The sequence below is a fragment of the Scyliorhinus canicula genome, chromosome 5 (assembly GCF_902713615.1).
Source record: "Scyliorhinus canicula chromosome 5, sScyCan1.1, whole genome shotgun sequence".
NCBI classification, from domain to species: Eukaryota; Metazoa; Chordata; class Chondrichthyes; order Carcharhiniformes; family Scyliorhinidae; genus Scyliorhinus; species Scyliorhinus canicula.
In genome coordinates this window covers 134,704,828-134,849,006 of record NC_052150.1, presented here as the reverse complement: position 1 = coordinate 134,849,006, position 144,179 = coordinate 134,704,828, and the positions used below count along the sequence as shown (strand labels likewise).

The 144,179-nt window shown below is 48.2% G+C and overlaps 1 protein-coding gene across 2 annotated transcripts; it reads right to left on the bottom strand.

The window, feature by feature from the left end:
* Positions 1-41,929: 41,929 nt before the first annotated feature.
* On the bottom strand, positions 41,930-129,234 carry LOC119966284 (spermatogenesis-associated protein 48). Of its 2 annotated transcripts, XM_038797718.1 has the most exons (9): positions 128,427-129,234; positions 113,935-114,032; positions 113,711-113,787; positions 94,636-94,774; positions 54,721-54,794; positions 53,615-53,656; positions 53,421-53,528; positions 45,224-45,331; positions 41,930-42,085 (listed from the first exon to the last, which is right to left on the bottom strand). In XM_038797718.1, exons 1-9 carry the CDS (start codon positions 128,830-128,832, stop codon positions 41,962-41,964), a joined length of 1,176 nt encoding a protein of 391 aa, XP_038653646.1. In that variant the 5' UTR covers positions 128,833-129,234; the 3' UTR covers positions 41,930-41,961. The 2 variants fall into 2 exon arrangements, with proteins under 2 accessions (XP_038653646.1, XP_038653648.1); XM_038797720.1 differs by lacking the exons at positions 53,421-53,528; positions 53,615-53,656.
* Positions 129,235-144,179: the final 14,945 nt, after the last annotated feature.

The following is a 144,179-nucleotide window of genomic DNA, read 5'->3' as shown; positions in this document are numbered from 1 at the left end:
CTATTGAATGCCTCATAGAATCATAGAATTATAGAATTTGCAGTGCAGAAAGAGGCCTCGATTGAACCTGCCTCTACTACTCTTCCAGGCAGTGCATTCCAGACCTGAAACACTTGCAGCGGATTCTCTATTCCTGAGCCAAAGGGCAGGATGAGTGGAGTTCCATGATAGCAAAACTGGCACCGCACCTGGACCTCTTCATCGACTGTTAAGGACTAGCGTCGGCACCACGTGGAACACAATCGATTCCAATGAGAAATGGTGCTGGATTCGGGATTGACACTCAGGAGGCTGATAAGCTGCAGCCGCATATACACACTTCACTCCCCACACACACCATCTCAGTCAACTAAGAGGGCAGCAAGATGCACGGCTCCGGGATTTACCAACATGGAACTGGAAGAGCTGCTGGATGTCATGGAGGAGAGATGGGAAACCCTGTACCCTGGGATGGAAAGGAGGCTACCAGCCGCCGCCATTCACCGGCCTTGGTGCAGGTGGCAGAGGTCGTCAGCACCATGGGCAACAGTATGAGGATTGGCCAGCAGTGCCGAAAGAAAGTGCACAACCTCCTCAGGATGGCCAGGGTGAGTAGGCAGCACTGTGTCCCTGACACTAACCCCATCCCACACACCCGTAACCCCACCTCCCCGCACACGTAGGATAGCCAAACCCCACCCTGCACCACATGCCGCAATCCATACTGGCCGCCATGGCGGATGCCCTGGCCACTGAAGCTATCAGCTACCCACCCTTGAGCTGCATGTGTGTCGGAGTGTCTAACACTGTGCATTGTCTGTTCCCCACCCCCCAACCCCTCCCCCCCCCCCTCCTGCCACCTGCCCCCAGGAGATGGCCGTACACAACCGCTGACAGTGGGAGAAGACTGGACGGGAACCGCTGGACCTGCGGCCCCTCACTGGAGTGGAACAGATGGCACTGGACGTGGTCGGCGGGCCCGAGGAAAGGCCGTTGCCAGGACAGAGGTCGGCATCTGGTGAGGAGGTGGAACCCCACTGAGTTACGGTTTCTCATGGCACGTGCGTCACCCCCCCCAACACCACCCCCACCATACCACCTCCAAAACTCCTCTCCACCACCACCCCTACATCCCTATCACCCCACTGCCCCTCCAGCCCGTGATGCAATCATGCATCTTGTCTTGTGTCTTGCAGGAGCTGCTGGTGATGGCGCGGGCCCTTATGGTGTCCCCTGCCCTCGACCCCAGCCACAACCAGAACCCCGTATGTCAACCAGTGATGAAGACGAAACCGACACGGATGGGAGCCCTCGACCCACATCCTGAGACACCCCTGGAGCACCAGTCCTGGGATGACACTGACTTCCCATCACAGCTGGCACCAACACCCTCCACCATCCCAGAGGCACTCATCTCAGTTGGCCAATTTAGTGAAGAGGCTCCTGGGCGCTATCTAATGTGCACCACACACATACCCTGGTACACAGGTGGAGATAGGAACAACTGAGGAGACAGACGGTCAGAGGGCGGCCGACCCCAGGAACTAGCTGTAGTCTAGATGGGTTTTGGAACAGATGGTCCCATTGATTGTGGGACACGTTAAGCAACAGCCCGACATAACCATGCTCACAGAATCATACCTTACAGACAATGTCCCAGACACCACTATCACCATTCCTGGGTATGTCCTGTCTCGTGGTCCCATGATGTTGATTGGCTTCAGGTTAAACATGGGCAAGGAAACCTCCTGCTGATTACCACAGACCGGCCACCATCAGCTGATGTATCAGTACTCCTCCATGTCGAACAGCACTTGGAGGAAGCACTGAGGGTGGCAAGGGCACAGAATATGCTCTGGGTGGGGGACTTCAATGTCTATCACCAAGAGTGACTTGATAGTACCACCACAGACCGAGCTAGCCGGGTCCTAAAGGACATAGCTGCTAGACTGGGACTGCAGCAGGTGGTGAGGGAACCAACAAGAGGGAAAAACATACTTGACCTCATCCTCACCAACCTGCCTGCTGCAGATGCATCTGTCCGTGACAGTATCGGTAGAAATGACCACGGCACAGTCCTTGTGGAGACAAAGTCCTGTCTTCACATTGAGGATACCCTCTATCGTGTTGTGTGGCCCTACCACCATGGTAAATGGGATAGACTTCAAGCAGATTTAGCAACTCAAGACTGGGCATCCATGAGGCGCTGGGACCGTCAGCAGCAGCAGAATTGTATTCACCCACAATCTGCAACCTCATGGCCCAGCATATATATTTTTTAATTCATTAATGGGATCTGGGTGTCACTGGTTCGGCCAGCATTTATTCCCCATCCCTTGTTGCCCTCTAGAAGGTGGTGGTGAGTTGCCTTCTTAAACCGCTGCACTCCCTGAGGTGTAGGTATATCCATTGTGCTGTCAGAGAAGGATTTCACGGATGTTGCCCCAGCGACAGTGAAAGAACGGTGATATATTTTCAAGTCAGGGGGAGTGAGTGACTTGGAGGAGACCGCTATGTGGTGGGATTCCTAGGTATCTGCTGCTCTTGGCCTTCTAGATGGCAGTAGTCGTGGGTTTGAAGAAGGTGTCTAAGGAACCTTGGTGAGTTACTGCAGTGCATCTTGTAGATGGTACACATGGCTGCCACTGTTCCGCGGTGGTGGAGGGTTTGAATATTTGTGGAAGGGGAACAATCAAGTGGGCTGCTTTGTCCTGGATGGTGTTGAGCTTCTTGAGTGTTGTTGGAGCTGCACCCATCCAGGCAAGTGGAGAGTATTCCATTACACTCCTGACTTGTGCCTTGCAGATGGTGGGCAGGCTTCAGGAGGCTCAGGAGATGAGTTACTCGCTGTAGGATTCCTAGCCTTTGACCTGCTCCGGTAGCCTCAGTATTGATATCCAACCGTGAATGGTGGTGGACAGTTAAACAGCTCACTGGAGGAGGAGGCGCTACAAATATCCCCATCCCCAATAATGGAGGAGCCCATCACATATGTCCAGAAGACACGTCTGAAGCACTCGCAACAATCTTCAGCCAGAAGTGCCAAGTGGATGATCTATCTCTGTCTCCTCCAGAGGTTCCCAATATCACAGATGTCAGCCTTCATCCAACACAATTCACTCCACATGATATCAAGAAATGGCTGAAGACGCTTGATGCTGCAAAGTCTTTGTTCTTCACTGATAACATGCTCTCCCACACCATGTACATGAATGTAACGTAAGTGTACTTACCCAACCTATGTGTGCATCTTTGAATGACCTTTTCCCTTCCTCCGCTGCTTCTCTTCCACCACATGATGTATTCAGACTACTGTAACACAACATATTCTCTTATTCTCAAGTTAATTTTACAATCCTGTGTTGTCTCCACGCAAATCTAAAATGTCTGTTTGAAGTGATTATTCTCCACATTCAGGAGTAGGGATGAAAATCCTCGTCAGCGCCTTGCAGATGGGCAGAAGAATAAAGTAAGAATTTTGAATGCACAACGAATGGATATGATCAATGCTTGACACTGACAATTAACGTGCATTAACTGCAACACAGAGTAATTTATTTCTGTGCATAAGTGTACTTAAAACACAATGTGGAATTTCAATTGTACTTGCCTCTTCTTAAAATATCTTGGATATATATTGGCAATTTCTTCCTTCCCTTCCTGTTATAACCTGCCTGCTTACCATTGGCTGGGGACTAATGACAATCCCACAATCCTGTGGGAGTATGAGCTTCCCCAATGAGAGGGGCGGAGAAATCATTAGCAGACTCCCTGCATAAATAAAGCTGGCCAGTTTGGAACCAGCAGAGAGAGGAGTGAGCTGCAAGGGAAGTTGCTGCTGTTGTATAGATATGTTATTGTAAATAAATGTTATTTCTTTGTATCCTGAAGACTCGTGCTGGATTCTTCGTGGCCCTCACAAAACTGGCGACGAGGGTTAAAGCGAATAGCTGTCTACACTGCTGAAGCCACCTCCCTGGATTTTTGTTGGATGCAGGTTGGAAGTTGTTTTCTATTACACCATGCCCCTGGATAGACGTTTGGATGTTTTTGATGCTGCGCTGGAAAGCTGGAACCAGTATGCACAACGGATGCGTTTCTATTTCCGGGCAAACAATTCAGCAGGGGCATGGGAACCTGGATTGTAGTTTTGGGGTAAGGGAGATTGAGAGTATAGAGGTCAGGAGCACAGATTTGACTTCGCAGGAGGGTGCCAGTGTTCGGGTAGGTGGTTTGAAGTGTGTCTACTTCAATGCCAGGAGTATATGAAATAAGGTAGGGGAACTGGCAGCATTGGTTGGTACCTGGGACTTCGATGTTGTGGCCATTTCAGAGACATGGATAGAGCAGGGACAGGAATGGTTGTTGCAGGTTCCGGGGTTTAGGTGTTTTAGTAAGCTCAGAGAAGGGGGCAAAAGAGGGGGAGGTGTGGCGCTGCTAGTCAAGGACAGTATTACGGTGGCGGAAAGGATGCTAGATGGGGACTCTTCTTCCGAGGTAGTATGGGCTGAGGTTAGAAACAGGAAAGGAGAGGTCACGCTTTTGGGAGTTTTCTATAGGCCACCTAATAGTTCTAGGGATGTAGGGGAAAGGATGGCGAAGATGATTCTGGAAAAGAGCGAAAGTAACAGGGTAGTTGTTATGGGAGACTTTAACTTTCCAAATATTGACTGGAAAAGTTATAGTTCGAGTACATTAGATGGGTCGTTCTTTGTACAATGTGTGCAGGAGGGTTTCCTAACACAGTATGTTGACAGGCCAACAAGAGGCGAGGCCACATTGGATTTGGTTTTGGGTAATGAACCAGGCCAGGTGTTATATCTGGAGGTAGGTGAGCACTTTGGAGACAGTGACCACAATTCGGTGACCTTTACGTTAGTGATGGAAAGGGATAAGTATACCCCGCAGGGCAAGAGCTATAGAATATAGAACATAGAACAGTACAGCACAGAACAGGCCCTTCGGCCCTCGATGTTGTGCCTAGCAATGATCACCCCACTCAAACCCACGTATCCACCCTATACCCGTAACCCAACAACCCCCCCCCCAGCCTTAACCTTACATTTTAGGACACTATGGGCAATTTAGCATGGCCAATCCACCTAACCCACACATCTTTGGACTGTGGGAGGAAACCGGAGCACCCGGAGGAAACCCACGCACACACGGGGAGGACGTGCAGACTCCACACAGACAGTGACCCAGCTGGGAATCGAACCTGGGACCCTGGAGCTGAGAAGCATTTATGCTAACCACCATGCTACCGTGCTGCCCCAAAGCTGAGGGAAGGGCAATTATGATGCCATCAGACATGACTTAGGATGTGTAGGTTGGAGAAGTAAGGGTTGGGCACACTGGATATGTGGAGCTTGTTCAAGGAACAGCTATTGCGTGTTCTTGATAAGTACGTACCAGTCAGGCAGGGAGGAAGGGGTAGAGCGAGGGAACCGTGGTTTACCAAAGAAGTGGAATCTCTTGTTAAGAGGAAGAAGGAGGCCTATGTGAAGATGAGGCGTGAAGTTTCAGTAGGGGCGCTTGATAGTTACAAGGAAGCGAGGAAGGATCTAAAGAGAGAGCTAAGACGAGCAAGGAGGGGACATGAGAAGTCTTTGGCAGGTAGGATCAAGGAAAACCCAAAAGCTTTCTATAGGTATGTCAGGAATAAAAGAATGACTCGGGTAAGAGTAGGGCCAGTCAAGGACAGTGGTGGGAAGTTGTGTGTGGAGGCTGAGGAGATAAGCGAGATATTAAATGAATACTTTTTGTCAGTATTCACTCAAGAAAAAGATAATGTTGTGGAGGAGAATGCTGAGACCCAGGATATTAGAATAGATGGCATTGAGGTGCGTAGGGAAGAAGTGTTGGCAATTCTGGACAAGGTGAAAATAGATAAGTCCCCGGGTCCTGATGGGATTTATCCTAGGATTCTCTGGGAAGCCAGGGAAGAGATTGCTGAGCCTTTGGCTTTGATTTTTATGTCATCATTGGCTACAGGAATAGTGCCAGAGGACTGGAGGATAGCAAATGTGGTCCCTTTGTTCAAGAAGGGGAGTAGAGATAACCCCGGTAACTATAGCCCGGTGAGCCTCACGTCTGTTGTGGGTAAAGTCTTGGAGAGGATTATAAGAGATACGATTTATAATTATCTAGATAGGAATAATATGATTAGGGATAGTCAGCATGGTTTTGTGAAGGGTAGGTCATGCCTCACAAACCTTATCGAGTTCTTTGAGAAGGTGACTGAACAGGTAGACGAGGGTAGAGCAGTTGATGTGGTGTATATGGATTTCAGTAAAGCGTTTGATAAGGTTCCCCACGGTCGCCTATTGCAGAAAATACGGAGGCTGGGGATTGAGGGTGATTTAGAGATGTGGATCAGAAATTGGTTAGTTGAAAGAAGACAGAGTGGTGGTTGATGGCAAATGTTCAGAATGGAGTTCAGTTACGAGTGGCGTACCACAAGGATCTGTTCTGGGGCCATTGCTGTTTGTCATTTTTATAAATGACCTAGAGGAGGGCACAGTAGGTTGGGTGAGTAAATTTGCAGACGACACTAAAGTCGGTGGAGTTGGAGACAGTGTGGAAGGATGTTGCAGGTTACAGAGGGACATAGATAAGCTGCAGACCTGGGCTGAGAGGTGGCAAATGGATTTTAATGTAGAGAAGTGTGAGGTGATTCACTTTGGAAAGAATAACAGGAATGCGGAATATTTGGCTAATGGTAAAATTCTTGGTAGTGTGGATGAGCAGAGGGATCTCGGTGTCCATGTACATGATCCCTGAAAGTTGCCACCCAGGTTGATAGGGTTGTGAAGAAGGCCTATGGTGTGTTGGCCTTTATTGGTAGAGGGATTGAGTTCCGGAGCCATGAGGTCATGTTGCAGCTGTACAAAACTCTGGTACGGCCGCATTTGGAGTATTGCGCGCAGTTCTGGTCGCCTCATTATAGGAAGGACGAGGAAGCTTTGGAACGGGTGCAGAGGAGATTTACCAGGATGTTGCCTGGTATGGAGGGAAAATCTTATGAGGAACGGCTGATAGACTTGAGGTTGTTTTCGTTAGAGAGAAGAAGGTTAAGAGGTGACTTAATAGAGGCATACAAAATGATCAGAGGGTTAGATAGGGTGGACAGTGAGAGCCTTCTCCCGCAGATGGAGGTGGCTAGCACGAGGGGACATAGCCTTAAATTGAGGGGTAATAGATATAGGACAGAGGTCAGAGGTGGGTTTTTTATGCAAAGAGTGGTGAGACCGTGGAATGCCCTACCTGCAACAGTAGTGAACTCGCCAACATTGAGGGCATTTAAAAGTTTATTGGATAAGCATATGGATGATAATGGCATAGTGTAGGTTAGATGGCCTTTAGTTTTTGACTTCCCATGTCGGTGCAACATCGTGGGCCGAAGGGCCTGTACTGCGCTGTATCATTCTATGTTCTATGTTCTAATATCACCGAAAACGAGCGGCAGGTGGTCATATTGCTCACCGCCTGCGGCCCTCATACGTTTGGGGAGATTAGGAGCCTTACATACCCAGCTGCGCCGGACACCAAAATGTTTGATGAACTTGTGAACTTAGTGGGGCAACATTTTAACCCAACCCCATCCACGATAGTCCAACGTTACCGGTTTAAAACCGCTGAGAGGACCCCAGGAGAATCCCTTACAGCGTTTCTATCCAGGCTACGCAGGGTTGCGGAGTACTGTGACTATGGTGAGACCTTATCAGAAATGTTACGCGACCGTTTGGTTTGCGGTATTAACAATGCAGCCACCCAGAGAAAGTTGTTAGCCGAGCCAACATTGACTTTTCAACAGGTCATTCAAGTAGTGTTGTCCAGAGAGAGCGCAGAACGAGGAGTGCAGGAGCTACAGAGAATGGAGGTGCATGCCTTGGGGCGCAACCCCTTCCGTCCAAAAGCGTCGCCCTGCACCCCTGCGGTACCTTGGGCGAGGCGACGACCGGATCGACGCCAGTGGCGGTCGGACATTCCTCCCCGAAGGGAGCCTTCTCCAGAACCAATGGATGAGGAACCATGTCCGTGTCAGACTTGTGGGCACCGACCCCGTCGCGGACGCCAGTCCTGGGGGCGCCAGAGGCGCAGTCGTTCCAACCGAAACTGGGGCCAGCCCAGGGGCCATACCTTTCATTTGGATGAACCAGCGGCAACTACCCCCGAAGACGTGGAGATGGAGGACGACTGCCTGCAGCTGCATTGTGTGGCAGCTCCCCGTGTGGCCCCCATTAAAGTGACAGTATGGGTCAATGGTCACCCGCTTGAGATGGAGTTGGACACTGGCGCAGCGGTCTCCGTGATTGCCCAGAGGATATTCGACTGCATCAAGCAGGTTATACAGACCCTTACATTAACCGACACACAGGCCAGGTTGGCCACCTACACGGGGGAACCATTGGACATTGCAGGAACTATGATGACCCCTGTTGTTTATGGACGCCAGGAGGGGCGTTTCCCACTTACCCTGGTGCGCGGCCATGGGCCCAGCCTGTTGGGTCGGGACTGGTTGCACCATTTGCGGTTGCAGCGGCAGCACATCCTCCAAACAGTTTCTGGAGGGTTGACTGAGGTGCTAGGGCGATACCCAGATGTATTCCAGCCAGGTTTGGGGAAAATAAAAGGGGCTGTAGCCCGTATCCAAGTCAAACCAGGAGCCCCGCCGCGCTATTTCCGGGCGCGCCCAGTGCCTTGCGCCTTGCTCGAGAAGGTAGAAGGGGAGCTCACTGGTTTGGAGACTTGGGGTATCATTAGGCCCATCCATTTCGCTGTCTGGGCAGCACCAATTGTACCTGTAATGAAGCCTGATGCCACAGTTCGCTTGTGCGCCGACTATAAACTTACAGTGAATACGGCTTCCCGACTCGACCGATACCCAATGCCTCGCATAGAGGACATCTACGCGAAGCTTGCAAGCGGACTCTCGTTCACAAATTTAGATCTGAGTCACGCCTACCTGCAGTTGGAGCTGGACCCTGCCTCCCGGCCATATGTAACGATTAATACACACAGGGGCCTGTATGAATATACACGTTTGCCCTTTGGAGTATCCTCTGCCTGCGCTATTTTTCAACGCGTTATGGAGGGCATTTTGAGAGGTTTACCGCGTGTTGCTGTCTACTTGGATGACGTTTTGATCACAGGGACGTCGCAGCAGGAACATCTGCAAAATTTGGAGGCTGTCCTTAGACGCTTTTCGGAGGTTGGAGTCCATTTACGTCGCACAAAGTGCATTTTTCAGGCGAAGGAAGTAGTCTACCTGGGTTGTTGGGTGGACCGCAAAGGTTTGCACCCCGTCGCAGAGAAGGTGCGCGCGATTCAACAGGCCCCCGCCCCGACTGACACTTCGCATCTTCGTTCGTTTCTCGACCTCGTAAACTATTACGGAAAGTTCCTCCCCAATCTGGCAACTACGCTGGCCCCGTTGCACCTTCTGCTAAAGAAGAATCATACCTGGGTTTGGGGTCAGCCGCAAGAAACCGCTTTCCGGCGGGTAAAACAACAATTGTCATTGGCTGGGTTACTTCCCCACGATGAACCTGGAAACCTTTGCTTGTCACATGTGATGCATCCCTGTATGGTATTGGGGCTGTCCTGTCCCACAAGATGGAGAAGGGGGCCGAGCGGCCGATAGCTGTCGCCTCCCGAACACTGACGGCAGCAGAAAAAAAGTACGCGCATATCGAGAAGGAGGGCCTTGCAGTGGTCTTTGCGGTAAAACGTTTCCACCAGTACGTATATAGCCGCCACTTCACTATCGTGACTGATCATAAGCCTCTGCTGGGACTTTTCAGAGAGGATAAGCCAATACTGCCCATTGCTTCCGCACGGATCCAGCGCTGGGCTTTGTTGCTCGCTGCACACGAGTATTCTCTGGAGCACAAACCAGGAACCCAGATAGGGAATGCCGACGCACTGAGCCGATTGCCTTTATCGACCGGCCCCATGTCGACCCCCACAACCGGTGAGGTGGTTGCAACCCTAAATTTTATGGACACCTTGCCTGTCACGGCATCACAGATCCATGAGTGGACCCAGACGGAGCCAGTCCTGTCAAAGGTTCGGCACATAGTCCTGTATGGTGAGCAGCATAGACAGCTCCCAGGCGAGTTGCGGGCATTTTCCTCCAAGCTGTCCGAATTCAGCGTGGAAGACGGCATCCTTTTGTGGGGGACTCGTGTGATTGTCCCGGAAAAAGGACAGCAGCTGATACTGAGAGACTTGCACAATGGGCATCCAGGTGTGACCAAAATGAAAATGTTGGCCCGGAGTTATGTCTGTTGGCCAGGCCTCGACACCGACATTGAGAAGGTGGCTCAAAACTGCTCCATTTGCCAGGAGCATCAGAAGCTTCCGCCGGCCGCGCCCCTACATCACTGGGAATGGCCAGGGCGGCCTTGGGCAAGCTTGCATGCGGATTTCACCGGCTCTTTTCAAGGATCCATGTTCCTGCTATTAATCGACGCCCAGTCTAAATGGCAATAGGTGCATGAGATGGGAGGCACAACGTCCTGCGTAACAATCGAGAAGATGCGTTTGTCTTTCAGTACGCATGGCCTCCCCAAGGTGTTGGTCACGGACAATGGCACTCCGTTCACAAGTGAGTAGTTTGCGAGGTTCATGAAGATGAACGGCATACGCCACATCCGCACTGCCCCTTACCACCCGGCTTCAAAAGGATTGGCGGAACGCGACATGCAGCCATTTAAACGAGGCCTCAAGAAACAGTTTTCCGGGTCGATGGACACGAGACTGGCTCGTTTCTTGTTTTCATATAGGACCACCCCCCCATGCGGTGACTGGGGTAGCTCCCGCAAAACTCCTAATGGGTCGGAGACTTCTCACCCGACTTAGCATGGTTTTCCTGGACATTGGCGCAAAAGTCCGCCGCTCACAAGAACGGCAGGGACATGGTTTTTCTCGGCATCGGCCCATTCGGCAGTTTATGCCCAGTGTTCGTTCGAAATTTTGCTGGTGGTGCCCAGTGGGTCCTGGCTGTTCTTGAAAATACAGAAAAATGTGTCATTTGAAACATGGAAGTCTGGCAATATCTGGTTTGAGAGGATACAGGGAAAGATCCCACAAAAGTTTAATAGCAGCTTCAAAGAGCAGGGTTATAAAATGCAGATTCTTGATCACAAGCAGGCTTAGCAAACACATAGGTTTCATGTGGTAAGCTAAAACAATGGCTCACACCTTCATGGAATGTAACTATCTTAGGAAGCATCTGAAAAAGCATGGATGAGAGTTTCAATTGCATTAAGTGACGAATGTTTAAAACAGGCAAGTCTTTCAAGTCATAACCAAGTTAAATTTTAGCATACAGCTAAAAGCAAAGTTTCACACCTTAATTGAAATAAACTCTCTTAGTAAACAGCTGGAAAGGATGGAAGATGCCCAGTCGAATTTGGTGTCAATTTTAAAGTGTAAAATTCTACGAACATCAAGTCAATTAAAAGAAATTGGAGACGACCTGTCTACGAGAAACATCATTTAAGTCAAAATCAAAGGCAAAGTTATGAGCTGGGGACAATTGGAAAATTAAACGATTCGAAATCACAGAAATAAAAGTTAACTATTGAAACCAAAGCATTTTTTAATCAGATCTGAGAGGAGACGATATGCCCAAAATGAATAATTAGTTGTAGTAAGATGTTTACATCAAAGATACTTTTAAACTATCAAAGTGAAACAAGCCCATTTACAATAAAGTCGTTAAAACTTAATAACTCTTCGAAAGAGAATATAAACCACCGGAAGAAAGGGTAGAGCAGAGCCAGAGCCAGCTCTAACAGCTCGGTACATGGGAAGGACAGGACACAGCAACCGAGTTCACCAGTGAATACAACTCCAGAAGACCAGATTTTAAGAAGATTGATTGACAAGGTGGACCTAAAGGTTTCTACAACCAACCAGCAGCAGCCAGAAGCAAGATCTTTTTTCCTTTCTGTAAAGAAAGTGTTTGCAGCTTTTAAAAGAAAAAATATAATAATAAAAATAACTTAACCTGAATAAGTGGTTATTAGCTGACTTCACTTCCTTAATAACGCAGGACCCAGGACATCGATGCTATTAAGGGGTAAGTAGGTAAAATTCTTCGGTGAAGGTATGGGTTATACCGGGGGATAACTTGAAAAGATAGTTTGACCTGAATAGCACCCACAGAAGCCTGCATCGGAGTCAGGGAGTGAGAATCCCTGTTCACCATTTAGAATATCAACCTTTTTTTTTTGGTATAGGGGGAATTCTAAGAATAGTGGTGAGTTTTAACTTCATGGCGTAATCTTTCGCCAAACGGGCCCTATCTCTTACCAGGTGCAAGCCCAGGGTCGTCTCCAGCGCAAACATGTAGACCATGTTCGGTCCAGAAGACTATCACTTCCAAAGGTTCTCCGCCCCCGGAGCTCATTTCTACAGCCACAGAGACCAGATACAAGGGAAAGTATTCTTCACAATCTTCCTCTGGTGCCTCACTCAAAGCCTGCGCAGGTCATGACTGAACAGCGTGGAGATATAGACGCCGAGGTGACGGAGGCAGCAGACTCTGACTCCGAGATGGAGACACAAGACACCTCAAAGGGGGATTCCTCGGGCCCACGGGCCGTGGGTGGACAACTGCTGCGCCGTTCATCACGGAAGCGCTGGTCTCCATCTCGTTACACGCCGCCCGATCCAGCGCCTCGTGCAAATGGGGTCCAGCCTGTGGCAAAGCGAGTCCGGCGCCCTCCTTCACCAGGGTCTTCGGTGGATTCCTTGGACTTTGGGGGGAGGGATGTTATAACCTGCCTGCTTACCATTGGCTGGGGACTAATGACAATCCCACAATCCTGTGGGAGTATGAGCTTCCCCAATGAGGGGGGCGGAGAAATCATTAGCAGACTCCCTGCATAAATAGAGCTGGCCAGTTTGGAACCAGCAGAGAGAGAGAGAGGAGTGAGCTGCAAGGGAAGTTGCTGCTGTTGTGTATATATATGTTATTGTAAATAAATGTTATTTCTTTGTATCCTGAAAACTCGTGCTGGATTCTTCGTGGCCCTCACAAAACTTCCCTATTTAATCTGAGAGGCCTGAAAGAATATTAGCTTTTCGTCTTTGTAAGTATTTCAATAAGATGGCTGTACATTTCTACGATTAATGCCATATTTTTCTTACTAGAAACACTCTCAATGCTGATTGCTGCTTCACCTGAGCAGAAGGACATCAAGAAGCATTAAAAAGAAATAACTGTATTTAGTCCAAGTAATTACTAGGTATTGTGAATTGACCTGCTTTTTTAAATTTAATTTGATACAAGTTTTAATCATGCTGTGATGGCTATTTCCTTCAAAAACATGAAAGGAGCAAATCAGGCCACTGAATTCAGCTCTATAGCATCATTAGTGCCCTGTTCCAGAAGCTCTGAACCCAGGTTTGTTTGCCAGAATGCTTTCAGCTACTTCTGATACGGCCCACTTGGTAGGGCCTGGCCGAAGGGCCATGAGCATGAGTGTACCGTGCATACGATGGAAGCATGCAGAATAGACAGCAAATTGTGACACCAAACAGTCCCTAATGCTGATTTGGCACACGATTTGCCATCTTGGATCACACAGATCCCATTAGTGGCCTCACTCCCAGCTGAAAACGTGATGAGCTGCGCAAGGAACCTCCCACTAATGTCATTTACAGGCCCAATTATCCAAATTCCAGGTGAGGTGCTTCTGACTTGTTTATTTGTTGGTTTGTATGCTCTGCATTATTGGAAATTTCTAAAGATTAGATTTTCAGGAAACGGTGCTGGATCTTAACGAGGAGGTTCGAGGAGTTGGAAGGGCTGTCACGAGAAAGTCTCCTTCAGTAATGGGGGCTATTATTGCAGTTCTTCTTGGACGGGGAATAGCCTCCGATGCCAAAATCGTGGTAGGCGCCAGGGGCCAAGAAGGATACACAGCAAGATGGCTGCATTGCAGGCCACGGCAATGGCAGTCCGTGCACCACCTTGTCCCGTGGGGGGGGTCACACTAGCCCAAGGCCCTAGCCCCCGTCACATCCCCCTCCCCAGCCCTAACAGGCCGCTCCGCCCATCCTAGCTAGCCTGACCAGTGCGCTGCCCGGCAGCCATGGTCGTGCCCCTCCTACCTCCTCTCTCTCCCTCATCAGCCACAACGCCAGTTTCTCAATTTTTAAAAGCACAAGTGAACCTCGCCATCGGGAATTCCCCCCAGTGGAGGCAAAGAATTGTGGATGCCCCAAAGAATAACGGGTCAGGCCCACTGATATGCAATGGCCGTTTACTGAACTTGTGGAGGGGAACGCATTGACGCCACTGTTGAGGCATCGGAGAATTATGATTTGGCATGAACCCAGCATCTGCCACGATTTCGGGGTCAAAAACCATTCTCCGCCCAATTGCCTTTCCCAATTTTGGCATCGGCCGACAGAGAATCCTGCCCCTGTGTGTGTGAGGATTATGCACCATATCACCAGCAGATGTCATCAGCAGATAGCCTTTGCCACTCAGTGACCACCCTTTGGTTTTCTGTAGTAAATCAAATACTGTCACATATAACTGCTGCAGAATAAAGTCATCATGACCAATGTACCCTCCAACTATTTTGTCCAGTACGCTGGCGGTTTGTGTAAGTGTGTGAGCCCTTCAAATCTTTTTGTCGGATTTTGCATATACAGTAACTGAAAAGGGATTATTTATGCCGGACATTCAGGGGAACTTTGAGGTTGCCATCTTCAGAGAAACCCAATTTCCTGGCGTCGTTCATGATCGCTGACCTGAATGGTTTGCTGCCTTTGGTCATGCACCAGATGAATGTTGAGAGAGTGGAATCCCTTTTGCTTCTGGCACAGGACACAGCTGATATGCAGTGCCTGTTAAACGATGTACGTGCAGCCACTGGCGTCCTGCACCATAGGAAAGTCCACATTTCTACCGCAGCCAAGTGTTTGTTTCATCTGCTTGTCTCTGGCAAAAGAGAATAAAATGCGACAAAAACAGAAAATACTGGACAACCTCAACAGGTCTGTCAGCATCTGTGGAGAGAAAAGGGAGCTAACGTTTCCAGTCTGTATGACTCATTGTCAAAGCTGGAGAGATCTGAAAATAGGGTTGGATGTATACTGTAGTGGGGGGTGGGGCGTGGGGCCGTGTGGTTGGGTAGGAGGCTATTTCACTGAGCAAGTGGTGAGGAATAAAGCAAAAGATCTGCACTTCCTACCCTCCACCGAAGCTCAGGGATAGTTGAACGAATGAACAGCACAGTAAAGAAAGTATCGGCTAAGGACGTCCAGGACACAAGGCGAGGCTGGGCAGGGCAGGACTTGTGTCGGAGCTGGGCAGGGCAGGACTTGTGTCGGAGCTGGGCAGGGCAGGACTTGTGTCGGAGCTGGGCACGGCAGGGCTTGTGTCGGAGCTGGGCAGGGCAGGACTTGTGTCGGAGCTGGGCAGGGCAGGACTTGTGTCGGAGCTGGGCAGGGCAGGACTTGTGTTGGAGCTGGGCAGGGCAGGACTTGTGTCGGAGCTGGGCAGGGCAGGACTTGTGTTGGAGCTGGGCAGGGCAGGACTTGTGTCGGAGCTGGGCAGGGCAGGGCTTGTGTCGGAGCTGGGCAGGGCAGGACTTGTGTCGGAGCTGGGCAGGGCAGGACTTGTGTCGGAGCTGGGCAAAAAGCTGCATGGGCTGAGACAGGAGGTCTGAGTCCGGCAGACCAATAGAAGTGAAAGCTACACCGGAACAGACTGAAGTGCCCGGTATTGGAGAGAAGATAATGGTTAAGGTCACGTCGGACCTGCTCAAATGGATCGGTCCGCCCAAGGTTATTATGGCCAGTGATACATGTGCTTGTGTGAACATTAGGGGTGGGTGGCGCTGGAAGCACTGGTCACAATTAAAGCATTTTACGAATTGATTCTGTTTTACAGAATCTAACCTCAACCGACCGATGACGACTGGGACAGTTATTTGCTTCATTTGCAGAATATCAACTGCTTTGAGGGGCTCCCAGGAAGAGGCACTGCAGCTTGGACACCACAGGCAGGACTCTGGTACACCCTGCTCCGGTACACCCTGAACAGTGCTGAGTGCGACACACAGCAAGACATGCTGAACCTGACAGTCGGAGAACAAGTGACTATAAAATTGAAGCTTTGCTTTGTTTCAGCTCGGAAGGGGAAGCGTCAGGGACCTGACACACAGTGAGCTGGTGGGGAATGTCTGGGGGACATTCAGCTTATTTATTACATTTCCAGATTTAAACCCCGTTTGTATGAACATGAGGATTGGGAAGAGGAGTTGGAGTTTGTGAAAAAGAGAGCCACGTTTCTGCAATGTGTTTAATGATGAATGCCCAGATTATGAAGTCTCATCACAAGAATTCTGGGTGGGACGTGTCATAATATGCACTCATGCACATCATGAGGTGAAGACAGGCAGTGATAGACACCCAGGTTAGCCAATCTACACACAGGACAGAACACAACCAATCACTAGACAGAACACTAGAGGGGGCTTCCCACTATAAAACGCACGAGGCATCAGCACTCTGCCTCTTTTCCACTGGTGACAACTGTCGTGACAGTCAGGGTGTATATGTCAGCTAGCACCTTCTACACATGGCTCAGAGCTAGTCTGGTTCTAGTTAGTTAGAGTTAGTACACTTAGAGTAGTAGAGTGTCAACCCACAGCAAGCTGTGCGCACTGTTACAGAAGTTCAATAAATCGTATTGAACCAACTTTTAAGTTTAGTGTCTGCTTTCCCGTCGAACTGCATCCAGTTGCAGTCTGTGTTACCCCAGGGTCACTAACACGACATGATACCAGGGACGGGCTTCTCCGACCCCCCGCCGGGTCGGAGAATCGCCTGGGGTCGGCATCAATCGCGCCCCTGCCGTGTCCTGAATTCTCCGCCCCCCCCCCCCGAGATTCGGCGGGGGCGGGTATCGCGCCATGCCGGTTGGCAGGTCCCCCGTGGCGATTCTCTGGCCCGCGATGGGCCGAAGTCCTGTCGCTGACAGGCCTCCCCCGCCGGCGTGGATTAAACCACCTACCTGACCGGCGGGATTGGTGGCGCGGGCGGGCGCCGGGGTCCTGGGAGGGGGGCGCGGGGTGATCTGACCCCGGGGGATGCCCCCACGGTGGCCTGGCCTGCGATCGGGCTCCACCGATCGTTGGGCGGGCCTGTGCCGTGGGGGCACTCTTTTTCTTCCGCCTTCGCCATGGTCTTCACCATAGTGGAGGCGGAAGAGACCCTCTCCCCTGCGCATGCGCCGGTATGACGTCAGCAGCCGCTGATGCTCCGACGCATGCGCGGACTTACGCCGGCCGGCGAAGTCCTTTCGGCCCGGGCCGGTGTGGTGCCAAAGGCTGTTCACGCCAGCCGGCGGAGTGGAAACCACTCCGGCGCAGGCCTAGCCCCTCAATGTGAGGGCTTTGCCCCTAAAGGTGTGGAGACTTCCGCACCTTTGGGGCTGCCCGACGCCAGAGTGGTTCACGATACTCCAACACGCCGGGACCCCCCACCCCACCGGGTAGGGGAGAATCCCAGCCAGGAGTCTACTTCATCAAAGTAATTTACCTTTAATAATTCAGAGACGAACAGCAAGTGCCTTCCAGCAGCCTGGAGAAGATGTAGGCCCTTCCACAGCTCCGGATCTCCGGCAATCTCAGCGCCAACTGGCGGGTCTTCAAACAGAATTTCAGTCTCTACATTGAGGCCTCGGGCCTTGAGGATGCGTCCAATGCCAGAAAGATAGCGCTGTTCCTATCGTCAGCTGAGGACCAAGCTATCCAGATCTTCAACTCACTCGCTTTTGCCGTCGGCGAGGACAAGACCAAGTTCAAGACCGTTTTAGCCAAATTCGACAGTCACTGTGAAGTCAAAACGAATGAGAGCTTTGAGCGCTATGTCTTCCAGCAACGCCTTCAGGGTAAGGAAGAGCCTTTCCAGTCCTTTCTAACTCATCTCCGTATATTAGCGCAGTCCTGCAACTATGGTGACACTGCTGATTCCCTCATCAGGGATCAGATCGTGTTTGGGGTCCACTCCGACACTCTGTGGGAGCAGCTCCTAAAAATAAAAAACATGACCCTGCCAGTCGCTATCGAGACGTGTAAAGTGCATGAACAGGCGAAACGTCGCTATTCCCGCCTTAAATCAGCAGAACAGGACCAACTTGCCTCCCATGAGCCAGAGAGTGTACAGGCCATTGCTTGGATGCGGCGCCTTAGCATCGATGAAGGTGGCCATTTTGCGCGCTTTTCACACGCATGCGCACCACAGACGGGAGAACGAAGCGGCCTAAAACCACACTGCGCAGGTGCGAACGGCAGCTGATCGCACTGCGCATGTGTGATGACGCACGAAGAGTGACGACATCAATGTCATGACGTGCCCCACCCCCCACTTAAAGCGGCAATGCCCTGGAAGAGGCAGGCGATGTTTAAATTGTGAGAAGTCTGGACATTATGCAGCCTTGTGCAGGTCTGCACCACCGATCATGGCCTGGAGATCCCAGTTCCAAACCACACACGTTAGGTGTGTGCAGCACGGGCTGCTGGATTCGGAACCTGGTAACACCACGGATCCAGAGGACGACTGCCTGGAGTCCCCATATCGTGTGGGCTTCATTACTACGTGTGAGAATGCCTCCTCAAATTCAGCAACACACCTATCTATCCTTAACTTGGATTCTGCGGACGAATGGCATGCTGTTGTTCACATTAACCAATGCAGCACCCGGTTCAAGCTGGACACTGGTGCTTCAGCCAATCTCATATCTCAAGCAGATCTTGATTGCATCAAAAGGCAACCAAAATTTCTTCTGCCGGCTTGCCAGCTTCTCGATTATAATGGCAATGCCATTACTGCATTAGGGTCTTTTCACCTGCATGTCTCCAATAAGACCATCAATGCCACACTGCGATTCAAAATCGTCAAGCCTGACGAGGCTTCCCTGCTTGGTGCCCATGTATGCAAGCTACTCAATCTCATGCAGTGCGTCCATGCCATGTCCACTGCCAATGTGAATCTTCAGGGTGACATTGACAAAATCCTGTCGCAATACCCGGATGTGTTCAGCCATACTGCTACAAAACCTTACTCAGGCCTGATGCCACGCCTGTGATCCATGCACCATGCCGGGTGCCGGCTCCTCTGAATGAACGTTTAAAGGCGCAGCTGCAGCAGCTCCAAGACCAGGGTACAATCTCTAAAGTGACGGAACCGACTGACTGGGTCAGCTCGATGGTCTGTGTGAAGAAGCCCTCAGGAGAGTTGCGCATATGTATAGATCCCAAAGATCTTAACCAGAACATAATACGGGAACACTACCCAATCCCGAAGCGGGAGCAGCTAACCAGTGAGATGGCACATGCCAAATTTTTCACGAAGCTGGATGCATCGCGTGGTTTCTGGCAGATACAACTGGACAACTCCAGCAGGAAGCTCTGCACGCTTAATACACCTTTCGGAAGGTACTGTTATAACCGCATGCCGTTCGGTATTATTTCAGCCTCTGAAATCTTTCACAGGATCATGGAATAGATGCTGGAGGGCATTGAGGGTGTGCGTGTCTACGTAGATGATGTAATCATATGGTCCACGTCCCCAGAGGAGAACACACCTCGTCTCAAACAAGTCTTTCGATGCATCCATGCCAACGGCCTCAAGTTAAACAAGGCCAAATGCTCCTTTGGCATGTCATCAATCAAGTTTTTGGGTGATCAAATATCCCAGCAGGGTATGCAACCAGACTCGACAAAGTCAACATCTCTAAAGTCAACATCAACAACATGAAGACCCCGGAAGACAAAACGGCGGTCCTCCGCGTCCTGGGTATGGTTAACTCCTTGGGAAAGTTCATTCCCAACCTCACATCACACACCATGGCTCTCAGGCATCTGGTGAAGAAGTCAACTGCCTTCCAGTGGCTACCCACACAACAAGCAGAGTGGCTCGAGTTAAAGGCTAAGCTCACCACTGCTCCGGTACTAGCTTTCTTTGACCTGGAGAGGAAGACGAAAATCTCCACAGACGCCAGCCAGGACGGCATCGGTGCTGTGCTCCTCCGGTAGGATAACTCCTCGTCCTGGGCTCCAGTGGCCTATGCGTCAAGGGCCATGACTCCCATAGAGCAGAGGTATGCTCAGATAGAGAAAGAGTGCCTGGGCCTCCTCACCGGTATTGTAAAGTTCCACGATTACGTCTACGGTCTACCAACCTTCACAGTAGAGACTGACCACAGACCCCTAGTCCATATCATTCATAAGGACTTGAATGACATGACGTCCAGGCTTCAGCGTATTCTCCTTCGACTCCGCAGGTATGATTTCGAGTTGGTTTACACACCGGGCAAAGAACTAATCATTGCGGATGCCCTGTCGTGCGCCATCACCTCGCCCATTGAACAGGTCGACTTCATCTGTCAAATTGAGGCACAGATGCAACTGTGTGCCAGCAACCTCCCAGCCTCAGATGAAAGTGGTCAATATTCGAGAAGAGACTGCCAAGGACCATCATCTGCAGCGGGTCACCTTGCAAATGGTTGGCAGAAAGGGCAATTCCCCCAGTTCTTTAATGTCAAGGATGACCTAACCGTTGTCGAGGGGATCCTCCTCAAGCTAGATCGTATTGTTATTCCTCGCCACCTCCAGAGCTTAGTGCTCAAACAGATCCACGAGGGACACCTCGGTGTCGAGAAATGCAGGCGCAGGGCCTGGCAGGCTGTTTATTGGCCTGGAATCAACCAGGACATATCCAACATGGTCCTCAATTGTGCGACCTGCCAGCGTTTCCAGAAACACTCCAGCAACACGAGAGCGTGACCTCTCCGTGGTCTATGGTGGGAATTGACCTTTTTCATGCCAATGGGCATGACTATGTGCTCATCATCGATTACTTTTCAAGCTACCCGGTGGTGGTGAAACTGTCCAACCTCACATCAAGGACAGTCATCAAGGCCTGCAAGGAGACATTTGCCAGGCATGGTATACCGCTCACTTTCCTGAGCGACAATTGTCCCTGCTTCCACAAACAAGAGAGGTCCAACTTCGCACAGCTGTATCAGTTCAAGCACATTACCTCCAGCCCGCATTACCCGCAATCTAACGGGACGGTCGAAAAAGGGGTCCACATCGTGAAGCAATTGCTCACTTTTCCAGCTGTCATTATGCCTTCTCCGGACACCTCGCTCCAGGAGGCCATCAATCTGGCTGCAATCCCACCTGTGAAGGCGCCGTCGTCCCCACCCCCACCTCCCCGGCGATCGACAAGGATCCGACGCCAGCCCCAGAGATTGGACTTATAGATATTTCTTTTGTACATATTGTTCTGTATCTGCACGCTAGACACCTTACATGTACATATGCATTCACTCACTGTAAATAGTTATATCTGTATATATGTCGTATATGCTCTAAGCAACCAAAAACATTTTTTTAAAAATAGGGGACGTCATAATATGCGCCCATGCACATCATGAGGTAAAAGCAGGCAGTGACAGACACTCAGGTGAGCCAATCAACACACAGAACAGAACACAACCAATCACTAGACAGAACACTAGAGGGGGGGCTTCCTACTATAAAACACATGAGGCATCAGCACTCCGCCTCTGCCTCATTCCATTGGTGACAACTGTAGTGACAGTCAGGGTGTATATATCAGTTAGCACCTTCTACACGTGGCTCAGAGCTAGTCTGGTCTAGTTAGTGTCTGCTTTCCAGTCTAACTGCCTCCAGTTGTAGTCCATGTTACCCTAGGGTCAATAATACGACAGGACGTTTTTGACCCAAACAATAACTACCTACTCATACTGACCTGGGCAAATGGCGATAGAAAGTGGATCGTATTCAATTCAGGGGCATCAGTGGTTAATTTTATCGATCTGGGAGCTGTAGACCAAAAGATCCAGACCCCGAGCTTACAACTTAAGTCAATTTTAGCAAAAGGACAAAGGATTCAGGACACCGTCCAAGACATGGCATGGTTATTTCAGAATCTGACCACCGTCGCAGAAAGCCATGTGGGTATCATTCATAAACCGATTAGGATAGGAAAAGTCTTTTGCATAAGAACATAAGAACTAGGAGCAGGAGTAGGCCATCTGGCCCCTCGAGCCTGCTCCGCCATTCAATTAGATCATGGCTGATCTTTTGTGGACTCAGCTCCACTTTCCGGCCCGAACACCATAACCCTTAATCCCTTTATTCTTCAAAAAACTATCTATATTTACGTTAAAAATATTTAGTGAAGGAGCCTCAACTGCTTCACTGGCCAAGGAATTCCTTAGATTCACAACCCTTTGGGTGAAGAAATTCCTCCTAAACTCAGTCCTAAATCTACTTCCCCTTATTTTGAGGCTATGCCCCCTAGTTCTGCTTTCACCCGTCAGTGGAAACAACCTGCCCGCATCTATCCTATCTATTCCCTTCATAATTTTATATGTTTCTATAAGATCCCCTTCATCCTTCTAAATTCCAACGAGCACAGTCCCAGTCTACTCAACCTCTCCTCGTAATCCAACCCCTTCAACTCTGGGATTAACCTAGTGAATCTCCTCTGCACACCCTCCAGTGCCAGTACGTCCTTTCTCAAGTAAGGAGACCAAAACTGAACACAATACTCCAGGTGTGGCCTCACTAACACCTTATACAATTGCAGCATAACTGCCCTAGTCTTAAACTCCAACCCTCTAGCAATGAAGGACAAAATTCCATTTGCCTTTTGGTACGCAAGCAGGAATATGTCTGTGGTACCCATCGGTACCCATGGGCCATCGGTGCTTGAACAGACACCAGAGAACTGAAGGCAAAGTGGTGAACAATGGGTAGCAACCTGCACAACTGGTCAACCTTTCATGACACAAGGATCATTGTTTAACCAATTGCCAGCTCAGGGTCTTAATACTTGTGCACCCTGCTTTTCAGAGTAACTTCATTGCAGTGTTAATGTAAGCCTGCCTGTGACAGTAATAACGATTATTATCATTATTATGATGTAGAATATATTAGGGACAGTAACATGTTAGTAGGTATTGTATTGGTGATAACTATAATAACCATTTCAACAAGGGTGTTATATAGAGTAGAGAATATTGCGGTAGTAAGGGTAAATAATTATGTTTGATATAACGTCCTATCATATGCTGTCGAGATATAAGGAAACATGATTAGCACAGCTTTCGGTGGGTGCAATGTCGAAGCCAGCTCAATAGTGTGTGCACATCCGAAAACAGGAGAGGCACGGTGAGGGTTTAATGCTGCAGCAAACTGTATGGGTGGCTTTGGTGAATGTAACTTGGTAATTCACACTGTATTTACCAATACCTTTGTAAGCGCAGTAGCGTTATCCGACCACTAGGGGGAGTAGCTCTGGGAATGCACAGGAGTTTGTATAGGACTCCACCCTTGGCTCTGCCCACGACTCCTCCCCCCTGTGCTGCTGTATAAATACCCTTGTCCAGAGTCAGCCTGCAGTTCATCGAGAGTTCATCAACGGGTAACAGGCTGGCTCTGTAGTAAGTAAATTAAAACCACTGTTCATATCTGAAAGCACGTGTCTGGTGAATTGATGGTTCCATCAGTGGCATGGTAGCACAATGGTTAGCATTGTTGCTTCAAAGCACCAGGGTCCGAGGTTTAATTCTTGGCTTGGGTCACTGTCTGTGCGGAATCTGCACGTTCTCCCTGTGTCTGTTTGGGTTTCCTCCGGGTGCTCTGGTTTCCTCCCACAAGTCCCAAAAGATGTCTGTTAGACAATTTGAACATTCTGAATTCTCCCTCTGTGTACCCGAACAGGCGCCGGAGTGTGGCGACGAGGGGATTTTCATAGTAACTTCATTACAGTACTAATGTAAGCCTACTTGTGACAATAAAGATTATTATGATTATAATAGAAGCCTTGTGTGCTGTAAAGAAGACAACCCACACCACACACCTGGGTGAGGGGGCACAGCAACACCACGTGGCAGCATAACCTTTGATATGTGAACAATTGGCTCTGCCCCACCATTAATCATACTGCATGTTTCAGCCCACAAATGTCGGCAAGGTAGGGAAGATGGAACTGAAGGAAATATAAAGGAGAGGAACAGATGATATGCAAGTCATAGAAAGCAGAACGGATAATCTAAAGCAATACTTGAGCTATTTATCCTCTGCAATCCTGCTCTTGCTGGAACATCTGATTACAAGTTTGAGGCTGGCTCAGAGAATATATAGAACACACTATATACTCTAACAACAAGCCGAAGACTTAGAGAACAATGTTGAACAAACAGATACCTCTATGTCGTGTGAGGACCTTTGGAATTGGGGCTCAATCATACAGATACACCCATTGATTCAAATTATTTCCCATGCCCTGGTTATAGTTCAGTTGATATTAATTCTATGTTTAACATGCCTAATTTACCACACCCGAAGATCACACAAGAGATGGCATTGGGGAGTTACATTTAGCAATTGAGGTAATAGGATGATAGATCAGGGGCTAGATCCTCCTGTTCCCCAGCCGAGTGTTTCTCAGTGGCGTACTGTTCACTGGCAGCAGGATTCTCTACTCCCGCTACTTGTCAATGGTATTTCCCATTGAAGCCACCCCATGCCACCAGGAAACCCATGGGCAGGGATGCGCTGCCAGCGGTAAAAGTGAATCGCAATGGCCAGAGAATTCCAGCCCAGATGCCTGGATGGAAAGACCGATTCATGCTGATGGTTTGACTCAGCGCCTTTATGACCCTAAGCCGGATACCTGGTCAGTATTGGTGGGCAGTGGAGAGCAAAGTTAACAGATAGTACTCTGTGAGTTTGAAAGTTGGCTACCTTGGACAAGGTCAAGGGCCAAAATGGGAGACTGTTCAGAATTAAAAACAAATTAAACTAATACGAATTTATTAAATGCATTTATAAAAGGGACTAATGAAATTAATGTGTAATTTATAAAAAAGGATTATAACTAATCTTCATGCACTGAAAGCGAAAGACACTACTGTCTTCTTTACGTAGGCAGTCAACTTTACACCATTGAACCTTCACTACACAACAAGCTCATATCAGTAGAATGCATTTGCCAGAGAAGCCTTGTACTCTGCACAGACCTGAGTGGCTGTTTCTTGTAAAAGGAACAGGTGCAGAAGGACAGACATCAAAACAGAGATTTGCCAATATGAAATGAAATGAAAATCGCTTATTGTCACGAGTAGGCTTCAATGAAGTTACTGTGAAAAGCCCCTAGTCGCCACATTCCGGCGCCTGTCCGGGGAGGCTGGTACGGGAATCGAACCGTGCTGCTGGCCTGCTTGGTCTGCTTTAAAAGCCAGCAATTTAGCCTTGTGAGCTAAACCAGCCCCTAATATTTATTACCCACCCCTAATTGCCTTTGAAGGAGCAGTTAAGAGTCAACCACGTTGCTGTGGGTCTGGAGTCACATGTAGGCCAGACCAGATAAGGACAGCAGATTTCCTTCCCTAAAGGACATTAGTGAACCAGATGGGTTTTTATGACAATTGACAATGGTTTTGTGGTCATCATTAGACTTTTCTTTAATTCCAGAGTTTTATTGAATTCAAATTTCACCATCTGCAGTGGTGGGATTTGACATTGGGTCACCAGAGCATTACACTGGGTCTCTGGTTTACTAGTCCAGTGATATTACCATTACACCACCATCATCCCCATATGCAGGCAGTACTGGAATCTAAACAATGTTCTGTATGCATGGCAGTGTATAAAGATGCTTGCAGGTCTGTAGACTGGCAGAGTGCTGCCTCGAAGGTCCCTCTGATGTAGCTCTCCCCACCATATGCTGGAAGAATAAACAATCGTGCTGTACCTGAGACTCCTAAGATCATTTTGTACAAACTTCACAACAACCATCTTGCAAATACTTCCACAGTAGCCTGGAAGAAACCCGATTCATAAAATTTAATAGCCATGGTCACCTTCAAAGTCACCCGAAGTCCTTGCACTGCTATGAGGTTGCGGCATGTGACAAAAACATCTGATACCTTGTTGGTGGTTGAGATTCACCTCAGAGACTGTCTCCCTGAACACCCTGGACTGACAGGCCTTTGGCCGGGAGCCTTTCTCCCTTTCCTCCCTCACCTAGCAACTTGTCCTGCACGGTGACTCCTGTTCATTCTCCAACTCAAGCTGGACACTAAGGGGAACACCTTCTAGTTCGCACATTTCTGGGAGCAACTTGTTTTTGCAGAAGTCAACAAAAAGTCCTTCATCACCTGTCACAGCTATCCCTGTCGATTTGTGCATCTTGAAATACAGTATACAATGCATAACACACTTATAGAATCAAAGGGACAGCCAGAAGCAATCAGCCTGTAACTACCCTGTATGTAGTTTATGATCCCTTGAAATAGTGCCACCTGGTGGGGGAGTGGTGGAGGTTAACGCTGCTGAATGTAACCTCATTAGCCAAATAGCATCAATTGTGTCAAATCCAGTGGTTGACATTGATATCTGTCTGCTCCGCATTGTTCCGGTAAGCATTCACTAACCATTGCAGAACACCCAACAATATGATGGGATGTGTAATCGGACCCATGACCATGTATGTGCAACATGGATGGGGTGGCCTAGTGCTGGCAGTTGGAAGTGGGAAACTGCTGCCAGCATTGGGGCAGGTGCTGATGCCGGTGAGGGTGGGGAGGGGGAGTTTGGGTCACTTAGATGTCCACTTTTTGTCTTTGTTTCTCTACAAAGAGTGGCCATTGGCAATTAAACTTGGGTTTAAAATGGTACAAGTTTGTAGGCTAGTAGTTTATCACCAGTGTTCTGTACACTTGATTCATTATAATAAAGAGATGACTACATTATAATGTTGAAAAAACTTAATTGATTTAATTTACAATTTGTGACTTTAAAAAGGAGCACCACTAACAAGATTAGTTCAATGACAAATGATGATCTTTGAAACTCATGGCCTGGAAATGGCTACAAACACCATTGTGTTCACAATGCTCCTCTGCAAATTTATGGCAAAATTTGCCAGAGATCTAATTAGAATATGGCGCAGTGGAGCTAGGAGAGGATCAGAAGAAGGCAGTGGCCAATGTACCTTTCTTGCTTGAACACTGCAATTTGTCCTTCAACTCAACAGCAATACCGCAAAAAAAATGTCATCCCCCAAATCATGATACAAAACAAAACTAATGTATAAACACTAAAGCAGTTTGTTTACCCTGCTAGTTTTAAAATTTACTGGCATATTGTGTGAATAGAGCACCTATGGCTGAGCAGTTGGTAGTCTCTAACTTTCAGTAGGTGCCTCATTAGGTTGTGAAAAGCAGCTGAAACCTTCCAGTTCTATAGCACTGGTATTGACAACACGTTCAGTGTTAAAGTTAGGTTCAACTGTCTTATTTATGGCTGTTTAAAATATAGGCTTTGTTCGATAGGAAGTTAATATTCAATCAAAAAAAACAAAGACTAGTTTGTTAATCCAGCTAATTTTATTCCAGTTTTAAAGCTTTAGCTATAGTCATTGAAAATGCACTACCTAAATTTAGTTTGTGGATATTATTTTAGAGATAAATAATTCAGTTTTGTTACAATGATAATTTGTATCTTTATTCATTGGATATTACATTGTTTTATGTAGAGCCATTTGGTACAGAACTTGAGGATTGCTGCAAAAAGACATTTTGTCAAAGCTTTTCGTCTTGCATTCATCAGGACAATTACAAGAATACCAATGTCAGGGGAAACAACAACATTATACTGTATGAGAAGAGACTGCTGATTGGTTGGCAATGGGACTGTGATTCGTGGAGGTGTTGCATCAGCTAATGACGCCTGCCAGTTAACTGCTAAGCATTGGTTTGAAAATTTAAACCAGACAGCTTGTCACGAGTTGGTTAAGGCATTGCCCTGAGGGATAAACCAGAAAATGGCTAACACTTATTTTGTTCAGGTAAACCAAGCACAATAAAGCGGTTGTTTCCACGACATTGGTATTATTGCAATGCTGAAAACAAGTATTTATCTGTCTGGGCCTTTAATTGCAGGTTATTCTCATCTGTGCATTAGGTCATTTAAAAAATATCTACGGTCTCTTTGAAAGAATAGTTTAGTGGTCAGCAATATAAAATTTACTGTCTATGATCAGGGTTTTTCATGGAATCAGGAGATGTGAACATATTCCGCAAAGAATCAAGCTACTTTCCAACTCAACAATTTGGATTGTTGCGGGAGAGATTAAGGAAGAGATCTGTATTATTTATACATGTTTCCAATTCAGTTCTTTCCATCCTGGTTTGAGTTAATAGGAAAGAGTTTTGGTGTGTCATGTGCTGAGCTTTGCAAAGACTCCCAAAGCCTGTGAATTAAACTAATCCCTTCCTCAAATCTCCTTCCTCAAATACAAGTCCCTAAGTTCACAACACTGCAAGGTCTCCAGCGCCACTGTTTTTCTGCCTATGTGGCAGTAAAATGAAGAATGGCTTAAGTGCAGCAAATTTGTGCATGCCATTGAGGTTACTGAGGCAGAGCAATGATAATTACCTTCCAGCTGTTTTCGACAAGGAGTAAAGGAAGAGTATTGAAAAAGCCTCAGGGGATGTGGAATGGTGTAAGGCTATAGGTTACTTGTGCCATTATTTTCTGAAACTTCTGCACTTGCTAAATTCCAGGCTCATTTATGTAATTAATATTGTCAGAATAAAAATCATATATGCTTTCTTAGGTGCATAAAAATAGGTTTGTCAAATCAAAATCTCCCAATTAAACAGTGCATTTAAATAGTTGGATTAAGATAATGGTAATAAAGGAAATGTTGGCATAGTGTTTGTATGTTTAACATTTTTTTACAAATCAATTATGGCAGGTTTTCCTAAGTAGTTGTTTTGAAGTAGTTGACTGTGACTAACAGAAGAAAAATTTAAGCCATGTCCCAAATTCATTGCTCAAAGAGAACAAAAAAAAGTGATTTGTGTAATGCCAAATATTATGAATGTCAACACTTTCTGCACGTAGAGCAATTTGCTTTCAGTGTTCTGCATGTAAATGATCTCAGAGATGGTGCGGGCTTTTAAGTGGATCTAACATTACTCCGCACACAAATCACCTAGACAGCACAAATATTTATTATCAAACCAAATTAAGGCTCTTCTACATATTTACTACTAGCAAGTAACATAATCAGAGCTTAAAATACGTCTTGAAATGGTGCCATCGACAAAAATATTCATGGATGAGAAAAAAAGCACTGAGCAGTAAAGTAATAACTCTTTCTTTGGTATTGAGTATGAACCATTGCTGCTGTTGGTGAAGATCACGCAGAAGTGCTTTATGACACATTTAGTGCACTAAACTTCACTACATTTCAAGTTTTACCCATACTTGATGTCCAATTGTGCACTTGGGGAGTGGATGATACAGTAATTAGATACTCTTGCTTCTTTCTGAGGTCTGTATCCAACTACAGCCCAGGCTGATGGGAAGAATGACCAAACGTGAGAATATCTATATGAAATTATTTCAGGTAGTTCCATTACAGCTTTTAGTCGGCCTTAGCCAGAGCATAAATATACTCAGTGTAACACAACTAGCAGTTTGATGTAGAAAGGACAGAGAGACAGTTAGTGTGACAAATAAAAAATTGACCCGTGCTACAGGAACCATTCTTTTCTGCAAGATCCATGGAATATTTCAACCTTGGCAACTCCCCCATCTGTGTGCACATATTGTCAATATTTACCATTCCGACATCCAAACTTTTAGTGTAAACTGCCTTTGTAAACTTGTCATAACGGTAGCACAGTGGTTAGCACAATTGCTTCACAGCTCCAGGGTCACAGGTTCGATTCCCGGCTTGGGTCACTGTCTGTGCGGAGTCTGCACATCCTCCCAGTGTCTGCGTGGGTTTCTTCCGGATGCTCCGGTTTCCTCCCACAGTCCAAAGTTGTGCAGGTTAGGTGGATTGGCCTTAGTGACCAAATTTTCCCTTAGTATTGGGTGGGGTTACTGAGTTATGGGGATAAGGTGGAGGTGTGGGTTGGGTAGGGTGCTCTTTCCAAGAGCCGGTGCAGACTCGATGGGCCAAATGGCCTCTTTCTGCACTGTAAATTCTATGAAACCCAACTGCACATTTTCACCAGTGGGGCTGCGACAACAATACTACTGGCAGGAGGATGTAATTGTGACGTGTTGGCATTGGGTGTTTTCATTATAAATGTGGACTTAGGAATTCATGGGAATAAATTGAATATTGATTGTGACCCTAGTCCAATTATCAACCATTCTTGATCTAACTTCCTGGATCATATCTCATGCCCTTTGAAAATTATCCAGGATTTTGGACTATTTTCGAGTGCTGACCTCGCTGACATGGAATGGTTGCATAGCATCACATTCCTCCGGGAGTTGGCTAATCAAGAGGCTGTCTCCATGGACAGCGGGCAGATTCACAAGGCCGGAGGCCCAATTAGAGGACCCACAGCACTGGGTAGCTAGCAGCCCCACCGAGAGAGGTACGTACAGTTGAGGTGGTTGGGGACCACAAGCACAAATTGAAGCCAGCAAATTAGAGGAACTAGCATTGGTGATTGATTGGGACTGTGGCCAGTTTTGTGGTTGGGTCAATTCAAAAGCATCATTTTTTAAACTAGCACACAAGACCATGGAAACTTCAACTGTGCTGAATGTAAATTTCATGCAAATTTCTGGAATCTTTTGCATGGACTAAATTGACTTGAAGTTAATTGCTTTGAAAAAATCCAGCCCAACTGAGTGGAAGCTTTATCCCAATATATGTGAGCATATTCAAACACGTAACCATTATCTGAACTATGTTTTAAGCATATAATGAAAATTAACGCTTAATATTGTCTTCATAATACTTTTCCCAATTGTGCATTTCTCATCTTTAAAAATAACCCCATTATCTTAATTTTCCTATTATGCTGTTTTGGACAGTTTCTAATTAACCTCCAATAACCTTTTTCCCAAAGCTATAATGACTCTTGAAATGAGTAACAAAGGCACTAATTCTTTCAAAATGCCAAAAGGTTGGTTCCTGTTGATTTACCATAACTACCTCTGATTTCCCTTTTCCTTTAATATCAAAAAGAGAGAAAGAAAAATAACTCAGTGTATCATCACCAGAGAAGCTGTTATAATACACAATCCAAAGAAAACAACAATGAATATACACCGAATGATTTGGCAAAAGCATCCTTGGTCCACCTGGGGTGTGTGTTGGATCTTTGTGCAAATTAGGGTGTGTCCCATTGCCACAAGGTCTCCATTCAATTTTGGATATTCTGATGATTCCTGCAAGAGAGGTGGGAATTTCGACCCTATTTCTGCTTATTTAAAAACAATAGCCATGAATAGCAGGATTGTATCAAATGGAGGATTCCTGTAAATTCAACATCTCATGCCTCTGTGTACTGTTTGGCTCCATGATGTGGGCATGCGACACCTGTCAGATGAAATGAATGAAAATCGCTTATTGTCACGAGTAGGCTTCAATGAAGTTACTGTGAAAAGCCCCTAGTCGCCACATTCCGGCGCCTATCCGGGGAGGCTGATACGGAAATTGAACCGTGCTGCTGGCCTGCTTGGTCTGCTTTAAAAGCTAGCTATTTAGCCCAGTGAGCTAAATCAGATGATGGAAGTGGGGCTCACCAAATGTGGCATTTCCTTATGGTACTCAGGTCTGTTGAAAGCTGTAAGAACAGCTGCCTTCTCAGAAAGGACAAAGTCTCTCCTTTACTAAGTTTCCTCGGTCACAGCGTCTAGCACCCAGCTGTTGGCTGATGTACTGTTTCCTAGCCCTACTTATAAGGTACCCAGATGCACTGATATGCCCACTTTATGCAAATATCTCAACAACTAGAATTCCAACATGTGACCAGTGGGCAGAAATCTCATCCCACTGGCGTATGCCACTTCTGCAGCCAATGAGGAACTTCAGCATCAATGTTATCATAAGAACATAAGAACTGGGAGCAGGAGTAGGCCATCTTGTCCTTCGAGCCTGCTCCGCCATTCAATGAGGTCATGGCTGATCTTTTGTGGACTCAGCTCCACTTTCCGGCCCGAACACCATAATCCTTTATTCTTCAAAAAACTATCTACCTTTATCTTGAAAACATTTAATGAAGGAGCCTCAACTGCTTCACTGGGCAAGGAATTCCATAGATTCCCAACCCTTTGGGTGAAGAAGTTCCTCCTAAACTCAGTCATAAATCTACTTCCCCTTATTTTGAGGCTATGCCCCCTAGTTCTGCTTTCACCTGCCAGTGGAAACAACCTGCCCGCATCTATCCTATCTATTCCCTTCATAATTTTATATGTTTCTCTAAGATCCCCCCACATCCTTCTAAATTCCAAAAAATAGTCCCAGTCTACTCAACCTCTCCTTGTAATCCAACCCCCTCAACTCTGGGATTAACCTCGTGAATCTCCTCTGCACACCCTCCAGCGCCAGTATGTCATTTCTCAGGTAAGGAGATCAAACTGAACACAATACTCCAGGTATGACCTCACTAGCCTCTCTAAAACCTTATACAGTTGCAGCATAACCTCCCTAGTCTTAAACTCCATCCCTCTAGCAATGAAGGACAAAACCCCATTCACCTTCTTAATCACCTGTTGCATCTACAAACCAATTTTTTGCGACTCATGCACTAGGGCACCTAGGTCCCTCTGCACAGCAGCATGTTTTAATATTTTATCATTTGGATAACCCCGCATTTGTCAACATTGTATTCCATCTGCCAGACCCGAGCCCATTATCCAAATCCCTCTGCAGTATCCTCTGCACTTATTGCTTCACAACTCATCTTAGTGTTGTCTGCAAACTTGGACACATTGTACTTGGTCCCCAACACCAAATCATCCATGCAGATTGTGAACAATTGTGGGCCCAACACTGATCCCTGAGGGATACCACTAGCTTTGGCCCTGATCATACTCTAATATGAAAGAAGCTGAGGGACACTTACAGCTGGAAAAATGTGAATCAGAATCGAATAAATCCAACATCATGAACTTTTATAAACGTTAAATTATGCATGGATATGAATTTTACGTTAAAAAGAAAATAATGTGATGTGGACGTCACTGGCTAGGCCAGCATTTATTGCCCACCTCTAATTGTCCTTCAGAAGATGGTGGTGAGCCTTCTTGAACTGTCACAGTTCCTGAGGTGTAGGTATACCCACAGTGCTGTTAGGGAGCAGATTCCTTCCAAACTCCAATGGGCATTAGCCCACCCAGTTCAACCTTTCTTCATAAGCTAGGCCCTTCATCCCAGGAAAGATTTGAGTGACTCTTTGGCCCCTGGTGCCTCCTCCCTCCCCCACACCCCTCGCCCCGGGCCGGTGGCCTAGCTATCCAGTCGGAGGGTGGCCACGCCTTCGGCAAAACGCTGACTGCAATATAATTTGGCCCTTAATAAGGCCTCTCACTCTGTAAATTGGCTGGCCGTTAAATGGCTGAAGGGCATGTAATTTTGTCAAGCCATCCCACAGAAGCAATGCAAGGTTCTCATTGGTTCTCGAACCAGTTGTGAGACCTCCATCATGCACATTAAATCCTTGCCTTTTTCTTATTGCAAACTGTTCGATCTTTCCTTATTCTGCAGCAGCTTTGCAGAGAATTGAAATCTCTAATGTTTTTGATTAATGCAAATGCTGCTTCAGAAGCTGAAGATTAATTGCCTACGTCTGCCAACAGTGGGAAGCCTGGTGGGTGGGGGGAGCAAGATTTGGCGGGAATCGGTTTCCCAATGTGGGGAAATTAGTTTGGAATCTTGTTCTTCAGGCTTTTATGGCAGGTTAAAGACAGGTTACCCTGACCACCATGCACATGATGCAAACATCAAAATTGACCTTGTAGGACTAAAGAAGAATAAAATCTAATCCAAACTTATGAGCAAAGGCAACAGGCTGACATGGAAGGAGGCTTGCTATGAGGCCACAAACATGGAGTTGGAAAAGAGGGGTGATTGTCAATTGCAAGGGAGTTATTCTCCTGAGGGGGCAGGGGAGGATGACTGGATTTCAGTGAGATCCAGGCCACGGCAGTGAGAAATTCAGATGTTACCATTGCCATGGTAGCTTCCAACCAGTTGACTCATTTCCAGTCAAATTGCAATGCATGTGAGAAAGGCGGTGATGTACCATCAATTGAACGTGAGACGAGTTGCTGTACAAAAGTATGGCTTTAATAAGCTAGATGTTAGCCCTGCGGCCGACTACAGTAAATAGATGACCGCAGGGCACACTGGGTATTTGGGCGGGGCTAACTCAGCCACTCGACCAATCGGGGAGCCGTCACATGACTGGTCTCAACCAATCAGTCGAGAGACTGACCAGGGCCAATGGTAAGCCGGTGTTCTGCACCAATGGCAGGCAGCTATGTTAATCATACCACCACATTCACCCCTTGCGGAGAAAGAAGCCGGGGAGGGGGGGGGGGGGGAGAACTGGTGGTATGAGTAGTAGCGAGAGAAGGAAAAAAAATGTATCCTTGGCTTCCCACTGGCCCAGACATTTAACAATAGTACATACTGTCCATACAAGGTCCATGGTGGTGTTGAAAGTTAAATAGACTCGATCAGCCTTTTCGTTGCCCGTGACGTCCTGGCAGACCGCCGCAGTGGAGTTGGTGACGCTGGTTCAGCCGATGGTGGTGGTTCCGCTAATGTCCTGGAGTCCGGGAGCGATGGTCCTTGAACTGTCTCCGTCACCCGGGCTGGTGGTGGAGACGCCATGGATGGGGGAGGGGTGGCCTGGGTGGGGCGCTGGGGGAAAAAGAACAGGGGGGGAGTTCTGTGGTGAAGGGGGGGAGGGCCGCACGCCGGCGGGTGCCAGGTCCCGGAGGGAGACCTTGTCATGCCGACCGTCGGGGTACTCCACGTACGCATACTGTGGGTTAGCATGGAGTAACTGGACTTGTTCCACCAACGGGTCGGACTTGTGCACCCGCACATGCTTCCGGAGCAAGGTGGGTCCGGGGGCGGCCAGCCACGTCGGGAGAGGGGATCCGGAGTACGACTTCCTGGGGAAAACAAGAAGACGTTCATGAGATGTCTGATTTGTTGTGGTACAGAGGAGTGAGCGGATAGAATGTAGGGCATCGGGGATAACCTCTTGCCATCGAGAAATAGGGAGATCTCTGGACCGGAGGGCCAGTAGTATGGTCTTCCAGATGGTGCCATTCTCCCGCTCGACCTGTCCGTTACCCTGAGGGTTATAGCTGGTCGTCCTGCTAGAGGCAATGCCCCTGTTGAGCAGGAATTGACGCAGCTCATTGCTCATAAATGAGGACCCCCCAATCGCTATGTATGTATGCGGGGTAGCCGAACAGGGAGAAGATGGAAAGAAGGGCCTTAATGACGGTCGATGTGGTCATGTCGGGGCAGGGAATGGCGAAGGGGAAGCGGGAGTATTCGTCGATTACCGTCAGGAAGTAAATGTTGCGGTTGTTAGAGGGAAGGGGCCCCTTGAAGTCAATGCTGAGACGTTCGAAGGGGCGGGATGCTTTTATCAGACGCGCGCTCGGGGCGGTAGAAGTGCGGTTTGCACTCTGCGCAGATGTGGCAATCACGGGTTACTGTCCTGACTTCCTCGATGGAGAAAGGCTGGTTGCGGGCCTTTATGAAATGGTAGAAACGGGTCAGCCCTGGATGGCAGAGGTCCGCGTGGAGGGAGCGGATGCGGTCTATCTGCGCGCTGGCGCAGGTACCGCGGGACAGGGCATCAGGAGGCTCATTGAGCTTCCCAGGACGATACAAGATATCGTAGTTGTACGTGGACAACTCGATCCGCCACCGTAAGATCTTGTCATTCTTAATCGTGCCCCTCTGTGCATTATCGAACATGAAGGCCACTAACCGTTGGTCTGTGAGGAGGGTAAACTTCCTGCCAGCCAAATAGTGCCTCCAATGTCGCACAGCTTCGACTATGGCCTGGGCTTACTTTTCCACTGAGGAGTGGCGGAGTTCGGAAGCCTGGAGGGTTCTGGAGAAGAAGGCCACGGGTCTGCCCACTTGGTTCAGGGTGGCCGCCAGAGCTACTTCTGATGCGTCGATCTCGACCTGGAAGGGGAGGGACTCGTCGATGGTGCACATCGTGGCCTTTGCGATGTCCGCCTTGATGCGGCTAAAGGCCTGGCAGGCCTCTGTCGACGGCGGGAAGGTCGTGGACTGAATGAGGGGACGGGCCTTGTTGGCGTAATTGGGAACCCATTGGGCGTAGTAAGCGAAGAAACCCAGGTAGCGTTTGAGGGTATTGGGGAGAGGGAGTTCCATCAGGGGGCGCATGCGTTCAGGGTCGGGGCCTATCACTCCGTTGCACACTACGTAGCCGAGGATGGCTAGACGGTCGGTGCTAAACACGCACTTATCCTTATTGTAAATGAGGTTAAGAAGTTTTGCGGTTTGGAGGAATTTTCGGAGGTTGGTGTCATGGTCCTGCTGGTCGTGGCCACAGATGGTGACATTATCGAGATACGGGAAGGTAGCCCGTAATCCGTACTTGTCGACCATTCGGTCCATCTCCCGTTGGAAGACCGAGACGCCATTTGTGACACCGAATGGAACCCTGAGGAAGTGGTAGAGGTGCCCATCAGCCTCGAACGCGGTGTACTTGTGGTCACTTGCACGGATGGGGAGCTGGTGATAGGCGGACTTGAGGTCCACAGCGGAAAAGACTTTGTATTTCGCGATATCGTTTACCATGGCGGAAATACGGGGGAGAGGATACGCGTCCAGTTGCGCAAACCGGTTGATGGTCTGGCTATAGTCGATGACCATCCGGTTTTTCTCCCCAGTCCGGACTACCAGCACTTGGGCTGTTGCTGGCCTCGATGACCCCTTCCGTCAGCAACCTCTGGACCTCGGACCTGATGAAGGATCGGTCCTGGGCGCTGTACCGTCTGCTCCGGGTCGCGACGGGTTTGCAATCGGGGGTGAGATTAGCAAACAAGGAGGGGGGGTCCACTTTGAGGTACGCGAGGCTGCAGATAGTGAGGGGGGGGTATAGGGCCGCCGAATTGGAAGGTCAAGCTCTGCAGGTTGCACTGAAAGTCCAGTCCTAGGAGTGCCGGTGCGCAAAGGTCAGGGAGGACAAGGAGTTTATAATTTTTAAAAACCTTCCCTTGGACCGTGAAGTCCGCGATGCAGCAGCCGGTGATGCGGACAGAGTGCGAACCTGAGGCTAACCCAATTTTGTGTTTTACCGGATGGACAGGGAGTGCGCAGCGTCTTACCGTGGCAGGGTGAACGAAGCTTTCCGTGCTCCCGGAGTCTAGCAGGCAGCCCGTCTCGTGGCCGTTGAGGTGGATCAGCGTCGTTGTTTTGGCGAGCGTGCATGGACGTGACTGGTCGAGTTGAATGGCCGCGAGCTGTGGAGAAGATCCATCGTCGTAGTCATCGTCGTCCGAGTAGGTACTGGCAGGACCTTGTGTGCCAGTCCAGGATGGTGGTGCCCAGGATCCGCATGTGGAGTCGGGGCCCCAAGATGGCGGCGCCCAGGACCCGCATGTGGAGTCGGGGCCCCAAGATGGCGGCGCCCAGGACCCGCACGTGGAGTCGGCGCCCCAAGATCGCTGTCACATGACTGGTCTCAACCAATCGGTCGAGAGGCACATGACCGACCAGGGCCAATGGTAAGCCGGTGTTCTGCACCAATGGCAGGCAGCTATGTTAATCATACCACCACAGGCGGTCATATCCAGATGACATGCATGAGTAGGGAGACAGCAACACTCTAGGTCATGCAAAGCTCCACGTCAAAGCCATGATCCAGGCTGAGGTTGTGAGGATTTAAAGCTAGTGCAGGAGTCTGGATATCTTTGAATGTGCATATGATTGATGAGGAAACAGAAGTCAATGTTATCGAGCAGGTTCATCATGGCTTGTACATGGTCAGAAGACAAGAAAAACAGCCCATGGAAGAGTGGAGTGAAAGGGCTGACGATCTAATTCCAGTGAAAATTAAAGTTGGAGATCCTTTTATTGCTGATACAGTTGCAGCACTGTTATCTCAAAAGGAGAATACAATAAGTCCTTTAGTCACATTCCCTTATGCGAAATTGGTATACTGCCAAATTGCTCCATTAACAATATTATTGTTGTAGGTGAAGTTAGTGTTATAGTGAAATATGATGATACAATCCTATTACTTGCCATTGTGGTTCCATTTTTGGTTCCATTTGGCTCCATTTTTGGGCAGCTAGTAGCACAAGTGGATAGCACTGTGGCTTCACAGCGCCAGGGCCCCAGGTTCAATTCCCCGCTGGATCACTGTCTGTGCGGAGTCTGCACGTTCTCTCCAGGTCTGCGTGACTTTCCTCCGGGTGCTCTGGGTTCCTCCCACAGTCCAAAGACATGCAGGTTAGGTGGATTGGTCATGCTAAATTGCCCTTAGTGTCCAAAATCATTAGGAGGGGTTATTGGGTTACGGGGATAGGATGGAAGTGAGGGCTTAAGTGGGTCGGCGCAGACTCGATGGGCTGAATTACCTCCTTCTGCACTGTATGCTCTATTGGTAGGTGTAGGAGGGAACAACGTCTCCCGAATGAGAATGAATTGCCTCAAGAAAATACGGTTAAACTGGGCTCAATTATGTACAGTAGGATTCAATAAGAGCACATTCTGAATTCTCTCTCAGTGTACCTGGACAGTCGCGTTAGTGTGGTGATGATGGGACTTTCACAGTAACTTCATTGTAGTGTTAATGTAAGTGTACTTGTGACACTAATTAAGATTATTATTGTTTGACATTGAGGAGCTGCTAAGAGTAAAGTGCTCAATTATGTCATGAAAATCTGGCTTAAGGAGTGTGACAATGAGACACTGCAGGGCTATTTCACACAGAAAAGAACTGCGTGTAGATCAAGGTTGACTCCTATGGGAAATTACTATTTCTCCAAGGTTTATAGAGTGATTGTGAGAGGAACTTAGTCAAGAAGGCACATGGGAAGTCCATATGAAAGCAGTCAGAAGAAGCTATTTTTTGTATCCAAGTAATGAAGAGCAGGTACAAAGTTGTAGTGTGCCTCAGAATGAGAAATGATTCAACCAAGGTTCCTTTCTTTTGATGGTCAACCACAAGAAAACTCTGGGATCAAGCACATGTTGATTTCTTTGAGATGCAAGGGAAGGAGGTTTGGTTAAGTCCATCTCTAATATCACAAGTGCAAAACTATTGAGATTTTGAGAAGTTGGTTTGCAATTTACGGGCTGCCAGAGGTGTCATTGTCAGATAATAATCATAGTTTACTTCTGAATAACTTCAAAGATTTACGAGTAAGAATGGAGTCAGGCACACTCTCACTCAGCATTGAATGGTGCTGCAAGATGAAGTATACAGATTGTGAAGAGGTTCTGCATAAATATTTGCTTGGTGATAAGCTGGGTGGGAATTTCCACCTTTCTCTTTGACACAGACTGGACAACTTTCTGTTCTCTTACAGAGGGAGAGAATTTTCCATCCTGTTTTTGGAGCTGCACGGTGGAGGGCTGCACGGTGGTCAGCACTGCTGTCTCACCGCACCGAGGTCCCAGGTTCAATCCCGGCTCTGGGTCACAGTCCGTGTGGAGTTTGCACATTCTACCTGCGTCTACGTGGGTTTCGCCCCCACATCCCAACGATGTGCAGGGAAGGTGAATTGGCCACGCTAAATTGCTCCTTAATTGGAAAAAATGAATTGGGTACTCTAAATTTATTTTTTTTAAAGGGTGTTGTGCATGGAGAGGTGTTCTGAGTGGAGGATGGTGTTCTGAAATGGTATTTTGGGGAGTGTTCGGGGGTGTTAGGTGAGGGGGGTGGGGGGTTATTCAGGGGATGGGTTTTTGGCAGGGTGAAAGTTGAAATACAGATGCAGAGATCCAACATCATATCCATTCCACCAGTGCCTCCTTCTGAAGCCAAAGGACAAGAGTCTTTGGTGACGGTGACATCTGTGCTGACATCAGATCCTGTGCACAAGGTGGTCGTCCGCCCAACTCTTCCATATGGCTCAGAAACTTGGACTACATACAGACGCCACCTCAACGTAGTGGAGAGGTACCATCAATGCTGCCTGAGACGGATTCTCCATATCGGCTGGGAGGACAGGTGAACTAACATCGGTGTCCTTTGAGAAGTCACAGCACGAGCATCGAGGCCATGATCATCTGAAACCAACTCCAATGGGCCAGCCATGTGCTTAGGATATCACAGTCCTGACTGCCATGACAAATATTCTCCGCCCAGTTTAAGGTGTGTCACGGACAAAAGGAGAACAAAGGAAGCGCTTACAGACATCCTGAAGACTTACCTCAAAAAATGCAACGTCAACACCTGGGCAACATCAACATCAACACCTGGGGGACCCTTGCTCAGCAAAGACTTACTTGAAACCTCCTGATTGAAGGGACACAATTCTACGACGACACCCGATGACAAGAGAAGGCCTGGGAAAGAAGCCTGAGAAAAGAATACCAGAAATCTCGAGTTCAAGGACCGATTCCACCTCCCAGAAACACCCTCCAAGTGCGTGGTTGAAGACCCTGCTCTAGGATCGGGCTCATCAGCCGTGGAAGAACCCACAGAACTCATGACCAGTAATGTAGAGTTTCTTAGGTGGACAACCCGTAAATGTATAACAGAAAAACATACTCGTTAGTGAGTGATTGCCGAAGGGGAAGAAGAATGTTTTTCGTACTGGGGTGGTGTTTAAAAATGGCAGCCCGATCTTGAAATGGCAGCCGGTCAAGCTCAATCAGTGTCCAACCTGCCAGCGTGCCATTGTGGGACCCCGCCCCTTAAATTTCTTTCCACTATCGAGCTAACAATACAGTGGAGAAAACGTTCTTTGGGCCAACACCTTAAATGCCTGCTGCGACACCTGCTGTGACACTGCCGAAAAGTAGGAAAATTTCACCCTTCAAGTAGAGAGGGAATGTATTGTAATGCAGAGCTGCCCCCTCTGTTCTGTTTGGGAGGTCCAAAGACAGATAGTTCAATCATGGCTGCCAGCAGCTGAGCATGTGTTAGTCTTACTCAGTACAATGGACAACACAGGGTTCACACAGGTGATCTATTATTATTAACTTGACTTCACAAAAACACTCTGCATCGTCCTCTTGAGTGCCATCGACATTAATGCCAACTTGTTCAAAACGTGACTGCCATGTCCTTTCTCGCACAATCCTGCTCGTCCATCACCAAAGACCTATCCACTGTCATTGGCTTTCTGTCCGCTAACTGACTGAATTCCTAATACAGCCATGTCAATACCATATACCTCTTCATCTCCTGACATTTTAATCCTCCAATTCTGACCTCATGCAATGAAAATAACATTTTAAAATCGCTCAGGAAATAATTGACCATTTGGAGAATTGTTCAATTTCTCTCCCAGTGTGGTTGGCTGGCATTACATTAACGTTGTTAAAAATATATTTCACCCGATCTATCAGAATTAGTATTATACGGTGGGTTTAATGCAATTTATGTGAAAACCCAGCAAGTTCCTAAAAATAATGGGGAAGCCAAGTGCAAGATGCTACTTGAGAGAAGTAATAGAGTGGCAGCGTCAATTGACCACAAGTTCTGGAGGCTTGCAACTGGCAGCATCTGTCCTAATTCCCCAGATTTACTGACTGATTTGCACATTAATGATATGTGCATTGTTAACACACTATTATTTTTCTTGCAAGATTTAGCCCGATGTCTCTATTGTTTAGTTCAGACAAGGCCACCGCGTTTTAATGGATCGTACTGTAACGTGCAGATATATATGGATCATCTGTCATGTCCCCAACTATTGAATAATCAACGAATGTCTGTCCATAATCTGGTACAAGTCAATGTCTTCAGGAGTAATGGGAGAAAACTGATAGGACTAAAAAGGCAACGTTTACAAAAAAGATTAATTTTATAATCTCGATTTAAAAAGAACAAAATCCACATGCAATCACAGCTTTCACACGGATCTCACATGCAAATATATTTATATATTTATTTACTTATAAAAGAAACGATTTGGATATTTTCGTATGAAAGGGGTTGTGAGGTGAAACTGTTGTCAACATCATGGAAAAGGGGGACTGACGCTGGTGTTGTAACGGCTTTTCAGTGCCGTGTGGAATTCTGGAAGAAAAAAGGGTCACGTTATGTTGAACCTTTGTACAACTCTTTGACTTCTCTCCCTGCACCGTCACCAGCATTTGTTAATACGTCCTCTGTAAGCCAGGTATCAGGGCAGGCCAGAGATAAACAAAATAAAATAAATGCATATTTCCATGAAGGTACACTGATTAATTTTATTTGACAATGTGCATTTTGGTCATTTGAGTTGGCAGTTACACATCTTGCAGTAAGACATTGAAAAAAGTCAACTGACAAGTCACAAAGTAACATTTAGTTGGGATTGTTACATCAACTTATGAAAATTAGTGTTTTCAGTGAGACTAGATTCTTAAGGTGGGCAAGATTTAAATTACTTCAAGTCAAATTAACCAGTCATGGTGCAACTGGACACCTTTGATATCGAGAAAACCTTGTATAAATTATGTTCAGCTGTTCGATCAGCAGATGGCGATATTGGTCTTTGGAACGCTAACTTGTAATGAAACACAATGCATGATTCTGCCGATCGGCGACTAAGTGCTCCTGCCAATGGGAAAACCAGCGTCATTCCTGCTGGCACGAGGAGTGACCCTGATGTGCCATTCCACAGCACTTTGAAGAAATTTTACCCTGAATCGGGTTTTCAGTGGCGACCGGGGTTCTCGCTGGAACTGAGGAGAGTGGAATCGAAGTTCTCTGATAGGTCCCGCTCCTCACAAGTCAGGGCGCCATTTTTAAAGGGTGATCTGATCTCAGAATGCTGGTGCAGCGCCCCTCCCCCCTTCCAGATTGCTGGAAGTACCCCCACACCCTGATCGCTGGCATGGTCCCTCCCCCCCACCCTAGTCGTTGACAAAGGCTCCCCATCGTAAACTCTGGCAAGGGCCTCCGCTCAGTACTCCACTTCAGCACCATCCCCCCCCCCCATACCCAGGCCCACCCGTCAGCGACCTCCTTATTCTCTTTCCTCACCACTCCCCCCCCCCCCAAGTCCTCTCCTTCAGCATCCTGCCTAATGCCCCCCCCCTTCAAGCTCCACCCTTTTCAGCACCAACCTCATGGTTTGTACTCTGAGGGGTGACCTCTCTCCTTACAATTGCCTCCAGGGTGTGAAGGGGGTCCTTCATGGGAGGTGGACGTCAGGGGGAGTTTGTTCTGGGCTGGATGGGCTCAGTTTGAGGGTCTGTCTTGGAATGGGAATTGCTTGGCTGCTCTTCCCACTTGCAGCCTTTACACCCTTTAAATAGTCCGTATCTAGAAATTTAAAGTTCTCTCATAATAAAGTGAAAATGTTTTAAACCCGTTAAGGAGTCTGTCAGTATGCCAAGTTCAAAGACCTGTGTGATGAATTTAACGTGGTGGAAACCTTTGAAGTGGTTTTCTCACAGTCAATTTAATTTAAAAAAAAATATTTTTCTTCTTCTCCTTTTTCACATTTTCTCCCAAATTTACACTCAACAATTAACAATAATCAGTAATGAATACAATGTCAATCCTCATATCAATAACAACGATCCCATCCTCCCACCAATCCCCAAAGGTTAGCCCGCATGTTAGCATAAACCAATGACAAAAAGGAATTAGGAATCACCCATGGTCACCATTAACACATACAGTCCCCCTCCCCCAACCCTCCCAGCACTCCCCCCCCCCCATCCCCTAATGTACGATGTGATCCAATTCTCGAAAGTGCATAATGAATAACGCCCATGAATTGTAGAACCCCTCCATCCGTCCCCTCAGTTCAAATTTGACCTTCTCAAGCGTCAAGAATTCCAGCAGGTCCCCCCACCACGCCAGGGGACAGGGTGGAGGAGGTTGATCTCCACCCTAACAGAGGTCCGCCTTCGGGCGATCAACAAGGCGAAGGCTATAACATCTGCCTCCGCACCCATTTCCAACCCCGGCTAGTCCGGCACCCTGAATATGGCCTCCCGAGGGCCCGGGTCCAGTTTCACATGCACCACTTTAGAGATTACCGAAATACCTACTTCCAGTAATCCTCAGCTTTGCACAGGACTAAACATATGAACTTGGTTTACGGGGTCCTCCCCCGCAACATTCACACACATCTTCAAAGAGCCAGCTCATCCTCACCCTTGTAAGGTGTGCTCTATACACCACCTTCAGCTGTATCAACTCCAACCTCGCACATGAGGTGGAGGTGTTCAGTCTCCGGAGCACCTCACACCAGAACCCTTCCTCCATATCCTCTCCCAACTCTTCCTCCCACTTTGCCTTGATCCCTTCCAGCGGTGCCTTCACCTCTTCAAAAATAGCCCTGTAAAGGAATTAGGAATCACCCACCTCTCCAGTCCCCCTGACATCAGTATCTCCTCCAGCAATGTGGAAGCCGACTCTACTGGGAAGCTCTGTATCTCCTTTCTGGCAAAGTCTCGAACCTGCATGTATCTGAACATTTCCCCCTGCTCCAGCCCATATTTCGCTCCCAGCTCCAGTCAATTTCATTTTTAAAGTACTGAAGACTGTTTGTATGCCTAGAAGGCTAAAAGTTTTGAACTGCATTTTTACATTCAATTTCACGCAACATTGCTGACATAAGGCGTTTTGATTGACAGATCGAGACAGTTTCAAAGGGGGATGAAGATTGTTGATTTATACAGCTCTGCTGGGATCCATTAACCCAGTGGAACAGGTGGTGTCTAATCACAGTTTTTTTTAAAGGTTGCCTCTTTGTTCTCAAGTGTTTCCTAGAAAGAGCAGATACTGCCCCCCCACACCTTTTGTAAAGGCTCGCTGAATCCTGTAGCTAGCAAGCGGCCCGAGAATCCTGGCCACAGTGTGTAGGTACACACACAGCCCTGGCACTTACCTTTAGTTCAGTACCATACGTAACATTGACAAGGGGATGGGACATGCTGCTATTTGAAAAGTAATGGGATTTTCAAGGTGATGAGAAGTTCTTCACCAGCAACTGGCCCCAGGATTCTGGCCCCTCAACCCTTTGGTGCTTCCAATCTTATGGAGTTCCACAAAAATCTTTAAATTAGTTGATTAATTATTATTGTGCAGGTTCAGCCCAGAGTGCCATGTGATATTGTAAAGTTAGCCCATTTCATTATTTTTGTTGCACTCCTGACACTGTATCATTTGCCCCGAAGAAAATGACGAACAACAGAAATGAAGTGAACTACTTACCCATACACTCGTTGTGGAGGTGGATGGAACAGCCTTGAGAAGCTGGATTTTTTACTTTCCGTGCCAGTCCATTGTCTTGTACCTGTATAACCAGGTATATTTGGGCAACTGAAGAAAGAAAAGTAACATATAGACAATAAACCGCATTTCTGCTGGAAGAATAAACTGAAACAAAATCAAATGAAACTTATGGAAATACTGGGTGGCACAATAGTTAACACTGCTGCCTCACAGCGCCAGGTTCAATTGCGGCCTTGGGCGACTGTGTGGAGTTTTCACTTTCTCCCCGTGTCTGTGTGGGTTTCCTCCGGGTGCTCCTGTTTCCTCCCACAGTTCAAAAAATGTGCAGGTTAGGTGAATTGGTCATGATAAAATTGTCCTTTAGTGTCCAGGGATGTGCAGGTTAAGTGGGGTTACAGGGATAGGGCAGGGGAGTGAGCCTAGGTAGGGTGTTCTTTCAGAGGGTCGGTGCAGACTCGATGGGCTGAATGGCCTCCTTCTACACTGTAGGGATTTTATGATTCTACACTGTAACCTCTCCGGTCTAGAAACCGATTATTTGGAAACACCAACTGTCCACAAATGTTTTGAGCAGCCCCAAGCATTACCCGAAACTCATAGCATATATTTTCGTACTGTACTTTGGGAAGGGAAGTATGGAAGATCCAGTATTTGGATAAGAAAGCTAATTTTTATTTTGGCTTTATTGGTCAGGATTCTCAGTCCTGCAACGACAGAATCACGAATCGAGATCGGGTGGAGAATCAGTTGCCAACCGAAAGTCGAGGTCGGTTGAGAGTGCCAACAGGGTGCCATGCTCCAGTGCCTTGATGGTGTTGTGGATGCATTCCATGCCCCACGCCAACATGGGTATGGAAATCGTACAGCAACACTCTTAACATATCATTAATGGGCCCGACCCGGTAGTCTCTGACCCCCCGCGATGCTTCGTCTCCCCAGGTGTAGGTGACGCTGGCACGCTTCACTTGTGGTATTTAAAAATGGGGACCAGGCGCCGTAGCTGCTGAGGGACAGAGATGAGGTAAGAAAAGTTTCCAAAGGTGCTGTGATCAGAGGTGAAATTATAGCTTACAAAGCAGGGAGAGATGGGAAGAGAGGGTGGTTAGGCAACAGCTAGTTGACTGCATTCTGGAGGTGGACCGGCGATACTCTGAGGCTCCGACTGTAGAACTACTGGCTGAGAGGAAAAAGTTACAGATGGACTTTGACCTGCTCTCCATGAGGAAAGTAGAGCACCAACTCCGCCAGGCATGGGGGACCCTGTACTGAAGGTACGATTCAGGTACCTAGACTGCTCTGGAGGGGCCTTCCAGACTGCCATGGGAGGGACTCCCACATCGTGGTGGCTTGCTGCGTCCTCCACAGTGCACCAGAGAGACGTCATGCTGGAAGAGGAGGTTGAGGAACGCCATGCCTCGACCAACGAGGAGGATGCAGAGGATAGCCAGGATGGGCAGGACATGGCGTTAGGGTAAGCATAGAAGGCCACACGATGTGTGCGCCAGGATCGTTGTGCACAGGACAATCCAATGGCCTTTTGGTTCGCCGACTAGGGTGCTGGTCGCTGGCTGCCCAAACGTCAGGTGTGGAGCCCACCCCCACAATCTGCACCCCCCACCATGGAAAACCCCGTCCCCTTCCTGCACTCCATCACCTCACTGCAGCACCCTCACCCCTTTCTGAGACCCCCCACCAGCTGCGCCACAGGGTGTTGGCCAGAGTCAGTAGAGTATCAGGGTGTCTGGTCCATGGGGCAGAGGATGATGTCGCCCCACTCCGTGATGAGCTCTGGTGCTCCGTATTGTTTGACCACGTGTGATTTCCACCCTGGTGTCACATACCACTACCCACCTGGATGATCTCTGTAGACGTGCTGGCCATTCCATCTCACGAGCCCACAGACTTTTTGGGGGTGCAGGTGCAGTGTTAGGGTCCGGGGCAGGGGTGATGAGCGGTGAGGAGGTGGGCAGACCCTACCACAAGGCACCCCAGCATCTCTGGCCCAGGCCCCTGCGCCTCCGAGGATGGCTACTGGATGTACTCCCAACAGCACTGGGGGATCTGGCCCATGCCATCCTCCAACATCAGCAAGCCACACCACCAGTCTCTCCCCCCCACCCTTCACCAACCATCCTACCCCCAACCAGCACACCCTTTCCACCCAGCCCAGCCCATGCCTCATATCCTTCCGATAAAGGGGCGAGGCAGTTTAGAACATTGGTGAACAGGTGTTTATTTGTGACAGTGGTCTGTACAATCAGAGAGGTAAGTGCATTCCAAGCACTAAGTACATTCCAATCACTCAAGGATGTGACTTCACTGCACATGACTCTCTTTGATGTGGTCAATGTTTACAAACATTGGGGTTTCACCACTGAGGCTACTGAACCATGAAAGGATAAAAAATTGATCAACGCTGCAGATGGTTTTTGCGAGGTGTCAATCACAGACCGTTACTCCAAAGCTATGAATGGATTGCAGCTGGTGGACCGGTGGGAGCCAAATGCAGACACAGCTGCTCTCCTTCGAAGAATGGACATGTGGAGCTGCAAGGTAGATATTACAGCTATAATGCTTCACACTGCTCCTGTTTGGACTGCTCTCTAGCTTGCAGACAGGAGTTCCATTTCTGGGGGTAGGGGGGGGGGCATCTGTGTTTAGGGGGTCTTTGTGTGTGTGGGGAGGTCTGTGGAGGGGGTTCCTTTAGGCAGAGTGTCCGTGTGGAGGGGGCCGCTCTATTACTGGAGTCCCTGGGGAGATCCCCCTATTATCGAGGTCCCTGGGATAGCGGCGGATCGGGTTACCCTGTACTTGGGGGTGGGGGAGGCACCCAGTCACTTGGGGGTGGGGGCTTCTGTGTGGTGGGGGGGGGGGGGGGGGGGGGGTGGTTTGGGCCCGAACTATATCACTGGGAATCCCTCATATTACACACCATGCGTAAATTTGCATGACGTGGAACACTGAGTTGCATCCCACTTTACGACCACAGAGATTGTAAACCTGGTGCAATTCAGCTCCGGCACAAGAACATGGGATTCTCCGTCGGCCGACGCAGGAATCGGGAAACGCGCTCAGGCAAGAATCGGTCCCGACGCTGAAATCGTGGCGGGTGCCAGTTTGATGCTAAAGTGTAATTCTTCATCACCTCGACAGCAGTGCCAATGCATGACAGTAAATACTGTTTACACATCATTAACGGCCTGACCCAGTATTCTCCGGGGCCTCTGCAATTCTCCGCCTCCGGTGGGCAGAGTTCACGATGGCGCAGTTTACTTGTTCTTTTAAAAATCATGAAACTGAAGCGTGGCTGATGAGGGAGAGATAGGAAGTAGGGCAGTGTGTGTGCATGTGTGGGGGGTTGATGGGGGAAAGGGCATAGTGGCTGGGGTGTTCCCCCACGTGACTGGGGCTGTGTACAGGCATGGACCACGATTGCCGCAGCCTGCAAGGCAGCCACCTTGCTGCGCACCCCACTGACCACTCATCTTAGCCGCTGGTTCTGCAGAGTGCCGTCGGCCGTATGGGTGCCCCCAAACTTCCCACTCCTACACCCCACCCTCTGCCATATGCCCTCCACCCGGCCGCCACCCGCCAGCAGGGCATCAGGTGCCCACTCAAGGGCAACGTCCAATGTAGCCCCTATGGGTGCGTCGGGTGGAGGACACTGAGCATACCACTGGCAAAGGCAGCGCCAGTCGACAGTACCCATGGCATCAGGGACAGGCACCAGGGCCAGAGGTCCCCACGGTGCCGGGCACCGACAGGGCCAGGGTCGCGGAGATGGTGGGGAGTGGGGACTCCGCAGTGCCAACCGGAGCCACCATGTAGCCCGGATGGAGAGCCGGCTGTCAGGCCCAACAGGCCGAGGGGGCAGAGGTACAAAGGAGATGCCGCATGAGGCCTCGGGTGTACTGGCTGCGCCTGGCATTCAAGGACCTGCCGGACTGGGCATGACGCTGAAGACTCCGGCTGAGCGTGGAAATAGTGCGACAGATCTATCAGATCACGGCACACCTGGCACCACGGGGGTATGGGGAAGGGAACCCAGTCCCGGTGGTCATCAAAATGATGGACGCTCTGAACTTCTATGCCATGGGGTCCTTCTGTGCAGCGAGTGGGGCACTGTCCAGGATTTCACAGACCTCAGGGCTCAGGTACATCCCTGCCGTCACGGAGGCCCTAAATGCCCAGATGGCACAGTTCATCCATTTCAATGTGGACCAAACCCATCAGGATGCCCGGGCAATGGCGTTCGCCGCCATTGCCGGGATGCACCTGGTCCAGGGGGTGATCGACGGGATGCATGTCACCTTACGAGCACCTGCAGATGACAGGCCTCTTTACACAAACCGAAAGGGGTTCAACTTGATGACTGTGCAGCTGATATGTGACCATGAGCTGTGCATCATGCACGTCTGCACCCAATACCCAGGCAGTGTGCATGATGACTTCTTCCTGGCATACTTGATGATTCCTGACATGTTTAAGACGCCCTACCCCGGCTGGGGGTTGCCTCCTGGGTGACCGGAATTATCCACTGCAGTCATGGTTGATGACACCTATCCAGGTGCCACAGACGGACACTTAGCCGCTTCAGGCAGGTACAGGAGGCCGCCCAAAATGTTTGGCTCGGCCACGCGCATGGGAAGCTTTGATCGCCTCCTGTTTCACTGACTGGGGGAGGGGGGGGGGGGGGGGGGGGGGGGGGGTGGTGGTGCTGAATTGGCCGGGGACACGGACACCGTAGCGCAGCATCATGCACCCCCCTCACCCCCCCTCCCCCGCCCCTCCTGACACACCCTCACCTGCAACCCCCTCTGTGATACATACCTGCTGGCCAACAAGATGTGGGCCCTGGGTTGGCAGTACCAGCAGGTCTGGTCCATGGGATGTAGGATGATGACAACCCGCTCTGCAATGAGCTCTGGTGCTCCAAATTGTTTGACTAAATCTGACTCTTGCCTCCGGCAGCACTTTGCACCGACTACCTGGGTAATCACTGCATGCGAGCTGGCCACTCCATCACACTGTGCCATCGAATCCCTGGGGTGATGGTGGTGGGGATGGCCAGGGGGGTTGGTGGTGGAGATCCCAGTCTACCCACAACATCCGCCCATTCCCACTTCCTCACTCCCTCTCTGGCCAGCCCAGAAGAGCCCACCCCACAAACCAATCTGACAGAGCACAGAGGCAGGTTGTAACAGTGTTAACAGGTGTTTAATGTGGCAAAATATATTCAGAGTCGTGTCTTAGCCCCTACAACTAAACTGTGCCCTGCCCCCGTGGCAATTTAACTGGTGTTGGAAATTCTGGCCTTATGGGCTATGTCTAGGCTATCCCCAGATGGTTAATCAGGAGTGGAGGTAGCCTGCTGTGATTCCTGCCCTGTGATCTGGGTCCCCGTTGGCAGGTATCTTCTGGGGCGATCGAGCCTGTATGAGCCCATCTGATGCTTGGGTGTCCCAGATGGCGTGGTGCTGCCCTGTTTTGCCTGCTGCCCATCAGACGCACCAGGGATAGGAGTGGGGGTGTCCGAGGTGCTGCGGTGTTCTGGCACCTCCCCCGTGGGAGTCACCGGCATTGGCCCCATCACCTCCTCCTCCCTCGGGGTGCTCCATGGGATGGACGGGTGAGCAGAGCTCTGCCCTGAGGCTCTCCCACCACCTGGCGTTGCCAGTCCTGGGGGCCACTCTGGTCTCGACCAGGGTCCGCACGCTCGTGGCCATGGAGCACAGGGAGTGGACCATCCTCGTCTGGGACTGTGCCTCTCCACCCATTGACTGTGCCACCACCTTCTTGGTCTGTGTCACATTAGCCAGTGACTCTGGGACCGGGTCATCTCCCTCTGCGTTGTGCCACGTTAGCCAGTGCCTGGGCAATGCCGCCGATGTATCAGCCATGGCCTGCTATGACTGGGCCACGTTCAGAAGCTCCACTGCAAATTCCAGAATTCCAGGTGGCTGTGGCACATGGCTGCCTGTGAGGCAGCAACCCTGTCCTGGGCCTCGGCCAGCGCCTGCATAGAATGCACCAAGCTTTGGACATGCTGATGCATAGCTGCAACCCTCACTCCGAATGCCTCCACCGTGGATGCCACCCATGCGGTGTTGGCCTGGGTGGCATGCATGGCCGGCATCACCTCCTGCTACTGCACGTGGTTGGACTCCTCCAACTGCGCCTGCAGGTGCTGGATGTTTGCCACAACCCCTCTGCGGCTGCAGCTCCACGGTTGATGGGACTGTCTGTTCCAGAAGCCTGAAATCCGTCTGGACGGCAGCTAATCCCTGAGGCCGGCCCGCCCTCCGACCATACGCCCTCCCGGGAGTTCCTACCTCGCCCTGCTGTACCGGATCAGCTGTGTGGTGCGTACCAGATAGTGCCCCAGGTGTCTCTTCATTTTAGTGCCCAACTGAGGTGAATGTCTCTGGGTTGGTGGAGGATGTTGGAGACAGCTGTGATGGGAAGTTAGTGTCATCCTCGGACTCAAGCTCTGGGGTCTCCTGAGTCTCGAGTCGAGGCCTGCGGGGGTCCGGGCTGCTCTCAGCATCACTGCTCAGCTCACGGAATGTCTCAGCTGTGGCATTGGCTGGGGAAGGGGTACGCTAGATGTACGCTTCTCACCACCAGCAGGTCCTGCAAGACACAATACAAGATGCATGATTACACTGCTGGCCGGGGGGTGGTGGGAATGAGGGTGGTGTACGGGTGAGGGTGGTGTGGGGTGAGGATGATGCTGAACGTGAGGGTGGTTTGGGGGTGAGGGTGGTGTGGGGTGAGAATGACGCTGAACGTGAGAGTGGTGTGGGGGTGAGGGTTGGGGTGAGAGTGAGGGTGGTGTGGGGGTAGCGTTGGAGGGGTGTGGTTGACACACGTGACATGGAAAACCGCATCTTCGAGGGGTCTCACGTTTTTGCCCGCGCCAGACCTCCATCTTGGTGACCTCTCTTTCCTCTGGGCCGCCGGCCTTGCCCAGGGCCCTCTGCTCTGCCACGGTGCGGGATCACAGATCCGGTGGTTCCCCTGCAGTTTTCTCCCGCTCCTAGCGGTTATGGGTGGTCGTTTCCTGGCCGGGGGGTAACAGAAAACGACAGTGTTAGATAGTCTGCCGCATGCAGCTCAGGGGCTGGGTAGCTGGTGGCCTCAGTGACCAGGGAACCTGGCCTGTGGTCAGTATTGGTGCCGGTATGTGGTGTAGATTGGGTATTTGGCCACCCTCTGGGTCGGGGGGGGATGTGGGTTAGTGCCAGGGGCACAATGTTATCTACTCATCCTAGCCATCCTGGATGTTTTCTCTGGCACTGCTGGTCTTTCCAGATGGTGTTGCTGGTGGCGCTGACCGCCTCTGCCACCTGCACCCAGGCACGGCGAATGGTGGTGGCTGGAAGCCTGCTGCCCGGGCTGGGGCACAGGGTCAACCGCGTCCAGGAGGTCACCAGCTCGGCATCGGTGAGTCTTGGGCCGCTCTGTTTGCTGCCATCTTGTTGGCTTGGATGATGTATGGGGAGTGAAGTGTGTATATGTAGCTGCAGCTTGTTAACCTCCTGAGTGTCAATCTTAGACCTGGTGAATGATTGTGTCCACGTGATGCCGGTGCTCGCCCCTTAACAGTCGCTGATCGGTCCAGATGCGTCGCCAGTTTTGCTGTCATGGAACTTCACGCATCCTGCGCCGGCGTCAACACTTAGTCTCAGGAATAGAGAACCCGCCCATGGTGTTTTCTGGTTCTCACACCTGTGGTTAGACATTCGAAAGTCATTCCATAATCCAGAAAACTCCAAAATCCATAAAAGCCTTGGCTCCAAACATTGCGGACTGGAGACATTGCTGTGTTGTTCTTTAAATTTAAAAATTCAGCAGATTTGGAAAATGTTTATGCATGATGCTATTAAAACCCCATCCTTTGACAAATATTAAGGAAACAATTGCTAAACGCTAGAATTCCAGTTACTACTTCATGCTTTAAGTTTCTGCAGTTTTACTCTTAAAATTCTTCTAATTCTTTCATTTAAACTATACCATGTCCTGACAAACAGAATTATCACTTTAATGAATGCTGGATCCTGCATTCATCTCAGTTAGTGCATAAAGGATTGAACAGTAAATTGGTACAGCACACGAGAATTAAAGTAAAGACAGCCTTTTGTAGTGATTAAATAGGGCATTTTTGCATACATACTGAGTTGTATCTGTATGTCGTGGCTTTTCGGTTCGAGGTACGGTGTAGGGGGTAAATTCAGTGTAAGGGTTATCTACATCCTCTAGGTTATTACCACCAACAGAACCACTATCAAAGACAAAGTGAAAAAGATGTTACTTTGAGCACACCATCAGGAAAATACTTTGCAATCATTGTGGAACTAGGTGCCTCACCTATACAGTGGAATTTGATGAATTCTGGGAAAAGGACTTGAGCTGTAAAATATTACACCATCGTTAGATCTGCCGAATTACATAAAACTCAGACTCTTCACTGACATAACTAACCACATTAGTAAGGTGCCTTTAATATGCTCTATCCAACCTACATTCAATTGACACACAGAGCGTCTAATACATATTGAGGGCGCGATCTACCGACCGCATTGCTTCCGAAACACGGTTCAGCACGGATGGTAGTTGTGGGGACATCCCTCTTCCGGGATCAACCTGGCTCGCTATGCCTTGAGAGATCTAACGCAATCTCACGAGATGTCACGGTCTGAATTCCGTCTATTGTCGGCGGTATCAATAGTTTGCAAATCTGCATATTAGAGTGAGACAGTATACACTCCCTTGATCTACCCGATGCATTGGGATCTAACCCCTTCGCCTCGGAGACCTCGAATGAGTGTTGTTCGGTGCTGGTCCCCACAAGCGGAGACCAAATGGAATGACACTTGTGGGGGTCTCCCAGGGGATTGGAGGCTCCCAGGTCCTTGCCCTCTGGGCAGGCTGGCACGCTGGAACTGCTGGTGCCAACTGGGAACCTTGTCACTGCCAGTTAGGTACCCTGGCAGTGCCAAATGGGTGCCAGCCTGGCATTTTTCCCACGGTGGGAACAGGCCCCAGGGATGACCTGCGCGTGTGAGGTCAGGTGAGAGGGGGCCCGAAGTCCCCCTTTTGGTGAGTTGGGGCTTTGGAGGGTTTCTGGGGTCGAGAGATCGGGACGCCATTTTAAAATGGCACTTTGATCTCTTCCTGCACTGAGGTGTTCCGGCGAGCGGAGGTCCTCAGTACAGGGAACGGGACAAAGTGTGGCCTCTGTGGGGAATCCCTTGCTGAGGCCCCAAATTGAAACATTGTCCCGATAGGTAGCTTGGTGTTTCTCGATGCTAAATGAGCTTGTCACGGGATTCTGTTCCAATTTGGTTCAATCATGCCCAGAAAGGTAAATGCCATTTTCTTGAAAATAGTTGCTGGAATCATGTCAAGAGATGAGTTTGACAATTGAAGTAGAAGAGTTTAATTTAATAGATGGTAAAAAGAGAATTACTCACAAGGTGATTGGTTTAGCTACAGCAATCAAGGGTCGAGATTGAGTTTTGTCCCAGTGTCCATGTCCACTCACGGCCTACGAAGAAGGTTAAATAATGAAATAAATTTCCATGTTCGCAATAATCCTTTAGCAATTTACGTTTTACTACAGCAGGATAATGCACAATAAAAATTCTTCAGCAGCAAGCTTAGTCACGCAAATCAGTTGCAAATACTCGGAACAGCCCAATTAAGTAAGTAAAAACAAACATAAATTGGTTCAGTTTTAATTCTTGTACAACTAAACAATCCTAAATGTACCAGATTGATACATTGAAAGTTGGCAAACAAGACTTCAGCTCATAACTCACTACAGTCCAGCTGGATTGGATTGGATTTGTTTATTGTCACGTGTACCGAGGTACCGTGAAAAGTATTTTTCTGAGAGCAGCTCAACAGATCATTAAGTACATGGGAAGAAAAGGGAATTAAACAAAATACATAATAGGGCAACACAAGGTATATAATGTAACTACATAAGCAACGGCATCGGATGAAGCATACAGGGGTGTAGTGTTAATGATGTCAGTCCAAAGGGGATGACTTAGGAGTCTGGTAACAGCGGGAAAGAAGCTGTTTTTGAGTCTGTTCATGCGTGTTCTCAGACTTCTGTATCTCCTGCCCGATGGAAGAAGTTGGAAGAGTAAGTGGGTGGGAGGGGTCTTTGATTGTGTTGCCCGCTTTCCCCCGGCAGCGGGAGGTGTAGATGGAGTCAATGGATGGGAGGCAGGTTCGTGTGATGGACTGGACGGTGTTCACGACTCTCTGAAGTTTCCAGTTGCCATACCAGGCTGTGATGCAGCCGGATAGGATGCTTTCTATGGTGCATCTGTAAAAGATGGTAAGAGTAATGTGGACATGCCAAATGTCCTTATTTTCCTGAGGCAGTATAGGCGCTGTTGTGCTTTCATCATGGTAGCGTCGATGTGGGTGGACCAGGACAGATTTTTGGAGATGTGCACCCCTAGGAATTTGAAACTGCTGACCATCTCCACCTCGGCCCCGTTGATGCTGACAGGGGTGTGCACAGTACTTTGCTTCCTGAAGTCAATGACCAGCTCTTTAGTTTTTCTGGGATTGAGGAGATTGTTGTCGCTGCACCACTCCACTAGGTTCTCTGGGCAGAATTCTCCGCTCCCGCGAAAAATCGGGAAGGCCGTCGTGAACTCGGCCGAGTTTCACGACGGCCTTGGAGGCCGCTCCTCTCACCTTATTTACCCCCACCCGGGGGGCTAAGAGCAGCGCTCCGTAACTCTCCGCCGCCGGGCCTTGATGTGTCAAGGCGGCGCGCCGAGAATGACGCGAGTGCGGCGCCTATGTGACGTCAGCTGCGCATGCGCAGGTTGGCCGGCTCCAACCCGCGCATGCGCGGCTGACGTCACGACGGTTGACGGCTCAAACCCTCATTGCGCGGTTGCCGTCTTTCCCTCCTCTGCCCCGCAAGATGTGGCGGCTTGATCTTGCGGGGCGGCGGAGGGGAAAGAGTGCATCGATCACGGGCCAGTCCCCTCCCGAGCACGGCCGTGGTGCTCACTCCCCTCTCCGACCCCCACAAGCTTCAAACCAGCTTTAGGCGCCATGTTCACGACGGCAGCGACCAGGTGTGGTTGCCGCCATTGTGAACTCGTCGCAAACGGCAGGCCACTTGGCCCATCCGGGTCGGAGAATCGCCGGTCGCCGTGAAAAACGGCGAGCGGCGATTCTTCCGAGCGGGGGGTGGGAGAATCGTGAGGGGCGCCAGGGGGGGCATATCGTGAGTCGCCCGGCCCTCCCGCGATTCTCTCTCCTGGCGTGGGGAGCGGAGAATCGCCCCCTCTATCTCCCTCCTGTATTCTGACTCGTCGTTATTCGAGATTTGGCCCTCTATGGTTGTATTATCAGCAAACTTGTAGATAGAGCTGGAACCAAATTTTGCAACGCAGTCGCGTGTGTACAGGGAGTAGAGTAGGGGGCTAAGTACGCAGCCTTGCGGGGCCCCGGTATTGAGGACTATTGTGGAGGAGGTGTGATTGTTCATTCTTACTGATTGTGGTCTGTTGGTCAAAAAATCGAGGATCCAGTTGCAGAGTGGGGAGCCAAGTCCTAGGTTTTGGAGCTTTGATAGGAGCTTGGCTGGGATTATGGTGTTGTAGACAGAGCTGTAGTCAATAAATAGGAGTCTGAAGTAGGAGTGCTTGTTGTCGAGATGCTCCAGGGATGAGTGTAGGGCCAGGGAAATGGCGTCTGCTGTGGACCGGTTGCGACGGTATGCGACTTGCAGTGGATCTTGTATAGGAAAAATAGATAATCATCCTTAGATTAAACTGAAACAAACACGTGTGTGTTTGTCAAAACATTTGAGTATCGCAGTGGAGAAATTAAATACTCTCAGAGGATTGCATAGCTTTCTTACAGGTACTGCCAAGAGAAAGAAGATGCAGGAACCCACATACTGTTAATGTAACAACTGAGATAAACTAAACTGAACTCCAGGAATTCTTATTATTCAGATGGTAACAGTGAAGTACACACTCTATGAAACATTTAGCTATCCTCCACTGTACGGAATATACTTCTCTTATCATAATAGGCAAACAATTGCAGAAGGCACGGCGGCGCAGTGGCTAGCACTGCTGCCTCATGGCACCGAGGACCCAGGTTCGAACCCGGCCCCGGGTGACTGTCCGTGTGGAGTTTGCCAATTCTCCCCATGGGTCTCACCACCACAACCCAAAGATATGCAGGCTAGGTAGATTGGCCACACTAAATTGCCCCTAAATTGGAGAAAAAAAGAACTGGGTACTTTAAATTTATTTTGTAAAAATAGACAAATAATTGCGACAATTTTGTGATAGAAAGTCCCGGCAGACTCTGCTTAATGGCTTCAAATGGGTGGTCAAGGACAGTGAATGAGTTTTCGAACAATATCTCTTCCCAAACTCTCATGCTGCTCAGTGCACCATACCCACCCATCACTCACCCTCGTTCAGGACTCAGGCTTACCATACAGAAATCCCACCTCACACATCTTCCACTATAAGACCATAAGACATAGGAGTAGAATTAGGCCACTCGGCCCATCGAACCTGCACGCCATTCCATCATGGCTGATATTTTTCTCATCCCCATTCTCCTGCCTTCTCCCCATAATCCCTGATCCCCTTATTAATCAAGAACCTATCTATCTCTGTCTTCAAGACACTCAGTGATTTGGCCTCCACAGCCTTCTGCGGCAAAGAGTTTGACAGATTGACCACCCTCCGGCTGAAGAAATTCCTCCTCATCTCTGTTTTAAAGGATCGACCCTTTAGTCTGAGATTGTGTCCGTTGCTTCTAGTTTTTCCGACAAGTGGAAACACCCTCTCCACGTCCACTCTATCCAGGTCTCGCAGTATCCTGTAAGTTTCAATAAGATCCCCCCTCATCCTTCTAAACTCCAACGAGTACAGACCCAGAGTCCTCAACCGTTCCTAATATGACAAGCTCTTCATTCCAGGGATCATTCTTGTGAACCTCCTCTGGACCCTTTCCAAGGCCAGCACATCCTTCATTAGGCCAAAAACTGCTCACAATACTCCAAATGAGGTCTGACCAGTGCCTTATATAGTCTCAGAAGTGCACCCCATGTCTTGTATTCTAGCTCTCTCAACATGAATGCTAACATTGCATTTGCCTTCCTAACTGCCGACTGAACCTGCACATTAACCTGAGGAGAATCGTGAACAAGGACTCCAAATCCCTTTGTGCTTCTGATTTCCTAAGCAGCTTCCCATGAAGAAAATAGTCTATGTCTCCATTTCTCCTTCCAAAGTGCACAACCTCACACTTTTCCAAATTGTATTCCATCTGCCACTGCTTTGCCCAGTCTCCTAGCCTGTCCAAGTCCTTCTGCAGCCCGCCTGCTTCCTCAATACTACCTGCCCCTCTACAGATCTTTATATCATCTGCAAACTTAGCAACACTGCCTTCAGTTCCTTCTTCCAGATCATAAATGTATATTGTGAAACGTCGTGGTCTCAGCACTGACCCCTGAGGTACACCACTAGTTACTGGCTGCCATCCTGAAAAAGACCCCTTTATCCCCACTCTCTGCCTCTGCCAGTCAGTCAATCCTCTATCCATGCCAGGATCTTACCCTTAACACCATGGGCTCTTTACTTCTTTCACAGTCTCCTATGCGGCACCTTGTCAAAGGCGTTCTGGAATTCTAAATAAATCATTTCCACTGGTTCTCCTTTGTCTAACTTCCTTGTTACTTCCTCAAAGAACTCTAACAGATTGTCAGACATGACCTCCCCTTGACGAAGCTGTGCTGACTCAGCCCTATTTTCTCATGCACTTCTAAGTACTTCGCGATCTCATCTTTAATAACAGACTCTAAAATCTTTACAATGGACGAAGTCAAGCTAACCGGCCTATGATTTCCTGTCTTCTGCCTCCCTTCCTTCTTAAACAGCGGTGTTACATTAGCCACTTTCCAGTCCTCTGGGCCCCTTCCTGACTCCTGTGATTCCTGAAAGATCATCACCAATGCCTCCACAATCTCCTGAGCAATCTCTTTTAGAACCCTGGGGTGTAGTCCATCTGGTCCAGGTAATTTATCCACCTTCAGACCTTTCAGTTTGCCCAGAACCTTCTCCTTTGTAATGTCACTGTACTCATCTCTGCCACCTGGTTCTCCAGGAGTTCTGGCATCCAACGGGTGTCTTCCACCGTGAAGACTGATACAAAGTACCGATTCAGTTCGTCTGCCATTTCTTTGTTTCCTATTATTACTTCTCCAGCCACATTTTCCAGTGGTCTAATGTCTATTTTTGCCTCTCTCTTATCTTTTATATATTGAAAAAAACTCTTCCTATCTTCCTTTATATTACTAGCTAGCTTGCACTCATATTTCATCTTCTCCCCACCTTATTGCTTTTTTAGTTGTCCTCTGCTAGCTTTTAAAAACTTTCCAATCCTCTGGCTTCCCACTAATTCTCGCCACTTTGTATGCTTTTTCTTTAGCTTTTATGCTGTCCTTGACTTCCCTCGTCAGCCATGGATGCCTTGTCCTCCCCTTAGCATGTTTCCTCCTCCTTGGGATGAATTTCAGTTGTGCCTCCTGAATAACCCCCAAAAACCCCCGCCATTGCTGTTTCACTGTCTTCCCTGCTAGGCTCTGTTTCCAATCAACTCTGGCCAGCTCCGCCCTCATGTCTTTGTAATTATCCTTATTTAATTGTAATACATTTACATCTAATTCCAGCTTCTCATCTCAAACTGCAGGGTAAATTCTATCATATTGTGGTCACTGCTCCTTAAGGGTTCCTTCACCTTAAGCTCCCTAATCAAGTCTGTCTCATTACACATCACCAAACCCAGAATTGCCTGTTCCCCAGTCACAATTTGCTCCAAAACAAATCTTAGACATTCCACAAATTCCTTTTCTTGGGATTGACTACCAACCTGATTTTCCCAGTCCATCTGCATTTTGAAGTCCCCCATGATTATTGTGATATTGCCTTTTTTACATGCCTTTTCTATCTCCTGATTTATTTTCTGCCCCACATCCTGACTACTCCTCGGGGGCCTGTACATACCTCAGTGTCTTTTTACCTTTGCGATTCCTCAATTCTACACACAGAGATTCTATGCCTTCTGATCCTATATCGCTCCTTGGTATTGATTTAACTTCATTCCTTATTAACAATGCAACCCCGCCCCCCTTTTCCCATCTGCCGGTCCTTTCCATAGGACACATAGCCTTGGATATTTAGATCCCAGCCCTGATCTTGCAGCCACGTCTCTGTGATGCCCACAACATCGTACCGGCCAATTTCAATGTGCGCAATAAGCTCATTTACCTTGTTCCGTATACTGCACGCATTTAGGTACAACACCCTTAATCCTGCATTGGCCACCTCCCTTTTCCCACTTGTCACCTTTTTTGCTCTGCCTGAGGGTGATATTGTCCTTTTATTTTGGTTCTCTATTTCTCCTTCAGTTATTACACCTTCTAAGCTCACATTCTGGTTATCACCCCCCCTGCCATACTAGTTTAAATCCTCCCGAGTGAATCTCGCAAACCACCCAGCCAGGATATCGGTGACTCTGCAGTTTAGATGTAACCCTTCCTTCATCGACAGGTCCCACCTGGAAGAGATCCCAATTGTCCAAAGGTCTGAAACCCTCCCTCCTACACCACCAGTTTAACCACGTGTTTAGCTGCTCTATCCTCCTATTCCTAACCTCACTGGCACGTGTCACAGGGAGTAATCTTGAGATTACAATCCCAGAGATCCTGCTTCTTAGTTTACTGCCTAACTCCCTGAACTCCTTCTGCAGGACCTCATCATTATCCATGCCTATGTCGTTAGTACCTATATGTACTACAATCTATTGCTGTTTCCCCTTCCTCTTCAGGATGTCCTTTGTACATTCAGAGACATCCTTGACCCTGGCACCAAGGAGGCAACATACCATCCTGGAATTTCTTTCACTGCCACAGAAGCGCCTATCTGTGACCCTTACTGTAGAGTCCCCTCTAACTATTGTTCTCCTGCTCTTTGCCCTCCTCTGCTGAGCAACAGAACCAGTTGTGGTGCCACTGTTCTGGCTGCTGTTGTTTTCCACTGACAGGCTATCCTCACAACATTATCCAAATTGGTATACCTGTTAGAGAGGGGCACAGCCACAGGGGATTCCTGCGCTGACTGCCTGACCATTCTAGCGGTCACCCATCTGTCTACCTGCACCTTGGTGTGACCACATCTCTATAACTCCTATGTATGACGCTTTCTGTCCCCTGCATGCTCCTAAGTGCATCCATCTGCTGCTCCAACTGAACCACGCGGTCAGTGAGGAGCTGCCATTGGTTACACTTGCTGCAGACGCAGTAGACTGGAAAGCTGGAAGCGGCACGGATCTGCCACATTTCACAGTTAGACCACTGCACCCTGCTGCATTAAATTTAAAAAAAATAAATTTAGAGTACCCAATTATTTTTTCCAATTAAGGAGCAATTTAGCGAAGCCAATCCACCTATCCTACACATCTTTGGGTTGTGGGGGTGAAACCACACAGACACGGGGAGAATGCAAACTCCACACGGACAGTGACCCAGGGCTGGGATTCAAACCCAGTTCCTCAGCACCGTAGGCAGCAATGCTAACCACTGTGCCACCTGCTGCCCCCGCTGAATGACATTTGAGCACCAGTTAATTAATTTAAAATAAATACTTGAAATATTGTTAGATTGAGTTACAATTAACTATATGGCCCTGGCGCTAGATTTATACTGTAAAATTAAATGTGAAATACTAATCTCTGCCCTCAGGTTTAGTTACTGCTCTACCTAGTTAATTAATAAGGTTTAATTAGTCTTTTTCAATGTTATTTTTCTCAAATTGAACAGATTTCCTGCCAGCCAATTAATTCACAACTTTACTGTGATTTCACTGCAGTTTGCCCCCCCCCCCTCCCCCCACAAATGATTTGTCAGTCTCACACCTATTTCTCACTGTCTTCACAAAGCTCCTGCTATTCAGTTACGACAGGAACATGAACCAAATGCATTAAAACACAATCAATGGCATTCTCCCCTCTCTCGGCAGAAAAAGGTTGCCCACAACAAAAAGTATCAAAATAGAACGAGTAGAGACAGCTTTTAATCTCTCAGCCCGTCAGCAGGAATGGTGCTATGATCCATAGGTTCATCTGCCATGGAGCATTTGGAATTGCTGACAGCACTTTGGATGATGATATGTCGTTGCCTGATGCCCTTTCTCAACTCACACCGCATCACATCTGTCATTTTGTTCAAGATGGTCTGACCATGGAGCTCCTGCTTTCCACACCAACTCCTCTCCCTCTTCCTTGTTATTTCTATACCTCAGCTGATCAACATTCAAGACTTGCAGAGCTACATTCCCTACCCCATCAGAAATTCCACTATCCTGGCAAACATAGAAATTAGCGGCAGAAGTAGGCAATTCAGCCCTTAGAGCCTGCTCCACCATTTAATCAGATCATCTCTTCCTGGTCTCAGATCCACCACCCCACCTGTTCCCCAAATACCTTTAACCCATGTTTTAAAATAAGAAATATATCTACCTCCATCTTGAAACTATTTAATGATTCAGACTCCACCGCACTATGGGGCAGTGAGTTCCATAAATTCATCACACTCTGCGAGAATTAGTTCGTCCTTATTTCAGATTTAAATCTACAATCTCTCAACCTCCCGTTCCAGATTGCCCCATAAGGGGGGACTTTTGGTCAGCATTTACTTTATCAATCCCTCTTAGTATTTTGTATACCTCAATCAGATTCCTTCTGAACTCCAGCGAGTATAAGCCCAAACTGTTCAATCTCCCCTTATACATCAACCCTTTTGTCCCCAGAATCAATCTGGTGAGCCTCCTCTGATCTGTCTTCAATGTCACCATATCCTTCCTTAAACAAGGAGACTAAAACTGGACACAATACTCCAGATGTGGTCTCACCAACACCTTATACAATTGCAACAACAGTTCTCTACTTTTGTACTCCAGTCCTTTTGCAATAAATGCTAAAATTCCATTTGCTCAGCCTTTAACACCATCATTCCTATGAAACTCATCTCCAAACTCCGTGGCCTTGGCCTCCGCTCCTCCCTCTGTGACAGGATCCTGAACTTTCTAACCCACAGACCACAATCAGTAAAGATAGGTAACAACACCTCCTCCACATTCCGGCGCCTGTTCGGGGAGGCTGGTATGGGAACTGAACCGTGCTGCTGACCTGCCTGGGTCTGCTTTCAAAGCCAGCAATTTAGCCCAGCGCTAAACCAGCCCCTCCACGATCATCCTCAACATCAGTGCCCCACAAGGCTGTGTCCTCAGCCCCCTACTATACTCCTTATACACCTATGACTGCGTGGCCGCATTCCCCTCCAACTTGATTTTCGCATTTGCTGATGACACCACCATAGTGGGTCGGATTTCAAACACTGACGAGACAGAGTATAGGAATGAGATAGAGAATCTGGTGAACTGGTGCGACAACAATAATCTCTCCTTCAATGTCAACAAAACGAAGGAGATTATCATTGACTTCAGGAAGTGTAGTGGAGAACATGCCCCTGACTACATCAATGGGAACGAAGTAGAAAGGGTTGAGAGCTTCAGGTTTTAAAGTGTACAGATCACCAATAGCCTGTCTTGGTCCCCCCATGCCGACACTGTAGTTAAGAAAGTCCACCAACGACTCTACTTTCTCAGAAGACTGAGGAAATTTGGCATGTCAGCAACGACCCTCACCAACTTCTACAGATGCACCATAGAAAGCATTCTTTCTGGTTTCATCACAGCTTGGTATGGAGCCTGCTCTACCCAAGACGGCAGGAAACTACAAAAGGTCGTAAATGTAGCCCAGTCCATCACGCAAACCAACCTCCCATCCATTGACTCTATAATTCCCGCTGCCTCAGAAAGGCAGCCAGCATAATTAAGGACCCCACGCACTCCGGACATACTCTCTTCCACCTTCTTCCATCAGAAAGAGATACCAAAGTTTGAGGTCACGCACCAACCGACTCAAGAACAGCTTCTTCCCTACTGCCATCAGACTTTTGAATAGACCTACCTCGTATTAAGTTGATCTTCTCTCTACACCTTGCTATAAAAAGTAGGACAAATCAAACCTGACCAATTACCACCCCATCAGTTTACTCTCTGTCGCCGAGGTGGTGGTTTAGTGGTAATGTCACGAGATTAGTAATTCAGAGGCCCAAGCGAATGTTCTGGGAACATGGGTTTAAATCCCACCATGACAGCTGGTGGGATTTAAATTCAATTGATAAATATGAAATATAAAAGTTTGCCTCAGTAATGATACTCATGAAACTGTAATTGAGTTTTCCACTAATGCTCTTTGGGGAAGGAAGTCTGTTGTGCTTAATCTGAAATGGCCTAACAAGGGCAGTTCAAGAGCAATTAGGGGTGGACAATAAATGCTGGTCTTGTCAATAACACCCACACAACTTGAAAGCATTTAAAAAATCAGAAATGACTGAAAACACTGGACAGAGCAGAGGCTATGGGCCAAAAAGCCATTCTGACTTGGAAATATATCATCATTCCTTCACAATTACTGGGCCAAAATCCTGAAACTCCCTATTGAACAGTTTCCAGCCGGAGAACCTGTCCGATTCATCAGTAAGTCCAATAAAACTGCAAAAGGCTTGCAGCCGTTCAAGAAAGCCGCCCATCACCACCTTCTCAAGAGCAATTAGGGATGTTGGCCCCACCAGCAGAGCTGACACAGGCAACTCGGAGGCAGTCGCTGACCCTATAACCTCTGGTGGCTGACTGTTTGGAGAGGCATTGGAAAAGGCATGGAGAAACGGAAAGCTGTCTGAGAAGAGGACCCAGAGAAAACTCAGGCCAGTGAATCCTGCATCTTCCCATCCCACTGCCTTCATTTGCAACAAATCTGGCAGAGACTGCCGTGACAGAGTGAGGCTCCTTGAACCACACCAGGCATCATCTAACACAGACTTGACCACTCAGGTACAAGCCATCACAAGACGGAAAGCTGGCAAGCATGCCCTTGAATTAACAAAAAAATTATCACATCATAAAAGGACAGCTTCTTTTCTTTAGCTAAGTGTTATTTATGTTTCTTGAATTTATCACAGATTCATTTGGCTTACATTAAGAACGGGATTTTCCAGCCCTCCTACGGTGAGTTTTTTGGCATTGGAGTGGATCGCCATTGGCTGCTGTTGGGATTTTCCAGTCCTGACAGCATCTATGGCGTTTTGTGCGCTCACCCATCCCCCCACTTGGGAGGGGGGGGGGGGGTGTGTGTGTGTGTGTGTGTGTGTGTGGAGGTGGGGGGGTGGAGGGGGGGGGGGGGGGGGGGCGGCAGGGAGCATTGTCTTTGACAAGCTGGAAGATCCTCCCAGCAGGAAGTGCTGGAAAATCCGGCCCCAAGTTTCTTTGGGAAGAGAAAAGAACAAGAAAAGCAGAAAGTATGCAATTAAAACCATAAAATAGCGCAAAATAAATTAAGCACCAGTAAATGTTATTAAAGTTATCGTTATCTTTCCACAATAGCGGCAACTGAAGGGCCTTGCCCTGGATGTTGGACATTGTGATGTCAGGAGCAAACTATTTTTCACTACAATGTACATCCTCAGATTTGACATAAAGTAAGAAGAGGAAGTAAATTTGCCCATTACCTAGTATGATGTTATGAAGCAAATGCTTATGATGCGATACAAAAATTAAAAATGACTGGGCAGGAATGAGTGGGCACTTTGAACTGGCCGACTTCACTCTCTTTTAGGTCTCTCAGAATGCCAGCTCTTTCTGTTTTGTCTCAATAGTTTTGCACACAAAATATTTTCATAGACATCACGTCAGTGATTTGGCCAATTGACAACTGCACATTCAAGTTGTGATCGTGTCAAGGGTGTACCACAATGGTCACATCAACTAACATCTACTTTGTGCCCTGAAAGTGCCGAGAGAGTTGTTAGTATTCATCCAGGAACTTCTTAATGGGTTTTAAAAATAATTACATGTTCCCACCTGGAATTTCTGTTGGCGATCGCCCACCGTGATTTTGGCAGAAACCCAATAAAGTGAGATAAAACAGATGATGACAAGATATCAGGAGAAGCTATATAGTCATTAATTCAAGCCCTCTCTCAGGTGTCTCAACATCCCTATGGTGCCATGGCATGGCTACAATTACACATTGTTAAGTTTCAAGAGCTCCAGAAGATAGCAGTATTGCATGGGGTAAGCATGAACTATTGCACGGCAAGTCTGTGAAACATTCTAGATTGTGTTACTCAGGATTCAAAACTTGCACATGATCCATGTAGTGATACAACCACTTCAGTTTTCCATTATTTAAATCTAGCTAGTACCATGGCATTTTTCTCTCAATTAAGATAAAAATATATATTTGCTCCCGTTATGGCGGTGACCATAGCAAGACTGCATATTTTCTCACTGCTGGTTGCCCATAGAGAAGGCCCAGCATAACATTCTATGTGATACTGTAGTCTTTCTTATGTCTAGCTGCTGTTAAGGAATTCCAAATTTTTAACACAGCAACATGTCCAAGTCAGGACCGTTTTTAACTTGAAGGGGAATGAACAGGAATGGTGTTCACATATTGCTACTGTTTTTGTGCCTCTTGGTAGTAAAGGGGCTTGGGTTGTTGAAATTAATCTGGTGATTTGCTGCAGCAGATCCTGTAGTACATTCTGAAGCCACTGTGTGCTGTTGTTGATCAGGGTAGATCATGATTTCAGTGATAGAGGTGCTATTATGTTTTGTCCTTGGCTTAAGTGTTGGAGCTACATTTACCCCCAAGGGAAATTTTTGTGCACTTGACTTAATATATTGTCACAATCTTTAAATTTGAAGAACAAATTTGGGCTGCCAGAAAGAGGATGAAAATACGAAGAGCTAAAATGACAAGGCAATGAGGTGGGCATATCAAGGCTACACTTGAAAGAAGTTAATCATATTAACAAGTAATCAAACAGAATTCATTTCCTAATATTAAATTCCACTCAAATATTCTGGCATTGTTCATAAGAATTCACTCACCTATTGTGGTTTTTAAGTTCTTATAGGATAATAGGCATAATAATTTATCATGTAAATTGACATATAATAGAGAGACAGCCACACTATTCTTGGAGAACCTAACAATATTAAGATACGGGCTGATCTCCACTTTGATTAACTCCAGAATTCAATCATGAAGATATATTCTGGAAACAAATACTGCTGTTTAAGCCCTGCCTGAGGTAAGAACAGAGGTGGGTGGTTACTAAAAATAGCATCACTGGCTAGAATGACTGTTTGATGTCGATATTACTATCCACCGGTGAGTCTCATCAACGTGGGGCAAGCTCTCCTTGAGATTCACAAATAGTCACAGAATCACAGAATAGTTACTGCATAGAAGGAGATCATTCGGCCCATCATGCCTAAACAAGTTCTCGGAATTCTGACTTAGTGCCATTCCCTTGCCTTTTCCCTGGGCCTGTGCACATTGTTTGTATTCAAATAATCATCTAATTTCCTCTTGGTCCTGTATTGAACCCGCCTTCACCACACTTCCAGGCAATGCATTCCAGGCCTTAACCACTCGCTGTGCAAAAAGGTTTTCTTCTGCAAATCACTTTACATTTGTCCCATCATGTTCCTTTGCTCCCTGTCTATTCTGTCCAGCCCTCTCCTGATTTTGAGCACCTCTATCAAATCTCCTCATATGCCTCTCCTCTCCAAGGAGAACAGTCTCAACATTTCCAATCTATCTTCATACCTGAAGTTTCTCATCCCTGAAGCCATTCTTGTAAACCTCTTCCACACTCGCTCCAATATGCTCTCATCCTTCCTATAGTGTGGCATTATCAACTGTACACAATACTCCAGCTGAGGTCTAACCAGTCTTTTGTGTAAGTTCAGCAAAACCTCTTGCTCTTGTTTTCTATGCCCCTATAAATATGGATCTCAATGGGAAGAGGATACCCAGGGAAAGACTAGAGCACATTAGGGACCAAGGGGAAAATCTGTTGGTGAAGCCAGAGGACATTAGTAGTGTGTTGAACGAATACTTCACATCTGTTTTCACCCAAAAGAATGAGGAGGTAGATATAATAATAATAATTTTTATTGTCACAAGTAGGTTTAAATTAACACTGCAATAAAGTTACTGTGAAATGCCCCTAGTTGCCACATTCTGGTGCCTAGTCGGATACACAGAGGGAGAATTCAGAATGTCCAAATTACCTAACATCACATCTTTCGGGACTTGTGGGAAGAAACCGGAGCATTCGGAGGAAAATCACACAGACACGGGGAGAACGTGCAGACTCGGCACCAGACAGCCAGGAATCAAATCTGGGACCGTGGCGCTGTGAAGCAACAGTGCTAACCACTGTACTACCGTGGCGCCTCAGTGGAACTCAGGGTGAGAGACTGTGAGGTTCTTGAGCAAATCGACATAGGGAATTCCAAGGTATTGGAGGTGTTGGTAGGCTTAAAAGTGGACAAATTTCCAGGTCCAGATGACTTGTGTCCCAGGATGCTGTGGGAGGCAAGGGAGGAGATTGCAGGAACTCTGACACAAATGTTTAATTCCTCTCTGGCCAAGGGGGAGGTTCCAGAGGACTGGAGAACAGCTAGTGCGGTTCCACTATTTAAGAAAGGCTGTAGGGATAAGCCAGGGAACTACAGGCCAGTGATCGGGAAACTATTGGAGAAAATTCTGAATGAGAGAATCTATCTCCACTTGTAGGTGCAAAATTTGATCAGGAATAGTCAGCATGACTGTCAAGAGGAGGTCAAGTCTAACAAACGTGACTGAAATTTTTGTGCATGCAACCAGGTGTGTAGATGAGAGTAGTACAGTTGATGTAGTTTACATGGATTTCAGCAAAGCCTTTGACAAGGTCCCACAGGGGAGACTTATAAAGAAGGCACATTGGATACAGGGTACTTGATATGGTGGATTCAAAATTGGCTTAGCTGTAGGAGATAGAGGGTGGTGGTGCTTTAGTGAGTGGAAGCCAGTGCCCTGTTGCGTACTGCAGGGATCCGTGCTGGGTCCCCTATTATTTGCAATTTATGTAAACGACATGGATGATCGTGTGGGGGTAGGATCAGTAAGTTTGTGGATGACACAAAAATTGGCCGGGCGGTTAACAGTGAGGTTGAGTGTCTTGGGTTACAGGAAGATATAGACAGAGTCAAATTGGCAGAAAAGTGGCAGATGGAATTTAACCCTGAAAAGTGTGAGGTGATACATTTTGGAAGGAGTAATTTGACAAGGAAGTATTCAATGAATGGCCTGACAAAGGACGAGGAACAAAGGGACCTTGGCATGTTTGTACACAGACCTCTGAAGGCAGAAGGGTAGGTTAATAGGGTGGTGAAAAGGGCCACTTGCCTTTATTAATCGAGGCATAGATTACAAATTCAGGGAGGTCATGTTGGAGTGGTATAGAACTTTGGTGAGGCCACAGCTGGAGTACTGTGTGCAATTCTGGTCACCACATAATAGGAAGGATGCGATTGCACTGGAGGGGGTGCAATCACCTTCAGTGCACCAGGATGTTGCCTGGGATGGAACATTTAAATTATGAAGAGAGGTTGGATAGGCTTGGGTTGTTTTTGCTGGAGCAGAGAAGACTGAGGGGCGACCTGATCAAGGTGCACAAGATTATGAGGGAATTGGACAAGGTGGATAGGGAGTAGCCTTAGCTGAAGGATCAGTTATGAGTGGACACAAGTTTAATGTAAGGGACTGGAGGTTTAGGGGGCATATGAGGAAAAACGTTTTTACCCAGAGGGTGATGACGGTCTGGAACACACTGCCTGGGAGGGTGGTAGGGGCAAGTTGCCTCACATCCTTTAAAAAATACCTGGATGAGCACTTGGCACATCATAGATCATAGATCATAGAATTTACAGTGCAGAACATTCAAGGCTATGGGCCAAGTGCTGGCAAATGGGATTCGGTAGGCCGATCAGATGTCTTTCATGCATCAGCGCAGTCTCGATGGGCCGAAGGGTCTCTTCTGCACTGTATTATTCCACCATTACAAACCTTCCTCCAGCCTGAAAAATGGCCATTGACTGCTGCTAACTGCTTCCTATTATTCGGTATTGGCATTGTATTGAATGCCTTGTGAAAGTCCAGTTAAATTATTTAGTGTTCATTGATTGTTCCGAGAGAGCCAACTTGAGATTTTGGATCAGGGAAGCATTGTGAGAATTGTGGGAGACAGTAAGGGCCACCCCACAAAATCAGGTGGGTGCCATGGGAGACAGGACGGATGGAAAGGACACTCAGCTTTGGCACACAGGTGCTTTGGGTGTGCACATGTTAGGGGGAGAGTGTTGACCATGTGCTCAAGCATTACCCTCCTGGCATTGCAGGGGCATGAGAGGAGGGGGCAGGGCTTCCAGACACAATTGGGAAGCCACCTGATTGCAAGCAAGAGATCAGCTGGCAATAGGAGCATGACTCTCAGTTCTCACATCCAGTGGCAGTGAGGAGCAATATCCTTCACAGGAAGGGCAGATCACTGGGCATGAGGAGTGGTACAAGGGGCAGGAGGGCAGGTTAATAGGGTGGTTGCCAGGGAGGCCATATCGACAGCATGGCATTTACTGCCACAAATGGAGCTATCCGGTCATGTCAGAGAATCAGTGTGTCAGGGGACTTTCCAGCCAGATTATCTCAGAGGTGTGTGTCAATGTCACAGAATACCTCATGCCTTGCAGCACTATTTGCCGTGCCCTGTGAGAAGCTACCAAGACATTGTGTCCCTGAACTTCTGGTCTCTGGGTCTTTCCAAAGATCATCTGCAGACTTTGGAAGCAATTGCAATCGGCTGCACATCATGGCATCTGACAGGATAATGATGACCCCTTTACCAGAACTGGACTGTACACTTAGCGCCCAGGTGAGGAGGGTTTGAATGGCTTCCCTCTTTTCTCTCTCCCTGTTTGAGTGCAACAGGTTTTGTGGTTTGGAAAAGATATATTTGACAATTTAGTGAGTATTGTTAATGTGCTGTGATCGTAAAATAACCAATAGGACAGGTTTCCTTTGCTTTATTAAAGAAAGAGGTTAGCTTTATTATACTTAAACCGGTCCAAGCTAAATAAAATATACTGTCTGACTTATTTTCATTATCAATTCCCAGACCCATTTTTTATAGGGCGAGGGCGCACTTTGCAAACACTTGTATTTTTTCAATATCTATTGGATCTCTTACCTTTGTTTTTATGTTTTTATCCTTCTCTGGAAATCTAATTTTTTCTCCTTATTAATCATTTTATTAATCCTTGCTGCTTTTTATATTTTGTCCAATCATCTGACCCACCTTTGCGTAATTATCTGGGTTTTTTTTCAGTTGAATACTGTTATGGGCCAGGGTTTAGAGAACCCCAAAGTATATCATGGAGTTCACCTGACCCACAACTTTTAATAGATTGTGGTTATGGGGAGCACACGGCCCACTCTACAGGTGTGGTGCAGCAGAAATGGAAAAGTATTTTTTGAAGCAAAACAATATTTATTCTATCAACTCAAGTTAACCTTTTTAAAACAAACAGTGAACATCTTAGCAACCATTATTTTAAATACAATGCCCAAAGACTACAACACTAAGTAATCCGTAAGCTGTCCTTTGAACATCCAGAAGACTTTAAAAAAAAACCTTTAAACATAAGCACAACAGGTTAAAGTCATTACTGCGAGCAGTTATTAGTTTTAAATCACCAAAGGATCACTTTACATTCTTTAGATTACAGAGAGACTCTAACACACCTTCTGGCGGTGACTGCAGCTATCCAGCTCTAAAAAATTAACTAAAACATGCCCTGCAGCAAACAGCCTAAAACAAAAGTAAAAAGCTGACAGACAGCCCAGCTCCACCCACTCTCTGACATCACTGCAGTAATAAACACCCATTTCTTAAAGGTACTCTCACTACAGATATTTATATACATACCCATTTATAAACACACATTTCTTAAAGGTAGTCTCACATGACAATACTATCTTTTTTAGTTCACTGGGAATGGTGGGCTCTCCCCTTGGAATTTTTCTTCATCATTGGAATTTATCTATTCTGTACATTCCGAAGTATTCCCTTAAATTTTGGCTGCTGCATCTATATTGATTTATCCATTAACCTAATTTGTCAGTTCAATTTAGCTAGCTCCAGCGAGGCCCTCATCATCATTTGCTTCTCATAGGGCATTGCTTCATTCGTCATCTCACCCCCTGTCCCCATTCCACCCACCGCCGCCCACTCCTCCCACCGATCCACCTCGCCCTCCGCCCTCAACCGTTCCCCCACCCACCCATTCACCACCTGCCCCGCCCATGACCCTCCCCCACCCTACCAATCGCCCTGTTCCACCCTCCCAGGGTCTGTGTAACATCACTCCAGGGTGATGAGCATGTGTCGGCACGCTCAGTGGGTCAATATATAAGGCAGGAGGGTGATGATAACCCGCTGTGAGATGAACTCTAGTACTCCTCAATATATGCCACAGGTTTATTCCTGTCTCTCTGCTGAGTGCAGGCTCACACCCATCACCTGTACATGGTATGCCTTGGTGAGGGAGGGTGCAGATTCAGGACCATTGTGCCTGGGGGCTGGGGTTAGGGCCAGAGAAAGAGAAGGGCAACTGGGGAGGGAGCTGCAGGCCAGCCTGCACTGCGAATAAAGTGGCAGAAATTTCACATGTCTCGGGTGTAACGTGTTTCACTAGTGAACAATAGTAAACTTAACTGTTCCTAGCTACCGATGGTGCCCCTCCCCCCATGCCCTCTCAGTGATTCTGTATATGCTTCGCCCTCAGTGCTTGGCCACTCTGTCTAGGATGCACATTAGAGGCGGAGGCAGCTTGCTATTTACCATGCCCTGTGCATTTAATGCCCTTGGCGGGCGTCCACTGGAGGGCCTGTTGCTGGAGGGCCCTGGCTGGCTTGTTTGTGGCGCATACCTCAGTGTGTCACCCTGTTCTGCCCGCTGACCCCGGGAGGCGCCGTTATCAGGGGGGGATACTCAGGAGAGCTGGTGACTTCAATGTTCTTATCAGATGGCCTGATTTAGATTACAAGAACACTTGCAGCTAAAGCTATAAACAATTTATTAACATTAACTGTGGGCCAACAATATACAAAACAACAGATGAATAACAGTATGACCATGCAAAAGCAACCTCTCTCTACCAGCTCTCCAGGCAGTCTGAGGTCACCTGACTCTAACATTCACTTTTATACTAATGAAACTCCTAGTGGTCAGTCAGCGAATTACAACACAACCATGATATCATTACAGTGACTACCGTCATCTCCCTGTATGACAGCTTCGGGTTGGCCTCCAGTGCTCTCTTCTCCTGGTCGGTGCCCGTAGAGCCCTGGGGGTCAACTTGGGATGGAGGGGTGCCTCGACTGAGCTCCAGAGACCCCTGCGTCATCTGATTCTGCCAGCCTGGCGACTCCCCATTCTCTGTACCATCGTGTCGACACACACAGTGATGCCCCCCTCTGACCAGGCCACGCTCTGCATTGCCTCGCCAATGTCCACCTGCATCTGGGGCACATTTCTCATTAACTGGGACATTCTCTGTAGCGCTTCAGCAATGCCCATCTGAGGCAGGGCCATGTTCCACAGCGCCTCGGCAAGGTCCACCTGAGACTGGGAAATGGTCCTCAGGGAATGGGATGTGCACCGGAGCACGTCGGCATGGTCCACCTGAGACTGGGTCATGCTATACAGCACCTAGCAAGGCCCACCTAAGTCACGTCCCTCAGCGACCGGGACATGCAGTTGAGGCCCTCAGCCATGGCCGTTACTGACTGAGCAACAGCTTGGACACCACCAATCATGCTGCTGATGTTGTGCTCCAGGCTGTCCACTGCGGTTGCCACACTAGCACTGTTGGCTTTGGTGCAATGCATTGCCAGCACCATCTACCGTGCACGTAGCCTTTGGGAACCCTCCAATCGGCTATGGACTCGCTGGAGTGTCGCTGACATCCCCCTATGAATCTCACAGCCACATCCTAACATCTACATCAGCTTTGGAATAATCTAGTCCAGAGGCTTGATATCGGACTGATACCCAGCCTGGTCCTGGTGTCCAGCAGACCTCTGACTGCTGTCACCCCTGGATGTTCCTGCCTCCTGTGTGATGCTCACCAGATTGTGCCCCTGAAGCCTTTCCACTCCTTTAGCCACCGAGGCATGTACCTTTGCACTGGTGGAGGGTGGGGATGACAGCTGTGACGCCTCGATGTGGCATCCTCAGAGCTTTCCTCCGAGATGTTCTCTTCGATGGTGTGGTGGGGTGGGAGGACACCCCGACTGGGCTGGCACCATCGGATGGAGATTCTGCGGGAGAATAGACTTGTGGTCAGTGGGAGGGGAGGATCATTATTCTGGCATGAACAACATACGGGTGACAGGTCATCTGGGTGGGGGCTGGCGGATACTCACCTTTGTGCAGCAGGCCAATCTCAAAGCCAGTGACTGCTCTGGTCTCGTGCCCGTTACTCATAGGGAATGAGGACTCTGATGTCTAGAACCCTGCAGCCCGGTCTGGGCCATTTCCTGCCTGTTATGGGCTAACATCTCCTGCAGGGACAAAGAGAGGGCATTATGAGCCGCACGCTTAATGCATCGTGGGGCGGGTGGCGGAGGACAGGCGTGGGCACCGCTGCTGGTAATGGTGGCGACTGTGCTGGTGGGTGCTAGGGTTTGCTGGGGCACAGGCATCGTATTGTGGGAGGGGTGCGGTGCCAACCGCGGTGTCGTCGGGGGGGTGAAGCAGCGGAGGTGCCAGGGGGCCGATGCCAACTCATCCATGCGGCCCCATGGAGGTCGCTTAGCTTCTTTCAGCACTAGGCGGCGGCCCTCCTTGTGATGCTTCCCGCACTGACGGCACTCCCAGGCGGCACTGGCTGATCTGTGGCTGATCTTCCAACCCTTTCTGGGGAACAGGGTATCCCGCATGGACTTCAGTGCGCCCAACAGTCTAGGCAGGTTGGCATCTCTGAAATGTGGAGTGGGTCTGCGCGGTGGCCTGGTTGCGTGCTGTTTGGGGTTTCTCTGGGGATTGGTAAGTACTGCTCATTAGCCATACACAGTCCATGCAAATCAGCTGGCAGTACAATCATCCCGATGTGAAGCCCGTGCGGCATCATTACTGGCCTAATTGTCTTTCGATACAGGTAGTAGTCTTCCGGATCGGCCATCGGGAAGCTCCCGGCAATTTTCGCTTGCTACCACACTTAGAAACTTTTTGCGTCCCATGTTTAACCCATTTATTGGTGATCTTTGAAGAAATACATGTGTTGTGGATAAAGGGGAACGAGTGGGTACTGCAATCCCAGAAAGCATTTGATAAGATGCTGGGTCAAAGGTTATGGCAGAAAATAAAAGTTCAAGCTGTCGGCAGTAACATATTGTCAAGATTGGCTAGCTGACAGAAAGGAGAGAATTGGCATAGATGGGTCTTTTTCTGATTGGCAAGATGTAGTGAATGGTTTGCCACAGGGATTAGTGCTGGGGCCTCAACTTCTTATAGTTTATATAAATGACTTGGATGGAGTGACTGATGGTATGGTTGTTAAATTTGCTGAAGACAGAAAGATAGATAGGAAAGTAAGTTGTGAAGAGGACATAAGGAGACTACAGAGGGATACAGATAGATTAAGTGAGTGTTCCAAGATTTGCCAAATTAAGTATAATGTGGGAAAATGTAAAATTGTGCATTTTGGCAGGATGAAAAAGAAAGAAGCTTATTACCTAAATATGATAAATTGCAGAGCTCTGAGTTTCAGGGGGATCTGGGTATGCCTGAGCATGAATTGCAAAAGGTAAGCTTGTACAGCAATAGTGTATCAATGATGATAATCTCTGATCATTATCTTATATTACTCCCCACCCACATCCCCTATCCAGTACCCAACCCTACTTCTTTCTGTGTCTGCTCCTTATAAAAATAATCCTTTGATGCACCTACAACTGCACTTTCAAATCCCAGCTATCCAACCTTTGACTCTCTTCTACAATGACATTTCTGCAGCTCCTGATATGTTAAACTGCACTCTCGCCTCTGCCTCTGATGCTCAGTCCCCAATAAAACCATTATTCCCACTTACCTCAACCGGTTTCCATGTACGGCCCTCATTTCTACTCACTTCAGTTAAAGGGATGCAGATTTCAATGAATATTGTCATCCACTGCCAGTTCGGTCTGGACGACAGAAAGCACTGACGAATCCAGATCCTGCCTCTGAAAACTGATGAATATTCCAAATCTCTCAATCTTGTCTCCACTAAACAGCTGCCCAGCCAATTTTTCCTACTGCTCCTTGGCTTTGTCTTTCCCTATCCATACAGCCTCCTCCAGTCCTGCTTTGTGATCCCTGCACTCCTCCAATTTTGGCCTCTGTATCCCTGATTTTATTCACTCTCCCAGTGGCGACGTTTTTCAGCTGACTAGGCCCTATCTTCTGGAATTCTTTCCCTAAACCTCCTGGCCTCCTTACCTCTTCCTCCCTCCTCTTAAAACCTGCCACTTTGATCAAACTTTTAACCACCTTTCCTGAAAACTTCTGTAGCTGTGTCAAAAAACATCAAGGGCGGGATTCTCTGTCGGCAGGATCCTCCGCTTCGCCGGCAACGCATTCACACCCGTAGTTTTCCTGATGGCGTGGGGTGGCCACAATGGGAAACCCCCATTGGCCGGCTGCAGGGCCGGAGGATCCTGCTGCCGACAAGTGTGCACCAGAAAACGGATCTGGCGGGACGGAGAATTCTGCTCCCAAAATATTTTTTTCCATTGCTCTAGTTGAGAACTGTGGAATATTTAATGATGCTAAATGTGCTACATAAATCTAAGTTACCGTTCTTGCACTCTGATTTTGGGTCCATGGTTTAGCAATTCATTTGATTGTTGGCTGTTGCTCCAGTTTTGAGTGTCCCACACCTTAGCCTGAGACAAGCAATCTAGTAGCCAAGACATCCAGGTATTAACCCATTTAATCCATGCTGGTGCAGAACTCTCATGGAGTGACATGGTGATAGAGTGAGGTGGAATGGATTGAAAATTAGATCTTTTAAAACAGGAATTTGGAAAGAGTGCAGATTAGGTGCAGAGGTGGAAGAAGATGCCAAGTAGACTAATTAACATTATCAACAGGTTATCTAAACTAACTAAACCTATAAGAAGGGACAATTACCTGTTAGTGCAAGATGTCAAAGTTGAGCCCCAGGTGTTGACTTGAGCATCAAGGTCTGTGAGGATGTCACCAATTTATATTGCGGAAACTCAAAATCTCAGAACCTGAGAAGGCGATGGAGGTAATATGGGTGACAGAAGAGTTTCTGGAGTTTGAGAGAATTGTCACACCTATAAGAGAGAAGGAAAAGACTGTGGAGGAAGCTGAATATCTGGGCAGTGGGGAAAAATAGGGCGGAAATGTTAAAGTGGAAAGGTTCAGTACAACTTACGCTCTCAGATAGTTTTGGCTCTCTTGGGTAAACCAGGACTCTGGGGAGAACCATCACCTGGTTGTCACTTAACAAATAAAAAAATCATCCAGGCAAAAGGGCTCCTCCCAGAAACAGTCCTTAGATAACTCAACTGGCACTGCTTACTCAACTCACAGGCCAAATTCAAATATTACCCAAGTGGATTGAGAAAATCAATTTGAAGATAGTTCATGAGGTGCTGTATTGAGCACAGGTAGGCAGGAAAACATAAATTGAAAGAGGAGGAAAAGGAGGTCCCTTCCAAAGAGGCAGAAAGTAATGGCAGATCCACTTGTGAAGTGGGCAAATGAAGCATGTTTCAGTGAATTAGCATCTAGGGAATAGCCGGTGATCATGGTATTATCAGATTTGGTACAAATCTGATATACTGGCATTGGAGACAGTCCAGAGAAGGTTCACCAGGTTGATCTTGCGTATGGAAAGATTTTTTAATGAGAGTTTTAGTAGGTGGGGCCTGTACTCATTGTAGTTTAGAAGAATGAGAAGCGACACTGAGGTATGTAGGATACTCAGGGGTCTTGACAGGATAGATGCTGAGAGGTTGTTTCCCCTTGCGGGGGAGTTTAGAATCAGAGGGCATAATCTCAAAGTAGGGGGTTGCCTATTTAAGACACAGATGAGGAGGGATTTCTTCTCTTAGAGGGTAGTGAATCTGTGGAATTCTTTACTGCAGAGGGCCATAGAGGAAGGTTTGTTAAGTACGTTCAAGGCTGAAATTAACAGATTTTTAACCAGTAAGGGAATCAAGGCTGAAGGGGATAAGGCAGGAATGGATCTGAGAATTATCAGAACAGTCATGATCTTATTGAACAGTGAAGCAAACTCGGTGAGCCAAATGGCCTACTTCTGTTCCCCTGTCTTACGATCTTACGGTCTAAAAATGACAAGATACAATCAAATATGAAAATACTTAAGTAGCGGAGGACATATTTCAGTGAGCTGTAAAGAGATCCAGCCAGGGGGATTGGAATATAAAATTGGGAGGCAAAACAGTAATTGAGCAATGGGAGACCTTCAAAGAGGAGATGGTTTGGATGAAGATTAGACACAGATCCATGAGGGGGAAAGGAAGAATATCCAAAGCTAGAGCTTTGCTGACTGAAGACATAAGGATTAGAATTAAATATGAAAAGGATGCTAATGACAAATGTAAGATTCATGATAGAATAGAGAACCAAGCTAATTATAGTAAGTACAAAGGAAATTTCAAAAGGGAATAAGAGGGCCAAATAGAAATGCAAGAATAGGTTAGCAGGTAACATAAAAGGGAATCCAAAAGTCTGTTATAAACATATAAATAATAAAACGATAGTCAAAGGAAGAATAGGACAATTCGGGAGCAAAAAGCAGTTTTTCTTGTGGAAACGGGGGCATGCATGGCTGAGGTACTAATCAGTGCTTGACTATTATCTTTATTACAGAAGGGAATAAAGTAATAATAATTGAAAGTCCCTCGAAGTGAGGGACTTCATTAATTATGCACCCAGGGGTTTAGCTCCATATTCTGTGTCAGGGTGGGCATGATGCCGCATATCCTGCTATCAAATCTGGATGCCATATTTCAAAGGTGCCTAATTTTACCGTTGAATAAAGAAGATGGTCTTCCTGAGAAAGAAGATGGATCACCAGGGAGATTCTGAGGCTGCATGATGGACCTCCTCGATAATACTGAATCATGAAGATCCACCTGGAGATGCTCCCCCTACCCACAGCTGTGGTGTTCCGGATCCAGGGTTGCTGGTGGCCTAAATCCCAAACTCCGGACACAGCCACAGGCATTGTTCAGGTTAGTATCGGCTGTGGGTGGAAGATTGCAGTGAGGTCTCCACCTGCATCACATTAGCTCCGGAATATAGTTATTGCCTTGTGTGAACAGGGCTTCTGTCACTTTCTGGATGCATGGACGCAGAGAGAAGTGACAAATATTCAAATCATTTTTGCAAAGCTGAAACTACCTTGATCAAAAGATGTTCAATGCAATGGTAGGTTTCTTACATGGATTGGGAAAAAGGTCATCTTCTAATAGGGCCCCCTTGCCACTTCCTAGGCAAAATAGAGACATTAAATCCATTGCTGTCCAGATTAGGTTAAAAGTGTTCCAAAGAGTCACCAAATGTTGGAACACTAGTTAATGCCAGATAGATTCTCTCCACCTCCTTGTGCTGCCTCACACCTCTGACATCCAAATGTACTTTCTCCTCTAAATAAACTAGATACTATATGATTCTAAAATGTAACTTGCTATTACGATCTAGACCAGACCTCAACAGTGGCTAGGATACTGGACAGGAACCACAATATTTATTTTAATTTTGTAAGAATGTGAGGGAAGAGTAGCTCACTCCAGGAGTGATTTCCCGCGAAACAGGGAAATGGCAGATTAAAATAAAATAAATTACTAATTTTACTAGCAATATAAAAGTAAAATTGTTGTAAAGCCAATACCAAACTCAATATCTCCTTCTCGATGGTCAAATATTTATTTTGATGAATGTCTAGCTTCTGAGAAAAATAAAAAAAGGCCGTTCTATTCTTTTGTCACCTTCTTGGAACAGTACAGCATCAACGGCCACATCACTTGCATCATTTGCCACCTTAAATTTCTTGGCATACACTGGTGTGGTGTGTTATGGGTCAGGGTTTAGAGAATCCCAAAGTGTATCATGGAGTGCACCTGACCCACAACTTTTAATAAAATGTGGTATGGGGAGCACACGGCTCACTTTACAGGTATTGGATAGCAGAAAATGGACCAGTGGTTTTTAAAACAAAACAATGGTTATTCTATGAACTCAGTTAACCTTTCTAAAACAAACAGTGAACATCTTAGCAACCAGTAAATCAAATACACCCCCCAAAGAATACCACACTAAATCACCTGTATGCTGTCCTTTTATCATCCAAAAGACAACAAATCCTTCAAACAGGAGCACATTAGAATTATATTCAATGCTTGACCTTTTTACAATTCCGATTTCACCAAATGATTAAGAGATAGTCCTTCATGACAGAGTTCAACAGCAGTGCAGCTCACAGCCACACCCAAACTTTTTTCAAACTGAAACTAAAAAAAACCAGAAGTGAGCTCAGCTCCCCCCCCCCCCCCCCCCCCCCCCCCCGTGACATCACTTGAGTAATATGATCAGCTTCATTTCTTAAAGGTACATTTCTTAAACATCCAATTCCTAAAGGCACTCTCACATGACAGGTGGTTAGCACAGTTTTAGATTGTCGAACACGTCCTGACATTATGACGTCCACTGAAATTTCCTGTGCTTTTTCAGAAGTTCAGTCAGAGGACCAACCACACTGCTAAAATTTGGCACAAATTTGCAGGAGAAATCACTCATGCCGAAAAATCTCAGGACTTCCCTCTTCGCTAATGGTATTGGAAACTCCCCTATAGCTTTGGTTTATACATTCTTTGGGGCCAAATGTTCCTTCCATGTTTGACTGAACACCACCAAATCGGCAATGTACACTGCACAATTGTTAAGTCCAGAACCTTGTTGGGGTCAATAATTCTTTCAGGTCACTTTGATTTTCCTCTGGAAGGTAATTCAGTAATTTATTCCAATTACTTATCACTTCCGCATTGTCCAATCTAATTTGAGGAATGCCAAATTCTGAACCATCTTCTCTCTGAGTTACAATGATTAACACCTCCTCCTTCTTTCCTTCTCTATAAAAATACCTTTTGAGCATATTAACATGACACACTCTGTGAGTTTCCATCTGGCATTCTTATCAAATAACTCATCTCACTCAATTTCCTTGCAATTTGATAATGACCGCTAAATCTTGCTTTTAATGGTTCACCACCATTGGTAACAGTACTAATACTTTCTTCCCACTAACAAAACTATACACTTTTGATTTCTTACACACCTCTTTTTTCATCACATATTGCGACAATTTTATATGCTTTCTAGCCAACTCATCAGCCCTAGCTAATCTCTCCCTAATGTTTGCCACATAGTCCAACAACATAGGCTGGGATTCTCCCACAATTGGCAGGGCGGGCCGTACTGGTGCCAAAGAGAGGCATGAATTACTCCGCACTTCCAGGAGCTAGGCCGGCGCAGGAGGGTTTGGCGCCGTGCCAACCGGTGCCGAAGGGTCTCCAGCGTGTTCTGGCGCATGCGTAGAACCGCTGGCGTGTTTACTGCGCATCCACAGGGGGTTTCTTCTCTGCACCGGCCTTACAGAGGACGGCGTGGAGTGAAAGAGTTCTCCCACGGCATCCCCCCACGCCACCCCAAGGACTCTGTAAGCCGCCATCCAAGCCAGGTCCCGCCGGTATGGACCTTGTCTATTTCACACTGGTGGGACTGGCTGAAAACAGGTGGCCACTCGGCCCATCGGGGCCTGGACAATCGCCGGGTGAGCCGCTACCAACGGCCTCCAACTGGCGCGGCGCGATCCCCGCTCCCGCCCAAAAACCGGCGCCGGAGAATTCAGCAGCCGGCTTCAGAGCGGCGGGGCGGGATTCATGCCGCACCCCGGCGATTCTCCGACCCGGCAGGGGTCGGAGAATCCCGCCCATAGTCTCTGAACGTCGACTCACCAATTCCTCTTTGATCTATTTAAATTGTCCTCTTACCCAATAATCAAAAAACAATTCAAATGGACTGAATTTAGTTGATTCATTTGGTGCATCCTAATTCAAAACGTCCCAATCCTCTGGATAATCCTGACTATAGGCCCTCAACATGGTCTTTGTTGCCACCTTTCTAATTCTCCTTGTGATTCTGGATGATACATGGTTGAATTAAATAGCTTTATTCCTCAGCTATCCATAATTTCATTGAATAACTTTGACATAAAATTTGATCACTGATCTGATTGGATTTTTTCTGGAAGTCCGTATCTGGTAAAAACATTTGATCAAGTCCTCTGCAACCCTCTTAGCTGTAATGTTTCTAAATGGAATGACCTCCGGAAATCCAGTGGACGCATCCATTATAGTCACCAAATATTGCAATTTTCATTTCAGGCAGGGGTGCAACACAATCAATTCTGACCCTGGTAAAAGGTTTCTGAAATGCTGCAATGGAGATTAAGAGTGCTAGTTTAGATGACACGTACAGCAAAATTCCACTATATCCTTATGCAGTGCAGGCTAATAAAAATGTTTTTATATTTTTGCTTGTGTTTTCCTCACTCCTAAATGACCCCCTACTGGTAACTCATGCAATACCCGCAAAACTTTGCTTCTGTAACCCACCGTCAATGCCACTTGATGAACTTCTGCTCACATCTCATCTGCCTGAATATATAAAGGTTTCCATTTTCTCACTAATACATTATTTCCAATGTAATAACACTCCTGTATACACTCAGATTCTATTTCTGTATACTCTTTCTGATCCAACTGCTTTATCTCTGAATATTTCTGCTGTAATTCTACTAACTTTCTTGAACTAAGGATATCTACTTCATCCACAACCTTCTCTTATTTTTTATCAACCATCTAATCAAATATTATTTCTGATAACTAGACTTCAACCCTCTTATAAGTACTCCTCGAGTTCTCTACCTCCTGTCTCAACCTGTGGCTTTGTAATCTTGTCACCACACAATTAGAAAATACCCCAGGTTATGCTTCTTGCAACACCTCAGTTGTATGACTATTCACTGGCTTTTTAACCACAGTAGGCATCATTCCCACTGTGATCCAGCTGTATCGTTACCCAGGATACATTGTACCTCTGAAAAGGTCATTTCTCTATGACACCGATCACTTCACCACTTTTCACCGGACTCTCTAACCTTACCTTACGTAGTGGCATACAACGCTTACCACTAATTTCAGATATTACCAGCTTTTCTGGCAATACTCTTTCTGAACTACATATCTCCTTATCCCTCACCATTAAATATTGATTTGCTCCTGTATCCCTTAAGATTTTACCTCTTTACTACTTCACCTTGCACATACGAGTAAACCTTACCCTCACAAATAAAATCTTTAAAACGATCTGGCACCTGCTTATCCACCAACCTCTGAACAGGCTGTACACTCTGTTGCACCTCTTCCACCGGTACCATGGTTCTTTTTCCCACTTTAATAAACCCCACTGGTTTACCTTGTTTTACCGAGTCTGTTTTCCCAGTACTTTTCCTAAGTACCACCTCTGCGACTTCATGTGTTTATTACAATGTTTAAGTTTTCTTATCTCTCTTCCACTATCATAGGTTTCCTTTTTAATTTGAGGTAAACTCTCCTAATATTTCCAACTAGATTTCCTTTGCCTTGACTACCTGTGAATTTCTTTCCAGAGATTCTGGGCGCGATTCTCCCAAAACGGGAGAAATCGTAAAGCTGCCGTAAAACCCGGGCGGGTTTTACGGCAGCGCGCCCCTTCCCGACCGGGGACCGATTCTGGTCCCCGGTCGGGGCTAGCAGCCCGACGCCGTAGGCTCCGGCAAGACGGGCTTAACGAAAATCGTTAAGCCCGCTTGCCGGAGTTAGCGCCGGCTGACGCGTCATATGACGTCAGCCGCGCATGCGCAGTTTGGAAGACTCCAACCCGCGCATGCGCGGGTGACGTCATCGCGTTTTTGCGCGAAACCCGCGCATGCGCGGGCCGGGTTGCCCCTCAGCCGCCCCGCGAATGGATACTGCGGGGCGGCGGAAGGACAAGTAGTGCGCGGGCATCGGGCCCGCTGCCCGCGATCGGTGCCCACCGATCGCGGGCCCATGGCACCCTTGGCACGGCCGTGCCAATCGGTGCCATGGTTATTAATAGCGAGTTTGTGACGCCGTTTTTACGAACGGCAAGACCAGGTGTGTTTGCCGTTCGTAAAAACGGCGGAAAGGGCTGGGACTTCGGCCCATCTAACAGCTGAGAATCGCTGCCGGCCGTAAAAAAACGGCGGCAGCGATTCGGGTCGGGACTTCGGCGGGGGGGGGGGGGGGAGAATAGCGGGAGGGCGGCAAAAATGTCGGGAAGGCCCTCCCGCTATTCTCCCACCCGTCGTGGGGGGCGGAGAATTTCGCCCTCTATCTTTCAAGAATGGAAATTAACGTCGAAAGGCAGGCTTAGTTTTGTGAACTAATCCAAAACCATCTGCCATTTCTGCTGCCTGCCTGGCAGCTTTAACCCTTTGCTGTTCCACATGTGTTCTCACGACTGTGGGAAGTGAATCTTTAAATTCTTCCAAAATAATTGTTTCCCTAAGAGCGACATATGTTTGGTCTATTTTTAATGCTTTTATCTACCTATCAAAATTATTTGTTTAATTCTTTCAAATCCTATATATGTCTGACTTTGTTCTTTCCTCAGATTCTCAGTTTCTGTCTGTTGGCTTCTGGCACGAGTTCATATGCACTTAATCTGGGGGCGTGATCACGCTGCACCTGGTGAATCTCACGAGAGCCCCAAATCGGGATCTGTGCCGGACCGATCGTGCGTCACCCCACTTGCTCTGACCGGCACGATCAGCATAATTAAATGACCCTAATGGTTCATTTAAATCACATGAATGTCAGATTCACCCAGTGTCCGAGACTCAACAGGCCATGCCTGTGACACCGCGTCATTTAGTACTGGTCCACATGAACATGAACCAGGCGTATCGGCTGCCTGGGTATCGCCATCACGGGGAGTATTGTAGGCCATTAAAGGGCCCGGTGGTCAGGTACAGGGCAGGTTCGTACCCTGCCACTCCCTCTGGCACCTTGGAACTGCAAGCCTGGCACCCTGGCAATGCCATGCTTACACTGCCATGGTGTCTGGATGGCACTGCCAGAGTGTTAAGGGCACTGCCAGGATGCCCGGGAGTTAGGTTGGCACTGCCAGGGGTCAGGCCCGGAGAGGGGCTTGCCAATTGGAGGGAGGTAATGGGTTGTGCCCAGGAGCCTCAACATGGTTGGGTGTGATGGGGGGGGTTAATAAAGCGGGGGCCGATTGAAGTAGTGATGGGGGGGAGGGGGAGATCGGGGCTGCCGATCAAAATGGTGTCCCGATCTGTGAACAGCCATTCCTGCTGGCGAGATCAACTCACTGGCAGGAAATCACTCGACATGCAGTCTTGGCAGGGAGAAACATTCCAAGGCCAAAAGAAATGGCAAACTGCAGTTGAATAGCGGAGTGTTCACTATGCTGCAGCATCCAAAAAACACCCCGCTAAACGCACCGAAAAGTGGACTTTAACAGTTGTCCATCATAATCGATAGGTACCTCCTCTGATAGTGATGCAAACACTTTATTAGCTCCAACTACCAACTTTGTTTGAACCAACGCCACCCACATGGTCTTTGGCTCAGTGGCTCAGCCACTTTCTCAAATGAGATTTAAAAAACTTCCACATCTTTCTCATCAAACCTTGGCAGTTCTTGAATATATTTAAATATATCCCTATTTAGAGTTTGACTGGTAAGTGTTTCTCCTTCCTCTAAACGTTCACCACCTTCTGCCTTTTACTTCAACATTTTCCGCTAATGTTATCTTTGTAGCTCTAGTTTCCGAAGATCAAATTCTCCCTCTTTTTCCTTATCCCATTTTTCCTTTACCATACTTTCCAGTTCTACCTCAAGCTTCCTCCTTTCCATTTCCCATTCTTTTTCATTTTCTGAACTCTCTCTTTCCTTTCCTTCTGCCATTGCCAATCTCTCCTTTTCTTTTTCCTCTGCCATCGCTGCATTCTCCTTTTCTTCTACTGCATCCCCAATTGTTTAATTTGTCATTGAATTCTAGCTAATTCTAATGATTCGGACTATGTCTCTGTAAATGCTGAACTATTGCTTGTATTATCTCCATCTTTCTCACCTTTTCAGATAAAGTTAACTGCAGGTTGTCCCCCAAGCACAAACATTTTGTTTTCGCCACCCACTGTAAACCAGCCTGAGTAACCTCTTCCACACCCAGGAAGATTTTTGCAACTGAAAGAGCCATCTCCAGCCACTCCCTATTTAAACTGTACCACCTGAAAGAACTATACACACTCACTGTCTTTAAATTCAATAATCCCACGCCAAACAAAGAATTATACTTTTAACTCCCAGAAAAGAGCCCCCAATTTTATTTTGATCCCAGACCAGACCTCAGCAGTGGCTCGGATACTGGACAGAAACCCTAATATCTTATTTTAATTTTGTAAGACTGTGAGGAAAGGATACCTTGGATTGGATTGAATTTGTTTATTGTCACGTGTACCGAGGTACAGTGAAAAGTATTCTTCTGCGAGCAGTTCAACAGATCATTAAGTACATGGGAAGAAAAGGGAAGAAAAGAAAATACATAATAGGGCAACACAAGGTATACAATGGTAGACAAGGTATACCTTGCTCCAGCAGTGATTTCATGCAAAACAGGAATGCAGAATATTAATTCAAAAGTCATTACTTTCCCAGAATTAAAATATCTTTAATATCACACAAGAAAATAGTATACAAATACCCCTTAAATAATGCTAATCACTACAGTGACACAATAACTGCTATCTTTCTTTCCACTCAAACGATAAAACCATCTCAGATCCCAATCCACTTTTAAATACAGTAGGAATACTTGCGGTACAGATATGTCTTTTGAGACTGTTTGAAAAGATAGGTCTGAAACCTGTCAGAACAAAGCAGAATCTCCGGCTGTATTTCTTCAGAAACTTCTCAGTTTGCCTTCCAGCCACAAACTACAACTCTGAAAACTTCCAACTGACTGCTTCAACTCGTGGCTCCTCCCATTAACTACATAACCGTGCTAAACTGAACACAATGGGCGGGATTCTCCGACCCTCCTGCCGGGTCGGAGAATCCTCGGGGGGGGCAGCGTGAATCCTGCCCCACCGCTCCGACGCCGGCCACCGCCTTCTCCGGCCGGCGAAAAATCCCGCTGACGGGAAGCGTGCCACGTGCCTCACAGAATCGCGAGAATTGCCGTGACGTAATGGGCCCCGGGCTGCTTCAAATCTCCAGCCCAGATGGGCCGAAGTCCCACCGACGCCGACGTAAATGAAACAAGCTTTTTAACAGCGTCAACCAGTCGTGCTGGCTGTTGCCAGTGAGCGTGGAGGTTGGGGCGGCGTGGGGCGGCTGCGGGAGAGGAGATGGCACGGTCGTAGGTGGGGAGGGGGGTCACGGGTGCCGGTGGAGGGTGCTCCGCAGGGCTGAGGGTGCGTGCCGGTGATCGTGGTCGGTGCCAGGGGTGGCGGTTTGGGGTGCCGTTGGGATTGGGGTGGGAAGGGGATGGGGGGATGCTGTGGGGAGAGGGTGCCAGGGATCGGTGTGCCGGGGATGGCAGTACCGGGGAGGGAGGGGTGCCAGGGATGGGAGTGCCGGGGAGGGGTGGTGCCGGGGAGTGGCAGGTGCCGGGGATGGGAGTGCCAGGGTTGGGAGGGGGTTATGCCTGGCCAGGTGCCAGCTGGCAACTGTGGCGACCATGCAGCCCATGGCACCTGGCTGCAGAGGGGGCTATGGGTAATAATGACATGTCGTCTACCCCACCCTCTGCAGACTGTTATAAGGTACCCAATTCATTTTTTCCAATTAAGGGGCAATTTAGCGTGATCAATCCACCTACCCTGCACATCTTCGGGTTGTGGGGGTGAAACCCACGCAGACACGGGGAAAATGTGCAAACTCCACACGGACAGTGTCCCAGAGCCGGGATCGACCCTGGGACCTCGGCGCCGTGAGGCAGCAATGCTAACCATTGTGCCACCGTGCTGCTCCCACCCAGCGATGCCGGCCACCGTGGCTCTTCTACATGTTGCCCTGTGGGAGCTGGAGCAGGAGCATGCCAGAGAGGCGGCGGAGGCTGCCGCAGAGGAGCGTGCCTTGGAGAGGCAGGTTGCAGCTGCCCAGGCTGGAGAGCCACCTGCCCAACAGGACGAGGAGGAGGAGGAGGTGGTGTTGCCACGGCGACGGAGCCGCCTGATGAGGCCCCATGTGTACCTACGCTGCTCGTTCTACCAGGACCTCACGGTCCGGGCATGCAGGAGGAGACTCAGGATGAGCCGGGAAACCGTCACCCATATCTGCCCATGGCACACCTGGCACCGCGTGGCACTGGGGGAGGACACAGGTTAATGTTACGGTGGCCCTGAACTTCTACGCCACGGGGTCCTTCCAGTCTCTGAGTGGGGACCTGTCTGGCATCTCACAGGCATCGGTGCACCGATGCATCCGTGCAGTGACTGACGCCCTGTATGCCATCGCGGACCGGTACATCCAGTTGCCTGTGGACCGTGCCTACCAGATACCCGGGCAGCGGGCTTCGCTGCCATGTCCAGGATACCCATGGTCCAGGGGCGCTCGATGGGATGCACGTCGCCATGTGGCCACCAGTGGATAACTGGGCCATGTTCACGAACAGGAAGGGGACCTATTCCATGAACATTCAGGTGGTCTGTGACCACCACATGAGGATCATGCACGTCTGCGCCCGGTACCCGGGCAGTGTGCATGACTCGTTCATATTGGCGCAATCGTTCATCCCTGCCATGTTCGAGGGAACCCCTGCTAAGGGGCCGGTTGTTAGGCGACAAGGGTTACCCGTTGGGGTCGTGGCTGATGACGTCTAAACGGAAGCCACAGACTGACGCGGAGACCCGCTGGAACGATGTCCATGCAGCAACCAGGGGTGTGGTCAAGAGGTGCTTTGGGTTGCTGAAGATGCGCTTCAGCTGCCTGGACCACTCTGAAGAGGCCCTCCAGTACCTGTCGGAGAGGGTCGGCCACATCACTGTGGTCTGCTGCACCCTGCACAACATAGCCCAGCAGAGCAGGCGATGTGCTGGAGGCAGAGGAGGGGTAGGGGAAGAGCAACACGACGAAGGGCAGGCCTCTCCAGAAGAGGAGGATGGGGGCAATGTATGGGACAGATGGGCTGGACCGGGACGGGAGGCTGCCAACCGTCACCGGCTGGGCCAGTGGGCATGGGACGGGTTGATAGCCCCATGGTTCACAGACTAGGGGGGTGTGGGAATCACCGAGTTTGGGCAGAGTACGGCACCACTGTGGTAGTATGACTAGGGGTATCATGGTACCTGGGAGTGTGAGCTGCCATTGGTGCAGAGGACTCGCTGCCCATTGGCCTAGGTATCGTGTGCCTCTTATCCCTATTGGCTAAGGGGAAGGTAGCTCCGCCTATGAGGCGGGGTATAAGAACCCGTGTTCCCCGGCAGCCAGCCACTTTCCTGTACGTCTGCTGCCGGGTTCACTTCTTGCTAATTAAAGCCTTTCGTTTTGGGCTTCACCTACGTTTCGTGTCCATTGATTGTGCATCAACCACCCACCACCCTCACCTCGCCCACAACCGCATCACCCGCATGCACACCAACCCTCCATTGCACATCCACCTGTGGCACAACGGGCAGGGCTCAAATGGTCGCCAGTGGAAGCGGGTCTATTGCATGCCATGGAGGATGATGACAACTCGCTCTGCGATGAGCTCCGGGCTCTACATCATTAGACAATGTCTGACTCATAGCCACAGTAACACCCTCCACCTGGACCGTCCCTGCATGCGGCCTGGACACTGCCTGGGGGGTGGCGAGGGTGGCCCGCGGAGGGAGGGGTGGTGGGGCGCACACTCACCTGAGCTCGACGTTCTATCATCCCTCACACACACACTGGCACTCATTTCACACCCCACTCCCACACGCATCGAACAGAGCACAACGGCTTCTGTCGGTGTGAAAGTGATTTTAATGACAAATAGTTCATACACATGCCCGAGCCTCCATCACTAATCTGGGCCCTGCGCCCATGCCAGCTTACTCAGTGTCTAATGTTTTTGGCCCTACGTCTAGGTGGTTCTGGAGACGGTACAGCAGAACTGGAGGTGGACTCCTGTGATTCCTGCCCTGTGACCCGGGACCCCTTTGGCGGCCGCTTCCTGGGGCGGCCCGGCCTGGATGGGCGAGGCTGCGGCTCGGGCGACTGGGATGGCGAGCTGCCAGCCTGTCCTGCCCGTTGCCCACCAGATGCACCTGGGACGGAAAGGGGGGAGTCCGAAGTGTCGCAGAGTTCCGGGACCTCCCCTGCGGGGGAACCAGAACAGGCCCCAGCACCACCTCCTCCCTCGGGGTGCCCGATGGCCCCTGGGACTCTCCATGGGTCGGGGATGCAAACGGATCCAGCACCCGACGCACCCCCGGCACCTGCCACTGCCAGTCCTGGAGACCTGCAAGTTTGCAGCCATGGAGCTCACGGAGTTGGCCATCCCTGTCTGTGTCTGGGCGACGCCGGCCAGCACCTGGGCAATGGCACCGATGCCCTCAGCGATGGCCTGCTGAGACTGGGCCATTGCTTGCTGAGACTGGGCCACAGCACTGAGCGCTTCTGCAATCTGCAGCTGGCTCTGGCTCATGGCTTCCTGTGAGAGGGCAGCCATGTCCTGGGCCACGGACACCGCCTGCACGGAAAGCCCCAGGCCCTGCATACTGCTCCCCATATCTGGCACCATCGCACCAATTGCCTCCACCGCAGACGCCACCCGTGCTGCTTCGGCCTGGGTGGCACGCATGACCAGCACAACTCCCTGCTTCTGCACGCGGGTGGACTCCTCCACCTGCATCTGCAGCTGCTGCAAGCCGGCCTTCACCCCCTTCGATCATCTCTGGGTCCGTGACTTCATCGGGTCTATGGGTGGGTGTGGGAACTCCAGGTACCCGGGACCCGTCTGGGCAGCAGCTGGTTGCCTGCGCTGGGCTGCCCTCTGACCGCCCGACCCCTCGGCTGCTCCTGCCTCCACCTGCTGTACCGGGATGGCTGTGTTGTGCGCACCAGTTTGTGTACCAGATACCTTGTCGCTAAAGTGCCCAACCGAGGTGAGTGTCTCTGCGATGGTGGAGGGTGTAGGAGATAGCAGTGGTGTAATGTCGAGGTCCTCATTGGACCCAAAGTCCGGGAACCCCTGGAGATGTGTTTCCTGTCCGTCCGTCCTCTGGAGTGGTGTTTCCAGCGTATCCGCCCCTATGTGTGGGTGTCCTGGGTGGTCGTGTCTTGTGTGCCTGTGTCCTGTGTATCAGTGTCTTGGGTTGGTATGTGGGTGTCCTGGGTGGTTGTGTCCTGTATGTGGGTGTCCTGGGTGGGTGTGTCCTGTATGTGGGTGTCCTGGGTGGGTGTGTCCTGTGTGTCAGTGTCCTGGGCCGACTGGGTCCTGTTGGTGTGGCTGCCCTCCCCGTCACTGGCTGTGGCCCTCCAGCGTCGCCCGCACTAGCACTAGATTCGGGTGGCATACGCCTGACGGCCCGGGTCTATCCCCGTCTTGTGGGCGCCCTTGCACGTCCTGGAGGCGGTTAGACACGCAGACGGGATGGGGGGGGGAGGGGGGAAAGGGGAGGAAGCATGGGGGAAGGGGGTGGGGGGATGGGGAAGGGGATGGGGAAGGGGAAGGTACAGGGAATGGGGGAAGGGGGAAAGGGGCGGGGGGATGGAGGAAAGGGGGAGGGGTGAAGGGGGAGGGGGATGGGGATGGAGGAAGGGGGATATGGGGAGAAGGGTGGAAGAGGGGGTGGGGGAAGGGGAGAAGGGGAGGGGGGATGGGCAAAGGGGAGGGGTGATGGGCGAAGGGGGTGGATGGGGGTAGGGGGAGGGGGGGTGGGGAAGTGGGAGGGGAGATGGGGAAGGGGAGGGGGAGGGTGGATGGGGAGGGGGGATGGGGAAGAGGGGTGGGGGAAGGGGGAAGTGGGGGGAATAGGGGAAGAGGGAGGGTGGATGGGGAAGGGGGATGGGGAAGAGGGGAAAGGGGAAGGGGGATGTGGGAAGGGGGGATGGGGGGAAGGGGGCAGGTAGTGGGGGGGTCTCACTTGGTGCTGCACCCCTGACCTCAGCAGTCTGCAACCTCCCGGTCCACGGGTCCGTCGGCAATCCTGTTTGGGGGGTGACAGAGATAAAGGGCAACAGTGTTTGGCGGACATCTACTTGCAGCCCAGTGGTTGTGTGTATGTTGGCATAGGTTCACACCCCATCCTGCCAATGCAGCCTGCATGGGTTGGTGCAGCCATGTCGGTTTCAGCTAAGGCTGTGCCACCCATCGTTGGGGAGGGGGGGGGGCACGGGGATGTGGGGGGGGGGGGGGGGGGATGGCGGGTGGTGTACTTACCCTGGCTGCCCTGACTAGGTCATTGACCTTCTTGTGGCATTGGATGCCTGTCCTGGCTGTTACGGCCACCCACAGACGGACTCTGCCACCTCCCTCCACTGGCGCTGGCTGAGGTGTAGTGCGACCCTGCAGCCGTGTCCGGGGTACAGAGACTCCGTCCTCTGCTCCACTGCGTCAAGGAGCACCTCGATGTCCCGCTCCTGGAACCTTGGCGCTGCGCGGCCGGCAGCCATTTTGCCGAGTCTCCGACGGTGGTGTCTTTTGTGCTGTAACACCGCGCGGTATCAATGACGGTGCGTGTATCTGTAAAGGGTGACGCCATCGCGATTGCTGTCAAGCTGCTGCTAGCCCCTTCTGGGTCGGAGGTTTCCTGAAGTTCCGGTTGGCCTGACGCCGGAGTGGTTCGCACCGTTCTTGCCGCTGGCGTTGGGCCATCCCGCCGATTGTGGGAGAATCCCGCCCATTGTATCTAATTAACTACTCTGCAGGGACCCTCTAAATATGAACAAAAATTCATTAGCCCAAACTTTTACGATACTTTAATTGCACTGATGGTTCCCAAAACGCCCAGCTGTCTTGTAAGCATGATTTTCAAAAACACAACAGCAGCAGTCATACACTCACTAACCCAGGCTTTGAACCCTTACTGCACCAAATACATATAGTACAATATATCTAACATTCGTCACATTTACAAATGTGAGGTTATCCATTTTGGTAGGAATAACAGCAAACGGGATTATTATTTAAACGATAAAATATTAAAGCATGCCGCTGTTCAGAGAGACTTGGGTGTGCTAGTGCATGAGTCACAGAAGGTTGGTTTACAAGTGCAACAGGTGATTAAGAAGGCAAATGGAATTTTGTCCTTCATTGCTAGAGGGATGGAGTTTAAGACTAAGGAGGTTATGTTGCAATTGTATAAGGTGTTAGTGCGGCCACACCTGGAGTATTGTGTTCAGTTTTGGTCTCCTTACTTGAGAAAGGACGTACTGGCGCTGGAGGGTGTGCAGAGGAGATTCACTAGGTTAATCCCAGAGCTGAAGGGGTTGGATTATGAGGAGAGGTTGAGTAGACTGGGACTGTACTCGTTGGAATTTAGAAGGATGAGGGGGGATCTTATAGAAAAATTTAAAATTATGAAGGGAATAGATAGGATAGATGCGGGCAGGTTGTTTCCACTGGCGGGTGACAGCAGAACTAGGGGACATAGCCTCAAAATAAGGGGAAGTAGATTTAGGACTGAGTTTAGGAGGAACTTCTTCACCCAAAGGGTTGTGAATCTATGGAATTCCTTGCCCAGTGAAGCAGTTGAGGCTCCTTCATTACATGTTTTTAAGGTAAAGATAGATAGTTTTTTGAAGAATAAAGGGATTAAGGGTTATGGTGTTCGGGCCGGAAAGTGGAGCTGAGTCCACAAAAGATCAGCCATGATCTAATTGAATGGCGGAGCAGGCTCGAGGGGCCAGATGGCCTACTCCTGCTCCTAGTTCTTATGTTCTTATGTTCTTATGTCACACTTGCATTGTGGATTGCATCTGCAAATGCCTCATAAAATTAACCTCTGAACAGAAGACAAAAATCTTTACCAGAACTCTCACAACTGATGTACACTCTCCTTAGAGCTACGCTGTAAGAACACTGCCTGTAAAAAAAAACTCTGCATTCTGCTTTTACAAAATGAAAAATAATTTATGTGATTATATTTTAAATGCTTCTATACTAAACCTTTACTACATATATAGGCAAACAAGTAAATACTTACTTGCCACATATGAGGGCTTGGATCGTATCGCTTTAGAGTAGCATGTCGTGACATGGGGTCGGCTATTTTGTCCTGCATTGTATCTGGTGGTTTAATTTTAGGTCCCAACTTACAGTCCCAGTTAACATCTTCATAACTCCTATACATTTAGGAAAAATATATATTACAGTCCATGTAAAAATTTGATAGACAGGAATAGATAACCCTCATCAATTGAGAAACAATAATGGCAATAAGTGCAAGTGATTTCAAATTGGGAGCTGATTACTTTAAAGATAAATTAGAAGTTGGGAAACAGAAAACATAATTATTATCATATAGATGCATAAATCTAGCTGCAGGATACTCTGATGTGTTTCAAAAATCTCAATACGTGGAATTTTGTGGTACAGAGTGTGGTAAAATATCTCCTGATTATGTAGCAAATGAGGAATGGTCAATTACTAAATATAAAGCAAGTGATATTGAAAACTTCAAACTGCATAAACTCAATAATATACTTAAAACTAAAAAGTTATAGATTATGTACTCAAGTAAAGATTGATCTTGTGTACAAGTCGACTTCTGATGTTTGGCCAAAAATCCAAACTTTTTCTGCTTACCAAGGTTACGTAATCATAGAATTATAGAATAGCACAGCATCAAAGTTGTGCAGCTCTCGCGCCTGCACATGCCAACATGCGCTGTCAAGGCTACTGCCTCACTGGTACGCATTGGTGCCAACATCCCATCCTGTAATATGGTAGCATGGTATGGAAAAGAAATGGCAGATATACATCCCAGTTCAAACTTCAAATCATTGAGGTTGCGAAGCAGACTGATAAGTGTACAGCAGCGAGAAAATTCACAATATCAGATAAGAACATTGGTGATTGGAGGAAGCTCCCCACACAGCTTAAGCAGATGCCAAAGAAAAAAATGTGCAAATGGGGGAAAGCATTGTATGGGAAGGCGGTTGGGAAGGTGCACAGTACGTCAATGAAAATTATTCGAATGGATTTTTAATGTATTGTGGATCTGTCCGAAGCTTTGTCATGAAACAAGCAAGAAAATTAGGTGTTGCAGATTTCAAAGTCAGCCCTGATGGTGTACTGTGACAAAAGACTTAGATGTCATAACATCACCCAGTAAAACGCGATGATAGATATATAGCATCACAGCAATTTATCAACAAACATCAACAACAGAATATAGGCAGATTGGTTGTATTGGGAACATGGATGAGACTCCCATGAATTTTCACATGTCGGCCAATCATAGAGTGAGCAAAGCTGGAGAGAAATAGTGTTAGTAAAGATAACTGGTCAGAAAAGTGTAGATTCATCATCCTGTTGTGTAGGTCCAATGGGACAAAGTTTAAGTCAATGCTGATATTTAAGAGAATCATAGAATTTACAATGCAGAAGGAGGTCATTCGGTCCATCGAGTCTGCACTGGCTCTTGGAAAGAACACTCTACTTAAGCCCACACCTCCACCCTACCCCCATAACCCAAAAACCCCACCTAACCTTTTTTGGACACCAAGGACAATTTAGCATGGCCAATCCACCTAACCTGCACATCTTTGGACTGTGGGAGGAAACCGGAGCACCCGGAGGAAACCCACGCTGACACTGGGAGAACGTGCAGACTCCGCACAGACAGTGACCCAAGCCAGGATTCGAACATGGGATCCTGGAGCTGTGACACAACTGTGCTTACCACTGTGCTACGGTGCAGCCCCTCAAAACAATCTAAAAATAGCAATTCCCAAAGGGAATCCACAGTCGCGGTAAAGAATGGATAGATGATGGTGGCTGGAAAATATGGCTGAGGAATATTTGGAGCTGCCGACCAGAAGGATCTCTAAAGAAAAAAAACTCTTCCCATTTGGGACATGTTCAGATCACATCATAGAATTTACAGTGCAGAAAGAGGCCATTCAGCCCATCGAGTCTGCACCGGCTCTTGGAAAGAGCATCCTACCCAAGGTCAACAACTCCACCCGATTCTCATAACCCAGTAACCCCACCCAACACAAAGGGCAATTTTGTACACTAAGGGCAATTTATCATGGCCAATCCACCTAACCTGCACATCTTTGGACTGTGGGAGGAAACCGGAGCACCCAGAGGAAACCCACGCACACACAGGGAGGATGTGCAGACTCCGCACAGACAGTGACCCAAGCTGGAATCGAACCTGGGACCCTGGAGCTGTGAAGCGATTGTGCTATCCACAATGCTACAGTGCTGCCCCAAATCTTGTCAATAATGTTGTTGCTGAAGTTGGATCATAAAACAGTGATATTGTAGTGATTCCTGGTGGTCGACCTAACTTTTTTCAACCATTGGATGTCCCTCTATACAACTCCTTCAAGGATAGCATGAGAAAAAAGTGGAATGGCTGAGTGATTGAAGGGGGAAGATATTCCCCGGGAGAAGATATTTACCCAGGCAGACAGCATACTGATTCGACTTTAGCAACATTGTGTGAATGGCTTGCAGAGGTCAGGGATGAAATCAGAATGGAGATGCTCAGGGTGGTTAGCACTGCTGCCTCTCAGCGCCAGGGACCCAGGTTCGATTCCAACCTTGGATGACTGTGTGGAGTTTGCAGTTCCTCACCTTGTCTAGATGGATTTCCTCTGGGTGCTCCGGTTTCCCTCCACAGTCCAAATATGTGTAGCTTAGGTAGTTTTGCCATGTTAATTGTCCCTTAGTGTCCAAGGATGTTCAGGTTAGGTGGATTGCCCGTGAACAATGTGAGGAGTTGCGGGGATAGGACAAGAGGGTTGGGCCTAGGTAGAGTGCTCTTTCGGAGGGTCAGTAAATACTCGGAGGTCCAAAATGCCTCCTGCTGCACTGTAGGGATTCTGTGAATTCTACAAAATCATTCAAGAAATGGACGACATCGAATGCACTTGATAGCACCGAAGATAATTATTTGTGGAATGGTATAGCTGATGATAACTTGATTGCTGATCAAGATGAATATGATGATGCCATTTAAGAAGCAGATTGGGACATTTAATTTGGTTCTGAAGACACGGAGGAGAGTGATTTTTATGGGTTTTAATACACGTTCAGTGCTTGCTCAGTTGATAAGAAGTATTTTCTTCTGTTGCCATGACACCCTGGACTAGTGTGCGACCAATTCTAGCCCCACGTGACCCTGAGTCACAACGCAAGTGAAACTGGATTTCATGGTCTTTGGTTGAGCCCAATAAACCATAATAAATGACAATTATCAAGTTTGTAACATTAAAACACAAGTAACATTTTATAATGAACAGGGACTGGTTTAGCACAGTGTGCTAAATAGCTGACTTGCAATGCAGGACAAGGCCAGCAGCACGCGTTCAATTCCCGTACCAGCCTCCCTGAACAGGTGGCAGAATGTGGTGACTAGGGGCTTTTCACAGTAACTTCAATGAAGCCTACTTGTGACAATAAGCGATTGTTATTATTATTATAATTAAGCAGACAGAAAATGTAATGACATACTACCCTTTCTTAACCCCCCCCCTGCTTTCTAACTCACCCCACTCTCTACACACATACACAAACACAAACCACACAGAGGTGTTCGGGTGGTGGAAAGGGTGGAGGAAAGGGAAAGAAAAAATATTAATAAAGATAAAAGAATGACTGCCCGACAATGTCTTTCTGAAGTTCAGAGCTTCGTTTTGTTACTTCTTCCTTCTCGGATTAGTGTTTTTCTCTGGCAAGGTGTCTGCTTTCTCTGCAGCCTCTGCATCAGTTCAGGTTTACAGCAAATGATGTGCAAGGCACTCACTGCTTTCAGAACAATACAGCAGTTGCTTCACTTCAGCAAGCTGTAGAGAGAGCGAGAGAGAGTATTCCTTTCACTTCCAAGGCCTAAACACTTCAGCTTAGTTCTCTCAGAAAGCATAATGCAGGAACCACTCACTGACCATTGTCAGGCAGAACACTACCCCTGGCCAGTTAACCTATGCGACCCTCCACAACCTGGTTCCTAAGATCCACTAGGTGCCGAGGAGTCTGGGGCGGAATTCTCCGCAGGGTCGGAGAATCGCCCGGGGCCGGCGTGAATCCCGTCCCCGCCGTGGCCGGAATTCTCCGACACCCGGGAATCGGCGGGAGCGGGAATCACGGCGCGCCGATTGGCGTGCCCCCCCGCAGCGATTCTCCGGCCCGCGATGGGCCGAAGTCCCGCCGCTGACAGGCCAATCCCGCCGACGTGGTTTCAACCACCTCTGGTGGCGGCGGGATTGGCGGCGTGAGCGGGCCCCCGTGGTCCTGGGGGGACGCAGGGTGATCGGACCGCGGGGGGTGCCCCACGGTGGCCTGGCCCGCGATCGGGGCCCACCAATTGGCGGGCGGGCCAGTACCGTGGGGGCACTCTTTTTCTTCCGCCGCCACCACGGCCTCCACCATGGCGGAGGCGGAAGAGACCCCCCTACCGCGCATGCGCCGGTGGTGACGTCAGTGGCCACTGACGCACCGGCGCATGCGCGGACCGGCGAAGGCCTTTCGGTCAGCCCCGACACTGGTCGGCGTCTTTGGCGCCGGTTTTGGCGCCAGTCGGCGTGGCGAAAACCACTTCGGCGCGGGCCTAGCCGCTAAAGGTGCGGAGAATTCCGCACCTTTGGGGAGGCCCGACGCCGGAGTGGTTGGCGCCACTCCGCTACGCTGGGACCCCCGCCCCGCCGGGTAGGTGAGAATCCCGGCCCTGGTTTCTCCTTTCCAAAATACAAAACCTGGAAACACTGTGTCCTGGCAAGCAGGCTATTTTACTTTCAGTCTTCTACTTAAAGGCACATCCTGATTTTATGTCTAAAGAGCAAAATAATAAAATAGAATAAAAGAAATGGGAACAAAGGAAGTAAAGAGGACGGGATCTTATACATCTCCCCTCACACCATTTCAATGGCGTTTCATAATAATATTTAACAGTGTCACAAGTAGGCTTGCGTTCACACTGCAATGAAATTACTGTGAAAATCCCCTAGTGTCACAGTCCGGTGCCTGTTTGGGTACACAGAGGGAGAATTCACAATGCCCAATTTACCTAACAAGCACATTTTTCAAACTTATGGGAGGAAACCGGAGTGCCCGGAGGAAACCCACGCAGACACATGCAGACTCCGCACAGAGAGTGACCCAAGCCAGGAATCAAACCTGGGACCTTGGCGCTCTGAAGCAATAGTTGTGCTACCGCGCCGCTCAGGGAGAGCCAGCCCCCCCCCCCCCGCCCCACTCCAGAAGCACCTTCTTCACCCGCGGAACTTTACCCATCCAAACAAACCCCAATATAAGTGCACTCACCCTCCTCAGAAACTTCTCTTTCATCAACTTCAATGAACCATGTACTTCATGACCATAGACCAATTCATTGAAAAAATAAAAAATTTAGAGTATCCAATTCATTTTTATCCAATTCAGGGGAATTTTAGCATGGCCAATCCACCTACCCTGCACATCTTTGGATTGTAGGGATGAGACCCACGCAGACACAGGGAGAATGTGCAAACTCCACACAGAGAGTGACCCGGGGCCAGGATCGAACCTGGGTCCTATGTGCTGTGAGACAGCATTGCTAACCACAGCGCCACCGTGCCGCCCCAGGCCATAGACCAATTCAAATGGGCTATCCCAAGTAGATTTGTTTGGAGAGTCCCTGGTGGCAAATGGTAAAAGAATCAATCTCTCATCCCAATCTCTTGGATATTCATGTTTGTAGGCCCCAATCATCATTCTGAGAATCTGACAATATCTCTCCAAAGAGCCCCGAGTTTGTGGGTGATAGACCATCGACCTTTGTTGCTTGTACCTAAACTATGAATTATGCCCTGGGACATTTTAGATATAAAGTTAGAACCCTGGTCAGATCCTACTTCTAAGGGTAAGCAATAGTGTGTGAAGAATTGCATCAACGTTTCCACGACTACCTTGGTTGTAAGTGTTCGAAAAAGGAATGGCTTTCGAGATTCAGGTGGTCATAACCATGACCGTAAGAATGTACTGGTGCCCTGCCTTCATTTGAGGCAATGGTCCTACATGATCTCCCAATACTCGACCAAATGGTTCTTAAATAACATATTTTGGAAATAGTTTTATTTTTATTTCATGCTATTTTAGCTTCTCCCTTATTTCTATGTGTATGTCTCAATTATTTATCTCTCTCCCAGTAAAAATTAAAACTGAAGAGATTTAATGGGGTCTGCTTCCTAGTTTGCAGTCTGTAAGATTAATTCAACGTGACCAGCTGCTTACCCTGCTTGATGCTGTCTGATGCTGGGAGATCAAATCAATTCATGCCAGATTCAAACTCACATCAGTAAAGGCAAATTTACACCACAGAGATCGCTTCATATTGATGGGTGGTCAGCAGCAAATGCCATTGCTTCGCCATTGCCGACAAAATCCAAACCTCTGAATTCTTCAGATCTATAGATACTCGGAGTGTTGAAGCCGGGGCAATATTTGTGGACTTCCACGACAGCAAAACTGCTGCCATACCTGGATCGATTCCGCTGCTGTTTAGGGGCTAGCAACGGCACCATGTGGAACACAATTGATTCCAATGAGAAACGGTGCGCAATTCACCGGTATCACAATTGACACACAGGAGGCTGACAAAGCTGAAGCTGCATATTCACACTTCACGCCCCACACACACTATCCCAGCAAACCAGATGGAAGCGAGGAGAGAGACCCCCTATTTCGTGTACGTCGAGTTCGAGAGCCTGCTAGACGCTGTGGAGGAGAGGCGGGTGACCCTGTACCCTGGGGCAGGAAGGAGGCTGCACACCGCCACCATTCACCGTGCCTGGACACAGGTGGCAGAGGTGGTCAGCGCCGTGGGCAATATCGTGTGGACCGGCCTGCCATGCAGGAAAAATCTCCACGAGCTCCTCAGGGTGGCCAAGGTGAGCAGCATTGTGCCCCAGGCACCAACCCGTCATACGCACCCTTAACCCTACTGTCCCCCATCCGGAGGGCAGCCGGACCTCACCCTGCACCGTATGCCAGCACCCATACCTGCCTCCATGGCCGCGTGCCATGGCCACTGAAGCCACCAGCGAACATCAATCTGGGCTGCATACGTCAGACTGTCTAACACTGCGTCTTCTGTTCTCTGCCCCCCCCCCCCCCCCCCCCCCCCCCCCCCCCCCCCCCCCGAAGGTTGCGCATAACTATCGGGAGCAAGAGAAGATTGGAGGGGGGTCCCCGGACTTGCGGTCTTGCACCGCAGCAGAGCAAAGGGCCCTGGACATGGTTGGTGGGCCAGAACAAAAGGCAGTCACCGGTTGGAGGTTGGCACTGGGCGAGGAAGTGAGACCCCACTGAGTTATGGTTCCCCGTGACACGTGTGTCATCACCCGCCCCCCCCAACACCTCACCCACGCCACTCTCATACCCGCCATCACCTCCATGCCACTCTCACACCCCCTCCCCCCTCCACCACCACCACCCCAGTACCCCCCGCCCCCTTCCCGGCCCGTGGTCTAATCATATGCCTTGTCTTGTGTCTTGCAGGAGATGCTGGTGCTGGGGTGGGTCCTCCTGGTGTTTCCCCCCCTCCCCCGACATGTCCCATTGATTATGGAAATGCAGTCGCAGAGCCCGGGACTGCACGACAGGTTGTCAGTGAGCATCCTGCACCTGCAGGTACAATTATCATAGAATCCCTACAGTGCAGAAGGAGGGAAGGAGGCCATTCAGCCCATCGAGTTTGCACCGACCCGTTGAAAGAGCACCCTACCCTATCCCCACCATAACCCAGTACCCAACATAAAGTTTTGGACACTAAGGGGCAATATAGCATGGCCAATTCACCTAACCTGCACACCTTTTGGAGTGTGAGAGGGAACCGGAGCACCCGGAGGAAACCCACGCAGACACGGGGATGCAAACTCCACACAGACAGTCACCCAAGGCCAGAATTGAACCCGGGTCCCTGGCGCTGTGAGGCAGCAGTGCTAACCACTTTGCCACCGTGCCACCTTGGAATCCAACTGCCGTGCAGGAGCAGGAGGTGGTGACACCCAGGCTAACACCGCATGGGTGGCGCCTGTGGTGGAGGCCTTGGGAGTTTTAGCCATGAATTAGCATGTCCAAGGCCTGGGGAACTCTGCACAGGCGATGGCCGAGGCCCAGGACAAAGGTGTCCTCTCACAGGCAGCCATGTGCCAGGTGTGCCTGGAAATTGCAGCGGTGCTCCTGAGCATGGCCTAGTCACAGCAGACCATGGATGAGAGCGGCATTGCACAGGCTCTGGCTGACATGGCCCAGGCACAGTGGGAGGTGGCTCAGTCCCAGAGGGAGATGACGCAGTCGCTGGCTGATGTGGCAAATATTAGGAAGCTACTGGCACAGTTGCAGTGTAATGTGGCACAGCCCCAGACAGAGTGGTCCACTCTCCGTGCTCCATGACCGCGAGGATGCAGACAATGATCAAGACGAAGTCTGTGTCCCTGGCCTGTCCCCCCCCTGCGAGCCGGTGAACCTGCAGGTGATCAAATCATCCTGTGTGCGTTGGCCCTGGCGCCCATCTTGTGCGGCGTCCCATGCATTCCCGGACTCCATGTCAAAGAACAAAGAAAAGTGCAGCATAGGAACAGGCCCTTCAGTCCTCCAAGCCTGTGTCTACCGTGGTACCTGTCTAAACTAAAACCATATGCACTTATGGAGTCCGTATCCTTCCATTCCCACCCTATCATTCATATAATTGTCTAGATGTCCCTTAAATGCCACTATCGTACCTACTCCCACCACCTCCCCTGGCAGTGCGTTCCATATATTTACCACCCTCTGTGTAAAAACCTTGTCTTGCACATATGGGTAAACTTTTCCCCACGCACTTTAAACATATGTCCCCTTGTACTTGACTCTTCTACCCTAGGAAAGAGCATCTGACTATCCACTCTGCCTATGCTACTCATAATCTTGTCAGCCTCTATCAGGTCACCTCTCAACCTCCGTCGTTCCATTGAGAATAGACCGAGTTTAACTAACCTCTGTTCATCCTCACCTTTCCCCACATTATTCTCATCAGACTAGGCCTGGTGATCATCCTCCTACTCCAGCACATCACCCCTCTGCTGCGCGATGTTGTGGAGGGCCCAGCACGATGCAGGTGACCCTCCCAGCGCTATCCCGGAGGGTCCCTCCAGAGCGGTCCGGGCACCCGAACCCCATCTTCTGGAGGCCGAAGCATCGCTCGATCATGCTCCTGGTTGCGGCACAGGCGTCATTGAAGCAGGACTGCATGTCGGCTCTGTGGAGTCCCGATAGGCGTCATCATCCATGATCCCAGTGGATCAGCCCTGTCGCCAGGGGCGAACCCCCCAGCTAGGGGTGCTTCTTAAAGAGGACAGGAATTGTTGAGGGTGTCAGGATGAAGGCGTTGTGCACACTACCCTGGTATCGGGCGCAGGTGTGCATGATGTGCATCTGATGGTCACACAAAAGATGTACGTTCATCCAGTGGAATGCCTTTCGGTTTTTGAAGAGCGGCCTGTCATCTACAGGTTTCGTAGGGTGACATGCATCCTGTCAATCCACCCCGGGACCCGAGGCTTCTCGACGATGGTGGCGAACCCTGCTGCGCGGGCATCATATTGGGCTCAGTCCACATTGAAGGATGTATTGTGCCGACAGGCATATAGGGCCTCAGTGACGGTGCAGTTGCCTCTGAGCACCGAGCTCTATGAGATCCCGGACAGTTCCACATTCGGCGCCTGGAAGGACCCCGTAGTGTAAAAGTTCAGGGCAACCGTCATCTTGCCGGTCACCTGCCCCATTCCCCCACGGTGCCAGACGCGCCGTGATCTGGCAGATATGTCACACTGTTCCCCTGCTCAGCTGTAGTCTTCGATGGCATGCCGAGTCCGGCAAGTCCTCAAATGACAAATGCTGCAGATACACACGAGGCCTCATGCGGTGCCTCTTTTACACCTCCTCCTCGGCTTATTGGGCGGCTGGCTCTCCATCCTCAGTGGATGCCACCTGTTGTTCTGCGGCTAGGTTTGCTGCAGCAGCTTCCTCCTCCTCAAGCAGCTCCAGCTCATACAGCCTCACTGCATCCCTAGGCCTGCGGCAACTAGGAGGTAGGGCATCATTGCTGGTTGTATTCCAATATCCATTGTCTGCAGGGGTGAAAGACTGGTATGTGAGCTCGGTGCGTACCCCCGTGCCCAACCAGGTCCAATGGGAACACAGAATAGTGGTTGACACTGCAGAATCTATCGCTGCATGTCCAGCCCATCCCCACACCCCTGATCCCGTCAGTGCCCAGCACTGTGAGGGCCTCTGGCCCTGGCGCCCACCCCTGCTGACAAGGGCACCATTGACTGGTGCTGCCCAAGCCAGTCGTATGCTCCGCAGCCCCCATGGCATGGCCTGCGGCAATGGCAGGCCATGCCATGGCACCGCCCCAGTCCCGTTGAGGGTCACCCCAGCCCCACAGTCCATTCACCCCTGTCACCACTCCCACCCCGGTCCTGGCAGGGCTTCCACCCACCCCAGCCAGCCCGACCAGTGTCAGGACCGGCTGCCCATGGTCACGCCACTCTGTGTCCTCCCTCCTCTCTCTCCCTCATCAGCCACAACGCATGTTTCTCGATTTTAAAAAGTAGAAGTGAACCTCGCCGTCAGGAATTCCCCCCCCGTGGAGGCGCCACTGGTAAAGGTGACAGAGGGTATAGGATCGGCCCTACCAGCCCAATGGTCTACGGAGCAGCTGGTACACTTATTGAATGAGAAGTTCAGCTAGCGGAGGAGGGAAGCTCAGGAGGACCTAGCAAAGGTGGTAGAATCACTAAAAGCGGGGATCGATCGGGTGGAGCAGAGGCAGGAGACCCAGAGCCAGGCGATCCAGAAAGTGGAGGAGACGGTGGGGGAGCACGAGGAGCAGCTTACCTAGCTGGAGGCCGTGATTGGGATGATGCAGGAGACCCAGAAGTGGCTAAAGGAGAAGGTGGAGGATATGGGGAACCATTCCCGGAGACAAAATTTAAGAATTGTTGGAATGCCAGATAGCATCGAGGGATTGGGCGCTGGCTCATATGTAGCCAAAATGCTGGAGCAGATGTTGGGGGAGGGGATCTTTGACCGGCCCCTGAAGGTTGAATGGTCGCACAGGGTGCTGATGAGGAAGCCGCAGGCGAGCGAGTCGCCGACGTTGATGGTGCTGAGGCTCCATAGGTTTCTTGACAAGGAGAAGATTTTTTGGTAGGCCAGACAGACGAGGAGGTGTATCTGGGAAGGCAATGAGCTCCGGGTGCACCCAGACCTGGGTGCGGAACTGGCAAAGAAGAGAGCTGGTTAATCGAGTGAAGGCTGCTCTCTTTAAAAAGGGAATGAAGTTCGGGGTGCTGTACCCGGCCTGCCTCTGGGTGACCCACAATGGCCGCGAGGATTATTTTGGGACACCAGAGGAAGCAATGGAGTTCTTGAGAGACAATGAACTAGCAGGAGAGGGAGGACATTTCTGGAGGAAGGTGGGAAGGTGTTGCTTCTCTCTGCCTTTTCGCTTTATTGTGTATGGGTTGTTGGTCAAGGGAGAACTACTATTCTTTGAGATGTTTTTGTGGGGTGCTGTGGCAGGATGATTGGGGAACGTGGCGAGTGAGTGCATCTTTTTCCTATTTCATTATTATTCGCGTTATGGAGGTGTGCGAGCAGGGGGGGGTGGGGTCGCGGGAAGGAGTTTCAGTGGGGGGTAGGAGGTTTGGCGCCATGGACGGGAGCTGCTTGGCTAGCTGGGCGGGCTAGTTATCGGACTGCAGTGGGGGGATGAGCAGGTGGTTAGTGTAATAGAGGGGGATGGGAGTGTAGGGAGGGGAGAGCGCTGATAATGGTGAGGTTGCTGTGACGGTGGACATCTGAGGGTAGGCCTGGGAGGGGCACATGTGGTGCGCCTGGGAGGGGCTGAGGGCTGGCCCAGAAAAGGAGAGCGAGGTTGATCGGCAGGAGAGGGGTCAGGGCGCCCCCGACCAGGTTGGCCACATGGAATGGGAGAGGGCTGAATGGGCCAGTCCGATGGTCACGTGTGTTCGAGCACTTGAGGAGCTTGAGACGGAAGTGGCCTTTCTGCAAGAAACGCATTTGAAGATTCGGGATCGGACTAGGCTAAGGAAAGGGCGGGTAGGGAAAGTCTTCCATTCAGGATTGGATATGAAGATGCGGGGGATGGCGTTGCTGATAAATAAGCAAGTAACGTTTGAGGTGGGGAATATAGTGGCAGGTTCGGGAGGAGGGTTTGTGATGGTGAAGGGGAAGCTGTAGGGGTTGCCAGTGGTCTTGGTGAATGTCTATGCCCCAAATTAGAACGATGTAGAGTATTATATTACGTGATTGTAGTACGTTGTTACTCTTTGCTTACTTCCAGAATGGTCTGATGGTTGTAGTTCAATGAAACTATCAGTCTTCAATGTAAAGCAAATAACATTTAATAAATAACGAATATAAGTACTAATGAGTTTGTTCACTCTTCACAACTGTAACTGATGGTCAAGTAAATCAGAAGAAGTATTAGCTATGTTTAACTACATGTGCCAACTAAGCTATATCTCTCTAACACTCCGCTATCTCGTCACTCCTGGTTCAAAAAGACCCAAGATCCTCCGAGTTCAGTTTATATATCTGAATCTAGTGCATCCATCTAGTGGTTGTCTAACATTATGATGCAGTTGTTAACCCTTTACATATCAGTGGATATATAGATCACTACATCCTCCTTTAAAAAAAATTTTTTTTGCGGTGTAACAAAGAAAAATGTATAACCACGTTAAAATAAATTATGAGATGTATATCTGTACAAAGCAAAAACGAGTAATGACTATACCCAACAATTAATATAAGTTCAATGTGTTTGATTTCTTTCATCGTCTTGTCGATCTTCTAAGTTGACGAGGTGGAGATGATGAAATTGTAACTGGTTTGTGCATGTCATCATTACTTCTGGTATTTAAATACCAACAAGTCATCATGAGGTGTTTGAATGGTAGAACCACTTTCGTTGTCTGACCTGGTCTTTTTTCTGTGCTTGTGGTATTGATTTTGGCCATCACTTGCCTTAACAAAGAGTTTGCTTGTTCGTCTATGAACAAATACGAATGTATGAAATTCATTGGCATGACATTTGTTTTGTCTGAACAATGTCCATGTGATGTTTCTACTCTTGGCATTGTTTTGGACTGTTCTGTTAAGTTGTCCTTTAGTTGCAGAGTTGTACCATTGTGTACAGTTTGTTGTTTCTGTTGTTGTTGTTGCTGTGCTCAAAAACTGTTCCCTGTGGATAGTTTGAGTCATTCTCAAAGTTATGAGTATCAGTGTCCTTTGTGGTATCTGGGCTGGGATTCTCCGAGCCTCTGCCCCGAAATCGCGCTCGAATGGGGCATCAGATCGTGATCGTGTCCGAAGCCGGGACGCGAACCTCATTTGAACTGCAGAATCGCCACCAGCCATGCGTGTGGTCAACGCGGCGCAGATTGGGGGCCGTTGACAGAGGCCCCTGCGGAGATTCGCCGCAGTCAACCGGCCGAGTTCCCGCCGGCGTGGGTCCCGTATGGTTCCACCCGGGAGCATGGAGTCGCGGCTGCGGGGGGGGGGGGATCAGTCTCTGGGGGAATCAGTCTCCGGGGGGGCCTCCACAATGGCCAGGCCCGCAATCGGGGCGTGCAGGGCCCGTATCGGCAGCAGGAGCTGCGTGGCGCACGCCGGGGCCCTGCTATCCCTCTTGAAACCAGAGAATCACTCCGGACTTTTCTGGCATGCGTGGGGAAATAGCCCCATTATCGGAGAATCTCGGCCTGATGTTTCATTGAGCTTTATGATTTCAGGTTCACTTGAATGATCTGATGTTGCATTGATCTTGGTGACATCAGTCATTCCTCGTTGATTTGATTCATTTTGACCTCTTGGTACTCCTCTTCTGGAGTCAACTTCTCCAAGATTTCATTTTCTTGTGGGTTGTTTAGAGTAGATGTGGTTTCAATTGATGTGGTCTCAATGGACTCATTTATCATTTCACGCTGATTGTTATGTTCTTTTGTACAGTCGAGCTGAGATCTGTCACTCTCGCTGTGATCTTCCACATCTTGTATGCTAATTGTGATCACTATTCTCATATACATTGGGTCGGCATTCATAGTCTCCTTGTTGTTGATCAAATAAGATGGAGTAACCTTCATAGTCTTCTTCTTGCACGGTTGTCACTCTAGAGTATTTAATTGCTTCCATTCTGGAGACTTTCAACAATCTCTCTGTGGAGGCTTCCATCGCTCTCTCTGCGGAGTCTTTCATCGCTCTCTCTGCGGAGTCTTTCATCGCTCTCTGTGTGGAGTCGTGCAATGTTCTCTTTGTGGAGTGAATCAGTGCTCTCTCTAAGAAGTCGTTCAGTGATCTCTGTCTGAAGTCTTTCTCTTCTTGTTCAATTAGAACATAGAACATAGAACAGTACAGCACAGAACAGGCCCTTCGGCCCTCAATGTTGTGCCGAGCCATGATCACCCTACTCAAACCCACGTATCAACCCTATACCTGTAACCCAACAACCCCCCCCCTTAACCTTACTTTTATTAGGACACTACGGGCAATTTAGCATGGCCAATCCACCTAACCCGCACATCTTTGGACTGTGGGAGGAAACCGGAGCACCCGGAGGAAACCCACGCACACAGGGGGAGGACGTGCAGACTCCACACAGACAATGACCCAGCCGGGAATCGAACCTGGGACCCTGGAGCTGTGAAGCATTTATGCTAACCATCCATTCTGTCATCCATTGTATCAACGATCTGCCATTCCATCAAGGTAATGGATTAATCTACTATGAGTAGAGTGGTATTGAGCTATTCAACCATGTCGCTGATGCTATGATTTTCATATCCAAATATCTCAGCCATGTCTGAGTCGTATTCTTCAATAAACAAATCATCTTCTTTAGTTTTGGATTTGTTATTATGCTCTTCGTGTTGAATGCTGCAAACTTCTTGTGCTGCCATCTAGTGGTTGTCTAACACTATGATGCAGTTGTTAACCCTTTACATACCAGCAGATATATTTTTCACCACATGGAGTTTATGCGGCGGGTGCTGAGGAGGATCCCGGACCTGGACTCGCACTGCCTAACTACGGGAGGGGACTTCAATGTGGTCACAGAGCCAAGTTTGGACTGGTTGAGTCCGCGGTTGGGGAGGGCGCCAGCTGTGGGGAAGGAGCTTAAGGGGTTCATGGATCGCATGGGGTGTGGACCCATGGAGGTTTGGGGGGGGCTGAGGGCGAAGAGATTTGCTTACTTCTCCCATATACACAGGGTGTATTCGCGGATCGATTATTTTGTGGTGGATAAAACAGTGCTGGCAGGAGTGGTTGATTCAGGGTATTCGGCGATCGTGGTTTTGGACCACACGCCGTACTGGGTGGACCTGCAAGTGGGGGGGGGAATGGTGCCCAGCGTCCACAGTGGAGATTAGATGGCGGCTGCTAGAAGATGAGGATGTCTATGAGCAGGTGAGGGTCGCCATCCGGGGGTTTGTGGAGTTGACTGATACAGTCGAGGTCTTGGCCCACCACGGTATGGGAGGTGCTTAAGGCAGTGGTCGGGGGAATTTATATCGATCTGGGTGCATAGGGACAAGCTGGGATGAGCAGAGATGGCAAGGCTGGTGGACAAGATTTTGTGGGTGGATAAGACATACACAGAGGCTCTGGAGGCAGGATTGTTGAAGGAGCAGCAGAAGCTCCAGATGGAGTTCGTGTTGGTGTCCATGGGGAAGGCAGTGGCGCAGTTGCAGAGAGACAGGGGGGCAGTGTATAAATATGGGGAGAAGGCGAGCAGGATGTTAGTTCACCAACTTAGAAAGCAGAAGACAGCGAGGGAGTTCGGAAGGGTGAGGTTCGGGAAGGAAAGAGTGGCACTGGATCCGGTGGGGGTGATGGTTTTTTGAGGAATTTTATAAGGATCTGTACGATTCGGAGCCCCGATCGGGGTCGGGGGGGGGGGAATTCAGAGATTCCTAGACGGGTTCGAGTTGCCCAACATGGAGGAGGGCCTGATGGAGGGGCTGGGAGCCCCCATTGAATTGGTGGAGGTGATGGAGGGTATGTGGGCGATGCAGGTAGGGAAGGCCCCTGGCCCGGAGTGGTTTCCTGTAGAATTGTACAAGAAGTTTTCTGCGTAGCTGGGGCCCTGTTGCTCAGGGCATACAATGGGGCGAGGAATAAGGGGGAACTTCCCCCTACATTAGCGCAGGCTTCGATATCCTTCATACTGGTGAAGGATATGGACCCGGAGCAATGTGGGTCCTACCGCCCAATATCATTGCGAAATGTGGATGCCAAACTGCTGCAAAGATTTTGGCCTCGCAGATTGAGGACTGTGTGCCTGGGGTGATAGTGGAAGATAAGCCGGGGTTTGTAAAGGGGAGGCATCTGTCGATGAACGTTGGGCGATTATTAAATATGATGCCCCCGGAGGAACAGGATGTGGTGGTGCCAGTTGCTATGAATGCAGGGAAGGCATTCAATTGGGTGGAGTGGGAGTAACTATGGGAAGTGCTGGAACAGTTCAGGTTTGGGTGGGAGTGAGTGGATTGGGTCCGGTTGTTAGACAGGGTGTTGGTAGCGAGCGTACAGACAAATTGGGTGAGTTTGGGGAACATCGGACTACACCATAGGACAAGGCAGGAATGCCCACTTTTCCCGTTTTGCCTTGGCAATAGAGTCACTGGCACTGGCAATGGAGCGATATTGCGGGGTGGGAGTGGAGCACAAGTTCTCGCTATATGCGGACGATCTGCTGCTTTGTATATCAAATCCACTGGGAGGTATTGGGGGAATTATGAACATTTTAGAGGAGTTTAGCCGGTTTTCCGGATATAAGTTAAACATCGAGGCAAGGGGGCAGGAAAGGAGGTTAGATGAGCTGACGTTTAAGCTGGTGGGGGCGGGCTTTAGGTATTTGGGCATCCAGGTAGTGCAGGATTCGAACAACTACATAAACTGAATTTGGGGCGTGATCCCATTATCACTGGCAGGGCAGGTGCAGACAGTGAAAATGACGGCATTCCAGGGCTCTTATTTGTTTTCCAGAACCTCCTGATCTTCATTCCAAAATCTTTTTTCAGATAAATTAATGATCTGATTTGGGGCTTTGTGCGGGCAGAGAAATCCCCATTGATAAAGAAGGTGCTGTTGGAATGGGGATGCGGGGGTGGGAGGAGCGTGCTGGCCTTGTCAAATATAATGAATTATTACTGGCCAGCGAATATAGCCATGGTTCGGAATTGGGTGGGGGAGGGGGCGGCGTGGGAGTGGTTGGAGGCAGCCTCTTGTAAAGGCACGAGCTTAGGGGCATAGTTGATGGTGCCTCTGCCATTCTTGCTGGCAAAGTACTCCACGAGCCCGGTGGTGGTGGCAGACCTGCGGGCATGGGGACAGTGGCAGCAGCATCTGAAGCTGGAAGGTGCCTCGGTGTGGGCACCGATTTATGGGAATCATAGATTTGCACTGGGGGAGTTGGACGCACTGCTTTGGGGTGACGACAGGCAGGGATTGAGCGGTTTGGGGACCTGTTTGTGGGGGGCAGCTTTTCGAGTTTAGAGGATCTGGAGGAGGAGTATGAGCTGCCCTGCGGGAACGGGTTCCGGTACTTACAGGTGCAGGGTTATGTGAGGAAGCAGATGTTGTCCTTTCCCGATCTGCCATCCCTGGGTCTACAGGATAAGGTGGTATCGAAAGCAGGAGTGGGTGAGGGTAAGGGATCCAAGATATACAAAGAGGCCCGCAAATCATGTCCATGTATTTCGGCCATGTCCGAAGCTGAGGCGGTTCGCAGATGTACTGTCTGAAGTGCTGAAGGTGAAGGTGACTATAACGAGGCCAGGAGCCTAGTGACCCTGCCAGCATCGAAACTGAGTAGGTTGTCACAGTGCAAGTGCTGTTTGATAACACCGTCGATAACAACTTCCATTACTTTGCTGATGATTGAAAGTAGACCAGCAATTGAGGGATTAATTTTGTCCTGCTTTCATGTACAGGACATACATGGGCAATTTGCTTCATTGTCAAGTTGGTGCCAGTGCACAGGATCGGCTTGGCTAGGGGTGCAGATAGTTCTGGGGAACAAGCCTTCAGTACCACAACCAGAGCGTGTCAGGGCCCGTAGCCTTTGCAGTAAGCAATGTATCTTGAGATCATATGGAGTGAATTGAATTACTTGAAGACTGGTATCTGTGATGCTGAAAATGTCAGAAGGAGGCCAGATAGATCAACCACTCAGTGCTTCTGTTTGTAGATGGTTGCAAATGCTTCAGTCTTTTCTATTGTACCATTGAGGTTCGGCTGTTTGTGGAGCCTCTTCCTCTTTACCTGTAAGTAACCTGAATTAAAATCTTTGAAAATGTCTTTTAAAGAATGATACGAGCTATTTACTACTTTTATTGGTGGAAAACAGTCAGTATACGAGTAATTGTAATATTTTTGACATGAAAAGCTTTTAAAACCTGCCTGGCAGTGCTTATGCAACTAAGGAATTCGATGCAATTTGAACAGTCTTTCCTCACCATGGTAATCAGTGGAACCTCACAATGTTGAGCTGTGGATGTGACCAGTTCTGTGGATGTTGCCTGATTTGGCAACTTTCATCTTGAACCACCATAAAAGCTTGCGGAAAAGATCAACTTGTGTTTTTGGCTGTAACTCAAGTTCAAAATTCCCAGATTGTCTGGTTTCACCAGTTCCACCCAGATTACACTGATATTATTGCTGCAAAGGGAAGTCTAGTACCATCTTTTTATGACAGATGTCCTATCAAAGCTGAAAAGCTACTTGATATAGTATGCAATAATCATATTTCAGGGAGTATATTCTGAATTAGTATAATTTATGCTTCAAAACTGGAGAGGGACAGAAAGCATTTCTGTAAACTATATTTGAAAAAGCAATTTGCCGCCAAGTTGCTACATATTTCTTAACAAAAACATGCATGTAAATTAAACAATCAGACAATCCAATCTTATAGAATAAAATGTCAAATCTGACACAGAAATTTCAACAACATTTATCATCAGAGATAAATAAATAAAACAACATCTGCTCACCTCTGGGTGGTTGTTGTGAACATATATTTTCTTGCTGTTGCATCTCTCGCACTTTCAGATGTTGCATCATATGAAGTCTATGATACAATACAGATACTGCACATTTTACAATACAAAAGACAAGGATTAAAAACTGCATAATTAATTTTAGATTGACAGTCAAACACAACATGAAACTTTACACTAAAGTATCTGTGTTCTAACACTATATTGGCTGGTCATACCTGAACCGAAGGATCCACATTGAAGTTAAAATTGTGGGTTTTGAGGGAATCAGGAACTGAGTGTGGTGCTGGTGTCACTCTGACTGGACTTGTCCAACCTATAAAATATATTTAATTTGCTTCAATCAGTAATTCTCCACTGAATGTGTTGCTATTGCATTCAGTTCTCCATCTTTACATTCTCAAACTGATGAAAGTGTTAAAGAGAAGCTCATTGACAATGGAAGCTATTGAAAGCATTTTGCCGATCAAATCATTAAAAAGTGATTCACAATCATTAATCGGCATATTAATTATCCTGCTAAGAAAACAGAGAACTAGAAAGGTCCCATCAATCACACTCTTTGACAGGCCATATGAAATGAAATGAAAATGGCTTATTGTCACAAGTAAGCTTCAAATGAAGTTACTGTGAAAAGCCCCTAGTCGCTACATTCCAGAACCTGTTCGGGGTGTAGCCACCTGGGGTGACCACTGCCCAAACACAAAATGGAAGATTGCAAGGAATGCAGGGAAAATGGACATGTTGTAAAAAGCAAGCAGCTTGCAAAGCGCTTGTATATTTGGACTGCTGCAGAAACCAGTTTGACTGTTGCCGAAACCAGACAACACTATGAAAAGAAGCAGTTAGCATATTAATGAGGCGATACCGGGCGATCCCCAGGCACAAAAGAAACAAGTTAACACTAATCAATACATTCAATGGAAGGCCAGACTTTTCGGCGCCAAAGAAGCCCAAAACAATGAGTCACAAGAACCGCCCCAGTGATCGAGATACTGTCCCGTTATTGGGGAATTCAAATCAATCGATTGGGAAGAGATCCAATCGATTGCGAGAGTATAGAGGATCAGCCCAGGTGGGTGCAAGACCCTGAGATGAGTATAAGACAGAGACCGCGACCCCAGCTCGCTCTCTCTGCCAGCCTCTCTTTGACCAGCCAGCCCTCCCAGCAGAACACCGTTGCAGCAGAAGAACCTTGTGGAGGAGAGGTCTGGACAGCAGCCGCCAACAAGTAAGTGTCACAACGCACGCTGCAGGAATAGACACTCCTGACCCCCTTTAGACCATAACTACTGGAAGCCTGCAGACCCAGGACAAAGCTAGAGGCCGTTGTTCCCTGATCCGGCAGCCCGCTTATCCAGATAAGTATTTGGCCTATTAGTAGTAGGATTAGCCTAGTCTTATAGTTTTATATGCATGATTAGTAGATTACTGTAATATAATAAACGTGTCTTGTTTGAACTTACTAATTGGTGTATGGTTTTATTGCTTTGAACTTGACCTTGAAACTTGTGGCGGTATCTTAACGATACCTGGCAACTCCAAAGCTAACGAACGAAACAGAGCCAAATTGAGTGTTAAACACACTCACGCAGAATGAGCAACCTGGGGGGGGGGGGGGGGGGGGGGGGGGGGGCTGGTACGGGAATCTATATGCAATTTCTTCTGTTATGGAAGTGACTTGACCACATGAAGGGAAGTTCACTATAACCAATCTGTGATTTCCAAACATAATCAAACAAAACTCCACAATATTCACAAATCCACTATTTAACCGTGCATCCTGCAATCAACAAAAGCTGTTTCTATCTTCTCCCCTCAGCCCCACTCCTGGCCTCAGCAAAATTATTACTGCATGCTTATCAACAGACCCCATACTGGATAAGTGAAATAGAATCATCCCGGAAACACTCAGCAGGTCAAGCAGCTTCTGTGGAGGCAAAGAGTGTTAACATTATCTTTCATCAGTGCGGCGAGATATTGAAAGAAACAGCTTTTAAGCTAAAGCAAAGCTGTGGAGAAGGGACCAGGGAAGGAACAAAAAGGTAGAGGATGGGAATGATTTAAATGCAAAAGTGAAGATGGTGCAAGGCAAAAAGATATAATAATGAGACTAATATAGAAACATAGATGGGACCAAAACAGAAAGATAAGTAAGGAAAACTGGCAAAGAAAAAATGCGCGTGGCTCAGGAAAGTGATAGATGAGACAACTAAACCTCAGGGTTGTGGGTCACCCTGGTGGCTTTATAATGGATCTGCACTCCAACACTCCAAGAGTGGGCGCTGGATTCTCCGATCACGTCTGGCAATCGGCCGGAGAATCCATTTTTACGCTGGAATCGGGGGCGGTGCCGCTTTTCAGATGCTCTGCCCCCTCAGAAATGACCGCATGCCATCGGGACAGCCTCAGGAAATCACCTGAGGCCTTCCCCCGATGCTCCGCCCCCCGAATGGACCAAGTCCCCGACGACGTGGGACACGTGTCCTCACAACTTTCGGGGACCTTGTGGCTGCTGCGGACCGCTTCCAGCACCGCCACAGTTGGGGGTGGGGGGGTGGGGAGCCGCTCCGCTGGCTGGGGGGCTTCGCCAGGGGCTGGGGGGACTGGTGGGAGGTGGTCTGGGGTTGGCGATGGGGGTTACAGGAGGGCAATCTCCCCGAACAGGCGCCGGAATGTGGCAACTAGGGGCTTTTCACAGTAACTTCATTTGAAGCCTACTTGTGACAATAAGCAATTTTAATTTCACTTAATCTTTGGCAGGCCGGGTCTGCGCAGCCAACATCATGTTGTACGGCGCAACCGCCGCTGCCGTGCACATGCGCGGCCATGGACCCGGCCATTCTGCGGCCATATCCGCAGGTAAAGCCGGGGGCTATAAGCGGCGCAGCTGCTAGCCCCCCACTGGGCGGAAGACCGGTGCGGGAGCGGCACCGACTTTTTGTTCATAAGACCAGATGGATCCTGCGGACATAGCTGCAGAATCAGAGAATCCAACCCTGGAAGTTTAAATATTTAATAATAATAATCTTTATTAGTATCACAAGTACGCTTGCATTAACACTGCAATGAAGTTAATGTGAAAATCCCCTTGTCGCCACACTCCGGCGCCTGTTCGGGTACACTGAGGGAGAATTCAGTATGTCAAATTCACCTAAAAGCACGTCTTTCAGGACTTGTAGGAAGAAAATGGAGCACCCAGAGAAAACCCATGTTGACATGGGGATAAGGTGCAGATTCCACACAAAAGTTCAACATTTACCAAAGGAGGAGGTGTATTAAGAGTGCTGCCATTCATTTCAGTTCTATGTTGACTGTTGCATGCAATTCAGAGGAGCCATGGTTACACCATCAACAAAGTAATTTACAAGAACATACTGAGAGAAAAATGGGGGGGGGGGGAAGTTTTAATGAGGCTGAGTGCATGCGTTTGGGTCAGGTGAGGATTGAAATCCTGGGAAAACACACCGTGCTGGATGCAGCCCGGCGGAGAATCCTGCTCAGGGCCTTTGGGAATCCAGCTAAACCAGTTTTGGCTTGGGTTTAGGGCCTAGATAGGATTTCTTTGGGTTTGCCTCTTACTCTAAGAATGTTACTGTAGACTGTCATTCATAAACACTGTTCTTGTTTATTTACAAAAATATATCTGCATCTCAGTAACCCTACACCAGGTTGTACTTCTGCTTCCCTCCAGATATCAGTCTCGTAGTCATCTCACTTTGCAATGTGAAACAGTTGAATATTCGGAGACAATGGATACCATAAGATCCTCTCAGAGCTCCAGAGAGGCCCAGGCCACTTCCAGCTTTTGAGGCCGCGAGCCATCAGAAGAAAATGAAGATTCATGAAAAAAAAGGGCACCAACAAAGAGTGAGACATAGTTTTAATTTTTTTTTGACAAATGTTTTCCTAGCCTTTTTCTATGCAAAGGCACTAATTATTGAGGAAAAATCTAGTTTTTGTGCAATGTCACAGTTGATATTAAGCATGGCAACATCATTCAAATGCTCCTGTCACATTGTTGAACGGTGATAGTTCTTCATCTGCTTCAACACATTGAAAGTTCATACATCTGAAGCTACTGATACTAGCAAACTGACAAAAATACACAATGCAATTGTGACATTAGGAAACACTCCAGAGAGTCCAAGTTTGAGTATTTCTTGAAGCAATTCCTTTGGCTTGCAATCCAGAGACGAGTGTTTTAATGAAAGCCATATGACCACTAGATGAGTCATTGAGCAACTCACCGTATGTTGAAGCTGCACTTCAGGCTTCTGGACAGATCTGGAAGCTTCCTTCATTAGAAACTAGCCAGTACCTCCAGAATAGCTGTGGTAAACTGGGCTCTGCGCAGTGGTGGGGTTTGGACTCAAGAGCAACGAAGTTCAGAACACAGAGTCTTTTCAGACAATCCCATACAGGAGGAGGAACATAAAGCGGGCAAGAGAGGAGGAATGTGATGCAGGCAATATGCCACAAGCTGTGCACATTGCTGCTAGGGAGTCCTAAGGTTGACATAGATGCCACCAGTCCACCATCTAAAAACCACAAGCAAAAGCCATTTCTGTTCCTCTCTCATCAATATTACTATCACACACCAGTCTGCAAACAACCAAGTCTCTCGTCACAGCCCTTCATTGCTCAGCATCAATTCATGTCTTCCCATTCATCATCACACATCAGAAATAGCCAATTTGAGCCAGAAAGCAAGGATGGAAAGACAGGAAAGTGGGACATAAAAATAATATTTATGTGGCTCACAAATGAAAAAGATACACACGCTGTGGCACTCTGTCCTGCTAACCTGCAGTGGCAGGAGTTTCCAGTGGAAGATGCTCTATATGGGAGTCCTCCTCTTCGCCATTCGGGACCTGGCGTGGAAGATGTGAGTGCAGTAGTCCCATGCAAGGGGCTGGTTTAGCTAACTGGGCTAAATCGCTGGCTTTTAAAGCAGACCAAGCAGGCTAGCAGCACGGTTCGATTCCCGTACCAGCCTCCCCGGACAGGCGCCGGAACATGGCAACTAGGGGCTTTTCACAGTAACTTCATTGAAGCCTACTCGTGACAATAAGCGATTTTCATTTCATTTCATTTCAATGTATTTTCTGTAGCCTTGAAAAGTGCATGTTTACATAGGGGGACAGAGGTTGCAACTCTGATTTGATTATTTGAAGGAGCGCTTTCGCAAATTATCGTTACACTTCAGTTCCACGCTGCTGATCTTTGGCCACCCGATGTGGAGGTTCAATTTAAGGTGATTCATAATGTGTGAGACATTGATGAATCGCAACATATTATTATCATGTTTGAGGCTATTCTTCCAAAGGCAAAGGCATCATTGCAAAAGACTGCGATGTAAGAACAGAAACATATTGATACACACTCCTCCAGTTTCTTTGCGAGTGTGCACTGTTTGGTTGGAATGTCTGCCAGTACACTGGACACTTTCTGTTACTATGTCCGAAGCAGCCTGCTCATCAACAGCTCAAGAGGTAAAGCATCTGTGTCCAACTGAGCAGAGATTGGAATACCTTGTCCCCTCCAACACAGACTATACACTGGTGTCCTTATCTCCACCATCTGTTCCTGCTCACTTGAGCATGAACTGCCAACCATCGTCCTTCCTGGTCCCACTAAACTGAGCTGGGGGCATGGTCTGCGGTGTTTTGTGATGGTGCACCCCAAGAGGGAGTGACTTCCTCTGAGGAGTCAATGCCAGCAGCGTCACCTGATGTGGCACATTTGAAGGGCCTGTGGGCGATAAAGGGCATAAATGATAACTATCAATGTTGGCAAATTTGATGTCATCATTATGCCGACTATCTTATTTAATTCACTGATGAAATCAAGACTTGAGTGAGTGTTGTACATCATGGGGCTACAAGAGTTTTAATTTTGCCACCAGGTTGCTGGGGAGCCTCAGCTCCCCAAATCCGACAAACAGGCATTCTGGGATTCCACTTATTTCTAGTGCTTTCACCTTGCATATGGTAATTGTGAGATACGGAATGGGTCTATCTCAGGTTTGCACTTTCCCTCATTATCAGTGCTCTTGTTCCCTGTAATGAGTGAAGAAGGGAACTGTGAGTGAGAGTGATGGTATGTGTTGAATGAAAGTATGGAAAGTATTTGCTGAGGGTGACTATGAGGGTGACAGTGAAGGCTAGTGGGAGACAAACAGGTGGGGATCTGAGGAAGTGTGCATATAGAGAAGGATGAGTGTATTTCCATGGTAAGTATGGTCAGGGATTGATATGCAGAAGCAGGTTTGAGATGGTTGAGTAAGGAGGTTAATGTGATACACTCAGGATGAAATTTAATGCACTGTTGATCTCACGTTTTCTGCTCTGCTTGGGTCTTTGAATTTCTTTCCAATGTATCCATGAATATCACACCGCACTTCTGCTGGAGACCACCTCCACCACCACCAACCATGCCATCTTTTCTCCATCACCCTGGCTCCTCATAACACCCAGCACCCAGAAGCACATCCAGGGAGACATCACTCAACATCCAGGGAGGCCTTGGACCTTGCCCTCCTTGACTCCATTCTCCTAATTTCTTCTCTTTGGCTCCTAAATCCAAACTCATTCAAATTGCACGTTTAGAGTGTCCCTTTGAATCCTAAAGTTGAAGATGTGCCATGGGAGACGTCATCACTCCCACTGACACTAATTGGTCTGGAAACCTGTGAGTGTCATGGCAATGCAGTGACTAAGTTAAAAATGCCACTGACAGACGCCCTGCACTGACTTCTGGCCTTTCCTCAAACCACTGAAGCACTTCGTCCCAGCCCCATGTGTGTCAAAAGTGGCTTTGAATCGTGTGAGTATAATAAGAGCCTGTTTCTACTACAGTGAGAGTGAGAATATCTCTTTTCATATCAGCATCAGCAATGGTTTTGTTTCCTTGTTTAACTTTCTCTTTTATACATTTGTGAAACTTTGCAGGAGTAATGGAATTTTTGGAAAGTAATAGCCACCCATTCTAAATATTTGATGACTGGGTATTTGTTTACACAACCTTTAAGTTACAAAGAATGGTAGAAGTCACAATGACACCTGTTTCTGACAAAGCATATGTATTTTTGTTGAAGTTACAATAACTTCATTGGACAGGCTAGTATTAAAAATGAATGAAAAGAGTAATGTGATATCATTGTTTTGTCTCACTTCATTCTCAGTTGCCTGATTCCTATTGTCCAATTCTGTGGAACAGGTTTTGTGGTGAACATCCTGTCACTGCAAAGTCACCTCCAGAATTCAACATGGATTCACTCTTCATGGAAAATCTTAAATTTCATCCTGAGTGTATCACATTAACCTCCTCACTCAACCATCTCAAACCTGCTTCTGCATATCAATCCCTAACCATACTTACCATGGAAATACATTCAATAAGGGGCTGGTTTAGCTCACTTGGCTAAATCGCTGGCTTTTAAAGCAGACCAAGCAAGCCAGCAGCACGGTTCGATTCCCGTACCAGCCTCCCTGGACAGGCGCCGGAATGTGGTGACTAGGGGCTTTTCACAGTAACTTCATTGAAGCCTACTCGTGACAATAAGCGATTTTCATTTTCAATCTTTGATTCCCCCACTCACCCCATCCTCACAGCCTGCCTACATCTCTTTGATGAGATGCTATCGGCCTTCATATTGACTGTGGCAAAGGTACTTTCACAGCATTTTTAGGTGGGTAGTTCCAGATCTTTGCATCAGGGGCAATGAAAGAATGGCGATATATGTCAAAGTCGAGATGGTGTGTGACCTTGGAGGGGAACATGGGTGTAATACTGCTCTCATCCATCCAGGTAGTGGAGATTATGTTTTGAGAGGTTCTGCCAAAGAAACCTTGGTGACATGCTGCAGTGATTCCTGTGGATAGTACACACAGCAGCCTCAGTATGCCCATGGTGGAGTGAGTGGATGTTTAAGGTGGTGGATACAATGACCATCAGGTGGGGTTATTTTTTCTGGATAGTGTCATGTCTCTTTAGTGTTGTTGCAATGAGCCCATCCAGACAAGTAGAGAATTTCTGGCTGAAACCTTGAAATGGTGAGAGAATCTGGGGAGTCAGAAGTTGAGCCACTCTTCACAGAATACTTAACCTCAGATCTACTATAACAACCATTAATCTGGCTAATCCAGCTAAGTTTCTTCACAATGGTAACCCAATGGTAGTAAATGGCATTGCATAGCGATGCTGGTGGCAGAGGTTAGGGGCAGCAGGGCAGTTACCATTTTAAAGTAGAATGGACAAGAGCACTTCCAAACCTAAAAATCCTAATTTCTATAATAATCTTTATTAGTGTCACAAGTAGGCTTACATTAACTCTACAATGAAGTTACTGTGAAAATCCTCTAGTCGCCACACTCCGGCGCCTGTTTGGGTACACAGAGTGAGAATTCAGAATGCTTAATTCACCGAACAAGCATGTCTTTCGGGACTGTAGGAGAAACCGGAGCACCCGGAGGAAACCCATGCAGACACGTGGAGAACGTGCAGACTTCGCACAGACAGTGACCCAAGCCGGGAATCGAACCCCAGTCCCTGGCGCTGTGAAACAATAGTGCTAACCACTAGGCTACCGTGCCACCTTTGAGCCAGTGGTGACAGAGACCTACTTTACCCTTTCTTTCCCTGGATGAAGCCATACTAATAAAAGGCCCAAAGACACTTGGTGCAGAGACACAATTCATAGAATTTACAGTGACGAAGGAGGCCATTCGGCCCATCGAGTCTGCACCGGCTCTTGGAAAGAGCACCCTTCCCAAGGTCAACACGTCCACCCTATCCCCATAACCTAGTAACCCCACCCAACACTAAGGGCAATTTTGGACACTAAGGGCAATTTATCGTGGCCAATCCACCTAACCTGCACATCTTTGGACTGTGGGAGGAAACCGGAGCACCCGGAGGAACCCCACGCACACATGGGGAGGATGTGCAGACTCCGCACAGGCAGTGACCCAAGCCGGAATCGAACCTGGGACCCTGGAACTGTGAAGCAATTGTGCTATCCACAATGCTACCGTGCTGCCCTTCCTCCTTTTCTGTCTCCAGAAAAGATGACGTCAATTGTCTGAAGTTAAAAGTATAAAAATAAAGACTTTATGATGCAATTAACTGTGCATGATGTGAAATCCATTCTTTTACCAAAAGTCTCATAATATGTATAAAGATGAAACAAAATATTGCAAGTATGATGACTAATGTGAGGAACTCACAGCATCATTGCAGAATGGTTTTAGATTCATGGTAAATGTGACCATGCTCATTCATTAAAGTAAATACTACCCACATTTCTCACACAAGACACTGCCCCTTCAAGGCTCAGGCCTTCATACCATACCCAACATACCGCTCTCAAACTCCAATAACAGCTTCCAGCCCCTACACTACCTCCTGTTTTCCAGACCTCAGCATCAATCCTCAACCCTATTTTCACCATTTAGTCCCGACCCCTTCCCAAACACCCGTTCCACCCTTTCGATTGACCAGTGCCCATTAAGAAGACCCATTCTTATCTATCCCCATCCCCACTACCCAGTCCCTCCCATAAGAACATATAGAAGAAGAATTAGGCCATTTGGCCCATTGGGTCTGCTCTACCATTCAATCATGGCTGCTATGTTTCTCATCCCTCTTCCCCTGCCTTCTCCCAAAATCTCTGATCCCCTTATTGGTCAAGATTGCTAGATTTGTGCTTGAGATGCAGATACCTACAGGGCTTCAGACCAAGAGCTGGAAGGTGGAATTAGACAGAATAGTTATTTCTTAGAACACAAAGACAGCACGGTGACGCAGTGGTTAGACCTGCTGCCTCACAGCACCAGGGACCTAGGTTCAATTCAGGCCCTGGGGTGACTGTCTGTGCCGAGTTTGCATTTCTCCTTGTGTTTGCATGGGTTTCCTCCGGGTGCTCCAGTTTCCTCCCACAGTCCAAAGATCTGCAGGTTAGGTGGATTGGCCATGCTAGATTTACCCTTAGTGTCCATATGGTTAGGTGGGGTTACGGAGATAGGGTTGGTACAGACCCGATGGGTCGAATGACTTCCTTCTGCACTGTAGAGATTCTATGATTCTATAAGAACTAGGAGCAGGAGGAGGCAATTTAGCCTCTCAAGCCTGCTCCACCGTTCAATACGGCTCATCTCATCATGGCCAAATCTCTACCATCCTGCCCGTTCTCCATAACCCTTCAACCCATGGCTTGTTAAAGATCTGTCCAACTCTTCCTTAAATTTACTCACTGCTCCAATCCACCGTACTCTGGGGTAGCGAATTCCTTTGGGAGAAGTAGTTTCTCCTCAACTCTGTTTTAAATTTGCTATTCCGCATTCTTTTTTCATTCTTCTTTTAAAATTTAGAGTACCCAATTCATTTTTTCAAATTATGGGGCAATTTAGCATGGCTAATCCACCTACCCTGCACATCTTTTAGGTTGTGGGGGAGAAACCCACGCAGACTCGGGGAGAATGTGCAAACTCCACAATGACAGTGACCCAGAGCCAAATCGAACCTGGGACCTCGGCGCTGTGAGGTAGCAGTACTAGGCACTGCGCCACCGTGCTGTTTATCTATCTTGTATTCTGAGACTATGACCCCTCGTTCTGCAATGCCCCACAAGAGGAAGCATCAGCTCCAAGTATACTTTACCCATACCTTTTGTCAGCTTGTACCTCAATTTGATCTCCCCTCATTCTTCTAAACTCTGGAGAGTATAGGCCTAAACTGCTCAATCTCTATTCATAAGACAAACCCTAATTTTTGGAATCAACCCAGTGAACCTCCTCTGAACTGCCTCCAATGCCACTACATCTTTCCTCAAATAAGGGGGCCAAAACTGCGCACAATACTCCAGGTGTGGTCTCACCAATGCCTTGTATAGTTGCAACAACACTTCCTTACATTTATACTCTATTACTTTCTTTGGCTATAAATGCAAACATTCCATTCGCTTTCTTTATAATCTGCTGCACCGACTGTACCTATATGCTAATTTACTGTGGCTCATGCACAAAGACACCCAGATCCCTCTGCATCGGAGCACCTCAAAGTCTCTCCCCATTTAGATAATAAGTTGTATTTTCAAAATGGATGACCTCACAACAATCCACATTAAACTCCATCTGCCACTTATCTAACCTATCTATATCCATTTGTAAGGTTCTTACTTCCTCATTACAACTTACTGTCCCACTTATTTTAGTGACATCTGCATATTTGGCAATAGAACCTTCTATCCCTGTATCTGAGTCATTAATATAGATTATAAATTGTTGGGGCCCAAGGACTGAATCCTGTGGCACCCCACTAGTTACAACGAGATCATCAAATGACTGATTTAGCCCAGCTCTCTGTCTTCTGTCCATCAACCAGTCTTCTGTCCAAGCTAATAAATTACCCCTAATCCCATGTGATCTAATCTTGCATATTAACCTTCTGTGCATCACCTTATAAAACGCCTTCTGGAAGTCCAGATACACTACATCTACAGGATCCCCATTATCCACTTGGCTTGTTACATCTTCGAAGAACTCTAGTAAATTAGTCAAACAGGATTTACCCGTCATAAAATCATGCTGACTCTGATGAGTTGCATTTTGACTTTCAAAACTGCCCCGATATTACTTCCTTAATAATTGATTTTACCAATTTTCCAACAACAGATGTCAAACTAACTGGTCTGTACTTTACTCCATTCTGCCTCCCTCCCATTTTGAAGGGTGGTGCATTAGCATTTTTCACAATCTGCCTGTATCTGCCTGGTTCTGACCACCACAACCCAAAGATGTACAGGGTTGGTCATGCTAAATTGCCCCTTAATTGGAAAAAAATAATTGGATACTTTAAATTTTTTAAAAATAGCATTTTTCCAATCCACTGGAACCTATCTCCACTGCCACTTCCTTTAACACCCTAGGAGGTAGGCCATAAGGCCCTGGACTTATCTGCCCAATCCCAATAGTCTGTTGAGTATTGTTTCCTTATTGATGCTGATTGTTCTAAGTTCCACCCTTTCTATTACCTCTGAATTACCCTTTCCTTCCAGGATGGTACTGGTGTCCTCCAACATGAAACCTGGGGCAAAATATTGATTTTGCATGTCCGCCTATTCTGTGTACCCACTATTAACTCTCCAGTTTCATCGTCCAGACCAACATTCAGTTTAATGACTCTTCTCTTTCATGCACTTATAGAAGCTTTTGCTATCCTTTTTGATATTTTGTGCTAGCTTTCTTTTGTAATTTACCTTAGTTCTTGTTATTACTTCTTTCGTAACCCTTTGTTTAAAGTTTCCCAATATTCCAGCCTGCCACTGGCCTTTGCAACATGGTATACCTTAGATCTTGCCTTTATATCATCCTTAACCTCTTTGCTTAGTCATGGATGTTTTTCACCCCTCTTACCGTTTTTCTTCCTCTCTGGAATATAAGTTAGTTGTTAAACAGCTGCCACTGCTCATCAGCTGACCTACCTTTTAACCTTCCTGCCCACTCTACTCGGGCCAAATCTGTCCTTATGCCTATGTAATTTCCTTTGTTTAATTCCAGAATGATAGTGTGGGACTCCACTTTCTCACCCCGAAACTGAATTTTGAATTTGATCACTATTCCACAGAGGATCCATAACTACAAGGTCATCTATTAATCCCTCCTCATTACAGAATACCAAATCTACAGTAGCCTGCTCCCTGGTTGGTTCCACAACATAATGTTCCAAGAAACAATCTCTAATACATTCAATAAACTATCCTTCGAGCTCACCCGTGCCAATTTGATTAATGCAGTCTATGTGCATATTAAAATCACTCATGATTATTTTTGTACCTTTTTTACAAGCCCTTGTATTTCCTAGTTTATACTGTGCCCCACTGTGGAACTACTGTTTGGGGACCTATAGATTACTCCTACCAGGGACTTTTTCCCTTTCCACATCTTGATCTCCAGTGCTTATATCATTTTTCATTATAGCACTGACCCCTTTCTTCACCAGCAAAGCAACACCACCTCCTATTCCTTTTAATCTCTCTTTCCGAAATATTGAGTACCCTTGAATATTCAATTCCCTAACCTGGTCTCCTTGTAGCCATGTCTTAGTAATCGCTACCAAATCATACCATTTTGACTCTGTTTATGCCGTTAACTCATTCATTTTGTTCTGAATGCTTCACGCATTTCGATACAAAGCTTTTAAATTTGTTTTATTGTCAAATTTCCCTATTCTTTTGTAATTCCTTGTTGCAAAAAGACATTCACCCGTTCTGTCCCTCACCTTTATTTTTTGATAACCATCTGCCACATCCTAATGTGCACTCCTACCTCCTCCTTTTATTTTAGTTTTCTAATTTGCCCTGCAACTGAACCCCCCCCCCCCCCCCCACCTCTCCTATTCAGTTTAAAGGCCAATCTACAGCCCCAATCCAGAGACCCACTGCAGATGGTGAAATTTGAATTCAATAAAGAAGTCTAGTGATGACGTGAAACCATCATCATAAAAACTCATTTGGTTCACTCGTGACATTTAGGAAAAGAAATCTGCTGTTCTTACCTGGTCTGGCCTACTCTGGTGACTCCAGACCTACAGCAACGTAATTGACCTCTTAAGTGCCCCTCAGGGGCAATGAGGGATGGGCAGTAAATGCTGGCACAGCCTGCCGCGCCCATGTCCTATGAACCTTTAAAAAATTTTTAAGAGTACCCAATTTTTTTTCCAATTAAGGGCCAATTTAGTGTGGCCAATTAGCCACCTACCCTGCACATCCTTTTGGGTTGTGGGGGAGAAACCCACGCAGACTCGGGGAGAATGTGCAAACTCCACAATGACAGTGACCCAGAGCTAAATCGAACCCGAATCCTCGTCTCCGTGATCCCGGGTTACTGTGTGGAGTTTGCATATTCTCCCAGTGCCTGCATTGGTCTCACCCCCACAACCCAAAAATGCTAACCACGGCGCCACTGTGCTGCACCCATGTCCTGTGATAAAATATTAAGAAATTCAGCAGGACTCCGGTCCCAGCATGATTCTGGTGAAGATCGTCCTATCGGACCAGCTCCCTCCTTCCCCAGTACTGCCAATGTCCCAGGAATTCTAGCCCATTTCTCCCACATCATGCCTTCCCCTCTCTAATCTTATTGACCCCATCCCCATTAGCCAGTGCTAGTCTGTACCACCCACCCTGGCATCCCCATTAGCCAGCGCCAGTCTGTACCACCCACCCTGGCATCCCCATTAGCCAGCGCCAGTCTGTACCTCCCACCCTGGCATCCCCATTAGCCAGTGCCAGTCTGCACCACCCACCCTGGCATCTCCATTAGCCAGTGCCAGTTTGTACCTCCAACCCTGGCATCCCCATTAGCCAGAGCCAGTCTGTACCACCCACCCTGGCATCCCCATTAGCCAGCGCCAGTCTGTACCACCCACCCTGGCATCCCCATTAGCCAGTGCCAGTCTGTACCACCCACCCTGGCATCCCCATTAGTCAGCGCCAGTCTGTACCATCCACCCTGGCATCCCCATTAGCCAGTGCCAGTCTGTACCACCCACCCTGGCATCCCCATTAGCCAGCGCCAGTCTGTACCTCCCACCCTGGCATCCCCATTAGCCAGAGCCAGTCTGTACCTCCCACCCTGGCATCCCCATTAGCCAGCGCCAGTCTGTACCTCCCACCCTGGCATCCCCATTAGCCAGCGCCAGTCTGTACCTCCCACCCTGGCTCGGATGGCTGCCGCTGACACGGATCTGGAGTTCCAGCGGGAGCTCTGGCTTTGCTGCTGGATGTCGATGGGGATGGCGGTGTGAGCTCTGCACTGGCCGCCCGGCTCTCTGTAAAACGCCACGTTGGGCATCCTCTTGGTGCAGCTCTCGGCGCTGTGCCCGGGACTCTTGAAGCCGGAGCTGATGTCCAGAACCTGCACCTCGTGTCGGTGCGGAGCCAGCGGGTAAAGGTCGTCCGGAGCGGACGAGTCCGGGATCCAGCGGGCGAACGCAGCATTATCCTGCTCCTGGAAACTGGTGAAGAAATGCCGGTCCTCGGGCCCCCTCACATAGGGAATGACAGTCTGACCCAGGAGCGGCGCCGGCCGGGCCAGGCTGACAGCGGAAGCCATGGCGGCGGCTTCACCTTCAGCTTGCCCTGTGCAAAGCTCCGGATCGGGCAGGGAGAGAGCCAAGAGCGAGGCTCCGAGCTGCTCTGCTCCCCTCTGGCCGGAGCCCAGGAAGAGAGTCCGGCACCGGGGCCAAGAGCCGCGTCCTGTCGCTGCTCGGCAACCGAGATCATAGAGGCCGGAGCCGAGATCATAAAGGAGCCGGGATCACAGAGGAATCAGCCTCCAGCCCGCACAAGCAAGCTGAAGGAGAAAGTATAAAGGGCAGTGTCTCCAGGGTAACAGGCAGCACCAGAGGAACCTGAACCATCAGAGACAACACTCTCCCTCTGAGGATCTCTCCACATATCTCAATCCTCAGGCACCGCCACTTTGCCAATTTCCCCACTTCTAATCTCGGCGTGCTCACACGAACTGCTTACCTTTGCTTTGCACTGGCTGCCATTAGGCAACTGAGCCATGTGGGGCGGACAGCAGCTGCCAAGGGTTGCTTGGTAGCACCATGGTGCATGGTACAGATCAATAAAATATCTGGATAAATTACATTAAATGGTTGCAGTCAGTTGGAGATGGGAGCTGAAGCAATGTTGTTTGCCTCTCTGAAATCCAATTTTGGTAGACATGGAAATCTGGGTATTTTAGGGCATGTTTCTCAGTCTGGAAGCAGTTTCTGCTTTCATCCAGCTAAACCTAGACAACCTTCTGGCTTGAGTTGATAATTGGCAAGCAATATTGATGTTCAATGATGTTACCGTTGTTGAATCCCCCATCATCAATATCCTGGGGGTTACTGTTGACCATAAACTTAACTGGATCAGTAGCTCACCTCCTCACTTCCCAAACTCTGTCCACCTACAAGTTAGAAGTTAGGGGTGTGATGGAATACTTCCCACTGCCCTGCATGAATGCAGCTCTAAACATACCCACAGGGCGCGATTCTCCGCTCCCCACGCCGGATGGGAGAATTGCAGGAGGGCCCCCCGACTAATTTAATGGCACCCTCCACGATTCTCCCACCCCCTGCTCGGAAGAACCGCCGCTCGCCGTTTTTCACGGCGACCGGCAATTCTCCAACCCGGATGGGATGAGCGGCCTGCCGTTCGCGACCGTTTCACGATGGCGGCAACCACACCTGGTCGCTGCCATCGTGAAATCGCCATGAGATGCCCGTTTTGGGGCTTGTAGGGGGCCTGGTGGGGAATGAGCACCACAACTGTGCTCGAGAGGGGAGTCTCAATCGGACGCACTATTTCACCTCCGCCGCCCCGCAAGATCAAGCCGCCACATCTTGCGGGGCGGCTGAGGGGAAGACGGCCACCGCGCATGCGCGGGTTCGAGCTGTCAGCCGTCGTGATGTCAGCCACGCATGCGCGGATTAGAGCCGGCCAACCTGCGCATGCGCGGCTAACGTCACATGGGGCCGCTGTCGCGTCACTCTCGGCGCGCCGCCCAGCGGCCGAGAGTTACAGAGCGCCGCTCCTAGCCCCACCGGGAGGGGAGAATAGGGGGCGAGGAGCAGCCTCCGAGGCCGTCGTGAACTCGGCCGAGTTCACGACGGCCCTCCCGATTTTTCCCGGGAGCAGAGAATTCCGCCCAAAATGTTTGGCAACTTCCAGGGCAAAGTATCTCAGAATCTTAGAATCTGCGGCACGGAGACAAGCCCTTCGGTCCAAACTTGTCCATGCCAACCAAAAAGCCCATACAAGTTTACCCCATTTGGCCCATATTCCTCTCAACCATTCCTACTTTCTCCAGATTAATAACATCTTTCCTTTAGCAAGGCAACCAAAATTGAACACAATACTCCAGGTGCGGCCTCATCAATGTCCTGTACAACTGCAACATAACTTCCCAGCTTCTATACTCAATGCCCTGACTGATGAAGGCCAGCATGCCAAACATGTTCTTCATTGCCCTGTGGACCTGTGACCCCACCTTTAGGGAACTGTACCTGAACTCCGAGGCCCCTTTGTTCCACAATGCTCCCTCAGGTTCTACCATTCAACGTGAAAATCCTACCTTGATTTGACTTTCCGAAATGCAACACCTCACACTTATCTGTATTGAATTCCATTTGTTATTTCCCGGCCCACTTCCCCAGCTGATCAAGATCCTGCTGCAATTTTTGATAACTGTCCTCACTGTCCACAATACCACCTATTTTAGTGTCATCTGCAAACTTACTGATCACGCCTTGTACTTTATCATCCAAATCATTGATAAAAATAACAAACAGCAATGAGTCCAGCACTGCATCCTAAAGTACACCACTGGTCACAGGCCTCCAGTCCAACAAACATCTTTCCAACATTACCCTCTTCTTCCGACCATTAAGCCAATTGTATGTCCAATTTGCAAGCTCTCCCTGGATTCCATGTGATCTAACCTTCCAGAGCAGCCTACCATGTGGAACTTTATCAAAGGCCTTACTGAAGTCCATATAGACTACATCTACCGCCCTGCCCTCATCAACCTTCCTGATCACTTCATCAAAGAAGTCTAACAAATTTGTAAGGCATGATCTCCCTTGCACAAAGCAGTGCTGACTACTCCTAATCAAACGCTGTCTTTCTAAATTCCTCTTCAGTAACTTACATATGTGGTGGATAAATTACTCGAAAGTAAGCTTTCTTCCTTCTCCCTACTGAATAAGACAAATTGCATAATCCTGAAATCACCTGTGCCACTACTCACTCCAAACTCATCTTAGACCTGTTCCCCTGATCATGTTCCCACCAGATACATGTCAACCAATAAGTGTGATCATGTTGATCGAGTAACTTACCCACCACAGATGTTAGGCTTACCGGTCTATAATTCCCAGATGATTTTTCTTTGCAGCCCTTTTTAAATAAGGGCACAACATTTGCTACCCTCCAGTCTTCTGTCACCTGTGGCTAATGATGATGCAAATATCTCAGCCAGGGCTCCCGCAATTTCTTCTCCAGACTCAAGCAGTGTTCTTGGATATACCTGGTCAGGGCGAGGCGATTTATCCAATTTTATACATTTTAATATATCCATCACCTCCTCTACTGTAATGCGAACTGTCCCCAATATATCGCCACTATCCGTCCCTGGTTCCCAAGTCTTCATCTCTTTCTCCACGGTAAACACAGAGGAGAAATGTTCATTGAGAACCTCACCATTTCCTGTGGTCCCTCACATATGTGTCCACTTTGGTTTAGTTATTCTTTTCCTTTAAAATACTTAAAGAATCCCTTTGGATTCACCTTAATCCTCTCGACCAAAGCTACCTCATGCCCCCTTTTAACCTCCTAATTTCCTTCTTGAGTATACTCCTGTATCCCTGTACACCTCCAGGGAATCCCTTGATTCCAGCTGCTTGTACATGAGCCATGCCTCCTTTACCCTGGCCAAAACCTCAATATGTTTTGTTATCCAGTGTTCCCTACTACTTCCAGCCTTGCCCTTCACCCTAACAGGAACATATAGACCCTGACCTCTAGTTATTTCACTTTTAAAGGCCTACCACTTGCTGGAGGTCTCTTTGCCCTCAAACAAGCTACTTCAGTAAACCCTTGCAAGCTCCTGTCTAATTCCATCAAAATTTGCCTTGCCCCAATTTAGAACTTGCTCATGTGGACCAGTTTTGTTCCTTTCCATAACTATTTTAAAATTAATAGAACTATGGTCCCCTACCGTCACTTCAGTCACTTGCCCTGCCCTATTTCCCAAGAGTAGGTCAAGTTTTGCCCTTTCCCAAGTAGGACCCTCCACATACTGCCTGAGGAAACGTTCTTAAACACACTTAATAAATTCAGTCTCATCTAAGCCCTTAACACAATGGCAGTCCCAGTCTATGTTAGGAAAATTAAAATCCCCTACTGTGACAATCCTATTACTCTTGCAAGTCACCCCAATCTTCCTGCAAATTTGTTCTTCTAATTCCCATTGACTATTTGGGGATCAATAGTACAACCCCAATAAGGTCACCATCCCATTCTTATTTCTTAGTTGCACCCACAGAGCCTCGCTGGATGATCCCTTAGTTATTTCATCTCTGATTACTGCTGTGATGTTCCCCTTAATCAAAAATGCAACTCCCCCTCCTCTCTTTCCTCCACCGCTGTTCTGCCTAAAGCACCTGTACCCTGGAACATTAAGCTGCCAGTCCTGTCCCTCCCTTAGCCATGTTTCAGTTATGGCTATAATATCCCAGTCCCACATACTTATCCATGCCCTGAGTTCATCAGCCTTACCTGTCAGCCCTCTCGCATTGAAATAGATGCAATTTAATCTAACAGGTTTTCCCCGTTCTCTGCCGTGCTCCTGCCTATCAAGTCTATTCAGGTTGCCGTTGCTGAGTACTGCATCTCCCTTCAGCCCCTCATTTGTTTCCCTGCTGCTGAGGATCCCATCCTCCCCTGCCAGTCTAATTTAAACCCCCCCTTGTAGCACTCGCAAATCTGCCCCCCAGGATATTGGTTCCCCTTCAGTTCAGATGCAACCTACCCCTCTTAAACAGGTCATCTCTTCCACAGAAAAGATCCCAATGATCTAAGAATCTGAATCCCTGCCCCCTGCACCAATTATTCAGCCACGCATGCATCTGCCACTTGATTGGCATCTCCTTCAATATTTCACTCACTCCACCATTTGTGCATAGTAGCAGCAGCATGCATTATCTACAATATGTACTTCAGCAATTCGCCAAGGCTCCTTCCAAACCAGTGACCTCTATCAGCTAGAAGGACAAGGACAGCAGGCACATGGGAATATGTGTAACACTATCTTGTCTTGGAATCATATTGCCATTTCTTCACTGTTACAGGGCTGAAACCTGGAATCCCCCCCCCCCCCCCCCCCCCCTACAATACTGACACCAGACTGCAATGGGTTTGAGATGATGTTTCATCACCACCTTCTCAAGGGCCGTTGGGGATGAGAAATAAATGCTCACCTTTCCAGTAAGAGTCACATCCCATAAATTAATTTTTTAAATCAGCAGCTGTTGTCCCAAGTGCAAGCATTTTCTTATTGGCTACATGACACACAATTTCTTCAGGAAATTGGAAGAGCCTATTTTGGTTCATCAATTTTGATGTTTAGATATCTAAGTACACTACCATATGACTGGCTTAATCATGGACATAAACGCAAATGACTGCGTGCTGGAATCGGAAACAAAAACAGAAAATGCTGGACAAGCTCAGCAGGTCTGATGGCATCTGTGGAGTGAGAAGCGAGCTAACGTTTTCAATCTGGATGACTCATTGCCAAAGCTGGAGAGAACTGGAAATAGAATTAGATTTATACTGTTGTGGGGGAGGGACGTGAAGCAGTGGGGCTGGATAGAAAGCCAGTGGTAGGTGGAGAATAACAAAGATGTGGACAAAAAGACAAAGGGAATGTAAATGGTGTTGATCATGGCTAAGGAGGATGCGGAGAGTGGCACATTAAGAGATTAGAATGTGTTAATGGCAGAACAAAGGTAAGTGGTGTGTCAAAGGACAACTTGGAACAGATGACCTTAGTGGGGTGGGGTGGAGGAGCGGAGGTAATGGTGAGGGAAAAACATTGATGAAAAAATGAAAATAAATTAATAGAAATAAAAATGGGGTGAAGGTGGAGGAGAGAGTTCACAGTCTGAAGTTGTTGAACTCAGAGTTAAGTCTGGATGGCTGTAACATGTCTAATCAGAAGATGAGGCCCTGTTCCTCCAGTTGCGTTGGGTTTCACTGGTATATTTCAGCAGACCAATTACAGACAAGTGGACATGAGAGCAGGATGGTGAGTTTCACAGGAAGATCTGGATCCAGCTTGTGGACAGACTGAAGGTCCCCATGCTCATAAAATTCTCCCTTGAGCATCGTAACTGTCTTGCCGCTCTATCTGTTGATAGCAAATCAAACTGTATCTGTAGCTTTTTCCTGCTCGCAAGTAACTCTGGGGCAGGGGCCAGCGAGTACTGGTGGTCCACCTCCAGGGTGGAGTCCACCAGCCTCTGCCGCTCCACCCTCGCAGACCTTTCCACGTGAGCCTTGTACAAAATTATTTCCCCTCTAATGATCTTAAGGGCTTCCCACAGCACAGAAGGCGAGATAGACTCACTGTTATTGAATTTGATATACTTCTCAACAGCGGAGGATAAACGCCATTTTTGTCTGCCAACAATGCCGTATCTAACCTTCATGGCAGGCATTGGTAGGGACCTGACTGTAAGGCCAAAACCAGGGCGGCATGGTAGCACAGTGGTTAGCACTGTTGTTTCACAGCGGCAGTGTCCCAGATTCGATTCCCGGGCAGGAGTCACTGTGCGGACTCTGAACGCTCTCCCTGTGTCTGCGTGGGTTGCCTTTGGGCCCTCTGATTTCCTCCTTCAAGTTCCGAAAGACGTGCTTGTTTGGTGTACTGGACATTCTGAATTCTTCCTCTATGTACCCAAACAGGCGCGGGAATATGGCGACTAGGGGCTTTTCACAGTGACTTCATTGCAGTGTTAATGTAAGCCTACTTGTGACAACAATAAAGATTGCTAATATTATAAAGTATGGAGCACGGTCGATATTACAATCGCCGGAAACCCTGCCTTTTGCACCAAGGAAGGAGAGACTTTCCTTCAATCCGTGAGTAGATCTGGTGGGCATGGGAAAAAAATTAAAATCTTTTTCCTTTGGTTGTAAAAAATGTCACGGATCAGGCCTGTCATAACATACACCAGTATATCATGGTGCAGACACATACTGATGGACATACACTGGGTCCAATCAACATGTACAAACACCGCAGCCAATCACCAGTTAGAATACACACACTATAAAGGCAGAGGGCAACACGGTTCCCGTTCATTCTGGATGCTGCCTCTGAGTGTAACAAGAACTCATCCAGCCCAGCACAGACTCACACCACGTGCTGAGAGATTCAACTGGTTCGGACAGGCTTAGGTCTCTAGTTTAAACTAGCATCGTTTAAACCCGCAGTTCTCGTATGTCGATTAGTTAATAGTTAGTTAATAAAATAGAGTTGAACCTTCCTCAGTGTTGGTGGTATATGTTCACCTCACAAGCCTACACTATCCAACACTTCATGGTACCAGTAGTTAAAGGATGTTAGTACTTCTGAGACCTACCTACCAGTGATCAGCCTTCCACCAGTCTCACGCCATCCCACAGAATGGACTCCGTTCGCCCGCCGCTGCCCCTCCGCATTGCCGGGAACCTGGGCTCGAATTGGAAAATTTTTAAACAGCGCTTCCAGCTGTACCTCAATGCCACGGACCTGGAAGCTGCCTCGGACACATGGAAGATTGCTCTCTTCCTCTCCACAGCCGGGGACCATGCTCTCCACATCTTCAACTCACTCACCTTCGCTGAGGGGGAGGACAAATTGAAGTTCAAAACAGTCCTCTTAAAGTTTGACAGCCACTGCGAGGTCGAGGTAAACGAGAGCTTTGAGAGATACATGTTTCAACAGCGAATTCAGGGTAAGGACGAGCCTTTCCAGTCCTTCATTACCCACCTCCGTGTCCTTGCACAGTCCTGCAACTACGGGTCCACCTCTGACTCCATGATCCGTGACCAGATAGCTTTTGGTGTCCAATTTGAGCCCCTGCGCCAGCAGCTACTAAAAGTGAAGCAGCTCACCCTGTCCACGGCCATTGAGACCTGTTTGCTCCATGAACACGCCTCCACGCGCTACTCCCGCATCCAGGCCGCTGAAACGGCGCGGCAAGCTCCCTACGAAGCAGAACGGGTCCAAATAACAAAATCTTTCCAGGGTCTGGATCTGGACGACGGCGGCCATTTCGTGTGCTTTTGGCGGACTCCCGCGCTGACACGCAACGAACGTGGTGATGTCGCGGACTGTTTTGCGCAGGCGCGCACCTCACTGGATCACCCCGTGCTTGCGCGGTGGCGCAACAAACGTGCCGACGCACCGGCGTGCGGCAACTTTCGCTCTGCCCACTTAAAGCGGCAATGTCCCGCGAAGACCCGACGCTGCCTGCAGTGTGGCAAACTCGGCCACTATGCTACTATGTGCAGGTCCTCCCTGCCTGCTGCTTTTAGGCGGTCCACCCAGCCCCGCAGAGACGTCAGGGCCATTCAGCCTGCCATCAACAAACCTGCTCCAGATCTCTCTTCCGACTTTGCCTGCGATGACCCACAGGCCACATTCCAAGTTGGCATCATAACCACGAACAGGATGTCTCCCAAGTGTGGCACCAAACCCGTCCACATTCACAGCATCGACCCGGATGATGAGTGGTGTGCCACCCTTACGGTCAACCAGAGTTTGTCGCCCACCTCAGAGAATGAACCTATGAACTCTGCAAATAAGTGGACTTTCTGAGCTATTTTTTCCATCCTTGTTAAATTCGTTCTCCAGTGGTTTGTAAATAGCATCGTTTTTTGTTCAAGTTCCTGCATATTTATCATCTGCACCAGGCACCTTCCTTTGTACATAGCCTTGTTTCCTGTATATAGATTTGTACATATGTCTTCGCACCTCACACTTAGTTAGGCACATTCTTCACTCACCCACACTATTTATTATCACATATTCACATCAACATTTTTTTAAAAGGGGGGAGGATGTCATAACATACACCAGTATATCATGGTGCAGACATACTGATGGACACACACAGGGACCAATCAACATGCACAAACACCGCAGCCAATCACCAGTTAGAATGCACACACTATAAAGGCAGAGGGCACCACGGTTCCCGCTCATTCTGGGTGCTGCCTCTGAGTGTAACAAGAACTCATCCAGCCCAGCACAGACTCACACCACGTGCTGAGAGATTCAACTGGTTCGGACAGGCTTAGGTCTCTAGTTTAAACTAGCATCGTTTAAACCCGCAGTTCTCGTATGTCGATTAGTTAATAGTTAGTTAATAAAATAGAGTTGAACCTTCCTGAGTGTTGGTGGTATATGTTCACCTCTCAAGCCTACACTATCCAACACTTCAGCCCCCCCCCCCCCCCCCCCCATCTGTTCCATAAAAATCAATAACACCTTTGCCATCCAGAAGGAGCCAGCGATTTGGGCCTGGATCAATCCATTCTCAGATCCTGAACACAGTTTAAGTTCCCCCCAGAATTAGCTGAAGTGAGTTGAAGTCAGGAACAGAGGCCAGAAACTTGTTAACAAAACCCATATCATCCCAATTTGGCGCATAATATTAAGCAGGACCACTAAGGTGCTCAACAATGACCCACTAACAATCGTATATCTACCATTAGGATCCGCAAAGATCCTAGCAGCTGATAATTGAACCCTTTAATTGATCAGAATTTCTGCCCTCCGTGCCTTACCATCGAAACTCATGGGAAATACTTGACTTACCCATCCCTTCCGCAACCTGGTCCCTTCCCCACGAATGGGTCTCCTGCAGAACACCACACGGTGCTCAAACCTTTCAGATGCGCAGATACCCTAGTCATTTTCATTGTGCTATTCAACCCCCTTACATTCCAGGTGACCAATCGAATTGGGGGCCTCCCCCCCCCGGCCCCCCCTCAATCCGGATTCAGCCATTTCCACCAAGAGGGGCCATCGAACAATTACTTAGAGAGTACAGACACCAGGCCCAACCAAGATGGCTGCCAAACACAATAACAAGATAAAACAAAGAAGAACCAGTATACACACAGCAAAGAATCAAACCTAACCCCCAAAATCTTACTCCTTCTAACCCTAACCCCAAACCTAACAAAAATACTGAGCTCATCATCCAAATCTAAACTAAGATAATGAGCTCAGCTACCCATCCCCCCCCCCCCCCCCCCCCCCCCCAATTCTGCTCCCATTAACTAGCTAACAATTCAGCCAGCAGGGCGGCCCTGCCCAGTCAAAAAAAATATTGACAACAGGAAAAAAGTAGAACAAACCCCTTGCAACCACGAATTCCAACAGGAAGTCAAAATTTATCCACAACAATTATAACACCAAGAACAAAACCCGATACCTTGAGCCTCTCAACCAAAACTGACCTTTGAAACTATCAACTCACCCAAAAACAAAGAAATATAAACATACAGTAAAAAACTCAACCACTTCCTACACTCACCTATTACCCCGAACATCCAAATAATATACATAAACACCGAGCCCATGCTTTTTTTACAAATGCCTCTGTGTCCACTGGCAGATCAAAAAATAGTTTTTAGATTCAAAAGTTACTCTGAGCCTCATAGGGTACATCATCCCAAATCAAACTCCCTTCCAAGATAGTGCAGCCTTAACTTTCTTCCTCACCAGCTCCGTCCCAATGTCTTGACACATCCTGATGATGTGACCTTCCCATTTATAATCACAATTATGTTTGGCCCATCTCAGGACCCATTCCTTCTTTTGAAAATTGTTGTAGAAAATCTGGCAGCCAATTTGCACACATACTGTGGAGACTGTGGAACTTACAATCACATCTGCGGTGTTTCACCAGGACGGGGCTTCTGCCAGTGTGTCCGGTGCACTCAATCCAATTCAGGAGAAGATGTGAATCCAACCTTCCCCACCATCTTTCCAAACATCTTTGAAAAGTATTCTGTGGGAGTTTGGCCTTCCATTCCCTCTAACAACCCCATGATTCTGATGTTCTACCTCCTAGATCGATTCTCCAGATTGTCCACTTGGCCATCCATGGTTTATGCACCTCAGGCAACCGTAACATCTCAGCTTCCAGAGACGCAATCTGGTCACTGTGTTTCGTGAGAGCCTCCTCCACTCCCTTTAAAGTGACACCATGTGCCTTTACCGACTTGTTGGTCTTTTCCTGCGCTGACCAAATGAGAGCCAGGGCCTTCTCTATCAACTGTTTCTGCTTCTCAAATTCAGTTGCCAAGATGCCAGTAAGCTCCTCGGCCATTAGTAGAGTGGAAGGAGCCACTGCACCACCCTCCACCATTTCTCCACAGAAGAGCCATGAGAAGCCTCTGACTCTGTTGACAAATTTTCATCTTCAGACTTCTTTAACTTGGTTCTTCTGGGCATGTCCCTAATGTGGGCACCTTATAAGGGCATCGAGTGGGTGGAATTTCAAACATAATTACCCCAAAAACGTGGTGAAAAGGACCGACAATATCGTACTCTGGCAAGAGCTATCTTGTGTACATCCTTCCTCAACATACTGCCACCTGAAGTCTGCCCATGTTGACAGTGAGCTCCCAAGGTTTGAAAAGTGGTCCACATTATCCATTTCAGATTTTGATAACCAGGGGTAGTACTTTGTGACAGAGATAGGTTGGTGGAGGCCCTCTGTCTTAGCGATGTTTAGTGTGAGGTCCATGATCTTGCTTACTTGGGTGAAGGTGTTGGCGATTGTTTGGAGCTCGACATCTGAGTGTGTGCAGATGCAAATATCAGCTGTATATTATAATGCAATGACAGAGGATGGGATGACATTGGACCTGTAGGTGGCGAAGATTGAACAGGTTTCCGTTTGTTCTATAGTTTAGCTTCATTCCAGCGGGGAATTTGCTGAGGCTGAGATGGAGCATTGCAGCAATGAGTATCAAGAAGAGTGTTGATGAAATGGCACACATTTGCTTGACACTAGTCCAAATGCTGTGGTGGATTAATTGGTTAGGATCATGGCTTTCATGTCACCCTGGAGCCGGCAAAGGTTGGTGATAAATGTTTGGAGGCAGGCAAAACAGAGGAGGACGTTCCATAATCCTGGAGGGAGAAAGTGATTAATAATAATCGCTTATTGTCACAAGTAGGCTTCAATGAAGTTACTGTGAAAAGCCCCAAGTCACCACATTCCGGCACCTGTTCAGGGAGGCCGGCAAGGCAATTTAATCTGCGCCGCTGGCCTTGTTCTGCATTACAAGCCAGCTGTTTAGCCCACTGTGCTAAACCAGCCCCTATGAAGTTACTGTGAAAAGCCCCTAAGCGCCACATTCCGGCGCCTGTTCGGGGAGGCTGGTACGGGAATTTAACCCTTGCTGCTCGCCTTGTTCTGCATAACAAGTCAGCTGTTTAGCCCACTGTGCTAAACCAGCCCCTGAAAGAGGGCTCTTGCTGCGGTGATCTTCCCTGTGGCCAACAGCAGGGAAATTTCTCGTTAGTTACTGGAGTTGGATGTCGCGTTTCTTAAATATAGTCATGATTATGACATTTCTGAGATCTCCAGGCATATCATTCTCCTTCCAGATAAGGGAAATGAGGTCATGTATTTGCGCCAATAGTGCTTCTCTGCTATGTTTTGGTGCTTGGATGAGGGTTCCGTCTACTCCTGAAACCTTGTTATTCTTTAGCTGTCAGATGGCCTTTTCCACTTCATGGACGGTTGGGATTGTGCTGAGGTGGTGGGTGGAGCTATGGGATGGAATCCAGGACACTCCCATTGTGGACAAAGTCTCTGTTGAGATCTTTCCAGCAGGTGCTGACTTTCTCTCTGTTCTTGATGAGGAAATCTCTATTCTTGGCCAGCAAAGGGGTGGGGCCTTGGATGCTTGGGGCATCGGTGGTCTTGACTGCGTTAAAGAAACCTTGAACTTCATGGTTGTCAGCAAACTGGTGGATCTCCTGCGCTTCCTCCGGCCACCATCTGTTCTTTAGGCCACGGGTTTTGTACTGGGCTTCAACGTTCAGGGGTCTGTAGAGCTAATTTCTTGCTCTCAAGTTGGGTTGCCGTTTCAGGTTCAGTTGTGACTTATCAGGTCCTGGGTCTCCTGATCTTTCTCATCGAACCAATCTTGGTGTTTCTTGTTCCCATGACCAAGCATCTCTTTGCAGGTGCTGATTATGGGAGCCTTGAGGGCAGACCAGGTGCTGTGGACACTCTGCATCTCTGGGTCACTAGGATTTGTCAGGTGGGTAGTGATGCACTGACTGAATAGGGCTCTCTTCTCAGGGTCTTTGAGTGCCTCAGCATGTATTTTCCAGCAGCACTGTTTCTGATGCCATTGCTGTTTTTGGGTTATATTGATATCGATCACTGAATGGATTATATGGTGGTCCATGCAGCATTCGCCAGCTCCTGTGATGGTGCGGGTAATACGCACATCATTGAGGTCCCTTGCTCGGATTATGAGGCAGATGAGCAGATATCAGTGCTTGGAGTGAGGGTGTTGCCATGAGGCCTTGTACTTGTCTATCTAATGGAATAAGGTAGTGGTTATGACAAAGCCGTGTTCTAGGCATTTTGTCAGGAGTGGGGTGTTGGATTTCCCCACCTGCTTCTGCCGATTACGCCTCCCCAAATATCTGTGTCCTTTCCAACTCCATATTGAAGGCACAAAGGAGGACCAGTTTGCCATCCGATTGGACTAGGAACAAGGATTGCTCGAGGCTGGAGTACGATTCCTCTTTGGACTCACCTGTAGCTTCCAGTATGCTCTGGTTTCCTCCCACAGTCCAAAAATGTGCAGGTTAGGTGGATTCACCATGCTAAATTGCCCTTAGTGTCCAAAAAGGTTGGGTTGAGTCGGGTTACTGGGTAACGGGGATAGGGTGGAGGTGTGGACTTAGGTACGGTGCTCTTTCCAAGGGCCGGTGCAGACTCAATAGGCCAAATGGCCTCCTTCTGCTCTGTGAATTCTATGATTCTATGAGTGCAGTAAAGGTTTACCAGGTTGATTCCAGGGATGGTGGGACTGTCATATGAGGAGAGACTAAGTCAGTTAGGATTATATTCATTGGAGTTTAGAAGAGTGAGAGGGGATCTAATAGAAACATACAAAAGTCTAACAGGATTAGACAGGGTAGATTCAGAAAGAATATTCCCGATGATGAGGGAGTCCAGAACTAGGGGTTATAGTTTGAGGTTAAAGGGTAAACTTTTAGGACTGAGGTGAGGAGAAATTTCTTCACCCAGAGAGTCGTGAATCTGTGGGATTTGCTACCACAGAAAGCAGTTGAGGCCAAAATGTTGTGTAATTTCAAGAAGGAATTAGATATAGCTCTTGGGGCTAAAGGGATCAAGGGATATGGGGGGAAGGCGGGATCAGGGTATTGAAATTGATGATCAGCCATGATCATAATGAATGGCGGATTAGGCTCGAAGGGCCAAATGGCCTCCTCCTGCTTCTATTTTCTATGTTACTATGTAAACCCCTCATAATCTTATACACCTCAATAATATCCCCTTTCAGCCTTCTCTTCTCTAAAGAAAACAATCCAAGATTATCCAGTCTCTCCTTATAGCACAGATGCTCCATCCCAGGCAACATCCTGGTGAATCGCATCTGTACCCCCTCCAGTGCAATCACCTCCTTCCTGTAATGAGGTGACCAGAACTGCACACAGTACTCCAGCTGTGGTGTAACCAACATTCCACACAGCTCCAACATAACCTCCTTACTCTTATATTCTATGCTGCAATCGATAAAGGCCTTCTTAACTATCCTATACACCTGCTCTGTCGCCTTCAGGGATCTGTGAACAAGTACCCCAAGATCCATCCGTTCTTCTGGGCTTTCTAATGTCCTGCCACTCATTACACACTCCCTTGTCTTGTTTCTTCTTCCAAAGTACATCACCTCGCATTTCTCAGAGTTAAATACCATCTGCCACTGCTCTGCCTATCTGACCAACCCATCTACATCTCCCTGTAACCAACGAGCCTCTTCTTCACCGTTAACCACCCTACTAATCTAGGAGTCATCGGCAAATTTACCTATCATTCCCCAATGTTCTTGTCTGTATCATTTATATATATAACAAACAACAAGGGGCCCAGCACTGATCACTGTGTATGCCGCTGGATACCAGCCTCCAGTTACTCATACAGCCTTCTACCGCCACCCTTTGTGTTCTACTACTAAGTCAGTTTCAGATCCATCTTGACAAGTTTCCTTGAATTCGATGTGCTTCAGCATTTTCAATCATTCTCTAATGTGGGACCTTGTCAAAGGCTTTTCTAAAACCCATATAAACTACATCAACTGCACTTCCTTCATTCACACACTCGGTTACTTAATCAAATAATTCTGTCAAATTTGTTAGCCATGGCCTCCCTTTGACAAAGCCATGTTGAATATTCCTAATCAACTCATGCCTTTCCAAGTGGAAATTAATTCTCTCCTACAGAATTTTCTCCAATCGTTTCCTTCCCACTGACGTGAGACTCACCAGTCTGTAATTCCCTGGTTTATCTTGACCACCCTACTTGAAAAGTAGAACAACATTAGGTGTTCTCCAGTCCTCTGGCACTTCCCCTGTGACCAGAGAGGAATTAAAAACTTGCGTCAGAGCCCCTGAGATTTCCTGCTTATGTCACATTGCTTTGCTAAGTGCTAGCCTGATTCCCATATTTAAACATCTCCCCCATTCCCTACTTCCCCTTCATAACATCACCACTGTCAGGAGGTCTATCAACTATTCCAATCCCACTCCTGATAGCTACCCTGCAGTCATTTAATGCTCTGTGAAAA

Coding starts and splice junctions, on each gene's coding strand:
- LOC119966284 (XM_038797718.1), bottom strand. CDS start 128,832: ATGGCTTCCGCTGTCAGCCTGGCCCGGCCGGCGCCGCTCCTGGGTCAG. Junction 114,033..128,426: donor CATCCGAGCCAGGGTGGGAG/GTACAGACTGGC, acceptor TATATTTTATAG/GTTGGACAAGTCCAGTCAGA. Junction 53,529..53,614: donor CATCAAATTCCACTGTATAG/GTGAGGCACCTA, acceptor TGTCTTTGATAG/TGGTTCTGTTGGTGGTAATA.